This window comes from Trichomycterus rosablanca, chromosome 2 (genome assembly GCF_030014385.1).
Source record: "Trichomycterus rosablanca isolate fTriRos1 chromosome 2, fTriRos1.hap1, whole genome shotgun sequence".
Lineage (NCBI taxonomy): Eukaryota > Metazoa > Chordata > Actinopteri > Siluriformes > Trichomycteridae > Trichomycterus > Trichomycterus rosablanca.
Window position 1 is genome coordinate 54,492,496 of NC_085989.1, and position 144,179 is coordinate 54,636,674.

Genomic DNA, 144,179 nt, shown 5'->3' on the forward strand with positions numbered 1-144,179 from the left:
TTGGTTTTTCTAGTGCGCATGATAACGCAGGTTTAAGGTCTTTCAGCCTTTATTCTATTTTTATTTATACCATAATTTGATCAGATTAGTGCATTTAAAATATTTAGCCTAAACACTTTTTTTTTTGTTTTACAGTGTATATCTAGCCTAGGCTAGAAGCTAAATTTAAACCTTTTTTTAATATAGAAAAGACGTGCATTCTTATTGTGCATTCCTGCTCTGTTCAGTATTTAACAATAAACACGCATTTGATTTGTCCTAAAGCTGTGTCATCTATATATCTATCTAGATATATATATATATATATATATATTTGGCGATAATATCAAATCGGTGTTGGTGTTGAATTGAATTATTGCAGCCAAACACAACGCACCTTTTAGTCATTTTGCATCGCCTTCCATTCAACTTCTTGAGTTGTTGTCCACCATCTACGTCACACGTGTGACGCCTGTGACAGATTCCGAAGACCGAGAGTGAGGCAAAACAACAGAATTTGAAGCCGTATTCCTTGAATTTGTAAAAAAAAAAATGTTTTCTAACTATCAATAATCACAAGTTAGGAACTCAACTTTCGATGCATTTATGTGTTTAAAACTTCAATATTAGCTGGTGCTTAGCCTTTAATCCTCCACCACCTATGGAGGTTGAGGACTCTCCAGTCTACGCTGTTCGTCGCCTGCTGGACTCAACACGCGCTTGACAGATCACGTTCACCTGAGTTCTAATTACAATCACCTGTATACTCTAGTATATATACCCGGTTCAAACAGACTTGTGTTGCAAAGTATTGCCACCGACTTGTCGTAAGCATACCTAGCGTTTTCTATGGTTTCGATATCCTGGTACGAATTATCTTTGTTCACCGATTTACTCTCTTGGTCTTTGCCCTAAGGCAGGCCCGCGGCCGAATTTTATGTGGCCCGTGTCCTCTGTCTTAAATTGCATTATTTGTGGCCCGCCAGCAGTCAAACAGAAAAAAAAATGAAGCAATCAACATGCAATTCTTCTTTTTACCAGATAGTGCTAGCAACACTGTGTAAATTACACATTTACACGAGACTCTGCAAAACCGCGAATGAGATACTTGTTGTGGTATGACGTGATACCTGTGCCGCTGAAAAGCTGCAGTCAAAACGCATCTCATGTTAATGTGCCCTTACTGTCTGGTTGTATGAAAATTGCTCTGATCCTTCAACTGTAATGGCTACAGTAAGTAAACAAAGGAAAGTTGATAATGAGGGTCGCTGTTTTCAGGAGAGGTGGAAATTACAATATTTTTTCACTGAAAACAGAAACAACTGTCTTTGCCTAATTTGTCATGAGACTGTTGCCCTGTTTAAGAAACATAATGTAAAGAGGCATCATGAGACAAAACATGCTAATGCATACAACAAGCTATCAGAAAGTGACCGTGCTGAAAAAGTGAAGCAACTCCAAGATAGCTTATCCACACAGCAACGTTTTTTTTACCCAGGCCCATGAGTCAAATGAAAAGATTACCCAAGTAAGCTACAAAGTGTCTATGTTAATTGCTAAACATGGCAAACTTTTTACGGAAGGTGAGTTTATTAAAGACTGTGTCATGAAAATAATAGAAAACATTTGCCCCGAGAGGAAGACAGAGTTTGCTAATATTTGCCTAGCTCGTAACACTGTGGCACGGAGAATTGAAGAGCTGTCATCAGATATTAAGAGACAAATAGGAGACAGGGCAATGAATTTAGATTTTTTTCGTTAGCCTGCGATGAAAGCACAGACACATCAGACACTGCTCAGTTACTGATTTTTTTGAGAGGCGTCGACGATGACATGAACATAACAGAAGAGATGCTTGACCTCCAAAGCCTTAAAGGTCGAACAAGAGCAACCGATTTATTCCTTGCTGTTTGTTCAGCTGTTGATGAAATGAAACTACCGTGGAGTAAAGTTAGTGGGATTATTACCGATGGTGCACCTGCCATGGCTGGTGAGCGAAGTGGATTGTCCACGCTGATCTGTAACAAAGTCACCGAAGAAGGGGGCAATGCTATTAAACTTCATTGCATCATTCATCAGCAGGTTCTTTCCGCTAATCATCTAAGATTTGATCATGTTATGAAACCAGTGGTAAAGGCAATTAATTTCATTAGCTCTAAAGTCCTATACCACCGCCAGTTTCAGCAGTTTTTGCTTAACATCCAGGCTGAATATGGAGATGTAATATATCACAACGATGTGAGGTGGCTCAGTCGATTTTTCTCTCTTAGAAGAGAAATTGGACAATATTTGGCTGAAAAGGGACAACCAATGCAAGAACTGTCAGATACTGAATGGGTAGCAGACTTGGCTTTTTTGGTTGACATAACAAAGTATCTAAATGCGCTGAACGTCACACTTCAAGGACGAGACGCAGTAGTGAGCCAACTATATGCACACATCAAGGCCTTTAAAACCACCACACCACAATGTGTGGAGTTCTGCACCACACATTTCCCAGCTCTGCAGGAGGTAATGGTTGACAATATTGGTGTGCACACGAGGAGGTATGCAGAAGCCATCGCATCTTTTGCTGGGGAGTTTAACGACCGTTTTCGGGATTTTGCATCAATTGAAAAGGACATTTTGCTATTCTCTTCTCCCTTCAGCATGGATCCTGGTAATGCTCCATCTCACCTGCAGCTGGAGCTGATTGAGCTACAGTGTGATAGCAAATGGTGCAGCCGACAGCAGCATCTCTCTCTCTCTATATATTTTAATAGCTGTGTCTTAGTAGATTTTACTTAAACATTGCAGCACAAAAAGTAATTAAAATGTAATTAAAATGCTATGTTCAAAAATGCCAAATAAATTTACATTATTCAACATTAATGATTACCATTTACAAAAGCCACTATAACAGACAGACAACACTTTTTGTCAAACTTTTTTATTTGTTTTGCCCAATTAATGGAGTCTAAAGTCTCACTCACTACACAAAAGTAAAAACTGTAAATGAAAAACAAACTATAAAAGTGTCACAGTGTAAGGACAAAATAAATAATATCAATCTTTCAAACATTTTTCTGAAACACTCGCTCCAGGTAAACTGTAGTTATCCTCATGAACTCATCTTTCACCTAAGACAAACATTAAGAAAATAACATGTTAGTAAATATGAAGTTTATGTAGACCTCAGAATGTTATGTTACATATTATAATTCAATTTTACTTTCTCAAGGTTTGTTCACAGGTTTAGTGTTTTAGAGATTGAGAAAAACTGTACTAAACGAGCATCAAACAATTTGTGTTTGGTGCTGTGTAGTTGCATGCCCGTCCCAGTGCCCATGCTAATCCAGGTACACAGTCAAATGTGCCTACGGGGGGGGGGCATGCAAATGTTAGATCTTAACATCGGAACAATGGAATAAGGTCATCCGGTCAGATAAAGCTCAGTTTCTCTTAGATCCAAAGCTGTGTCATGGGAAAGCCACAAATAGCACATTTCCACCTGAACTGGTTTACGAAAGTAAAGAGTAACATGATGGTGAAGTGTGTAGATTAACTGTGGGGATTTGTGCTCCTGTTACAGATGTTCGTTTTTATGCAAAAAGCATCAGTAAGCAATCAGTGATAGGAAGACCTAGATGTGTTTGTCTCAGTTGTTGTTTAGCTCAGCGCTAGACTTGAGAGATAAAACATCACTAAAGTTCCACAACACTATTAATGTAAAATAACCATCAAATCCAGTCTAACAGCTCCACATATTTCTGTGTTTAACTGGATTACTTCACGTGTGCTGGTTCTGCAGCTCCAGGTTCTGAATCTGCTTCTCGGGAGAGTCAAAAGTCAGGTTATAAGCACTCAGTACTGGTTATAAGAGCTCTGTACTGGTTATAAGAGCTCTGTACATGTTATAAATGCTCAGTACTGGTTATAAGCACTCAGTACTGGTTATAAGAGCTCTGTACTGGTTATAAGCGCTCAGTACTGGTTATAAGAGCTCTGTACTGGTTATAAGAGCTCTGTACATGTTATAAACGCTCAGTACTGGTTATAAGCAGTCAGTACTGGTTATAAGAGCTCTGTACTGGTTATAAGAGCTCTGTACATGTTATAAACGCTCAGTACTGGTTATAAGCAGTCAGTACTGGTTATAAGAGCTCTGTACTGGTTATAAGAGCTCAGTACATGTTATAAACGCTCAGTACTGGTTATAAGAGCTCTGTACTGGTTATAAACGCTCAGTACTGGTTATAAGAGCTCTGTACATGTTATAAACGCTCAGTACTGGTTATAAGCAGTCAGTACTGGTTATAAGAGCTCTGTACTGGTTATAAGAGCTCAGTACATGTTATAAACGCTCAGTACTGGTTATAAGAGCTCTGTACTGGTTATAAGAGCTCTGTACTGGTTATAAGCGCTCTGTACTTCCCAAATGTGTCACTCATTTTAGTACAAGAAGCCACATAACACTTCAACAATTTTTCACATTAAGCGCTGTATTTGTCATACGCTTTTACATGACAGAAAATGGCACAGACAACAATTCACAGGAATTGAAACTGACCCTGTGTTTACAGGGATTGAAACTCATCCTGTTTTCACAGGAATTGAAACTTACCCTGTGTTTACAGGAATTGAAACTGACCATGTTTTCACAGGAATTTAAACTGACCCTGTGTTTACAGGGATTGAAACTCATCCTGTTTTCACAGGAATTGAAACTGACCCTGTGTTTACAGGGATAAAAACTGACCATGTTTTCACAGGAATTGAAACTGACTCTGTGTTTACAGGGGTTAAAACTGACCATGTTTTCACAGGAATTGAAACTGACCCTGTGTTTACAGGGATTAAAACTGACCATGTTTTCACAGGAATAGAAACTTAACCTGTGTTTACAGGGGTTAAAACTGACCATGTTTTCACAGGAATTGAAACTGACCCTGTGTTTACAGGGATTAAAACTGACCATGTTTTCACAGGAATTGAAACTGACCCTGTGTTACAGGGATTAGAACTGACCATGTTTTCACAGGAATTGAAACTGACCCTGTGTTTACAGGGATTAAAACTGACCATGTTTTCACAGGAATTGAAACTGACCCTGTGTTTACAGGGATAAAAACTGACCATGTTTTCACAGGAATTGAAACTGACCCTGTGTTTACAGGGATAAAAACTGACCATGTTTTCACAGGAATTGAAACTGACCCTGTGTTACAGGGATTAGAACTGACCATGTTTTCACAGGAATTGAAACTGACCCTGTGTTTACAGGGATAAAAACTGACCATGTTTTCACAGGAATTGAAACCGACCATGTGTTTACAGGGATTAAAACTGACCATGTTTTCACAGGAATTGAAACTGACCCTGTGTTTACATAGATTAAAACTGACCGTGTTTTCACAGGAATTGAAACTGACCCTGTGTTTACAGGGATTAAAACTGACCATGTTTTCACAGGAATTAAAACTTACCCTGTGTTTACAGGGATTGAAACTCATCCTGTTTTCACAGGAATTGAAACTGATCCTGTGTTTACAGGGATTAAAACTGACCATGTTTTCACAGGAATTGAAACTGACCCTGTGTTTACAGGGATTAAAACTGACCATGTTTTCACAGGAATTGAAACTGACCCTGTGTTACAGGGATTAGAACTGACCATGTTTTCACAGGAATTGAAACTGACCCTGTGTTTACAGGGATTAAAACTGACCATGTTTTCACAGGAATTGAAACTGACCCTGTGTTTACAGGGATAAAAACTGACCATGTTTTCACAGGAATTGAAACTGACCCTGTGTTTACAGGGATAAAAACTGACCATGTTTTCACAGGAATTGAAACTGACCCTGTGTTACAGGGATTAGAACTGACCATGTTTTCACAGGAATTGAAACTGACCCTGTGTTTACAGGGATAAAAACTGACCATGTTTTCACAGGAATTGAAACCGACCATGTGTTTACAGGGATTAAAACTGACCATGTTTTCACAGGAATTGAAACTGACCCTGTGTTTACATAGATTAAAACTGACCGTGTTTTCACAGGAATTGAAACTGACCCTGTGTTTACAGGGATTAAAACTGACCATGTTTTCACAGGAATTAAAACTTACCCTGTGTTTACAGGGATTGAAACTCATCCTGTTTTCACAGGAATTGAAACTGATCCTGTGTTTACAGGGATTAAAACTGACCATGTTTTCACAGGAATTGAAACTGACCCTGTGTTTACAGGGATTAGAACTGACCATGTTTTCACAGGAATTGAAACTGACCCTGTGTTTACAGGGATTGAAACTGATCCTGTGTTTACAGGAATAAAAACTAATTATAACTTAAATGTAAGCGATTTCCATCAATACATAAAGAAAATTCACCAACCAACTGAGTGTTTCCCAACAACAGGTTGGACTTAAAGGTATAATGCACAAAAATTAACACTCACCTGCATGGTATGAAATGGAAACATAACATTAACATGCAACTTTTTGCAGTTCATTGTGTTGTTGACCATCAAGCTACACCAAGGAGTCCAACTATCTATAATGGCTTCAAAATATTATGGTCACATATATAATGTGTATAATGTTTTATATTATGTAAACAAATCTGCTGGTTCCACATCTTGTCTACTGTTTGCTGATTGGTTTCTGGACCCTGGGAACTGATGCTTGCATTTTTTTTATTTCAAGTTTAAGACCTGACTAAATAAATATTTATTTATGATTTAGAAACACTTTATTCATTTATTCAATAATTATTTTATCTAGTCAATCTTCTACAAACCCAAATTAGAAAATGTTGGGACAGTTTGGATAATGTAAATAAAATAAAAATAGGATGTCAGACAGGATGAACCTGATATATTTCATGTTTTATCTGCTCATCTTCATTTTATTTAATGGATAACTTCTATTCATGCATTCCAAAAATGTCAACAGGTGATTGTAATCATGGTTTGGTACAAAAGCAGCATCCAGGAAAGGATGAGAGTCTCTGATGAGTAAAGATGATCAGAGGATCCAGTTTGTCCACAAATGTGTGAGAAAATTATTGAAATGTTCAAAAACAATGAACCTCAAAGAAAGATTGGAAGGGATTTGTATGTTCTCCCTCTACAGTGCAGGATATCATTAAACCATTCAAGGAATCAGGAGGAATTTCAGTGTGTAAAGGACGAGGACACAAGCTTAATCGGCGCCGCATCAAGAACCTCCACTCAACACTAGCTGATATAACCACATGGGTGAGGGATTAGTTTAGCAAACCTTTATCAAGCTCTACAATACAGAGTTACTGCAGAAATGATACTTAACACTTTACTGTGCAAAAAAGAAGCCTTATGTTAACCATGTCCAGAAGCAGTGTCCACTTCTCTGGGCTCAAAGGCATCTAGGATGGACCATCACACAGTGGAAACGTGGATTGTGGTCATGTTGTACATCTTAAGACGTGTTTGCAGGAAGAACGAGACAAAATAAAAGCTGAAACACTAAATCATTTGGTCTCCTCACTGCCAAAACCTCTTTTAAGTGGTGAAAAGAAACGAAGACATTACAAAGTGGTAAATGCTTTACTGTCCCAACTTTTTTTGGAATGTGTTGCAGGCCTGAAATGCAGGAACGGATGTTTATTAATAAATGAAATGAAGTTGAGCAGATAAAAGATGAAATATCTCAGGTTCATCCTGTCTGACATCAAATAAAGGTCAAAGTCAATGTAAGAAACTCAGTGTTTATTATTTTATTATTTGCATTTTTCATGCTGTTCCAACTTTTTCTGATTTAGGGTTGCATAACTAAAGTGGGATCCTCTAAAACACTGGCCACAAGGCTGGAAAATACCACCCACACATTTTTTTTATTCACTCTCTCATTCTCATGATTTGAAGCATAGAGACGAATGAATGGATAAATAATAATGATGAATAGCAGATACAGATAAACAGTATAAAAATAACCCTGGTGTATTGAGGTACAGGGGTCCGGAAGCGGGGGTATTTTTTGGGAACCACTGTGTGAAAGTCTGTACTTTGTAGTTTGAACCAGCAGGGGGAGACAATGCAACATAGATCGACGTGTCGAGCTCAAACACCAAAGAGAAGAAGGTTCATTGTTTATCCTCCGTCAGGTTCTTCAGCAGCTCAATCACACAGAGGAACATCAACATTATTCTACACTCATATCATCAACATCTACAGTATTATCTTCGTTCCACACTCATATCTTCATCATCACAATATCATCTTCATTCTACACTCATCTTCATCATCTACAATATTATCTTCATCCTACACTCATATCTTCATCATCATCATCATCATCTACAGTATCATCTTCATCATCTACAATATCACCTGCATCCTACACTCATATCTTCAACATCTACAGTATTATCTTCATTCTACACTCATATCTTCATCATCACAATATCATCTTCATTCTACACTCATCTTCATCATCTACAATATTATCTTCATCCTACACTCATATCTTCATCATCTACAGTATCATCTTCATCCTACACTCATATCATCATCATCATCATCTCATCATGTGACATTCTTCATGAGAAGCCCCAGCCTTCTGCTCTGATCACACAAGGTGGGTTACAATCATACTGCACTGCTGTAACACGTTCATACTCACGTTCATACTCACATGTATACTCACATTTATACTCACTGATACATTCATACTCACATTAATACTCACATTCATACTTACATTTATACTCACTAATACATTCATACTCACATGTATACTCACATTTATACTCAATGATACATTCATACTCACATTAATACTCACATTCATACTTACATTTATACTCACTAATACATTCATACTCACACCCTGATAGCACATATACGTCTCAGAGACGTCTGGAAAAGGTCGGAACATCTTAAATGCATCGCGTTCCGTTTAACTTGATCTTACATTGGTCTTATCATCATCACCGCCTTCTACATATTGAACACATACGCATATACTGTACATCTTTTTGACATCTGCATTATGCAGCGATTTTCACCCGAGCTGCAATTTCCCAGTTCAGATTCTGAGCTTTCACACCATATGCTCACAACATGAAAAAAGTAGTTAGTATTGTATCCAGTAGTAGAATTATTACTGTTTTTTTAACCTCTTTATTAACTCGCACTTTGGACATAATTACACTGGGCGAGGTCGCAGGGCTCACCAGTTCATACAGACAGGCACACATGACCTACCTTTGGAGAAGGATGAAATAAAAGTGGGGAGGGAAAAAGTGGAAAAAACAAACAAACACACCATTCATTACGTTGTTGATTTAGAAACACACATGCAGCATTTCTGCTGTGGCCAAGCTGAATTGTACATATGACCATATGCATTTATTCTCCACTAGTGCAACTAGGAAACCTCATACTTATCTAAACAGAGCTAAATAAAGGGTCAAGTACATGCAAGAACAATAAAGGTTTCTTTAAAGTTAATGTTAATGTATAACATTCATGGATCTTACCTCTGCTAAGAAAAGTTTACAGACATCTGAATATTTAATCTACTTAATATAGTAAAAAAAAAATTATATACACACACATACATGTACATTAGACTTGGACTAATTGCAGCATGCATGAATTTGCATCTTATACCAAGCCCTGAAAATTAGGTCATAAATTGTCCAGTAGCTGGACAAGATCTTTGTTTACTTTTCATACTTCCTGAGTTACATTACAAAATCAAAACAAAATATGGATAACTCAGCAAAGACTACTGTATCTGGCATTTGATGACCTGATGGACCCAAGTTCAACATCGCAAAATGAAAACGAAGCAAGACACGTTGAAGGTAAGCACACTTATTTTATTGCAAATAGTAACAAGTAGTATAGATCAATGCCTTCAGAAATGTTACACTCTTCTTTGCTCATGTGTTCCATGCGTGTTGCGACATGCACAAATTTAAAGTTCAGCAAGAGTCAAAGTAATTAAACACTTTACGAAGCTGTAAATGTGGTCTGCATTACAGGAGCGAGGAGGGTAGCAGTGTTTATACTACCATGCAGAAATGGTCAAGAATCCACGCAGTACAGGTGCAGCAGATGGAAATTGGGTTAAAACTCCACTCATCAGAAACTTTCAAGACAACTCAAAACCCTTGCATGGCTGCTACAGGCAACACATATGAGGTCTGCATTCACCTAGAAACAAAAATAGCAAGATTTACAATACAAAAAAGGTGCACTGTAGAAATTCTACAAGTAGTAGAAGGAAGTGTCCTTATAACTGTGTGCATTGGTGTGTGTGCACTGCTGCAACAAAACACTTCATCTGGAAAATACACTTTGTATTACTTATATTTAACTTTCAACATTCAACTAAATGTCTTAAGATTGGAATGAGGTTTAAGTTTTTGAGAAATGTAACCGACACAAAAGCCTGTGCTTCCCTCCAGCTAAAAGAAAGCAGTGTAAACTCACTTCCACTGCATAAGCTTAATAAAGCACCTGAACTAAGGATGCTGTGTGAGAGCTCTGCTGCAGCTGGCCAACATAATGCTCCATTTGGGTCACGGTCATCAGTTGGGCCCAAATAGTATAGCTAACCTTTTTTTTTTAATCTATCAGCTGGCTAACACAGCTTCTGTCTGTATCACACACATACCAACAGTTTCTGTAATATTCAGAAGTGTTTGAGCGCTGTGATATACAGCATTTTGAGTTTCCTTTTAATTAACCATCAGTTGTTTGTTAAATTTTTACCATTTGTCTCTCCGGAATGCCTGAATCCTAAATTATAGATGTAGTATCTCTTTGTTTGAGCACTGTGATATGCTACAGTAATTTGCACAGAGCTGAAAGAAGTTTACACTGCTGCTTTCACTTAACCACAAGGGTTTTTGTGAAAGTTTATTACTCAGCATGCCAGTGATGGAACTAACAAAGCAGCCAGAACTCATTCATTTGTGTAGTACTGCAATTTTAAGTCATGCAATGAAGTTCAGCTCTGCATTTTTTGCAAATGAGCAGTGAAATTGGGCATTGATAACCAGTCAGAGGAGAGGTTCCTTCTCTGACTGGTGCAGCATGTCCACTAGAACATGTTTGCCCACCTTACTATCAAACATTTGTTCCGTTGAAACAGCAGGGTCTGAGATTACCAAGCTGTATGGAGTTCTGTTTATATACCATCATCTTAATAAAAGTGAGAAGTCTAATTAAATGATAACCATGGTAACAGATATGTTTATTCCAAACTTTTTGTTTAATGTTAACATTCATCTGCCATTTCAGAATGATCTACAGCTCTGTTAACTGCGCTGAGTGAGAGTGTGTTGGAGGCTCAGGAGGAAGCATTGCAGAGTTACGATTATTGGTTAAACTGTCCAATCGAAATTTAATTCACATTTAGCAAATGCTTTTGTGCTTGTTATTAACTGATAATTTAAGACTGAAAGCAAACCTAAGCTGGTCATTGTATGTGGGCCATAAAATTGAGCTCATATCACAGTTCAAAAACAAATCTATTCACCAGTAGAAACTATAACAGCATTAAGGAAAAAACTATAAATAAGATGATTCATTATAGGCAGTCAAGTTAACAACCATACAAATGACCAAGAGAACTTACCAAAGGTGACCAGGATTGGGATTTGGAGTTTCAGCATCCATTTCCAAGTGCTGTCAAACAAATGAAATCGAGTCACTAATAAAGAAAGAAGAAAAAAAGAAAGTAATTGTAATTATTGTAATCAGTTTGTTCAATTGAAAGTGAAATGGTCATGAAAGGATGCACATGGTCAGCAACAATACTCAAACAGTCTGTGACATTCTATATACACAGGGCAGGCTGGGTTTATTCAAGCTGTGTCAAATTCTGACCCTACCATCTGTACCTCAGCAGAAATTATGTTTCTTCAGACCAGGCTATGTTTTCTCAGTCTTCAACTGTCCGGTTTTGGTGAGCCTGTGCCCACTACAGCCTCTTTGCATACTTTGGGTCCATTTATATCAATTCATTCATTCATCACTTGAATACCACAGACTATTTGAGTGTTGTTGCTGACCATGTGCACCCTTTCATGACCAGTTTACCATCTTGTAATGACTTCCAGCATTATTTGATTTTATGAACATGAGTTTAGTGTTCTTTAGTGGGCTTCCAGTTACCAAGTTTTAATCCAGTACAGCACCTTTGTGATTTGGCAGAAGATTGGTAACATGTAAGTGCACCTGAAAGCTCTGCAGCAATTGCATGACAACCTTGTCAACAAGGACCACAATCTCAAAGGAATGTTTCCAACATCTTTTGGAATCCATACCATGAACAATTGAGGCCTTTTTCAGAGCAAAATGATTGTAATACTGGGTAGGACCACAATAGCCTAAAATGCTACTCCATTAAAGTTTAGCGTTAGACTTTGCAGTTTTATTTTTACTTAGAATAAAAATATTTAAAAAAGATCAAATAGGTGAATATCCAATCAAAAAAAATAAATAAAAAGAAAAGGGAAAAAAGGCCAGAACCAAAACATTTCAGATTTATACACAGGAGTTACCTACATGCACCCTGTGTGCCTAGGAGTCATGAACCAACTTTTTTACATTTACATTTTCAGCATTTAGCAGACGCTTTTTTCCAAAGCGACTTACACAATGAGCAATTGAGGGTTAAGGGCCTTGCTCAGAGACCCAACAGTGGCAACTTGGTGGTGGCGGGGCTTGAACCGGCAACCTTCTGTTTACTAGTCCAGTACCTTAACCACTGAGCTATCACTGGCCACAATGCTTTTTGTATATAGTAATTCCACTGACTTTTCTTCAGTACATCTTCCCTGAGTATAAGTTACACTCCTGTTTGCATACAAAGTATTTACCCCCATTTACAAAGTAAGTAGCACTAGCTAGCTAACTTGGCTAGCATTACGACTTTAGCTTGAAGCTAAAAAAAAAAACCTAGCTATAGCGTTAGCTGGAAATAGTTTTGGTATTTGTTAGTTAGAAGTGTCAATTCTGAATATAATTCTGTTATTAACTTAACACTACTAGCGAAGGTTACATCAGTGGCGTAATTACAGGCTAAACAACTTTTGCTGGCTAGCACTAGTATCCTCACTAATTGGCCTTCTAGTCTCATTTTAGCTTTAGCTAACGCTAAGAAACGGCAGCAGGAGGCAATGCTCTGGATGTTTTTAACAGCATGCAGCTGACTGCAGATGAACAGAAAAACTTCAGACTGGTAATGGAGAACTTTGAAACCTTTTGCACTCCCAGAAAGAACGAGACCTATGAAAGGTACATTTTCAACAGTCTGTTGAAGAGTTCATAATGGACTTAAAATTAAAAAGTCAGTCGTGTAATTTTGGAGAGCTCACCAACTCACTGATACGTGACCGAATTGTGATGGGTGTGTGTGACAAGGGGCTGAAAGAGAGATTGCTTGGAGAGTCTGAACTAACGCTTGAGAAAGCAATACAGATTTGTCAGGCAAGAGAAGCGACACATGACAGAATGAAAAACATGGACAGTAGTCAGTGGAAAGCTTCTGTAATGCAAATCGAAAGTTCATCAAAAAACATAGGGAAACGACAAAGTTTTGAAAAGCACACAAAGAAAAAAGCAGAGAATACAGAGATTCGTCATTGTTCACGCTGTGGAGGGGATCACAAACTACGAGAATGTCCAGCTTATGGCAAAGAATGTCGAAAGTGCGGCAAAATGAATCACTTTGCGAAAGTTTGCAGACAACGTAAACAGCAAAAAAGGGTTCACTGCATCGACCAGAGTGATGAAACCAGTGAAGCATCAGGAGATCTCTTCATAGGATCAGTCTCAGGATCTGCTCAAGATGAAGAATGGACTGGTACATACACAGTCAATGGAACTGATATCTGCTTCAAACTGGACACTGGAGCTCAGGCAAACATACTGCCTGAAACAGAGCTGGTCAAGTTAGACGTAGAGCCTGTTGTGAACACGAAGGAAAAAGTGAAACTAAAGTCATACAGTGGTGAAACCATCCCCACAGTAGGTACATGTATTTTGGTGATATGCATAAAAGGTGAGAGATTTGATGTGCCATTTGTGATAGTTAAGGGAAACAAACCACCTATAATAGGGCTGAAAACATGCAATACGCTAGGTCTGGTAAAACGTGTTCATGAAATAAAAAATGAAACTGAGGTACAGAGTAAAGCGAATATAGAGGATGCTTATGCAGATGTTTTTGAAGGTATCGGGAAGCTCAAGGTCACTTATAAGATTGAGCTAGAAAAGCCCAATAATCCTGTCATTCATGCTGCTAGAAAGGTACCACTTGCCCTAAGAGACAAACTAAAGGCAGAGCTGCAAAGGTTAGAGGCCTTAGACATATTAGAGAAAGTAGAAGAGCCCACTGAATGGGTACACTCACTAGTTATAGTGGAGAAAAAAGATGGCTCACTTAGATTGTGTATGGATCCAAAAGAGCTAAACAGATATGTGAAACGTGAACATTACCAACTGCCAACAAGAGGAGAAATTTTTGGTGACATAGCTGGAGCTAAATATTTCACTAAATTAGATGCTTCAGCAGGGTTTTGGCAGATTTGTCTGGACAAAGAGAGTACCAGACTCTGCACATTTAACACACCTTTTGGCAGGTATTCTTTTAAAAGGTTACCTTTTGGATTAGCCTCATCTCCAGAAGTGTTTCACAGAACTGTTCAGCAGATTTTTGAACATGTACCTGGTACAAAAGTGTACATAGATGACATTTTGATTTGTGGAAGTACAATGGAGGAACATAATGAGAGATTGAAAATGGTATTGGACGCAGCTAGAGCCAATGGGTTAAAACTGAATGCAAATAAGTGTCAATACAGACAAACAGAAATAACTTTCCTTGGTGAAAAGCTAACACAAGCAGGTGTTGAAATTGACCAAGATAAAGTCATTGCCATCAAGAACATGCTGCCACCTACTGACAAAGAGGGTGTTCAAAGATTCTTAGGCATGGTGAACTATGTAGGCAAATTTATTCCAAATCTAGCTAGTCACCAAGGACGGATTAAGGATAGTCTGGGCCCCTGGGCAAAGTCTGGGCCCCTCGTGATCAAGGGCCCTCTAATGGTATGCCCTGCTCTTCTCTAGGGCCCCCTTGTAGGGGCTCTCATAACCAGGGCCCTCTAAAAATATGCCCCCCCTCTTTCCTAGGACCCCTAATAGCCAGAAGTCGAAGTCAGAGCAGTGCCACAACGCCTCATCCATTTTCATAAGGGGCACAAAAGCATGGCTAGGGCCCCCAAAAGCATGGCTAGGGGCCCCAAAAGCATGGCTAGGGCCCCCAAGAGGCCCTGGGGTCAAAGTCCCTAATAGTCAGAGGATCCTTAAAATGGAGGGCCCTCGGAAATAAAAATATATTGTATCATAAATGTTGATAGACATCGCAAAATGTTTTGGGCCAGGGCCCCCCCGGGGCACTCTGACCTCAAGGGCCCCTGGGCGCTGGCCCCACTGGCCCGGTCAGTAATCCAGCCATGCTAGTCACACATCCCAGATGAGAAGCTTACTATGTAAGAATACTGAATGGTGCTGGAATGGCAATCATCAAAAAGAGTTTGTAGAGCTTAAAGGTTTAATCACAAGAGCTCCTGTTTTGAAGTACTTTGATGAGAAACGACAAACTAAAATCTCAGCTGATGCATCAAAGTCAGGCATAGGTGCAGTGTTATTACAGCTATATGGTACTAGATGGCGCCCAATAGCATATGCCTCTAGGGCTCTGACAGCTTCAGAGTGTAATTATGCACAAATAGAAAAGGAAGCCTTAGCACTTGCATATGGGTGTGAGAAGTTCCATGTGTTCATATATGGTAGAAGTATATGGGCAGAGACAGATCACAGACCACTTGTGACCATAGCAAAAAAGGGTCTAGCTAATACATCACCTAGAGTACAAAGAATGTTTCTGAAGATGCAAAAGTATGACATACAGCTAGAGTACAAACCAGGAAAAGAACTGCTAGTTGCTGACACTTTATCACGTGCTTATGACTGCACAGTTATGAGCAGGATGAAATTGTACATGTCAATCTGGTCAGGAAAAGCTGTCCAGTCTCAGATGAAATGTGGACTGTTATTGCTAGGGCCACCGCAGAGGATGAGACTCTGAAACAGGTCATTAAAGCGATAACACAAGGTTGGTCAGTGCATTCTGTACCTGCTCCATACTATCAATACAGAGATGAATTGTCTGTATTAGATGGTGTCCTATTCAAGGGTTCAAGAATAGTGATACCTAATGTTTTGCAACATAATATGTTGTTAAAGATACATGAGGGACATCTAGGTATGGACAAGTCTAAGAGACGGGCCAAAGCAGTGCTATACTGGCCAGGAATGGGTTTAGATATTGAGAGGACCATTAGATTGTGTGAAACCTGTCAAAAATATAGGGCCAAACAGAGCTAGATGGAAAGAATTATGTGCTACTTATCGATTACTACTCCCACTACCCGGAAATGGCGCTCCTCAAAGAGACCACAGCATCCAAGGTTATAACTCACGTATAATCATTTTTCGCACGTCATGGTATTCCTGATGTAGTCATGACTGATAATGGACCTCAGTTCAGCTGTGAAGAGTTTCGTAATTTTGCTAAGACTTTTGAGATTAGACATGTAACATCGAGTCCACTTTACCCACAGTCCAACGGTCTAGTTGAAAATGGAGTGAAAATAGTGAAACTGTTGGTCAGGAAGGCTAATGACTCAAAGACTGACCCTTACTTAGCACTTCTGAACTACAGATCTACACCTCTGTCACATGGCAAGTCACCAGCCAAGCTTCTGTTTAATAGAAAGCTTAAAACTCGCATGCCACAGTTACTGCAAGATGAGAGCAAGCAGGCAGGTAATGTAGTTGAGAAGCAACAAAAAGCGAAACACACACAGAAAAAATACTACGACAAAGGGTCAAGACAACTCAAAGAGCTAAAACCAAATGATCGTGTCCGAATGCATGATGGTAAAAAGTGGAGCTTAGAGGCTCGTATTCTGCAGAATGTAGCACCTAGATCCTATGTAGTACAAACTTCAGAGGGGGTAACATACAGCAGAAATCGCAGACATTTACTGGAGGTACCTGAAAGAGAACAGACTATCAATGTGGGAAGAAACTCAGATGTAAACAATAATCCAGTCAGTCAAGTGCAGGAGACACAAAGTTCTGGACAGACTGAGACACAAAAGGAAGTTAGCAGGTCTAGTAGAAAGGTTAAAACACCTCAAAGGCTTATTGAACAAATGTAAAAGTACCAAAATAAAGAAATTGAAAAGTAAAGCACTTGGTCTACAGATTGTTACTTGAAACAGATGCATTTTGTTCAGCTGAAGTTGTGTTGAAACTATATGTATGTTTTGTTAATGTAATCCTGTTGGTGAAAGCATAGATAATGCTGGTAGACAGTAATCAAATGTTTTATGCTGTTACTGTAAAAATTATTCTTAACAGGAGGGATGTGATTATATCATTTACGTGATCTGCGTATCACGTTACCACCGTGTGTTGTACGTCACTGGGTATCAGGTGACCAGCGGATAACGGTGTGTGTTATGTTCAAGGGTGCTGCTCCAAGTTGCGGGTTTTGAAAATAAAGACAAAACGTTCTCCATATGACGGGTGTCATTTGTATTTCTGGATAAGTACTAAACATAACAGTATCCAGAGTAATGAATGTGTGTATAAACACACACACACACACACACACCCTCACACACGATACAACATGTGACTTACAACAAGGTTAATTTTAGCTACACGCGCGCGTGTGTGTGTGTGTGCTCGTGTGTGTGTGCTCGTGTGTGTGTGCGCGTGTGTGCGTGTGTGTGTGTGTGTGTGTGTGGTTTTACTTTTGACATTAATACGGATCAGGGACGATGGCGGCTGTAGGTAAGATTCAGAATTCTATAATAAACTGATTGCAGTTATGTGATGTACAGTACAGTGATGCATTATCATTATTTTAAACATTCACGATGTAAAACTAAAACACCGCGGTCACCAAATCTGGACTTTAATAAAGCTCGGTCTCGTTATCTGCACTTGAAGTTTTACTGCGCGTCTAAACCGTATTTTACGGTAACCGAAGTGTTGAAGACAATAAAGCTGTTTGTTTACAGTTTAATAAACTTAATCTACCGTGTTCTGATGCACAAGATCCACCTCATTCAAGAAAAGCATTAATTCTGTTATTAATGAAATACATTTCAGATGTTTTTACTGTAGGAATTTGTTGTGATCGGATCTCAAACTTGTGTAAAGTGTTTATTCGGTCGTGTACAGACCACTTATTAAAGATCAATAAAATAAGCAAATCAAATTGTTATCAAATGCCTATATTCATGGTTGTGGTGCTCATGTGTTGATTCTGAGAGAATTTAACTGTAGTAATTTGGGTAATAGAATAGCAAATTTGTATAAAGTGTATATTTGGTTGTGTTAAGACCACATTTTGAAGATCAATAAAATTAGCAAATCAAATTGTTATCACGTGCCACCCCTGAAGTCATGAAGAACACTTACTCTAGTACTCATATGATTTTGGGTCAATTTCATTGTAGAAATTTCAAATAATGGGATGGCAAATATATGTAAAATGTCAATTTGGATGTTTTAAAACCACATTTGAAGTCCAATAAAATTAGCAAATCAATTTGTTATTAAGTGCCACCCATAAAGTCAGGAAGAACACTTACTCTAGTACTTATCCTGGGATTTGGGGACAATTTTACTGCAGGAAGTTGGAATACTGGGATGCCAAACATATGTAAAGTGTCAATTCAGTTGTGCACAGACCGCTTTTTGAAGATCAATGAAATAAGCAAATCAAATTGTTATCTAATGGCATCCCTACAATTATAAAGAACATTTACTCTAGAATATATCCTGTGATTTTAAGACTATTTTACTGTTGAAATTTAGACTAATTGAATGTCAAACTTGTGTAAAGTGTCTGTTCGGTTGTGATAAGACCACAATTTACCACAAACACTGAACTGATATTTTACATAAGTTTGCCATTCCGTTATTTTAAATGACGAAAAGTAAAATTGTCCCAAAATCACAACATGAGTACTAAACTAAGTGTACTTTATGAATCTAGGGGTGAAATTTAATAACAATTGGTTTTCTTTTTTATTGATCTTAAAAAAAGTGGTCTAAACACAACCAAATAGACACTTTACACAAGTTTGTTATCATATTACTCCAAATGTCTCATGGTCAAAATCACATGGTGAGTACTAGAGTAAGTGTTCCTCATGGATCTATGGGTGGTATTTGATCATTTGATTTGCTAATATTACTGGACTGGAAGTGATCTGTACATAAGTTGTACATAAGTTTGCCATCTCATTATTTCAAATTCCCACAGTAAAAGTGTCCCAAAATCACAACATCAGTACTACAGTAAGTGTTCTTCATTATTCTAATGGTGGCATTTGATAATTTAATTTGCTTATATTTTTGGACTTCAAAATGTGTTCTTTACAAACAAACACTTTACACAAGTTTGCCATCACATTACTCCAAATTCCTACAGTAAAATTCTCTCAAAATCAACACATGAGCAGTACAGTAAGTGTTCTTCATGGTCATAATGGTGGGATTTAATTACTATTTGATCTGCCTATTTTATTGTACACACTTTTGTTTCCGGTACACTTTATGTGCATCAGAACTCAGTAGTAATGTATATTAAGCTGTAAAAAGATGATTTACCCTCTTCAAAGCTTCACAGCTGTATCACCGTAAAACATGGTTTAAACATGCAGTAAAACATTGTGTAGATAGTGTGACCGAACTTTTTTAAAGTGCAGATGGCGTGACAGTGGTAACAAAAACCATCAGGTACTGACAATATCCGGTCAAACTGATCATAACTTTAATTATTGTAGATTTTGTGATGTAACCATTGTGATATTTATTATAAATAAAATCAGGTTAAATAAAAAAGAAAAAATGTCACAATAAAGCTCTTTTTTTGGCTTTGAACATGATTACGATATTTGCAAAATGTCTACACTAAAGTTTTTAGTGCGAGCATAAACTCTGTTTTACGGTACCGAGGTTGCTGGAAGGAAATGAGTTTAACAGCTTAATAAATGTAACCAGAAAAAAGTCTGTTACAACTTATAAGTGTTAGGGTGCCTGCGGTAGCTGGTGAACTTACCCCGGGTTCCCGGCGAAGCAGGCGTTACAGAACAAAGCAAAGCAAGGCCTCTTGTAGGCCTGCTGATTAGGGTGATTGCCTGCAGCTGCACCTGGCCTATTTAGGCCGCAGCGGGTGTTGCACCTTTGTTTCTGTTGCCTCTGTGTGTCTGGCTGTGAGAGCGTCTTCTCACCCCTTTTTGATAGAGAAAGACGGTAGCCTGAACGGGATTGTAGCCCGAACGGGATTGTAGGCCGAAAGGCTGAGGTTGTAGCCCTTTGTTTTCTCCAGGAACGCTCAGCCCTCGAGCTGATTATTTGTTTGTAGCATTAGTGCTAACACCCCTGCCGCATAAAGCAGGGGGTTTGCTTTAGCTACAGTGCCTTCTTTACGGTCTAATCATAGCGTTTTTTTGTCTCCTGGGTGGCGCTTTATGGTGAGCCTGTTGTCTCCAGCGCCGCAATCCCCTCATCCCCAGTTATTGCCTGTGCGTATTTCAGGTTGGCTGTTCCAGTTACGGGTTTTGGGAACTTTGACCGATCTGTTTTGCTGCTTCGGGTGCTCCCCTCATCGGGAGTTATTTTTCTATTTTTGCCGCTTTTCGGCCAGCACTGTTTAAGCGCTTTTTGCCCAGTTCCATTTCAGCAGCTAATGTGAAACGGTTAGCGCCAACGCCCAGCACCTGAGCGACTGGGGTTCGTGCCTCAGCGCATCCTTCATCTTTTCTCTTTTTTTCTTTTCAGTTTCTGCCTGCGGATCCAGCGGCTCAATCGGGGTTCTCCCGATTGATTTTTGTTCTGCTTTTTTTGTATTTTTCTGTTTTTTGTACCAATTGTTTAAATAAAATTGTATTTTGTATCTGCACCTTGGGTCATTGTCCTTCCTCATAACAGAAAGGTGCGACCAGTAAATGGACCCAGCAGATGCCCCGCCGGTTTCCGATATGTTGCGCCACCAGGGGGTGGATTTGGGCCGACATGAGCTAGCGCTCACAGAGTTGGCACAACGGGTAGCTGAGCTTACCCAGCATATGCCGACTGCTGAGTCTTGCCCCAGCCATCATGTCCATCCTCCTGTTCACCTCGGAATTCCCTCGGGAGGCGAAACCCCTATTCCGCCCCCCGAGCGATTTTCGGGAGAGGCCAAGAAATGTCGTAGCTTCCTCCTCCAGTGCGCATTGACATTCAAATTACAGCCTTCGCGTTTTCCCACTGAACGCTCTAAGGTGGCCTTCATAATATCCCTTTTGACAGGCAGAGCGTTGGAGTGGGAAACCGCCCTCTTGGAGCAGAATGCTCCCAAATGTACGTCAGAGGGTACCTTTAGAGGCGCTCTAAAGGACACCTTTTTTCATCCCTCCGGAGGGCGGGAAGCGGGGCCGCGGCTACTCTAGCTGATGCAAGGGCGACGCTCGGTAGCCGACTATGTATTTGAGTTCTGCATGCTAGCTGCTGAGTGCGGTTGGGAGGAGGGGCCGTTAACTGCAATTTTTCACCGGGGGCTAGGGGAGAATATAAAGGATGAGTTGGCCACTCGTGAACTCCTGACCACGCTAAAAGCCTTCTACTCACTTGCCACCTCCACTGACACTCGACTCCGCCAGCGAGTGCGTGAGCGAGGTGCTCACCCACCTTTTACCCGGTCTCAGGGACTTCCTCGACCGGTGTCACCAGACCCTGACCCCATGCAACTGGGATCGACTCGGGCAACCACACCCCCGTCTTCGGGCTCCTCTCCCCGACCACGGGCATGGTTAAACGAGTAGGCCGCTCACGATTCAGGGAATCGAGAGTGAGCCGCACCACCATCCCTAAACATGGCTTGTTTTTACAGGCCTGGTTGCATTGGGGCTCAGGGGATACTAACCTTAAAGTGTTTGTTGACTCTGGAGCTGTGGAGAATTTCATCGATTCCAACATGGTACGCAGATTGGGGATTGAGGTTCAACCACTACCTAACCTCATCTCAGTCTATGCCGTGGATGGGTGGGCAGTAACGGGCAGTCCCTATCACTCACCAGATACAACCTCTCATGTTGCATCTAGGCAGCCACAAGGAACACATTACCTTTTTGGTGACCTGTGTGCCTCAGCTCCAGGTGGTGTTGGGCTACTCCTGGTTGACCAAGCACAACCCTCAGATCGACTGGGCCACTGGTTTGATCTTCATCTGTGGAACGCGGTGTCGGGATTCATGTCCACCGGGCCCCAAGGTGGAGATCCCGGACCTGGCCCAGGTATCCACTGCGTACCATGACCTGCAGGACTTGCCCCCCCATAGACCGTTCGACTGCACCATAAACTTGTTGCCTGGCACTTATTCTCCTAGGGGGCGCCTTTTCTCTCCAGTCCAGAGAAGGTTGCTATGGAGGAGTATGTGCATGAGGCACTCAAACAGGGGTTCATCCATCCTTCTTCCTCCCCGGCCGGGGCGGGGTTCTTTTTTGTAGGGGAGAAGGACGGCAGCCTGCGCCCCTGTGTCGACTACCGCGGTCTAAATGCCATTACAATCAAGGATCGGTACCTGCTGCCGCTGATGGCCACGGCTTTCGAAGCCCTTCAGCAAGCAACTATTTTTACCAAGCTCGATTTACGCAGTGCGTACAATCTGATCCGAATCAGGCAGGGGGACAAGTGGAAGACCGCGTTACTCACATCCACTGGCCACTATGAGTATTTAGTGATGCCCTTTGGGTTGATGAACGCACCCGCGAACTTCCAACGTTTTATCAATGAGGCCTTACGGGAGGCCCTTGATCGGTTCGTCTATGTGTACTTAGATGACATTTTGATTTTTAGTCGATCCATCGACGAACATGTAGGGCATGTCTGACGTGTCCTCCAGCTCTTGCTCGATCCCCGCCTTTTCGTCAAGCTGGAGAAGTCTGTCTTCCACTCCCCATCGGTTTCGTTCCTGGGGTTTATTGTTTCACAGGGCGCCCTTCGCATGGATCCGGCTAAAATAAAGTCTGTGGAGAATTGGCCAACTCCAGGTTCTGTTCGCCAAGTGCAAAGGTTTTTGGGCTTTGCAAACTTTTTTAGGCGATTCATTCAGAACTTCTGCACAGTTGCCGCTCCCTTAACGGCCCTTACTGGCAAGGGACCTTTTAAATGGACGGTGCATGCCCAACAAGCCTTTGACAGGTTTAAGTCTCTCTTGACCACTGCTCCTGTCTTGCAGTTGCCCGACCCTGAGGAACACTTCGTTGTTGAAGTTGATGCCTCTGAGGTCGGGGTTGGGGCAATCTTGTCCCACAGAGCGGGCCCAGAAAAGAAGCTGCATCCTTGTGCCTTCTTTTCGCACTGCCTGACTCCAGCTGAGCGGAATTACCTGGTTGGAGACAGGGAACTTTTGGCCATCAAGTTGGCACTTGAGTGGCGACACTGGCTCGAGGGAGCAAAACATCCCTTCCTTGTTTGGACGGACCACAAAAACTTGTTGTTCATCCGACAATCGAACAGGATGAACTCACGTCAGGCTCGGTGGTCCCTATTTTTCTGAAGGTTCCAGTTTACACTGTCCTTTAGACCGAGCTCCAAAAACGGTAAGCCGGATGCCCTGTCTAGGCAGTGGGAACCTACCAGACCGGAGACTAAACCTGATCCCATTATTCCCTGTTGTCTCCAGCGCCGTTTTTGTTTCTGCTTTTTTCGTATTTTTTCCGTTTTTTGTACCTTTTGTTTAAATAAAATTTTATTTTGTATCTGCACCTTGGGTCATTATCCTTCCTAATAACAATAAGTAGAACAGTCTATAATGTTGGAAATTCAGACCTTCTCTGAAAGCCCAGGTATAAAATATTTAAAACAAAAATTTTACTTTCTTTTATTTATTAATGTTCTACTAACATTTTGGTTCGAGGTTTTACAAAGAATTCCCAGATAATATAACTTATTTAGAAGAAGTAATTTTGTAATATACACTGACTTTCTGTATTTCAGCTTTTGGTGAAATTCTCTCCCACTGAAAAATCCAACCTTTAACTGGAGTTTATTTATTCTGAGAAAAAAAAGCACGTGTGAGAATTATTGCATTTAGTACTCTCTACAATCTACATTTGAGTATGAAATGTACAATCTACATTTGCCAACAAAACAGCACTAAGTCTCTTCTATCACACTATAAAAAGCAGGAAATTTGAGTCCATTCCTCTTTACAAAATTTTTCCAGACTGTCCAGGGTCCCAGATCCTCTCTTGTGCATTCTCCTCTTTATTTCACCCCACAGGTTTTTAATGGTGATGACTGAGGTAGCCATGGCACAAGTTTAATTTTGTGTTCAGAAAACCATATTTGTGTTCATCAAATCATTGGATCTGATGGAAATTGGCAGTGACAGATAGATTTTGCCACAAATTTAAAATGTCCTGGTATTTCATGTAGTTTACAATACCATGTACTTTAACAAGATTTACAGATTTTAACAAAATTTCCACCATACCTAATAATGGGCATAAGTTTTTTCTATGTAGTCATACTTCTTTTTATGCCAAACACATTTGTACTGTGTATGAATATATATGTGACAAATAAACCCTGACTTGATTTGTAGCCAAAAAGCTCAATTGTTCTCAAAGCTCAAAGTCCCAGTAGTGTTTAACAAACTCCAGTTGCTTGTATTCATGGCTTAATGACAGGAAAAGCTTAATGAGGGATTTTTCCTCCAAATAAATTAACTTGATTATGTTTTTCAGTGTGAGACTAATATAATCTGTTAAATGGCAGATAATTATAGTGTCAGTGATTATGATGGGAACTGCAATCTCTGTAAGTTCTGTATAAGATCATGTTCATCAGCTGGTCCTGCAGTGTGTTGATTAAAACATGGTTTGTGATTCATGCACAGATTATCTACCACTAAGAAAGAGGAGAAGTATGTCCCCACCTCTCACAAGTAAGAATTTTTGTTCCATACTTGTAAAAATGTATTTCTAATTAAGTGAACGAGAAATGAGACATTTAAAAATAAACTATTAGTCAACTATGTTGTAGTCATTACTGCTCTGTAGGATAAATGATTACTCTCACAGTAAAAGCTTTTTGTCAGACAATGCATGTTGTTCTGTCCAAATAGTTCAGTTTTCATCTTATCATACAAGAGAATCTTTTCTCATGTTACATGTTAGTCCTATAAATGTTTTAACTAAATTCGATATAATTTTTAAATGATACAACCCATTAAATAGTACATGTGCATTCTAGTGAAGCATCCTGTTAAATCTCTAAACAGCAGTAATACATATGTTTATGATTTTTTTATATTTTCGCTCATTTTCAGTGTCTGAACTGAGGATAATTCTGTTAGGAAAGAGTCACTCAGAGACCAGCAGTGTGGGGAACTTCATTCTGGGTAGAGCTGCATTTGACACTGAAGTTCCTCCACATTTAGTAGATCAGCACAGTGAGAACGCCAGAGGATGGGTGGAGGAAAGATACATCACCATCATCAATGCTCCTCATCTGTACAATCCAGAACTCACTCGGTCATCTGAGAGACTAAAAGAGTGTGTTTCACTTACTGCTCCTGGTCCTCATGCTTTCTTACTCATGGTGCAACCTCAGAGTTTTACAGAGGAGGACACGAACCAACTAAAACACTTACTGAACTGTTTCAGTGACCGAGCACTAAACTATTCTATATTGATCAGTACTGACTGGGAGGCTGAAGAGGAAAAATCTTCAAGTTTTAACAAGTTTCTGGATGAATGTGACGGGCGGTTTTACCAATTTAAACACGGAGATGAGACGTTGATTTGTCGGTTGTTTAAGGATATTGACAAATTGCTGAAAGTAAATGGAAGTTACCTCACATGTGACATTTTTGAGGATGCAGAGGAAACTTTGCAGCATTATTACAAAAATAGAAAAGATGAAGAGAGGAAAAGTGCAGATATGACGTTTAACATAGTAGGGAGTGTTAAAAAAGGTAAGTGTTGAAATGAACATAAATATATCAGCACACTTTACCATGGTTAAATGAATGTCACATTTGTAAATGTTTATTTGGAAATGTAACTATTTCATGTGAATGTTGACATTTTTACTGTGGTGGAAGTTGTTGCTCAGCTTCACAAACACTGATCTTTCATCTGGAGTTTTATCTGTATGGTTAGCATAGCATTGGCTTAAGACAACTGTACAAAATACCTTAACAAAAAAAAAATCCTGCAAGTCGAGAGCAACATTAAAATAACAAGGATTAAACCTTGAGAGGAACCAGACTCAGCAGAAACCTCCATCTTTCTTGGGTGACTTAAAGATTAATTTGAATGAATTAGAATTTGATTGAAAACATTAAAATAAAATGATTTCTAACAAAAAAAGTGAAAAGCATAAGGAAATTGAGTTTACACCCACAGGCTTCAGCCTCAGGTGGGAAACAGGTTCACACCATGATGTAGTTTAAATGTGATAGAAACAAAATCATTAATAGTATAATATTAATTATGCCAAGTAGCATGAGACTCCGACACCCTTAATTATTACACCATAACTGAAAATGAGAGCTAGGAGGTACAAGAGTGTGCTCTTAGTTGAAGTGGACAGTCCTGGTCCTACAATGAGCTACGATTCCAAAACCATGGGCATTAATATGATAGCGCCACCACCCTCTTTTAAAAGACAGTGACAGCTTTTACTGTTTTTGAAAGTGTTATGATGAAAGGAGTCGGACCCAAGATGCAGGTTTTAGTTTCGTGAGCAACTATATTTATTAACAAAAATAAAACACAAACACAGAATAAACAAAAAAGAAAATGAAAAACAAAAAGTGTTAAAGTTAAAAGGTGAACACAGACCTTGGTTCACCAGTCGTCGCAGAAACCCTAACAGTATCCCCTCCTTTAGGGACACCTCCAGAATATGATGAGCGAGGACCCATGAATGCTCCTCAGGGTGATAACCCTCCCAATCGACCAAGTATTGGGTGCTACCCTGCACCTTCCTCGTCTCAAGGAGGTGGCAGATTGTGAATGCAGGGGCACCCTGGATGTTACATGGGGTGTTAGGCTGAGTGGGAGGAGAGATACCTTCACACCCAAATGGCCGCAATTGAGAGACGTGGAAGGCTGGATGGACTTTCATCCGAGCGGGTAGCTCCAACCTGTATGTCCCAGGATTTATCCGCCTTACTACTTTAAACGGGTCAATAAACCTAGGTGGCAGTTTATGGGAGGAACCCGGGTAGACAAGAGTAGACAAGAGTACACTGTTGGCTCGGACGGAAGGTAGGGGCCGGTTGCCACCTGTGGTTTGCATTGCGCTTCATAGAGTGCTTTGCGGCTTGGAGAGCCTCCTTGGCCTTTTGCCAGGTGGCGTGGCAGCGGCGGACATGCTGCTAAATAGATGGGACCTCCACGAACTGTGCCTCGAAGGGAGACATCCCTAATGCAGAGTGGTGAAGGGTGTTGTGGGAAAATTCAGCCCATAAAAGTTTGTCCGCCCAGGTGGTCAGATTACCTGCTGTAAGCCACCTAAGCATCTTCCACAAATCCTGAATAACCCACTTGGACTGCCCACTTGGCATTAAGACCGCAATAATCAATGCAAGGGCGTAGGGACCCGCCCTTCTTGGCTACAAAGAAGAACCCTGCACCCGTCTTTCTTGGCTTCCTTTCCGGACCAGACCACGAGAAGAGACGTCCCCTGGGAGGGGAAGTGCATGGCAGAAGGTCAATGGCGCAATCAAATGGTCTATAGGGGTGGTAAGTCCTGGGCTCAGGACTTACTAAAGACCTCCTCGAGGTCATGGTAAACAGACAGGACCTTAGTTAGATCCGCCGGTGCTATGACGGACACCTTAGATTCTGGTCGTGGGCTAGCCTGTAACAGGCATGAATCCTGGCAGCGTTTCCCCCACCCAAAAATTTACCCAGTGCCCCAATCAATCCTAGGATTGTGTTTACTGAGCCAAGAGAAACCTAGGACTAATTGAAGATGAGGGACCTGGGTAACTAGAAAAGTGATCTTCTCCTCGTGATTGCCGAGGAGAAGAGTGACATCACATCTGGGAACGTAAATGCACTAAACAATTTTGGGAGCAGAACGGCACAGTAGATGGACTGTACTTCAGAGACTGTGGTTAGCAGCACTGGAGCACCACAGGGAACTGTGCTTTCCCCTTTCCTGTTTACACTATACACATCAGACTTTAATTACAACTCAGAGACTTGCCACATGCAAAAGTTTTCTGATGACACTGTGATTATTGGGTGCATACGGGATGGACAGGAGGAGTATAGGAACCTGGTTGATGACTTTGTTGCTTGGTGCCGGTTGAACCATCTACAGTTAAATACATAAAAACTAAAGAGATGGTGGTGGACTTTCATAGATTTGGGCATCCCTTGCAGCCGGTCTCTATTGAGGAGTCTAATGTGGAGTTAGTAAGGACCTACAAGTAACTTGGGCTGCAGCTAGACGATAAATTGGTCTGAAAGCATGGACAATATATGCAAAAAGACACAAAGACTGCTTTATTTCCTGAGAAGGCTGGGGTCCTTCAGCAAATGTAGGACACTCCTGCAGATGTTTTATCAATCTGTGGTTGCTAGCACTCTCTTTTATAGTGTGGTGTGCTGGGGAGGCAGCATTAAGAAGAGGGATGTAACACGGCGGGATAAACTGATCAGGAAAGCTGGAAAGGTGGTCGGAATAGAGCTGGATTCACTTGTAACTGTAACAGAGAAAAGGACTCTGAAAGTGCTTTCCATCATGGACAATCAAAACCATCCACTGCACACAACTTTTCTGCGACAGAGAAGTGTGTTCAGTAACAGACTACTGTCACAGAGCTGCTCTACAGACAGACTAAGGAAATCCTTTGTTCCCAGAGCCATTAGGCTCTTTACCTCTATGCAGGTGGGGGGGCAGGGAGGAACTGAGGAATGAATGGAACAGAATTGTGGCACATGTACAATAATCTATGTATGTGGGTGAGCACGTGTGTGTCCACATTTGTGGGCACTCATGTGCACATGCACAGACAGGCACATCCGCACCTTATGTACATAAATCTGCACATTTTCTGACTTTTTCTTATATTTCTTATATTTGCACTGTGGTGCACTTTATACTTTATAATTCACTTTAAATTCATTTTATAATTTACTTCATAATTTATATCTTACAACTGTGACTTATAATCTATACTAGCTTCACAATGTTAACTGAAATAACACCTCCATATGTACCACATGTACCATATGTACCCTCAAGTCCTGTTTTTGTTGTGTGTTGTCCGAGTGTTGTTGTGGTTATTCAGATACTTTTTTGTATAATGTGAAGCTCTGTAGTGTGTACTATTACTTACTTTTTGACTTTGATTTATGTAACTTGCTACTGAGGCCTTAATTTCCTTTGGGATTAATAAAGTACCTACCTACCTACCTAATGAAAACAATAGGCAGCGCGAGGGCTGTGTAACAGTCGCATCAAACTTTCCCTATCGGAAAATAAAAAAAAGGCCTTCTACCTCGGCCTTTCGACCTACACACCCGACTATCCTAGTAAAGCCCGGGGGTACCTTCTGGCCCCAAAAACGGTGAGAGGTTACGCAGCAACATGACAAAGGAACAAAAGGTGCAACAACTTGCAGCCACACTAGCTCTGCTTAAATAGGGCAGAGTCAGCTGTGGGTTGTCAGCACTAATTACAGCGTTTGGTATTTAAGGGTTTGTTAGCAAAGGTTCTGTAACACACGCAAGATTTTGAAATGTGGGATTTAATGCCTATTCAGTCAAAAGATTCAAGAGATTCAAGAGTTTTATTGTCATGTGCACAGAAGAACCAGCAGTTACATTGTACAATTAAATTCTTACTTCGTTCGTCCTCCAAAATTAAAATAACAGAATAAAAAACTTAGTATAAAACTTTTTTTAAAAATATATCAATTTAAACTATAAAAAACGTTCTATATACAGAGGAATAAAAATAGGAATAAACTAAGGCAGTAAAAAAAGGCACATAACAGCAGTTACATAAGGTGCAGAAATTATGCAGTGTTATACAGCATAAATACAGACAATACAGCAGTTATTTTAGGGTGCAAATTGTGCAACATTATATGCAAGTAGTAGCAGTCATTTAAATGTGCAATAGTGCATTGTAGATAGTGATGGGAATTCCGGCTCTTTTTAGAGAGCCGGTTCTTTTGGCTCCCAAGTGGCTCCTTAGATTTTTTTGTTCCTTAAATTAATTTATTACCAAATTACATGTAAAATCAATTACTATTGTAAAAACATTGTATCAAACGTTTATTATTTAAATGGCTTTATCTATATACTCAACATGGAACAGAGTGCTACAACAATAAATTATAAAATACAAAAACAAAGACCCATCTCAATTAGACAAAAAGATCTGATTGTATATATTACTTGTAAATTTGCATCTAGAGTGAAAGAACACATCGACAAAGCATCACTCAACAAAATATAAATGAAAATGTGCAAAACAAAAAAAAGCAGCATCCAGGTGACAGTATTTGTAAGTCTTTAGCGAAGATCCTGTTTCTCCTTCTGTTTTCATCTGCCCTGTTTTTTTTAAAAGATTCTCTCAAGCAGCTCATCTTTGATGGGTTGATCCTGTTTTTCCTTTCTGTTATGATCTGCCCTGTTAAAAAAGATTCTCTCTGAGTGGACAGATACACAGTCTATGTGCCATCACATGTATAAGATGTGGGTAGACTGAACACTTGGTCTCCCACCAGCTCAGTGGGTCTGAACTTCTCTGTAAAAGGGGTTCCTCATGTCCAAACTTTACTGTTTCCTCTCACTCATTTTCCTCACCTTTCCAGCGTGTAATGTCTGCCTATGTAAAGCGCTGAGTTCTCTCTCTCTCTCTCTCTCTCCCTCCTGTTCGTTTGCATGCTGACTGTGCATGCCACTACGCATCTTGACCAATCATGTGCGGCTTTAACAGAAAAAAAAAACGGAAAAAAAAAACGGATCCCGTCGTTCACTTTAAAGAGCCGGCTCTTAGAGCCAGATCGTTCGCAACCGACCCATCACTAATTGTAGAGGATGTTCAATGTTCATGAGGTAAGTTGTGTATGTGACAGTCCATGTTTGTTCACAAGCCTGACTGCCTGTGGGTAAAAACTGTTGGTCAGTCTTGTTGTTCTGGCCTTTATGCTTCTGAAACATTTGCCTGATGGCAGAAGAGTGAAGAGGTAGTTTTGGGGGTGTGTGCTGTCCTTAATTATGTTGGGGGCTCTCCTGACCACCCTAGTATGATAAATGTCCTGTAGTGCAGGGAAGGACGTTCCAGAAATTATTTGTGCAGTTTTTATTACATGCTGGAGAGCCTTCCTGTCCTCTGCAGTGCAGTTTCCATACCAGACTGTGATGGAGCTGGTAAGGATACTTTCCACCGTACATCTGTAGAAGTTGCTGAGAATTTTGGTTGACATGCCAAATTTCCTTAGCCTTCTCAGGAAGTACAGTCTCTGTTGTGATTTTTTGATGATGTGATGTTGAGGTGTGTTGCAGGACCAGGTGAGATCCTCACTGATGTGCACACCCAGGAATTTGAAGGTTTTCACCTTCTCCACCACTGTTCCACCTATATACAGCGGTGTATGCTGTTCTCCTCTCCTCCTGGGGTCCACAATCAGTTCCTTTGTTTTGTTAATGTTTAATGAAAGATTGTTGTTTTGACACCAGTCCACAAGATCTGCTACCTCCCTCCTGTACGCCGTCTCATCCCCCCCAGTAATAAGACCAATGACTGTGGTGTCATCAGCAAACTTAATAATACTGGTGGTGTTATAAGAGGCCACACAGTCATGTGTGAAGAGCGAGTACAGAAGAGGGCTCAGCACGCAGCCTTGAGGTGTCCCAATGTTTATGGTCTTTGTGCTGGATGTTCAAGTGCCAATCCTGACAGACTGAGATCGGTCAGATAGAAAATCTAGTATCCAGTTACAGAGGGTCGGTGTCAGTCCAAGGGTGTGGAGCTTTTCGGTGAGCCTGTGTGGTATGACTGTGTTGAACGCCGAGCTGTAGTCGATGAACAGCATTCTTACATACGTGTCCTTGCCTTTCAGATGTGAAAGGGCTGTGTGCATGGCTGTGCAGATTGCATCATCAGTGGATCTGTTTTGACGATATGCAAACTGTAGGGGGTCCAATGTGTCCGGAATAGCTTTTTGGATATGAGTCATGACTATCCTTTCAAAGCACTTCATTACGATAGGTGTGAGCACAATGGGACGATAGTCATTCAAGCAGGTTATTGTGTTTGTCTTTGGGAGTGGAACAATGGTGGTGGTCTTAAAGCAGGAAGGAACAGAGGCTTGCATAAGAGACAGGTTGAATATGTCTGCAAACACATCCGCCAACTCTGATGAACAAACCTGTAGTGCACGTCCGGGAATGCTGTCTGGACCAGTTGCCTTCCTTGGGTTTATCCTCAGAAGTGCCCTGCTCACCTCCATCACAGACACAGTGAGTGAAGCGTCCTGTGTGCTCTCTGTGGCTGGAACCTCTTTCAGTGGTTCGATGGTGAGGGCCTCAAAGTGCGCGTAGAACTCAGTCAGCTCTTCTGTTAGTGATGGATTGCTGGTTGTAATGTCTATGTTCCTCTGCTGGTAATCTGTGATGTGTTGCAAACCTTGCCACATGCGCCGGGAGTCCGTATTGATGTAATATCCCTCCAGCTTCAGTGTGTACTGTCTCTTGGCCCCTTTGATGGCTCTACGCAGGTCATATCTGGCCCTTTTGTAGTCCTCTGTGTTGCCCGAGACAAATGCAGCTGAGCGAGCACGTAGCATGGAACGAACTTCACAGTTTATCCAGGGTTTTTGGTTGGGGTAGTTCCAGCAGTGTTTAGTGGGAACAACAGCCTCAGTGCAGTAGCTAATGTAGCCAGTTACTCCAGAAGCATATTCCTCTAGATCAGGGGTATTCAACTAAAATTGAAAGAGGTCCAGTTAGAAAAAATTTCTTGAAGCAAAGGTCCGGAATATATATATATATATATATATATATATATATATATATATATATATATATATATATATATATACATACATACATACATACATACATACATACATACATACATACATACATACATACATACATACATACATATATATATATATATATATATATATATATATATATATATATATATATATATAATAAAATTATTTGTAAATTTTTTTTAGAGTTTTTTCAGTTTTTCTGACTTTTTTATTATTATACATTGTACTTTTTATTGTCTATTTTTTGTACTGAGTGCTGTACTATACCTTCGCTGCTGCAACACTGAATTTCCCCACTGTGGGACTAATAAAGGATTATCTTATACATACATATATACATATATATATATATATATATATATATAGCATTTAGCAGATGCTTTTGTCCAAAGTGACTTACACAATGAGCAACTGAGGGTTAAGGGCCTTGCTCAGGGACCCAACAGTGGCAACTTGGTGGTGGCGGGGCTTGAACCGGCAACCTTCTGTTTACTAGTCCAGTACCTTAACCACTGAGCTATCACTGCTATATATAATATATATGTTATAATATATATAAGTAGCTGTATCAACATCTGCATGTAATCAATAACTGACTGTCAAATCACATGTCTGTTTATTTATTAGGATTTTAACGTCATGTTTTACACTTTGGTTACATTCATGACAGGAACTATAGTTACTCACTACACAATTCTCATCAGGTCACAAGTTTATATCGAAAACAATCATGGACAATTCAGTGTCTCCAATTCACCTCACTTGCACGTCTCTGGACTGTGGGAGGAAACCGGAGCACCGAAGGAAACCCACACAGACACGGGGAGAACATGCAAACTCCACACAGAGAGGACCCGGACCGCTCCACCTTATCAAACTTTTCTCTTATTAAATTAAGAGAAAGTAAAAATAAATTGTGCTCCAGTGGGAAGTAAGAACAGAGATGAGTCTCTCCATCACGGATTAAATGCTGTATTTTCGCTGTACACGTTTCTTTTTTGGAGAGCGACATTTATCTCCTGTCTCACTCGTCTTTTTCTCAGCTTTCTCCGGCACAGTCGTCTGTATCTCTCCCTTCGTTTTTTCTACGTTCGCTATCTTTCTTTTTCTTTCCACCATCTTTTCACATGTAACTCGCCTCTAACTCTCTCATCTGTCTGCACTGTAGAGTCGCTGTGTTTACCGGCAGGAATGCACAGACTTGATTGGCTGAGTGGTGTCACGTGATTGGTCTGTGCGTTTTTCTCATTCGCTAAACCGCTACCGTAAAGACTACAGAAGCTGCGCCGGTTAAAATAGAAGCGCTCCGTCAGGTTTCAAATCATAACTTTCCGTTTTGGCTGTAGGTTCGGGTCCGTATGGGACAGCTTCTGGGTCCGGACCCGGACCGCGGTCCGCCTGTTAGTGACCTCTGCTCTAGATCAACAGTACAGTCCTCTCTCAGAGCAGCAGTTCTAAACACGTTCCAGTCTGTGCTGTTAAAACAGTTCTGAAGTTCCAGATCAGTTTCTTCATTCCACACTTTAACAGTTTTACTCACTGGTGGTGCTCGCTTGAGGAGTTGTCTGTATGCAGGATAGAAGAACACGGAAATGTGGTCAGACTGTCCAAAGTGTGGCCGTGGTACTGCCCTGTAAGCTCCCTTTACGTTGCTGTAGACTTGGTCCAGCACGTTCCTCTCCCTCGTCGGAAAGCTTACATGTTGGTGATATTTGGGCAGAACACGTTTTAGGTTGCAATGGTTAAATTCACTGGATGTAAAAGAAAGTCGAAGTCCAAAATGCTTAATGAAAGTTCATGGTGAACTTTACCGATATCCAGTAGTGCTTCTCTGCTATACCTAATTTGTGCGTGACTAAACTTTGTGTTTAATACAAACAAAAAAGCTAAAATAAACCAAAAATAGTGTTTGAGTGAGGAGGACGGTATGAAGACGTCTGCAACGGTGGGCGCCATCTTGGATTCTTGTTTCTTGAATTTCTTGAACACTTGGATGGGTCAGTAGTACCACATACATGTTGATCCATCAAAAAAATTATGCTGATTTTCAAGTTCAATTCAAGATTTTTTTGGCCTTGGCATTATGCACAGAGATTCCAAAAAAAGTTGGGACAGTAAAGTTGGGACACAAAGTTACCACTTTGTAATGTTGCTGTTCCTTTTCACCACAAAGACATATTGGCTCCGACGAGACCGAGTGATTTAGTGTTTCAGCTTTTATTTTGTCTCATTCTTCCTGCAAACACGTCTTAAGATGTGTAACAGCACGGGGTCGTCGTTGTCGCATTTTGCCCTGCAGGCAGGCCAGTCCAGTACCCGTACCTTCTTCTTTTGCAGTCAGGCCTTTGTAATGTGTGCAGCAGGTGGTTTTGCATCGTCTTGTTAAAAAATGCTGGGCGTCCAAAGACGATGTCTTGAAGGCAGCACATGTTGCTCTAACATCTCAATAAACTTTTCTGCATTAATGCTGCATCACAGAGTGTAAATGACCTTTACCAAGGACACTGACACACCCCATACCATGACACACCCTGGTACTGACACACCCCATACCATGACAGACCCTGGTACTGACACACCCCAATACCATTACAGACCCTGGTACTGACACACCCCCATACCATTACAGACCCTGGTACTTACCCCCCCCCCCCATACCATGGCAAACCCTGGCACTGACACCCCCCATACCATTACAGACCCTGGAACTGACACACCCCATACCATGAAAGACCCTGGGACTGACACACCCCCATACCATGAAAGACACTGGTACTGACACACCCCCATACCATGACACACCCTGGTACTTACACCCCCCCATACCATGACAGACCCTGGTACTGACAAACCCCATACCATGACAGACCCTGGGACTGACACACCTCATACCATGACAGACCCTGGTACTGACACACCCCCATACCTTGACAGACCCTTGTACTGACACACCCCATACCATGACAGACCCTGGCACTGACACGCCCCATACCAAGACAGACCCTGGTACTGACACACCCCCATACCATGACAGACCCTGGTACTTACACACCCCCATACCATGACAGACCCTGGTACTGACACACCCCATACCATGACACACCCTGGTACTGACACACCCCATACCATGACAGACCCTGGTACTGACAAACCCCATACCATGACAGACCCTGGGACTGACACACCTCATACCATGACAGACCCTGGTACTGACACACCCCCATACCTTGACAGACCCTTGTACTGACACACCCCATACCATGACAGACCCTGGCACTGACACACCCCATACCAAGATAGACCCTGGTACTGACACACCCCCATACCATGACAGACCCTGGTACTGACACACCCCATACCATGACAGACCCTTGTACTGACACACCCCATACCATGACAGACCCTTGTACTGACACACCCCATACCATGACAGACCCTGGCACTGACACACCCCATACCAAGATAGACCCTGGTACTGACACACCCCCATACCATGACAGACCCTTGTACTGACACACCCCATACCATGACAGACCCTTGTACTGACACACCCCATACCATGACAGACCCTGGCACTGACACACCCCATACCATGACAGACCCTGGTACTGACACACCCCCATACCATGACAGACCCTGGTACTGACACCCCCATACCATGACACACCCTGGTACTGACACACCCCATACCATTACAGACCCTGGCACTGACACCCCCATACTATGACAGACCTTGGTACTGACACACTCCCATACCATGACAAACCCTGGTACTGACACCCCCCCCATACCATGACAGACCCTGGTACTTACACACCCCCATACCATGACAGACCCTGGTACTGACACACCCCCATACCATGACAGACCCTGGTACTGACACACCCCCATACCATGACACACCCTGGCACTGACACACCCCCCATACCATGACAGACCCTGGTACTGACACACCCCCATACCATGACACACCCTGGTACTGACACATCCTCATACCATGACACACCCTGGTACTGACACACCCTCATACCATGACAGACCCTGGTACTGACACACCCCCATACCATGACAGACCCTGGTACTGACACACCCCTATACCATGACAGACCCTGGTACTGACACACACCCATACCATGACAGACCGTGGTACTGACACACCCCCATACCATGACAGACCCTGGTACTGACACACCCCTATACCATGACAGACCCTGGTACTGACACATCCTCATACCATGACAGACCCTGGCTTTTTTGACTTGTTGCTGATAACAGTCTGTCATGATCCTTTTTGTCTTTAGTCCGGAGCACACAGCATCCATTTTTTTTAGAAAAGACCTGGAATGCTGATTCATCTGAACACAATACACGTTTCCACTGTGTGATGGCCCATCCTAGATGCCAACAAGCCCAGAGAAGTTGACGCCGCTTCTGGACATGGTTAACATAAGGCTTCTTTTTTACACAGTAAAGTTTTAAGTCTCATTTGTGCAGTAACTCTGTATTGTAGAGCTTGATAATGGTTTGATAAACTAATCCCTCAACCATGTGGTTATATCAGCTATTGTTGAGTGGAGGTTCTTGATGCAGTTTTTTATACACTGAAATTCCTCCTGATTCTTTGAATGGTTTAATGATATTCTGCACTGTAGAGGGAGAACATGCAAATCCCTTCCAATCTTTAAGGTTCATTGTTTTTAAACATTTCAATAATCTTTACTCATCAGAGACTCTCAGCCTTTCCTGGATGCAGCTTTTGTACCAAATCATGATTACAATCACCTGTTTGGAATCTCATCATTATTTAGTTTTTTCACCTCATTACTAGCCTAAATTGCCCCATCCCAACTTTTTTGGGTCAGTGTAAGAAACTCTGTTTTTTTTTATTAGCATTTTCCATAGTGTCCCAACTTTTTTCTGATTTGGGGTTGTAGGATTTAAAACAAGAGATTCCTCTAATACCTACTGTATTTTCTAGCCTCTCCAGTAAAATGTTATGCTCGATAGTTTCATAAAAACAGAACATAACAAGTTGTAACAGATACATGTGATGAGTTTATCAGGTAAACATAATCAAATGATTTAAATTGCATATATGAGGGATCTTCAAAAAGTTTCCTCACTGTTATATTTTGGTTATAAGCAGTGAGGGCGGGAGGATAAGTAATCGGTCGTGTCTGAGAGACGCTTAAAGTCCGGATTTAGCTCCATCTGATTTGCACCTTTTTGGACGCTCAAAGAAGCTTTAAGGGGAAGAAGATTTTCATCTAATGATGATGTGAAAGCAGCAGTGCATCAGTGGCTACGATCTCAACCAAAAACATTTTTTACTGATGGTATTAAAATTGTGCGACGCTGGTAAAATACATCAGAAGGTGACTGTGTCATTTGTATTTGAAATTCTTAATAGAGTTTGAAAAGTGCGAAACTTTTTGAAGAAGCCTTGAATAAACCCAAAAATAAATACTTAAACTAAAATACATTAAATAATCATAAACTGAACAGGGGGTCAATTCAGTGCAGTTTCACTCATTTATTAACATAATTTAATTATTAAACCTTGGTGATTTAGTGCATAAAATTTTGAATGGCCACTCCCTAGAAGTACCTTAATTTTGAATGGTGGAGGCTTTAGCAGACTCATTTATTCAGAGTGATTTACAATTGTGCCCAAAACAATCCATGCAATTGGGGGTTAAGGGCCTTGCTTAGGGGCCCACAGTGGTAACTCAGGGGTGAGGGGCAGGGGTGAGCTAACACTGTATTTCCATCATGATCAGTTAGGCTGAAATAAATAATCATTTGTACTTTAAATTGTTTATTATCTTCATCACACAATATTTTGTTATTTTTATTTACAGACTCCAGCTCTAACCTTTATCCAGCAGAAACAGAATTTGTAAGTAGTTCTAAATTTATCTTTGCATTCATGGTTAAAAATCATTTATCTTTTTTGAGGTTTTAGGAAATGTGTTTTTACTATGTGAACATACTGTATATACAACCCCAAATCAAAAAAGACAGTAGGAATCATGCAAACAAAAATATTCTGCAACACAGTCCAAAAAGTTGGCATAGTAAGCATTTGTAATGTTGCTATTTCTTTTCACAACACTTAAACATGTTTTGGCACAGAGGACAGCAAGAAATGAGGTGTTTCAAGTGTCATTTTGTCCCAATTGTCACACTGAAATTCCTCCCAATTATTTGAATGGTTTAATGATATTATGCACTGTTGAGGGAGAAATATGCAAATCCCTTCCATTTCTTTGAGGAATATTGTTGTTAGACATACAAATTTTTTACACATTCTTACACGTTGTTCACAAACTGGAGATCCTCTGATCATCTTTGCTCCTCAAAGACTTTTGTGGATACTGCTTCTGTACCAAATGTTGAGATCAGAGCTCTGTGGGGGCCATATCATCATTTTTAAAACTCCTTGTTCTGCTTCATGCTGAAGATTTGCTGCAATTTGCTAAAGTGCAGTTCCAAACCTGCAAGGAACCTCCACCATGCTTGAGTGTTGCCGGCAGACGCTCATTATTGTACCACACTCCAGCCCTTCAGCTAACAAACTGCCTTCTGTTACAGCCAAATATTTAACATTTTGACTCATCATTTCAGGGCACCACAGTTTTTTTGTGCATAGTTGAGTCACTTGGCCTTATTTCCATGTCAAAGGTATGGCTTTTTGGGCACAAGTCTTCCATGAAGACCACTTTGACCAGACTTCTTTGAACAGTAAACTGGTGTAACTGGATTCTGCCAGTTCTGAGCTGATAACACTGCTGGACATCTTCCGATTTTGAAGAGACGTAAGCATGATGTGTCTTTCATCTGCTGTACTAAGTTTATTTGACTGAGCTATGTGTCTATGGTTCTCAGAGTTGCCTGTTTCTTTGTGCTCCTTCATAAGAGCTTAAACAGCAGTTGTTGAAACCCCAGTCTTCTTTGAAACCTTTGCCTTGGAGAGACCCTGCTGATGCAGTAGATCTACTTTGTGTCTTGTTGCTGTGCTCAGTCTTGCCATAGGGTATAACCTGTGATGAAACTGTCCACAAACTCATTGTCCACATCATTGTACCCTCACACACAGCTGTTTCTGTTTCAGTTAATGGCAAACCTACAATCTATATATAAAAATGATGATTATTATCACCTGTTCGGTATAATTAATGAGTCATGAATCTAACTGTAGTCCTACAACATCCCTGAATCACACAAACATATTAGTACTAATTGTCAATACATTTTCAAAACCAAAATGAGAACTGATTCATAAACTCAAGTGGATGCAAACTGGAACAGATTGCATCCTATTAAACGTCTATTAAAAGTGTACTAGACAATTTTGACTTTTGATTTCCTTTCCCAGATGCTGTTAAAATGAATTAAAATGGATTATGAGTTTTAATAAATATGCTGTGATCAAAATGTTTAAATGTGTTTTACAGGAGAAAAAGATGAAGCTTGGAGTAGAAGAATCTGAATCAAAATGTGAAGTAAATATAAAAACAAAACAACTCTTTACTAGACTTCATCTTTTGGAAAAGCAGAAAGTAAAAACAAAAACTGCAGATGTTCTTCAGCTCACTTCTCTTTCATTACATTGTCAAGAACCTTGTGAAGAAAAAGATTTGGTTCACACCTTCTTACAAAGGTTGTTAATGATGGATTACAGAGCAAGATACATCAGCACCAAAGAAGAAACTACTTATAAGCCCTCCACCTCATGTACAAAAGAAAGAAAAGGTGATTTATTGGCTGAGCTTTTTGCCAAAAAAGCTTCATCTTCTGATGGTGCGCGTGTATACAATCCTATCCATCCCATGGATCTTCAGATGGCGGTGTTCCACTGCTCAGACAGTTTCCTGAAGCAACTAATAGTGACTAAACTCTCTCAGTGTCAGTACGCTCTGCCTCTACTGGTGCCAAATCCATTTACTGGAAATATTGAGTTTCCTCTGCGGACATTTCACCAAATTATTAAAAGCTGGAAAACCACTGACACTTCTGGTACCAAGATCAGTAAAACCCAGCATGTTTATGAAGCAGAAACTCCAATGGTGGCGTTCTTCAGGTTAGGAGATGTGTCCTTTTCCAAGTCTCAGCTGATGAACAGCTTGATCAGTAAGAAGCATCAGACGTTCTTCCACAGACACTGTCCAGGCAGCATTAAAAACCGTCTACTGATTAATGGAGTTGTGGAGATTGCTTGGTACTGTCCATCTGGAAATGAAACTGATCATTTTACTGACTGTGTTGCTTTCTGTAATCTACATGGTGATGCAGAAACCAGTAAAGAACAACTGGATATTCTGACTGAAATGTCGTCTGTAAATGTTGTTCTTTTATCTGATCCTAAACATGAAAGAAATAAGGAGATGCTACAGAAGCTTCTAAAAGGCCCCAAACCACTCATCTGTCTCCTTTCTGAGGATGAATCAGGTGTTAGCGAGATTGATGACAGAATATACAGAATTGGTTTAAAAGACAGAAATCAGTCAGACGTATCTGAGAACATCAGAACAACTATCACAGAGTGTCTGACCAAGTCATCTTCAGTTTTTAAACTTGATCATTTACACAAAAACAATGAGATCACCGTAGATGAAGATGATCCTGAATGCAGGAAAGGAAAAGAAGCTGCACTAGAGATAATAAAACATCTGGAGGGGAAGGAAATATCCACATTAAAGGAAACACACCTGCCCTGTCAAGGGAAGCTCTGGTATGAGTGGTGTCAGATAAACAAAGACTCACATCGACTTCAAGGAAACAATTTAGAAATGCAAAAGAGTGAAAAACAAACAAAAATGGAAAAAATACGTGAAGAGCAACAAGAAATTGGACAATCAGACTTTATGAAAAAAATTGTTTCCTCACTGAATTCTCTATCAGGAAATGAAAAATTATTTTTTATTAAATGGCTTGAGATTCTAGTGGACAAACAAACCTCAGATGGTCTTTCAGATCTTCATCACAAGTACAATGAAACATGGACAAGGGTTTTAGACCTCAAAAACAAACATGACACATCTGAAAGAGAAAAGTTGAATGCTGAGCAAACAGAACTTGAAGAAATATCTGTAAAGCTGAATGCAGCAACATTTGGTCTGGAACACATCTTCAGAGAGATGGGTCAGATATATGAGTCAAGTAAGAAAACATCTGGAGAAATAACTATCTACAATCTCCCTAAACTTGCTGCAGAACTCATAAAATCTGGTCTTCCAATAGAGTTGATGGATGGTGATGCTACTCATGTTCCACTGATCTGGGTTTCAGCAGTTCTAGATGAACTCATAAAGAAACTGGGAGACCAGAGAGTCTTTGTGCTGTCAGTTCTAGGGATTCAGAGCACAGGAAAATCCACCATGCTGAATGCCATGTTTGGACTCCAGTTTGCTGTCAGTGCTGGAAGGTGCACCCGAGGAGCCTTCATGCAGCTGGTCAGAGTATCAGAGGAGATGAAGGAGCAGCTGAAGTTTGACTATGTTCTTATTGTGGATACAGAAGGGCTTCGAGCACTTGAGCTTGCAGGAAAATCCACTCACCATCATGATAATGAACTTGCCACATTTGTTGTAGGTCTTGGAAATCTGACTTTGATCAATATATTTGGTGAGAACCCTGCTGAGATGCAGGAGATTCTTCAGATTGTTGTTCAGGCCTTGCTGAGAATGAAGAAGGTCAAACTAAATCCCAGATGTATGTTTGTCCATCAGAATGTTGGTGACATCACTGCTGGAGAGAAGAACATGGAGGGCAGGAGACGTCTACAGGAAAAACTGGATGAAATGACAAAATTAGCTGCTAAAGAGGAAGACAGTGAAGCTGAGTGCTTCAGTGATGTTATTGCTTTCAATGTACAAGATGATGTTCAGTATTTTGCACAGCTCTGGGAGGGCAGCCCACCAATGGCTCCACCAAACCCCTCATACAGTGAAAATGTTCAGAAGCTAAAGAGAGCTATTTTCACAAATGCTACCAAGTCTCATAGTATGAAACTCTCAAAGTTTAAATCACGCATCAGTGATCTGTGGACGGCTCTACTGAACGAGAACTTTGTTTTTAGCTTCAGAAACACACTGGAGATTGCAGCCTACAGGAAACTAGAAACTGAGTTTGGAAAATGGACCTGGTCCCTCAGAAGTGCCATGTTAGAACATGAAGAAAAACTGCACAACACAATTAAAAACAAAAAACTGCAAAAGATTGAGGACAAAGACCTTTATGATGACATGAAGAAGACCAAAGAAGAAGTGGAGAAATCAATGAAATGTTACTTTGAAGAGGACAAGGACAAAGACATTTTAATTCAGTGGAAAGTGAGATGTGAAAACAAAATTAAACAACTTCTTGAAGATCTTGTTAAAAATGCAAAAACAAACCTGAATGATTTACTTCAACAGCAAAAAGATCGAGAAGCTTTTGATGACAAAAAGACAGAATATGATGAAAAGCTCTTCAATATGAGTAAAGCACTTGCTCTACAACTAAAAAGCACAGAAACTGGTGAACAAGTCCTCAGACAGGAATTTGATAAAGTGTGGAACAAATGGGTCACTGATCTGACACAAGACACACCTGTAGAGAAACCTTTTGATGTTTGGGAGGATGTGATACAGATTCTATCTGAAGGTAATGAACAAGCTGCTGTGTATGAGCGAAGATCTCAGGAAGATTATACAAAGATACACAGACTGGGAGATTATTTATGTTACATTTTGAAGACAATAAAAATGATTCCTTTTGAAGTCCAGGAGTCAGTGAGGAACCTAATTAACAATGTCATCCAAGAATCTGAGGACTTGATCAAGAAGATCTGCAGCAAAATTACAGGACTGGGATACAAAAACAGCTACATTCAGGAAATAACTGACCAGGTCAAACACAGAGTTGAGAAATATCACAGTGAGAACAAGACAATAAAGCTGAAGAAGGAATTCACTCTGGATCTCTGTCTTCATGTGTGTTATCATGCAAAACCCAAATTCACCAAGATCCACCAACAGTTCAGAGATGAAAATGATGTAAAATTGTATCTTGAAAAGCAGAAACCACAATATTACAGCATCTTCCAAAACTACTGCAGAGGAGCAACAACCACAACAGTATTTGGTGAACTTGTCTACAACAATCTTGTACCAGCCATCCTGGAAGCAGCCTACAATAAAACTGCTATTGATCTGTCAACACAGATGAGATCAGACATGCCAGAATTTAATGGTAACAGGTCACTGCTTGAGAAACACATCCTGAAATCTCTGGCAGAGCAGGAGAACTTTGAGAAGTACATGGGGTACATCAACCACCCCAAGAAACACTTTGAACAGTTCATTATAGAAAATGTTGATAAATACATCACTGATAATAACAGAGAGATTCTGAATCTTCTCAAAGGAAACCTGAAACACAAAGAGCAGAAAGTGATGAACGCTGTGAACATCACAACTGAAGAAGTGAAGAACAGCAGTGGTGATGCAAACATGTGGCTGAGAAGTTTGAAGAATTCACTAACAGATGAGCTGAGCTTAAAAGAAATAACTTGCACTGGTCTGGAGGAAATTACAGATTTAGATTTTCTTCAGAAGGTTGTAGGTGATGGTCTCACAAAGATGATGTCAGAACAACATAAAAGCTTCAACAGTGTAACAGACATCAACATGGAGAAGTTCAGGAAGAAACCAGATGAGATTCTGATTGAACATCTCTGTCAGTGCTGCTGGGTTCAGTGTCCATTCTGTAAAACGATCTGCACCAACACAATGGAGAATCATGATGGAGATCACAGTGTCCCCTTCCACAGAGTAAATGGAATCAAAGGATGCTTCTACAGAGACACAACAAATCTCTGTGCTAATATTTGTACAACTTTAGTAAAAAGTTGTAAAAAGTTCCACCCCCATCATGGTACAGATGATTTGGTACCCTACACAAAATACAGAACAGCAGGAGGAGAATATGCTAGGTGGAGCATCACTCCTGATAATTCAGAGTTCCCATACTGGAAGTGGTTTGTGTGCAGATTCAAAACAGACCTGGAAAAGTACTATGGTAAAACATTCCAGGGACACGGAAAGATTTCCACTGCATGGAGAAAATACACAAAAAAACAAGCTATAGAGAGTTTGGATAAATACATCTGAAGAATTGTACACACACACACACACACACACACACACACACACACACACACACACACTATACACATACAAACTCTACATACACACAGACACACATGGTATATGTATACACACACAACAGATATACAGTATAATGATTACTTATTAACATGATCAGATGAGTAATTATTTATATTCTCAATGCCGTAAAGAGTTATTTTAAGTTTTCAGGGTTGTGAGATTAGTAGAATGAGCATAAATTTGGTGTTTTCTTTTAAATGACTGTAATAATGATTGTGGTTTTAAATGTAAGTGCATGTTACAATATCTCAAAGCTCACCAGCAGTTTCGGTCAAGTCGGCCCCTTAGTTCCAGTGAAAGGAACTCTTAATGCTTCAGCGTACCAAGAGATTTTGGACATTTTCGTGCTCCCAACTTTGCTCCCAACACCAGTGCACAAAGCACAAGGTCCATAAAGACGTGGATGAGCGAGTCTTGTGTGAAAGAACTTGACTGGCCTGCACAGCGTCCTGACCTCAACCCGATAGAACACCTTTGGGATGAATTAGAGCTGAGACTGTGAGCCAGGGCTTCTCGTCCAACATCAGTGTCTGACCTCACAAATGTGCTTCTGGAAGAATGGTCAAAAATTCCCATGAACACACTCCTAAACCTTGTGGAAAGCCTTCCAAGAAGAGTTGAAGCTGTTATAGCTGCAAAGGGTGATCATATTAAACCATATGGATTAAGAATGGGAGTCACTCTGTTATGATGAACGGACAATGACCCAAGGTGCAGATACAAAAAGGTGTTTATTTAAACAAACGATACAAAAACCCCAAAAAGCACAAAATGGCAGGAACAAAAAGCAATCGGGAGAACCCCGATTGAGCCGTTGGATCCGCAGGCGATGGAAACTGAAAAAGAAAAAAAAAAAAGAAAAATAACTAATAATGAGGCAAGCCACGAACCCTGGTCGCTCAGGTGAAGGGTATTCACGCTCACCATTACACCATTCGCTGGTGAATGAGAAGAGAGCCCAACGCGCTTATGAAGCGCTGGTTTAACAAAAAGGCACAAGTAAATAAACACTCCCTGCGAAGGGAGAGATCAGAGAAAGCGCATCTAATGGTAACAGGGTCGGCTGACTGTTCCTGAAGCACGTATGCGGCGAACGAATCAGCCGACCTGTAATGCACAAAAAGGTAGAGTGAGCAACAAAGGTGGATTCGAACCAGGGATGCTGGCGCAGGGGTCAACCGCTCACTAGACTGCGCCACCCAGGACACAGTGATCCACTTTGACTAAAGCTCTCTTGAACACCGCAACAGCGGGGAATTAGGCTGAAGCCAACCTCCTGCTGACACTGCAGGAGTGTTAGCGCTAACGCTAAAAACAAACTTCAGCACCTGGGGTGAACGTAGTCGCACCGAACTTTCCCTATCAAGGCAGAAAGAAAAGGGCTAACTACCTCAGCATAATGCTTACAGACCCGAACGATCTTGCACCGATCGGGCTACCGTCTTTCCCTAAAAAAGGGTGAGTTGACGCTCTCACAAACAGACCAAAGAAACAAAGGTGCAACACCTGCTGCCGCAGCTACCGCAGGCACCCTAACAGTACTCCCTCCTCTAGAGACAGCTCCTGAGGTCCCAAGACCCGCTGCTTGGTTCCGTCGGAACTCGTGGATCAATTCAGGGTCCAGGATCTGACGAGCCGGTACCCATGAACGTTCCTCGGGGCCGTAACCTTCCCAATCCACCAAGTATTGGGTGCTACCCTTAACCTTCCTGCTATTCAGGAGGCGACGTACCGTGAAGGCAGGGGCACCCTGGATGATACGAGGGGCGGGAGGTTGTGGAGGGGGTGTAGCTCCCCCGCACATAAATGGTCGGAGTTGGGAGACGTGAAAGGTTGGATGCACTTTCATCCTGGGAGGAAGCTCCAACCTATAGGTCACCGGGTTTATCTGCCTCACTACCTTGAACGGACCAATGTATCTGGGTGCCAACTTGTGGGGGGCACCTCTGACGGGGAGATCCCTCGTCGACACAAGGACACGTTGTCCCGGCCGGAAAGTGAGGGCCGGCTGCCGCCTGCGGTCAGCATTGCGCTTCATGGAGTGCTGGGTGGCCAAAAGTACCCCCCTTGCTTTACGCCAGGCGGCGCGGCAGTGGCGGATATGAAGCTGTACAGTTGGGACCGCCACTTGCTGCTCCTGCTCTGGAAAGAGCGGAGGAGGGTACTCGAACTGAGCTTCGAACGGTGACATACCTAACGCCGAGTGATGCAAGGTATTGTGGGCGAATTCGGCCCACAACAGTTTATCGGCCCACGTAGCTGGATACCCTGCATTTTGCTAGCAGCGCCAATAAGTTGGCAAAAGGCCCGCCAGCACTGGCTCACAAACTGCGGGCCCCGATCAGACACAATGTCTGAGGGGACCCCATGCGTTCTCACCACATGTTGCAGAATGATTTGCGCAGTACCCATGGCGGATGGTAGCTTGGGCAGAGGGACAAACAGGCAAGATTTGGTAATCTAATCAAAAGTTCCCTGTCTCCAACCGGGTAGTTCCGCTCAGCTGTAGTCAGGCGGTGCGAAAAGAAGGCACAAGGATGCAGCTTCTTTTCAGGGCCCGCTCTCTGGGTCAAGACTGCCCCAACCCCGACCTCAGAGGTGTCAACCTCGACAACGAAGGGTTCCTCAGGGTCGGGCAACTGCAAAACAGGAGCAGTGGTTAAGAGAGACTTGAGCCTGTCAAAGGCTTGTTGGGCCAGTTCTGGGGGGCAATGCCCACCCCAGCACCCCCATAGCGCCGGTCCTGCTTGTGTTACTTTAGTTTCGCCCTAAGCCGGGTGGAACCTGGGGCAGAAAAATATGCGCGACTGCGCTACTTAAACAGCAGTGTTTTAACACTAGCTTGACTGAGAATCTGAGATTCTGAGGACATCCCCCCTCCTTCTACACAACCATTACAGCTCTATCAGTCCTCTTTTGTCATGCAAATACTTGCAGATAACACACCTCAACCAACCCCCAACTAACTATGATTCTCTTGCCAGCCTTTACGGTCAACCAAAGATTTGTGCTACAGTTTTCAAATAGTTTCATATATATATATATATATATATATATATATATATATATATACAGTGGGGGAAATAAGTATTTGATCCCCTGCTGATTTTGTAAGTTTACCCCCTTACATTTACATTTACATTTACATTTTCAGCATTTAGCAGACGCTCTTATCCAGAGCGACTTACAGAAGACTTGACTTGAACAGTCTTGAACAGTCTATAATTTTTATGGAAGGTTTATTTTAACAGAGAGAGACAGAATATCAACAAAAAATCCAGAAAAAAAACATTAAATAAAAGTTATAAATTAATTTGTATTTAATTAAGGGAAATAAGTATTTGATCCCCTACCAACCAGCAAGAATTCTGACCCCCACAGACCGGTTATGTGCACAAAAGGCACACAAATTAGTCCTGTCCCTGTATAAAAGACTCCTGTCACAGAATCAGTTTCTTCCGTTCAAATCTCTCGACCACCATGGGCAAGACCAAAGAGCTATCAAGGGATGTCAGGGACAAGATTGTAGACCTGCACAAGGCTGGAATGGGCTACAAGACCATCAGCAAGAAGTTTGGTGAGAAAGAGACCACTGTTGGTGCGATAATTCGAAAATGGAAGAAATACAAGATCACAGTCGATCACCCTCGCTCTGGAGCTCCATGCAAGATCTCACCTGGTGGGGTAAAAATGATTCTGAGAAAGGTGAGGTCAGTCCAGAATTACACGGGAGGAGCTTGTCAATGATCTCAAGGGAGCTGGGGGCACAGTCACCAAGAAAACCATTAGTAACACACTTCGCAGTAATGGATTGAGATCCTGCAGTGCCCGCAAAGTCCCTCTGCTCAAGAAGGCTCATGTACAGGCCCGTCTGAAGTTTGCCAATGAACACCTGAATGATTCAGAGAAAGCTTGGGAGAATGTGATATGGTCAGATGAGACCAAAATTGAGCTCTTTGGCATCAACTCCACTCGCCGTGTTTGGAGGCAGAGAAATGCCCGGTGGGGACGGTGTTCTTGGGGTCATATCCAGCATTTCTCTGCTCCCAGCTCCCTTGAGATCATTGACAAGCTCCTCCCGTGTAATTCTGGACTGACCTCACCTTTCTCAGAATCATTCTTACCCCACCAGGTGAGATCTTGCATGGAGCGCCAGAGCGAGGGCGATTGACTGTGATCTTGTATTTCTTCCATTTGCGAATGATCGCACCAACAGTGGTCTCTTTCTCACCAAGCTTCTTGCTGATGGTCTTGTAGCCCATTCCAGCCTTGTGCAGGTCTACAATCTTGTCCCTGACGTCCTTTGATAGCTCTTTGGTCTTGCCCATGGTGGTCGAGAGATTTGAACGGAAGAAACTGATTCTGTGACAGGAGTCTTTAATACAGCGACAGGACTAATTTGTGTGCCTTTTGTGCACATAACCGGTCTGTGGGGGTCAGAATTCTTGCTGGTTGGTAGGGGATCAAATACTTATTTCCCTTAATTAAATACAAATTAATTTATAACTTTTATTTAATGTTTTTGTTCTGGATTTTTTGTTGATATTCTGTCTCTCTATGTTAAAATAAACCTTCCATAAAAATTATAGACTGTTCAAGTCTTTGTAAGGGGGTAAACTTACAAAATCAGCAGGGGATCAAATACTTATTTCCCCCACTGTATATATATATATATATATATATATATATATATATATATATATATATATATATATATATATATACAGTGCCTCCAAGTAGTATTCAACCCCCTGCAGATTTTGCAGGTTTACACATTTAGAGTTAACTTAGCATTTTGAAATTTGGACTGTAGATGGGCCTGGACATGTGAAATGCACTGCAGCCAAAAAGAATGTTATTTCTCTGTTTATTAATTTTTTAAAAACCTTCAAAGTTTACCAGAGGGTCAATTATTATTCAACCCCTCAAACCACCAGAATTCTGTTTGGTTCCCTCAAGTATTAGTAAGTAATTGAGATATTAAGAACAATGAGCTTCACATGCTTGGATTAATTATGTTTTTTCCCCGCCTCTTCTGACTATAATAGCCCCTCCCCAAACAGGTGAACAGCACTCATACATGGTCAACATGGGAAAGACTAAGGAGCATTCCAAGGCCATCAGAGACAAAATCGTGGAGGGTCACAAGGCTGGCAAGGGGTACAAAACCCTTTCCAAGGAGTTGGGCCTACCTGTCTCCACTGTTTGGAGCATCATCCGGAAGTGGAAGGCTCATGGAACTACTGTTAACCTTCCACGACCTGGACAGCCTTTCAAAGTTTCCTCCCGTGCCGAAGCCAGGCTTGTCCGAAAGGTCAAGGCTGACCCAAGGACAACAAGGAGGGAGCTCCGGGAAGATCTCATGACGGTGGGGACATTGGTTTCAATAAATACCATAAGTAATGTACTACATCGCAATGGTCTCCGTTCCAGGCGAGCCTGTAAGGTACCTTTACTTTCAAAGCGTCATGTCAAGGCCCGTCTAAAGTTTGCTCATGATCACTTGGAGGACTCTGAGGCAGACTGGTTTAAGGTTCTCTGGTCTGATGAGACCAAGATCGAGCTCTTTGGTGCCAACCACACCCGGGCCGTTTGGCGAGAGGATGGCACTGCATACAACCCCAAGAATACCATCCCTACAGTCAAGCATGGTGGTGGCAGCATCATGCTGTGGGGCTGCTTCTCAGCCAAGGGGCCTGGCCATCTGGTCCGCATTCACGGGAAGATGGATAGCATGTCCTACCTGGAGATTTTGGCCAAAAACCTCCGCTCCTCCATCAAGGATCTTAAGATGGGTCGTCATTTCATCTTCCAACAGGACAACGACCCCAAGCACACGGCCAAGAAAACCAAGGCCTGGTTTAAGAGGGAAAAGGTCAAGGTGTTGCAGTGGCCTAGTCAGTCTCCTGACCTTAACCCAATTGAAAACTTGTGGAAGGAGCTCAAGATCAAAGTCCACAAGAGATGCCCAAAGAACCTAGACAACTTGGAGAAGATCTGCATGGAGGAGTGGGCCAAGATTACTCCAGAGACCTGTGCCGGCCTGATCAGGTCTTATAAAAAACGATTGATAGTTGTAATTGCAAACAAGGGTTATTCCACAAAATATTAAACCTAGGGGTTGAATAATAATTGACCCTCTGGTAAACTTTAAATATTTTTTTTTTAATTAATAAACAGAGAAATAAAAATTTTTTTGGCTGCAGTGCATTTCACATGTCCAGGCCCATCTACAGTCCAAATTTCAAAATGCTAAGTTAACTCTAAATGTGTAAACCTGCAAAATCTGCAGGGGGTTGAATACTACTTGGAGGCACTGTATATACAGTGTTTCACAAAAGTGAGTACACGCCTCACATTTCTGCAGATATTTAAGTATATCTTTTCATGGGACAACACTGACAAAATGACACTTTGACACAATGAAAAGTAGTCTGTGTGCAGCTTATATAACAGTGTAAATTTATTCTTCCCTCAAAATAACTCAATATACAGCCATTAATGTCTAAACCACCGGCAACAAAAGTGAGTACACCCCTAAGAGACTACAACCCTAAATGTCCAAATTGAGCACTGCTTGTCATTTTCCCTCCAAAATGTCATGTGACTCATTAGTGTTACTAGGTCTCAGGTGTGCATAGGGAGCAGGTGTGTTTAATTTAGTAGTACAGCTCTCACACTCTCTCATACTGGTCACTGAAAGTTCCAACATGGCACCTCATGGCAAAGAACTCTCTGAGGATCTTAAAAGACGAATTGTTGCGCTACATGAAGATGGCCAAGGCTACAAGAAGATTGCCAACACCCTGAAACTGAGCTGCAGCACAGTGGCCAAGATCATCCAGCGTTTTAAAAGAGCAGGGTCCACTCAGAACAGACCTCACGTTGGTCGTCCAAAGAAGCTGAGTGCACGTGCTCAGCGTCACATCCAACTGCTGTCTTTAAAAGATAGGCGCAGGAGTGCTGTCAGCATTGCTGCAGAGATTGAAAAGGTGGGGGGTCAGCCTGTCAGTGCTCAGACCATACGCCGCACACTACATCAAATTGGTCTGCATGGCTGTCACCCCAGAAGGAAGCCTCTTCTGAAGTCTCTACACAAGAAAGCCCGCAAACAGTTTGCTGAAGACATTTCAACAAAGGACATGGATTACTGGAACCAGACCATAGTCTGATGAGACCAAGATTAATTTGTTTGGTTCAGATGGTCTCAAGCATGTGTGGCGGCAATCAGGTGAGGAGTACAAAGATAAGTGTGTCATGCCTACAGTCAAGCATGGTGGTGGGAATGCCATGGTCTGGGGCTGCATGAGTGCAGCAGGTGTTGGGGAGTTACATTTCATTGAGGGACACATGAACTCCAATATGTACTGTGAAATACTGAAGCAGAGCATGATCCCCTCCCTCCGGAAACTGGGTCGCAGGGCAGTGTTCCAGCATGATAATGACCCCAAACACACCTCTAAGACGACCACTGCTTTATTGAAGAGGCTGAGGGTAAAGGTGATGGACTGGCCAAGCATGTCTCCAGACCTAAACCCAATAGAACATCTTTGGGACATCCTCAAGCGGAAGGTGGAGGAGCGCAAAGTCTCGAATATCCGCCAGCTCCGTGATGTCGTCACGGAGGAGTGGAAAAGCATTCCAGTGGCAACCTTTGAAGCTCTGGTAAACTCCATGCCCAGGAGAGTTAAGGCAGTTCTGGGAAATAATGGTGGCCACACAAAATATTGACACTTCAGGAACTTTCACTAAGGGGTGTACTCACTTTTGTTGCCGGTGGTTTAGACATTAATGGCTGTATATTGAGTTATTTTGAGGGAAGAATAAATTTACACTGTTATATAAGCTGCACACAGACTACTTTTCATTGTGTCAAAGTGTCATTTTGTCAGTGTTGTCCCATGAAAAGATATACTTAAATATCTGCAGAAATGTGAGGGGTGTACTCACTTTTGTGATACACTGTATGTGTAAATCGGAGCTGGAGATCAGAGAAGAAGTTAATGTAAATGACTGCCGTTAATCATTTTCTAATTGCTGATGTAGTACACACATTTACTCCTCCAACGTGAAATGATTTACAACTATTTGCATGGCTGTAGTCCTGTTCTTATGATTCTGAATAAAAGCAGACACAGATGAGAACAGATCATTTTCATTTTCCTGCTATCCTGTGTGGAGCTAACGGAAACACAATGGCACACAGGAGGACCTATACTCCTTTGCAAGTGTTGGAGTTACTGAATGCTATTGATGACTGCGAGTCAGATGGAGGAGAGGTACTAACTTTGGATGAAGTAGCTCATTCTGACACCGAGTTCAGCTCAGAACTGTCGACAGATGGGGATAGCAATGGTAAATCTGATGAAGAGCTTTGCAGCCTTCCCAGAAAGAAACGTTTGGGAGCAGAGAACAAGACACCTACACCAAGCTTGAAAGGAAAGGATGGGACAGTTTGGAAGACGGTAGATGCTAAACCCCTTCTGCAGAATGAATTCAGCACAGATGTTACTTTCCATGAGAGAGCAGGACCCACAGAGTATGCCAAGGTAATGTTACTGTTTGTGAGCCTTTTCTTGTGTTTATAAATATTATTTTCCATTTTTCCCAATTGCTTGTGTACGTTTTTTCTTTGTATTATTTCAGATAAAGCTAACTTGTTGTCACATGTAATACAATTTAAGCCAAGCAAAGTGCAGTAAAATAAAAGTTATATGTAATTAACATTCAAAAATTTTCTTTTCTTTTGTGCAGCGGAGGATAACGAGTAGACTCCAGAGCTTTCTGTGTTTGTTCAGCATGGAGATGCTCCGGATCATCACAGACTGCACCGTCCACGAAGCCCGGAGAACAAACGAATGCTGGCGCCTTTCTGTCAGTGAGCTAATGGCCTTCATAGCAGTTCTGTTTCTTCGAGCAACGCTCTGCCCAATTGGTGCGATGATAGAGTCTTGGTCAGAAAATTATGCCGTGCCTGCAATCAAGGAGACGATGTGCCGTGACCGCTACAAAGAAATCATGCGGTATTTGCGGTTTGACAACAAAGACACCCGTGCTGAACGTGTGAAGACCGACAGATTTGCTGCAGTTTCGGACATCTGGCAACGTTTCATATGTAACTGTCATCTGTGTTATGTACCGGGACAACACATTACTGTCGACGAGCAGCTGTTTCCCACCAAGGTCCGCTGTCCATTCACGCAGTACATCTCAACTAAGCCTGATAAATTTGGCATAAAGTTCTGGATTGCTGCAGACTTGGAGACGAAGTATATGTGCAACGGCATTCCATATTTAGGAAAGGACCCCAGTCATCCCAAGGGTGAAAGACTGTCTGAGAATGTCGTCATGAAGCTCATGGAGCCATTTCTGGGCAGAGGAAGAACTGTCACCATGGACAACTTCTTCACATCTATGGCACTGGCTAACAGACTGCTGAACCATAACACAAGTCTGCTCGGCACAATCAACAAAATTAGACGGGAGATTCCCCCTCCAGCAAAAAGTGCCAAGGGCCGGGCTGAATTGTCCACACAAGTTTATAAATCTGGCAGTGCCACACTGACAGTGTATGTTCCTAGGAAGAACAAGTTGGTCTGCGTTCTCAGCACCATGCACCAGCATGTGCTAGTTGGAGATGAGCGCAAACGGAAACCAAACACTATTACAGATTACAACTCCATGAAGGTATGTATATGCATAATGTTGCCGCACTGGTTTAATTTACTTATACATGTTGCACTGTTTTCAAAATGTAACATTCACCTCTCAAAATATTTTTTTTTGCAGTGTGGTGTCGACATAATGGACCAGATGGCGCGTGTGTATACGGTACGTGCAGCCACACGCAGGTGGCCCGTTGCCGTATTTTACAACATGCTTGACCTAGCAGCGATGAACGCGTATGTGTTGTACAAAGCATGCACCAGGTCCACCGAAAGCAGAAGAGATTTTATACATGACCTTGCACTGGAACTTCGGCAGCGTTTTATGCTGGGAAAGGTTATGACACAAAAGCAACATCCGTCGCCTGTTCCTGGAAAGACGACGCAGTGTCAGGTGCAGACGCTCTGCGCTAGAAACCGCAGCACAAAACAGTGTGGAGTTTGCAACAAGTACACCTGTCGCAAATGTAGAACTGAGAAGAACTGGGTGTGTAATAAGTGTGAATAACATGTATAGCTACAATTACACACACACACACACACACATATGTGTATATATACTGTACATGAACACTTACATACACACATACATACACACGTACACACTTACATACATACACACATGCATACACACTTATACATACACACTTACATACAGTATGTGTGTATAATGTTATATCTCCCATCATAACACAAATACAGGGAATAGAGCAGATTAAAGTCCTGGGAAGAAACCGGAACAACCGAAACCTCACAAGGACAACTGGAGAACATGTAAAACTCCACACAAAGAGGACCTTGGCTATTTGGCTGGAGAATCGAACCGAAGCCCTTTTTGCGGTGAGGCGACAGTAATACACACTGCAACACCTAATAATTGTTCAGTAGAGGTTAAACAGAACTGTTAGATGCAGCATGTTGTTGTTCATGTGGTAAGATTTATAAAACGTAATTCAACATAAAATAAACATCGTTAACAAAACTGTTACAAAAACCTGAACTGAAATCCACAACTGCATTAATGTCAGATATTTTATTTACGTGGGAATCAATACAATATATCTGATTTATTTATAGCAACTAATGCATTTACACAATAACTCATTTATTTTTGTTTCATATCTTATTACTTCATTATTGCTTCATACTAAAACAAGGCTGTTGTATAAACTTGTGTTGTTGTAAATCATGTAGTTGCTGTTGTGCTATTATAAATGTGATTTTGTGCTAATGTGAACAAGACTAACATAATATGTAAAGCACACACCAACACTTAGTTCTTTAATCTGTTTAATCACATTCAGAATTAAATCAGATTTGTAATCCTGCAGATTCAATAACAAAACACATAATAAATAACAAGTAATTCCACACACACACACTCACACACTCTCTCTCTCTCTCTCACACACACACACTCACACACACACGATACAACATGTGACTTACAAGGTTAATTTTAGCTGTGAGTGAGTGTGTGTGTGTGTGTGTGTGTGTGAGTGTGAGTGAGTGTGTGTGAGAGAGCGAGAGAGAGAGAGAGAGTGTGCGTGTGTGTGAGTGAGTGTGTGTGTGAGTGAGTGTATGTGTGAGTGTGTGTGTGAGTGAGTGTATGTGTGAGTGTGTGTGTGTGTGTGTGTGTGTGTGAGTGTGTGTGAGAGAGAGAGAGAGTGTGTGTGTGTGTGTGTGTGTGTGTTTCACTTTTGACATTAATACGGATCAGGGACGATGGCGTCTGTAGGTAAGATTCAGAATTCTATAATAAACTGATTGCAGTTATGTGATGTACAGTACAGTGATGCATTATCGTTATTTTAAACATTTGTAATGTTGTTTTGACATGAAAATCTTCAACTATAAACATTCATGATGTAAAACTAAAACACTGCGGTCACCAAATCTGCACTTTAGTAAAGCACCGCGGTCTCGCCATCTGCACTTTAAAAAATCTCGGTCACGCTATCTGCACTTCGCTTTTTACTGCGCGTCTAAACCGTATTATACGGTAATACAGCTGCGAATATACAGGTACATGACTACCGAGTTCTGATGCACATAAAGTGTAGCAGAAACAAAAGTGAGTTACAATCTATGTATAGAGCAATCTAAAAGGTTAGAAATTCAGACCTCTTTTATGAAAAAAGTGTGTATTTCTTTGTGTACAGACCGCTATTTTAAGATCAATACAATGAAATTAACAAATCAAATTATGATCAAGTGTCACCCATACAGTCATGAAGAGCACTTACTCTAGTACTCATGGTGTCATTTTGGGACATTTTTACTGTAGGAATTTAAAATAATGGCATACCAAACTTGAGTAAAGTGTGTATTCGGTGGTGTTTACACTACATTTAAAGTCCAATAAAATAAATAAATCAAATTGTTATCAAGTGCAACCCATACAGTCATGAAGAACACTTACTCTAGTACTCATGGTGTCATTTTGGGACAATTCTACTGTACAAATTTGGAGTAATGTGATAACAAACTTGAGTCAAGTGTCTATTTGGTAGTGTATAGACCACTTTTTAAAGATCAATAAAATTAACAAATCAAATTGTTATCAAGTGCCACCCATACAGTCATGAAGAGCACTTACTCTAGTACTCATGGTGTCATTTTGGGACATTTTTACTGTAGGAATTTAAAATAATGGCATACCAAACTTGAGTAAAGTGTGTATTTGGTAGTGTTTACATTTAAAGTCCAATAAAATAAATAAATCAAATTGTTATCAAGTGCAACCCATACAGTCATGAAGAACACTTACTCTAGTACTCATGGTGTCATTTTGGGACAATTCTACTGTACAAATTTGGAGTAATGTGATAACAAACTTGAGTCAAGTGTCTATTTGGTAGTGTATAGACCACTTTTTAAAGATCAATAAAATTAACAAATCAAATTGTTATCAAGTGCCACCCATACAGTCATGAAGAGCACTTACTCTAGTACTCATGGTGTCATTTTGGGACATTTCACTGTAGGAATTTAAAATAATGGCATACCAAACTTATGTAAAATATCAATTCGGTGGTGTTTACAGTACATTTAAAGTCCAATAAAATAAATAAATCAAATTGTTATCAAGTGCCACCCATACTGTCATGAAGAACACTTACTCTAGTACTCATGGTGTGATTTTGGGACAATTTTACTGTAGGAATTTGAAATAATGGCATGGCAAACTTATGTAAAATGTCAATTCGGTGGTGTTTACAGTACATTTAAAGTCCAATAAAATAAACAAATCAAATTGTTATCAAGTTCCACCCATACAGTCATGAAGAACACTTACTCTAGTACTCATGGTGTCATTTTGGGACATTTTTACTGTATTAATTTAAAATAATGGCATACCAAACTTGAGTAAAGTGTCTATTTGGTAGGGTACAGACCATTCTTTGAAGATTAATAACATTAACAAATCAAATTGTTATCAAGTGCCACCCATACTGTCATGAAGAACACTTACTCTAGTACTCATGGTGTCATTTTGGGACAATTTCACTATAGGAATGTAAAATAATGGCATACCAAACTTATGTAGAATGTCAATTCTATTGAGTTTACACTATATTTAAAATACAATAAAATTAACAAATCAAATTGTTATCAGGTTTCACCCATACAGTCATGAAAAACACTTACTCTAGTACTCATAGTGTGATTTTGGGACAATTTTACTGTACAAATTTGAAGTAATATGATAACAAACTTGAGTAAAGTGTCTATTTGGTTGAATACAGACCCCTATTTGAAGATCAATAAAATTAAAAAGTCAAATTGTTATCAACTTCCACCCATACTGTTATTAAGTACACTTACTCTAGTACTCATTGTGTTATTTTTGGACAATTTTACTGTAGGAATTTAAAATAATGGGATGGCAAACTTATGTAAAATTTAAATTCTGTTTTGTTTACATCACTTTTTAAGTCCAATAAAATTAACAAATCAATTTGTTATTAAGTGCCACCCAAACTGTCATAAAGAACACTTACTCTAGTACACATCATGTAATTTTGGGACAATCTTACTGTAAAAATTTAAAATAATGGAATGGCAAACTTATGTAAAATGTTTATTCGGCTGTGAGACTACTATTTGAAGATCATTAAAATTAACAAATCAAATTGTCATCAAATTGTTATGCCACCCCTACATTCATAAAGAAAATTTACTCTTGTATTTATATTGTGATTTTGAGACAATTTTACTGTAGGAATTTAGAGTCACAGGATGGCAAATCTACATAAAGTGTATATTCAGTTGTGTTAAAACCACATTTTTAAATCCAATAAAAAACCAAATCAGTTTATCAAATCCGACCACTAGGATCATAAAGAGCACTTACTCTAGTAAGATCAATAAAATAAGCAAATCAAATTGTTATTAAATACCACCCTTACATTCATGAAGAACAATTAATCAAGTACTCGTTTTGTGATTTTTAAGACAACTTAACTGCTGAAATTTGGAGTAATGGCATCACAAAATTGCATAATTGGTTTTGTATAGACCTTGGGGGTCCAAAGTTTTAATAATCTGAAAATTGTGATAAACCATTAACAAATGATGAAATGAATGTAATACTATATGCTTTTAATAATGTAATATTTAATTAGTACGTGTGTAATTAATAAATAAAATATTTATTCTTATAACAAAAAAAGCAGTTGATTTTTAAGTATTAATGTAATATTGTCATTTACTAATCAGTAAGTGACTGGTGCTTATAATGATATTTAATAAATTAAATCAGTAAGTCAAAAATATTTAGATATTATACTATATATATAATCAATGGAATTTGTCTGTCTATAATTATTTTTATGATTGTTTATGTATATATATATATATATATATATATATATATATATATATATATATATATATATATAATATCTATAGAATAAACTTATATAGATATAATAAAATCTAAAAAAAGAATAAAAGTCCAGTCGACAGTTTAAAGTTTACTAAAATAACCAAATCAAATTATTAAATTACATAACTACATTTTTAAAAAATTACTTTTGTACTGAATAATTAAGACTTGAATAATCAAGTCATAAATCTTTACAAATATAGTTTAATTAAATGTAAGGGAATTCAAAAAGTAGTTCTAAAACAACCAAATAGATACTTTACAAAGGTTTGCCAACACATTAATATAATTTCCTACAGTAAAATGAAACTAATATTTCTAGTACAAGAATACATCTTCTACAGAATATAGTGGTTTGACTTGATAGCAATTTAATTTGAGTATTTTATTGGACTTCAAAAATTTGTCAAAACAAAACTGAATACAAACTTTACATAAGTTTGGCAAGTCATGGAGTGGCTCCGTAAAAAGCATTTCAAGGTCCTGGAGTGGCCTAGCCAGTCTCCAGACCTCAAGCCCATAGAAAATTTGTGGAGGGAGTTAAAAGTCTGTGTTGCCCAGAACATCACTGCTCTAGAGGAGATCTGCATGGAGGAATGGGCCAAAATACCAGCTACAGTGTGTGCAAACCTGGTGAAGACTTACAGGAAACGTTTCACCTCTGTCATTGCCAACAAAGGTTATGTTACAAAGTATTGAGTTGAACTTTTGTTATTGACCAAATACTTATTTTCCACCATAATTTACAAATAAATTCTTTAAAAATCCTACAATGTGATTTCCTGGTTTTTTTTTTCTAATTTTGTCTCTCATAGTTGAAGTGTACCTATGATGAAAATTACAGACCTCTCTCATCTTTCTAAGTAGGAGAACCTGCACAATCAGTGGCTGACTAAATACTTTTTTGCCCCACTGTACATTCTAGAGTAAGTGTAGTTTATGAATCTAGGGGTGGCATTTGATAACAATTAGATTACATTTACTTGTTAATAATTAATTAGATTACACGAACACAACCGAAGACATTTTACAAAAGTTTGTTATCACATTACTCCAAAATTCTACAGTAAATGTGTCCCAAAATCACACCATGAGTACTAGACTAAGTGTTCTTCATGACTGTATGGGTGACACTTGATAATAATTTGATTTATTTATTTTATTGGACTTTAAATGTACTGTAAACACCACCGAATTGATATTTTACATAAGTTTGCCATGCCATTATTTCAAATTCCTACAATAAAATTGTCCCAAAATCACACCATGAGTACTAGAGTAAGTGTTCTTCATGACTGTATGGGTGACACTTGATCATAATTTGATTTGTTAATTTTATTGTACTTTAAATGTACTGTAAACACTACCAAATTGACATTTTACATAAGTTTTCTATCCCATTATTTTAAATTCCTACAGTAAAAATGTCCCAAAATCACACTGTGTGTACTAGAGTAAGTGTTCTTCATGACTGTATGGGTGGAACTTGATAACAATTTGATTTGTTTATTTTATTGGACTTTAAATGTACTGTAAACACCACCGAATTAACATTTTACATAAGTTTGCCATGCCATTATTTCAAATTCCTACAGTAAAAATGTCCCAAAATGACACCATGAGTACTAGAGTAAGTGTTCTTCATGACTGTATGGGTGGAACTTGATAACAATTTGATTTGTTAATTTTATTAATCTTCAAAGAATGGTCTGAACACTACCAAATAAACACTTCACTCAAGTTTGGTATGCCATTATTTCAAATTCCTACAGTGAAAATGTCCCAAAATGACAATATGAGTCCTAGAGTAAGTGTTCTTCATGACTGTATGGGTGACACTTGATAACAATTTGATTTGTTAATTTTATTGTACTTTAAATGTGGTCTAAACACAACCGAGTTGACACTATACATAAGTTTACCATGCCATTATTTCAAATTCCTACAGTAAAAATGTCCTAAAATCACACCATGAGTACTAGAGTAAGTGTTCTTCATGACTGTATGGGTGGCACTTGATAACAATTTGATTTGTTAATTTTATTGATCTTTAAAAAGTGGTCTGTACACTACCAAATAGACACTTTACTCAAGTTTGTTATCACATTACTCCAAATTTGTACAGTAAAATTGTCCCAAAATCACACCATGAGTACTAGAGTAAGTGTTCTTCATGACTGTATGGGTGGAACTTGATAACAATTTGATTTGTTAATTTTATTAATCTTCAAAGACAGGTATTTACACAAACAAATACACACTTTTTTTTTCATAAAAGAGCTGTTAAATGCTCTGTTCATAGATTGTAACACACTTTTGTTTCTGCTACACTTTATGTGCATCAGAACACGGTAGTCATGTATATGAAGCTGTAAAGAGATGATTTCATCTTCGCAGCTGTATTACCGTATAATACAGTTTAAACGCGCAGTAAAAAATGAAGTGCAGATAGCGTGACCAAGCTTTTTTAAAGTGCAGATGGCGTGACCGCGGTAATAAACAAAGCTCGGTCTTGTTATCTGCACTTGAAGTTTTACTGCGCGTCTAAACCGTATTTTACGGTAACCGAAGTGTTGAAGACAATAAAGCTGTTTGTTTACAGTTTAATAAACTTAATCTACCGTGTTCTGATGCACAAAATCCACCACATTCAAGAAGAGCATTAATTCTGTTATTAATGAAATACATTTCAGATGTTTTTACTGTAGGAATTTGTTGTGATCGGATCTCAAACTTGTGTAAAGTGTTTATTCGGTCGTGTACAGAATCAAATTGTTATCAAGTGCCACCCATATATTCATGAAGAAAACACTTACTCTAGTATTTATAGTGTGATTTTGGGACAATTTTACTGTAGAAGTTAATAATGGGATGGCAAATATATGTAAAATGTCCATTTGGATGTTTTAAAACCACATTTTGAAGTCCAATAAAAATTAGCAAATTAAATTGTTATCAAGTGCCACCCCTAAAGTCACAAAGAACACTTACTCTAGTGCTCATAGTGTGATTTTGGGACAATTTTACTGCAGGATGTTGGAATACTGGATGCCAAACTTATGTAAAGTGTCAATTCAGTTGTGCATAGACCAGTTTTTGAAGATCAGTGTAATAAGCAAATCAAATTATCATCTAATGGCATCACTACAATTATAAAGAACTAGAATATTTCTTGTGATTTTAAGACAATTCTACAGTAGAAATTTAGAGTAATGGAATTGCAAAATTGTGTGAAGTGTCTATTCGGTTGTGTTATCGCCACTTTTGAAAATCAATAACATAGGCAAACCAAATTGTTCTTAAATGTCACCACTACAGTCACGAAGAACACTTCACTTGCTCCAGTACTTGTGTTGTGATTTGGGGACAATTCTACTGTAGAAATTTGGAGTAATGTAAATAATTTGTTATCAAATGCCACCCCTACAGTCACGAGAAGAACAGTACAGTAGTACTCATTTTGTGGATTTAATCATTTGAAATTGTACTGTAGGAATCTGAAATAATGGGATGGCAAACTTGTGTTAAGTGTCAATTCCGTTGTGATGAGATTTAACATAAATTTTACATAAGTTTGCTATTTGTTTATTTTAAATGACTAAGGTAAAATTGTCCCAAAATCACAACATGAGTACTAGACTAAGGGTGTGTTCGAAATCCTGAATGCCTTAATATTCTCACTACTAAGGTATCTTAAAATTTAAATGTTATTTTGACTCAAGAATGAGTGAGCATCGGAAGCGTCCTTAGTGATGAAGGCAATCCCAGAATTCATTGCGGCAGCTCTTTTCTCACAGAAAAATAAACATGGCTGACGGTGCGGAGATTTATTTCAAACATAAATAAATTAATATTGATTTTTATTTGTATAAACTTACAACGTACGAGTGTTTTTATTTGCAAGTTTGGGCTCGTCAGCGAATGTAAACGTTTCCAGTACACTAAGGGAGATGTTAGTTGACATGCTAGCGTGCTGTGCCACCCCATTGCATTGGTTTTAATGGAAAGATGCGAAACCCGATGGAATCGCCGTCTGAGTAGCACGTTCGAATAACCTGCCTTATTAGTCAATGACTTATTAGAATCCTTTCCACTGAGGCAGCTGCCTGTGTAGGCAGTATGACAGCAAGGCAGCTTGTTGTGTTTGTCCCTTTTATATGGATTTACTTTTAATCCTTCACAAACACAATAAATAATAATAAACACAGACAAGGAGCTGCTGTTCTTTTACTGAATCACTTTCACATGTGAACGTTCAACGTTCAAGGTATGGCAATTACTTCCAAAGTAAAAGTCTCAATATTCAAATTAACATAAATATACAAATACACAACATAAACATTAAAAGCAAACATTACATTAAGATTATATATATATATACATTTTTTTTTTTTTTAAATACACATTTTTAAGCAGGTTGCAGACTTGGCAACATTGCATTTTTGGAGAAACTCCTACAGGCAGTGACAATGGGCTACTATTGGAGATATTTAAACAGACTTATTTAAATACAATAAGAACTAGTAAAAACTTAATTCTTGAAATCAGAAAATACATTTTTACTAGTAGAAATAAAATTTTTACTAGTTACAATTTTATTCAAATGAGTTATAATGTTTGCTTTAAGTGTTTAGCTAATCCCAAAGTAGTTCATATTTTTTAGTTTTGGTTATTGAAGCGCATTTGTTGTTGCCATCTGTAAGATGACTTACATAGGTGTCTGGCAACCATACTCCCATTACACTGACCATTAGTGATGGGTCGGTCACGAACGATCCGGCTCTAAGAGCCGGCTCTTTAAAGTGAACGACGGGATCCGGCTCCTGATTGGGAGCCGTTTAGTTTTTTTCCGGATTTTATTTCTGTCAAAACCGCACGTGATTGGTCAAGTGCCGGTGCTCTCTAAAAGGAGCCGAAATTCCCATCACTACTGACCATAGACCCAACATTACACACATCTGACAGTGATTTATCATAAAATAAATACAGTAAAATGTTATTGGGGATATAAAATGCCAGTTATACTGTCTGTAATCTGTATTTTGTCAAATTCATGAGATGACTTGAGACATTTACCATAAAGCACCGTTATATTTACTGTGGTGGCTATATCACATTTACACGATTAAAAATCTGTACACTATTATTATTAGGATTATCTGATATGATCTCTTACACTGTATATAAATCACTGTAATGTGAAACACTGAAATGTCTTACACAGGCATTGCAAGTGATTGGAAATCAAATGTAATTATCAATAATTGACTTTAATTAAAAAAAAGATCTGTTTTTTTTTTCTAAAATAATCATTAATAGAGGAATTAAATAAATGTGTATTTATTTAGTAGACCGTTCAGTCTCTGGTTTCAAAAGATTTTTATTCTCAGATCTGTTTCCAAGCGCCATCTACTGAACCAGAGAAACTCCATTAGAAAGTTGTTCATTAGTGTAGTTGTACTTTGTAAAGTGTAGATGTAAGAGAGTTGGGATGCAGAAGTGATGTTTACAAAAGAAATGTGGTTTAATACTGATTATGTAGATTATGCGATAGAGCATAGATTTAAGGGTTAGATGTATTTTCAGTCTGCAGTTTTTAAACGTTTATTTTTTAATGTAAATGCTCGAGTATGCTGCAAAATCTGTAATGTACAACCTTTACTATTTTGTTTACAATGGCTTGCAGTACATGTGGTTCATGATGTTCTCTCACAGCACAACCCAAGTTAGCCCCGCCTTTCAATCCACATGCAAATCAACTAATTATCATTAGAACATGTAATCATTCAATTCTTACTAGTAAGTATTTAATTCTGGATATCAAAAATTGAATTCCTGATATCAAGAAAAGAAGGATTAAAAGCTAAAACGGCTTGCCATAGTCGAGTAGGATAAATCAACAGAACAGTAACTGCAGAATGATGTTTGCTTTCATGTTCGAGTTTCCAAAAGTCTCCAAAAACACCAGAAAAAGTCACTAGATTTGTCGCTTGTTCTGTCCTCCTTATACCCAGTGTACAAGTTGACTGTATCCTGTAACAGTTCACTATTGAAAGTGTACAACTGTACTCTACTGTATACTATCAATATCTCAGTCATTGGGTGTGTTCGAAAACCTAGTGAGCTGCCTTGCTGTCTTACTGCATAGGCAGCTGCCTTCTAATAAGGCATCGACTATAAGGCAGCTTATTCAAACATGCTACTGAGACAGCAATTCCATCAGTTTTTTGCTAACTAAGCTAACACAGTTAGTCACATGTCATTCAAACCAATGGGATGAGGTGGCACAACGAGGTAGCATGTCATCCTGTCTTCCTCAGTGTATCGAAAATGGTTAAACTGTCCCTGACAAGCCTGAACTTGCAAATAAATACACTTGTACATGTTCATACAAATAAAAAATCAATAATAATTCATTTACATTTGAAAATATCTCCATTTGTTTCTCTGCACCGTCCGCCATGTTTTTTATTTTTTGTGAGAAAAAGTTGTGCCACACTGAATGCTGGGATTGCATTCACCGCTAAGGCAGCATCAGATGCTCCCTCGTTCTTGAGTCAAAATAGCGTTGAAATGTTAAGATACCTCAGTAGACAGCTTATTAAGGCATCTAGGATTTCGAACAGCCTCCTTCTCGGGAGAGCGCATGGGATTACGTAAAATGCGTCTATGTAGAGAGCTCACTAGGTTTTCCCCAATGTCTATTGGATGCTTTGTAGCAGTTTTTTTTTTGGGGGAAAAAAAGCAGTAGTGGACCTTGCACTTGTCACAATACACATGTTATTATTGTGCACTGTGGAAATTTACACCTGGTTGCTTCTTTATAATCATCATAATTTGTAATATGGTCCATCATGGCAGTGAGGACCTCTTCATTTGGCCGCTGTTTAGCAAAGGCTTTCCATGGAGGTTCCTCTAGGAGTGGTGGGCTTGGCAACAAGCTTGGTCTTTTATTTTCCTTGCTGCTTCACCAGTGTGTTCTGTGAATGCCCTGGTGTTACAGTGGGGCCAAAAAGTATTTAGTCAGCCACTGATTGTGCAAGTTCTCCTACTTAGAAAGATGAGAGAGGTCTGTAATTTTCATCATAGGTACACTTCAACTATGAGAGACAAAATGAGAAAAAAAATCCAGGAAATCACATTGTAGAATTTTTAAAGAATTTATTTGTAAATTATGGTGGAAAATAAGTATTTGGTCAATAACAAAAGTTCAACTCAATACTTTGTAACATAACCTTTGTTGGCAATGACAGAGGTCAAACGTTTCCTGTAGGTCTTCACCAGGTTTGCACACACTGTAGCTGGTATTTTGGCCCATTCCTCCATGCAGATCTCCTCTAGAGCAGTGATGTTTTGGGGCTGTCACTGGCCAACACAGACTCCCCAAATTTTCTATGGGGTTGAGGTCTGGCTAGGCCACTCCAGGACCTTGAAATGCTTTTTACGGAGCCACTCCTTCATTGCCCGAGCGGTGTGTTTGGGATCATTGTCATGCTGGAAGACCCAGCCACGTTCCATCTTCAATGCTCTCACTGATGGAAGGAGGTTTTGGCTTAAAATCTCACGATACATGGCCCCGTTCATTCTTCCCTTAACACGGATCAGTCGTCCTGTCCCCTTTGCAGAAAAACAGCCCCAAAGCATGATGTTTCCACCCCCATGCTTCACAGTAGGTATGGTGTTCTTGGGATGCAACTCAGCATTCTTCTTCCTCCAAACACGACGAGTTGAGTTTTTACCAAAAAGTTCCATTTTGGTTTCATCTGACCACATGATATTCTCCCAATCCTCTTCTGGATCATCCATATGCTCTCTGGCAAACTTCAGACGGGCCTGGACATGTACTGGCTTAAGCAGGGGGACACGCCTGGCACTGCAGGATTTGAGTCCCTCTTGGCGTAGTGTGTTACTGATGGTAGCCTTTGTTACTTTGGTCCCAGCTCTCTGCAGGTCATTCATCAGGTCCGCCCGTGTAGTTCTGGGATTTTTGCTCACAGTTCTCATGATCATTTTGACCCCACGGGATGAGATCTTGCGTGGGGCCCCAGATCGAGGGAGATTATCAATGGTCTTGTATGTCTTCCATTTTCTTACAATTGCTCCCACAGTTGATTTATTCACACCGACCTGCAGATTCACATCTATTGTAGATTCACTCTTCCCAGCCTGGTGCAGGTCTACAATTTTCTTCCTGGTGTCCTTTGACAGCTCTTTGGTCTTGGCCATGGTTGAGTTTGGAGTCTGACTGTTTGAGGCTGTGGACAGGTGTCTTTTATACAGATATTGAGGTCAAACAGGTGCCATTAATACAGGTAACGAGTGGAAATACTTTTTGGCCCCACTGTACTTGTCTCTTTAGTACTCAAGCCAGCTGTTCACAGAAGCCAGGTCAAGGGCATGTGTAATCATTCTAAATTTTCTGGACATGATGTCGACTAAAGGGTTAACTTTTCAGTTGATCCAGCTTATCCACACCACCGATGGTTATATCTCAGCACAACAGAAAAATACATTTTGATGCTCTATAGATTTTTTTCTTTTTCTCTGGATACACTGTGAGTGCAAATTAATTTTTTTGTAGAAGCACTGCAAAACTAGCCTGAATATAATACATCTAGACCCACTGTCCACTGTAGTAAAATTTAAAAAATCCTGCGCAGAATGTCATTGTTTCATTAATAATATTGAAACTTATACTTCACAACCTATCACTTAACTGTAAAATGAACTCATAATATGATAAAAATAGTGCTCTACATCAGATAAAATTAGTTAAATGATTGCTTACCCTGCCTCATTGATTGAAGTGCTGCCATGCCTCACTTATGCCTAGTTCACACTACACGATCTTTACCCTGATTTTCGCTCGGCGACTGGTCGGCGCTAGATTTGCCGGCTCGGGAACAACTTGGCGTTCGCTTGGCGATCAAAACTCGGCTCTTAATCGCTATGTGTGAACTATCCAACAACTCGATCCGAGCGGCTCGCCAAGCGCTCGGTGACCAGATCGAGATTTGTAACATGTCAGATATTTGATCTCAGTTGGCAATGAGTGCTATGTCGAACAGCCAATGAGAACGCAAGATACAGTCTAAGGGGAAATGCAGGAGAGGAGTGTAAAAAGGTGGGACAGGGGGATAATCTAGTTTATATCAGAATACACTGGCACACACACACGTTTTACAGTATTTCTGATTTGATCGTTCTCTACAAAACACCAACGCTGCATTGCAAAAAATATTAATTAACCTCCAACTCACAATAGAACAATCCATACTGTTTGTGTTGCCAAATCCACTCAGATTCATTTATTTTTACTCTGTGAATTTACGCTGCACATCAGCGCACAAACTTTAATCGCTCGCTACTTGTTGACCTGCGTTTTTGGATGTGGTATCATTAAACCTCTCGTCACTTCTCACGTGTGTTTTTGTAAAAAAAAAAAAAACAAAAAAAAAAACAGTTTGGGAGACCAGAGAAGCTCGCCTGTGATTCCAGTTAGTGATAGATGGTGTAGTGTGAAACCCCCTATCACCGATCAGTCGTGTAGTGTGAAATATACACAAACTGAAAGACTCCCGAGTGCAAAAGATTGTCGTGAAGTGTGAAGTGTACAGCGACCTGACAAATTAGAAAGTCGTGCAGTGTGAACTTGGCATTAAGTGTACTGATTTTTTACTCAGATGCAGTGGGAGGGACTAAGCTGCTGTTTGATTGGCTGGCAAATGTCTGTTTTGGCCTGGATTGGTGCAGTGGCTTCACTAGGAGCTCATGGGCCCCAGTCCAATAAAAAGGGCCCCCTCAACAAATTTCAAATACCTCAAACCTCAAAATGTCTTAACACAATCGAATAGATACCTTTCAGGTTTGCCATCCTATTACTGTAAGTTCCTACAGAAATTTTTTTTTACAATTACAACATGAGTACAGGAGGGTTTTTCATGATCATAGTGGTGGTATTTGATAACTATTTGATTTGCTTATTGTATTGGACTTTAAAAATTGTTCCTAACACAAACGAATAGACACTTTAGGTTTGCCATCCCATTACTCCAAATTCTTACAACAAAATTATCATATTAGTACAAGACCAATAATTCTTTAGGAGTATACTAGAATGTATATTGAAGTAATTTGTATATCTTATTAGACCTCTAAAATTGGTCTAAAAAAATATATATATTTTAAATAACCCATTTGCAAAATTTTACCATGTTATGTTCAGTAGAACACGTTTCCACTCATAGTCCCAGTGGTGTTTAACAAACTTCTGTTGCTTGCATTTGGCAAGCCATCCTCCCACCCTCACTATGCATGGGGGCAAAATACGCATGGATACTTGTCCATGCAAAATTTTCAAAGTTCCAGTTCATTAAAACCTTTTAATTATTGCTCTAATTGTAGATTAAGCCATTTCAGATAAATGGCTAAATAAATATTATAGTCTATTTCCTCTACACACTTTTTATCTAATTTAAATTGTGTCCTCTTGTCTTTACAATGTGTAAAAAATGACTATAGAGAATATAAACTATAAGAGACTATAAGAGAATATAAACTCGGTCACTTCATATATACCACATTAAAACAAGAAGTTACTTTGATCAACCTGAAAAAGTAAAACATACAAGAATAAAATGTCAGTGGCAAAAATCTTTTGTTAAAATTATAACTTGATGAGGGATTTTTTTCTCTAATTAAATTTTCTTCAGTTAAAAGTGTTTTTTCAATGTGAGATTATGAATGTATTATTATTTTATTAACTATGCTCAGCTTTATCGGGGTGCAAGTGATTATAGTGAAATCTGTAATGTTCTGTTTAGGATCATGTTCATCAGTTGGTTTTGCAGCGTGGTAATTAACACATGGCTTGTGGTTTATGTACAGATTATCCACACTCAAGAAAAAGGAGAAGTATGACTCCACCTCTCACAAGTAAGTATTGTGTTTGTTCTTCACCTGTAAAATGTTATTGCTTATTAGGTGAATAAGAATTTCTGCACATTATTTTAATATTAAATTAACTATGATGTAGTTTTTACTGTTTACCAGGTTAAATAAAAATTATTCTCACAGTAAAAACACCAGCATCTCTACATTCACCAGTTTAATGTTTTTGCTGCTGTATCAAATCCACTTGATCACATCTGTGGTTTAGTTAAGCCTGACATCTTAGTGTTGACTCTTGACTAAATGCAGTAGATTCAGAAAATATTCAGACCCCTTGACTTTTTGTGCACTTTATCGTCTTGTGGATTTGATTTTAAATAGATGTAGCTATCATATCACCCAGAATGAATGAAAATGTTTTTAGATTTTTTTTTTAATGAATTAAAATAAAAAACTAAATGTTCTTATTCACGGACACTTTATTTAAAGTAAGCAATTATCATATATGCATTAAACTGGCCCTCAAGTCTTACTGGTCTTCCTGTTCCCTTCCCTCAGAAGCCCCTTTAGCATGATGCTGCCACCACGATGTTTCAGTGTAGAGATGTTATTATTGGTATTAGCCAGGTGATCTACAGGGCCTGTTTTGGGTAGATATATTGTTTGCTCTCCTGCCCAAAGAGTTCAGTTTTCATACCATCATACCAGAGAATCGTGTTACCAGAGTTCTGTTGTCTGCAAATGTCATGCAGACTGTCATAATGCCTTTCACACTCTGCCATGAAGGCCTGATATGCCAATAATTAAAATTGAAGCCAACAAGATACACCTGAACACAATTTGTGCCAAAGCAACGCTAAATACTTATGTAAGAGATGTCAGCTTTTCATTTCTAATAAAACAAAAAATATTTTTTTTTGAAAAAATATATAAATATAAAAAAAATTTTACTTTGTAATTATAAGTGATTAATTTTAGATTGAAGGTTAAAAATAGTAATTTTATGCATTTAAAATTAAATACACAACACAATTGAGTGTGCAAAAAGTCAAGGGGTCTGAATACTTTCTGAATCCCTTGAATGTCATATAAATGGTTTAATTATAAGAGACAAGAGACAGTAAATGTTTGTCATGGTCAAGAATTCTGTTCCTGTAATGAAATCTCTTAATAATACTAATTCTATGTGTTTCTTCAGTCAGTCGATATTTTTGTATTGTTTGCAGCCTGGCACAGCAATAATTTATTATTATTATGCAGGGCAATAATTCTTCCGGCGGCGCTGGTGACGGCAGCAGCTGGGCTACCTCTCCTGCTAACGTATAGCATTATTGTGTATTTAGTGTTTTTAATGTATATATATTTCTCTTTTTTTTGTCCACGATGTGCAAGACAAGCATTGTCTACGACCGACAAACCTTATTAGACATCGGAGAACTCTGTAAGGACTTAACACCCAGCCTGCAGTTTCCCGAACTCACGCTGCCCATTGTTCGCTCCAGAGGCCTCGAGCCATCCGCGGTCTCGATTCGTACCGGAAGATGCCAACGACGGGCATGCGAACGTAAACAAAAGCGGGGTAAGCAAGCGGGTGTCCGGGTTAGGCTAACGAAGCTAACTAGGATACCGCTGCCTAGTTTACTCGTAGCGAACGTCCGTTCTCTTGAAAACAAACTGGATGAACTGAAACACACGAGGGAAAAACACGCTGGATCACGTCTACACGAATGTCAAGGATGCCTACAGCTCCATCCCGCTACCTCCATTCGGTAAGAGTGATCACATCTCGCTACTGATGAAGCCCACATACCAACAGCTACTGAAACGGGTTAAAACCACAGTGAGAACTGTACGTGTGTGGCCTGAAGGGGCAGAATCAGTATTGCAGGACTGTTTTGAGTGCACGGACTGGGATATGTTTAAAACTGCAGCCACCAGTGACTGTCTGACTGATGTGAATGAATATGCATCATCTGTCACTGGCTTCATCCAGAAATGTGTAGATGATGTGACTCAAACAAAGCAAATCCGCACATTTCCAAACCAAAAACCATGGATGAACAGCGAAGTCCGCAGTCTACTGAAAGAACGGGATGCAGCTTTTAAATCTGGCAACCCCGAAGAACTCAAGACTGCTAGACGTAACCTGAGGGTCAGCATCAAGGCTGCTAAACACAAGTACAGCACACAAATTGCAGCCCACTTTAACAACAATTCAGACCCCCAACGCATGTGGCAAGGGATACAAGTAATCACCGACTACAAGAGCAAAGTCAGTAACTTGGAGACTACAGACGCCTCACTCCCTGCCGAATTGAACACCTTCTATGCCCGCTTTGAGACCACTGCTCAGGCTCAACCAACCACATCTGCCGTGCCTCTTTCCACAGAAGAGCCAGCACTCATTCTAGCTACAGACGAGGTGAGAAGAGCACTGATGAGGGTGCCAACCCGGAAAGCAAAAGTTCCAGATGGCATTCCAGGATGGGTCCTGAAGGCATGTGCCAACCAGCTGGCTGCCACCTTCACAGACATCTTTAACCTTTCCCTGGCACAGTCTACTGTTCCTGCCTGTTTCAAGAACACCACCATCATACCAGTCCCAAAGAAGTCCAGCATCACATGTATGAATGACTACCACCCCATCGCTCTCACACCCATAGTGATGAAGTCCTTCGAGAGACTGATCTTGGGACATATAAAGAGTAGTCTTCCTAGCACCCTGGACACCCATCAGTTTGCCTACCGCACCAACAGATCTACTGATGACGCAGTTTCTCTGGCAATGCACACCGCACTCAGTCACCTGGATGTACAGGGGTTGGACAAAATAACTGAAACACCTGGTTTTAGACCACAATAATTTATTAGTATGGTGTAGGGCCTCCTTTTGCGGCCAATACAGCGTCAATTCGTCTTGGAAATGACATATACAAGTCCTGCACAGTGGTCAGAGGGATTTTAAGCCATTCTTCTTGCAGGATAGTGGCCAGGTCACTACGTGATGCTGGTGGAGGAAAACGTTTCCTGACTCGCTTCTCCAAAACACCCCAAAGTGGCTCAATAATATTTAGATCTGGTGACTGTGCAGGCCATGGGAGATGTTCAACTTCACTTTCATGTTCATCAAACCAATCTTTCACCAGTCTTGCTGTGTGTATTGGTGCATTGTCATCCTGATACACGGCACCGCCATTGGATGCACATGGTCCTCCAGAATGGTTCGGTAGTCCTTGGCAGTGACGCGCCCATCTAGCACAAGTATTGGGCCAAGGGAATGCCATGATATGGCAGCCCAAACCATCACTGATCCACCCCCATGCTTCACTCTGGGCATGCAACAGTCTGGGTGGTACGCTTCTTTGGGGCTTCTCCACACCGTAACTCTCCCGGATGTGGGGAAAACAGTAAAGGTGGACTCATCAGAGAACAATACATGTTTCACATTGTCCACAGCCCAAGATTTGCGCTCCTTGCACCATTGAAACCGACGTTTGGCATTGGCACGAGTGACCAAAGGTTTGGCTATAGCAGCCCGGCCGTGTATATTGACCCTGTGGAGCTCCCGACGGACAGTTCTGGTGGAAACAGGAGAGTTGAGGTGCACATTTAACTCTGCCGTGATTTGGGCAGCCGTGGTTTTATGTTTTTTGGATACAATCCGGGTTAGCACCCGAACATCCCTTTCAGACAGCTTCCTCTTGCGTCCACAGTTAATCCTGTTGGATGTGGTTTGTCCTTCTTGGTGGTATGCTGACATTACCCTGGATACCGTGGCTCTTGATACATCACAAAGACTTGCTGTCTTGGTCACAGATGCGCCAGCAAGATGTGCACCAACAATTTGTCCTCTTTTGAACTCTGGTATGTCACCCATAATGTTGTGTGCATTGCAATATTTTGAGCAAAACTGTGCTCTTACCCTGCTAATTGAACCTTCACACTCTGCTCTTACTGGTGCAATGTTTAATTAATGAAGATTGGCCACCAGACTGGTCCAATTTAGCCATGAAACCTCCCACACTAAAATGACAGGTGTTTCAGTTATTTTGTCCAACCCCTGTATGTCAGGATGTTGTTTATTGACTTCGGTTCTGCCTGTACAGGGAGGAAGTGAGGATGCTCACAGAGTGGAGCACTGCTAACAACCTCTCCCTCAATGTTAGCAAGACCAAGGAGATGGTCATCGACTTCAGACGGGGGAGTAGAGTGCACACAACACTGAGCATCGAGGGGACAACGGTGGAAAGAGTGAGCAACTTCAAGTTCCTCGGCGTCCACCTAGCTGAGGATCTCACCTGGTCACTCAACACATCACAGGTCATCAAAAAGGCACAACAACGTCTCCACTTTCTTCGAATACTGAGGAGAGTCAACCTGCCACAGCAGCTTCTCTGTAACTTCTACAGATCCACTGTGGAGAGTATCATGACAAGCTGCATCACGGTCTGGTACGGCAGTGCCACAGCTGCTGAACACAAGGCTCTTCAAAGGGTGGTGAAAACTGCCCAGCACATCACTGCAACTGCACTCCCACCCATACTGGACATATACAATAAAAGATGTCTGAGGAAAGCCAGGAACATTTCCTCTGACCCCGCACACCCCAGCCACTTCCTGTTCCAGCCACTGCCATCTGGGAAGAGGTACCGGACCATTCGAGCCAGAACCACCAGACTTAAGAACAGTTTCTACTTGAGCGGTTAAACTGGTCATTCCTACAATAACTACCAGGACTTAACTACCTCTACGACTGTGCACTCACACTTTTACTGGACTCTTGCTGCTAAATCCACTACCTCAAATTTGTTTACCTAAACCTAGCTGCTAAATCCAAATCCACTACCTCAATCTGTCTATGCACCTTGTTTTTGTTCTTGCACCTTGTTTTGTTCTTGCACCTTATATTGTCTTGTCATTGCACCTTGTCTATGCACCTCATGTATGGTAATTTTTGGTAACCTCCCCCATCCCCTCCCCCCATTGTCTTTACACTATTGTCTTTCGTTGTCTGCACTGGAGATGTAGCCTGACAGTGTTTCGTTATACTGTACAACCCTGTATTGTATAATGACAATAAAGTTGAATTGAATTGAAAATTAGGCAGATTTTTTTCTAATTACAAACATAGAAAAAAGATCTCTAAATTTCTGGATACACCTAAAGTCAAGTCCCAAAGAGTCACTACAGTTTAAAGCACTTCAGTGCCAAAAACTGACCCCTGAAATGAGTGCCCTCAGCCAGCTGGTCCTGAGACTCTTTGACCCTCAAACAGGCTTCACCACAGATCACAGCACTGTCCAACATCTCATAGGCACAGGTATCTAGACCACCGGGAGAACCAAATCCAATCTCACTGTAGACTAGAATACTTTCGTGAAGTAAAAGTGAGTACAAACTAGAGCCGTATCTCACAGCAGTCAGAGATCCACAGCAACAACGGATCCTGACCAAGTACAGACTCAGTAACCACAGTCTGGCCATAGAGATGGGCAGATACAAAAAGTCCTGGCTGCCCAGAGAGGAGAGACTGTGTGTTCACTGTGAGAGTGGAGAGGTGGAGACAGAGATGCACTTCGTTCTTTACTGACAAAAATTCAAAATAACACGAGAAAATTTCACCGACAGATTTAAACAACAAATCCCAAATTACCAAACACTCATAGAATTGGAAAAATTACAAAAAATTCTGGGAGAAGGGCACGCTGCCCCCCTCGCCACACAGTATGTGTCAGCGCTACACCGCCTGAGAGACAGTGGGTAAAAGTTCTGTGTATATACAGTATATACATACAGTGTATCACAAAAGTGAGTACACCCCTCACATTTCTGCAAATATTTCATTATATCTTTTCATGGGACAACACTATAGACATGAAACTTGGATATAACTTAGAGTAGTCAGTGTACAGCTTGTATAGCAGTGTAGATTTACTGTCTTCTGAAAATAACTCAACACACAGCCATTAATGTCTAAATAGCTGGCAACATAAGTGAGTACACCCCACAGTGAACATTGTCCAAATTGTGCCCAAATGTGTCCCCCACAGTCCAAATTGTGCCCAAATGTGTCGTTGTCCCTCCCTGGTGTCATGTGTCAAGGTCCCAGGTGTAAATGGGGAGCAGGGCTGTTAAATTTGGTGTTTTGGGTACAATTCTCTCATACTGGCCACTGGATATTCAACATGGCACCTCATGGCAAAGAACTCTCTGAGGATGTGAGAAATAGAATTGTTGCTCTCCACACAGATGGCCTGGGCTATAAGAAGATTGCTAACACCCTGAAACTGAGCTACAGCATGGTGGCCAAGGTCATACAGCGGTTTTCCAGGACAGGTTCCACTCGGAACAGGCTTTGCCAGGGTCGACCAAAGAAGTTGAGTCCACGTGTTCGGCGTCATATCCAGAGGTTGGCTTTAAAAAATAGACACATGAGTGCTGCCAGCATTGCTGCAGAGGTTGAAGACGTGGGAGGTCAGCCTGTCAGTGCTCAGACCATACGCCGCACACTGCATCAACTCGGTCTGCATGGTCGTCATCCCAGAAGGAAGCTGACGCACAAGAAAGCCCGCAAACAGTTTGCTGAAGACAAGCAGTCCAAGAACATGGATTACTGTAATGCCCTGTGGTCTGACGAGACCAAGATAAACTTATTTGGCTCAGATGGTGTCCAGCATGTGTGGCGGCGCCCTGGTGAGAAGTACCAAGACAACTGTATCTTGCCTACAGTCAAGCATGGTGGTGGTAGCATCATGGTCTTGGGCTGCATGAGTGTTGCTGGCACTGGGGAGCTGCAGTTCATTGAGGGAAACATGAATTCCAACATGTACTGTGACATTCTGAAACAGAGCATGATCCCCTCCCTTCGAAAACTGGGCCTAATGGCAGTTTTCCAACAGGATAACGACCCCAAACACAACCTCCAAGATGACAACTGCCTTGCTGAGGAAGCTGAAGGTAAAGGTGATGGACTAAACCCAATTGAGCACCTGTGGCGCATCCTCAAGTGGAAGGTGGAGGAGTTCAAGGTGTCTAACATCCACCAGCTCCGTGATGTCATCATGGAGGAGTGGAAGAGGATTCCAGTAGCAACCTGTGCAGCTCTGGTGAATTCCATGCCCAGGAGGGTTAAGGCAGTGCTGGATAATAATGGTGGTCACACAAAATATTGACACTTTGGGCACAATTTGGACATGTTCACTGTGGGGTGTACTCACTTATGTTGCCAGCTATTTAGACATTAATGGCTGTGTGTTGAGTTATTTTCAGAAGACAGTAAATCTACACTGCTATACAAGCTGTACACTGACTACTCTAAGTTATATCCAAGTTTCATGTCTATAGTGTTGTCCCATGAAAAGATATAATGAAATATTTGCAGAAATGTGAGGGGTGTACTCACTTTTGTGATACACTGTATGTATATAAAATACAGTTATATATTGTCTGTATATCTTCCTGTAAATTTGCTATTTAACATTTTTGTTTATTTTTTTATTGTATCTTTATTTACTTTTATTGTTTATTGTTTTATTGTCATCTTTGCTTCTTTTGTAATTTTGTTATTATTGTTGTAATGCTTTGGCAACATTGTTTTCTACAGTCATTCCAATACAGCTACTTTGAATCTTGAATAATTTATTTGTTATATATAGCTAAAAAAAAAATTTTTTTCTTAATTTTCAGTGTCTGAAGTGAGGATAATTCTGTTAGGAAGGAGTCACTCAGAGACCAGCAGTGTGGGGAACTTCATTCTGGGTAGAGCTGCATTTGAGACTGAACTTACTCCACATTCAGTAGATCAGCAGAGTGAGAACGCCAGTGGAGGGGTGGAGGAAAGATACATCACCATCATCAATGCTCATCATCTATACAATTCTGAACTCACTCAGACGACTGAGAGACTAAAAGAGTGTGTTTCACTTACTGCTCCTGGTCCTCATGCTTTCTTACTCGTGGTGCAACCTCAGAGTTTTACAGAGGAGGACACGAACCAACTGAAACACTTACTGAACTGTTTCAGTGACCGAGCTCTAAACTATTCTATATTGATCAGTACAGATGGAAAAGCCAATAAAAGAAAATCTGCAGGTTTTTACAAGTTCCTGGATGAATGTGATGGGAGATTTCACACATTTAAACACTCAGATAAATCTAAAAAGACTTCAGTTTGTCGGCTGTTTGAGGAGATTGTCAAAGTGGTGAAAGTAAATGGAAGTCACCTCACATGTGAGATTTCTGAAGATTTTGTATATCATAACAAACCTGAAAAAGATGAAGAGAGGAAAAGTGCAGATTGTTCAGAAGAAAAAAGCAAGAAGTCATTTAACATAGTAAGGAGTGTTAAAAAAGGTAAGTGCTGAGCTGAACATAAATATATCTGCACATTTTACCATGGTTAAAGGAATAAGTTACATTTTAAATGTTTATTTTAAAATGGAACTCATGTGAATGTTGACATTTTTATTATGGTGGAAGTAATTATTCATATTCACAAACACTGATCTTTCATCTAGAGCTTTATCTGTATGATTAGCTCCAGTTCTGTATAGTTCTTGTCCCTTGTTTTAGAGGACATACATTTTTATGTGCAATATATAGCCAAAAGTATTAAAACTCATTACTATAAGCTACCATTACCTTATTTTTAAGGCAATTACAACCTTTACTGTTTTGGGAAGGCATTACACAAGATTTGTAGTGTGTCTGTGGAAATTAATGTCTATTCGATAAAAAACACTTGTTGGTTCTTGTCAGGTCAGGTACTTATGTTATGGTTTGTTATGGTCAGTGGAAAAAAAAAACAATAAATAGTTTTGACAGCTTCTGGTTTAGGAAATGCTGTTGCATTAGGGTGTAATGCTGAGTTGTTTATAGTTTTAAGGCAAAACAAAAAGAAGGCGTGTAGAGCCTCCACCTAGCTTTTAAGTTTGTGCATTCAGAGTTTAGCTATCAGAGACTGCACTTCACTAAACAAGAGCTGCTGAGAATAACAAAAACATCTCGTATCAACTCAAAGGTTTACTTGAACTGTTGTGGATATTCCATGAGTATAAAATAGATAAACAGGTATGCAAATGTCATTGGTTAATCTAAAGTATCCTGAATAACAAAAATGGCTTTCAGGATTGTTACAATGTTTGTATAATTTGGAAGAGATGCAGCAAAGACAACATCATCTTCCAGCTCAATAAACACTCCAGTCTTTACATCTGGTGTAATGGTCCTCAACATCTGTGTCCTGACAAATAGCACGGAAAAGACAGAGCAAGCATGCAACTCATCATTAAATGCAATTGCATTATAATTGCAAGAAATAAAGTATAAATAGTTACTAATAGGATTAAGTAAATTAATGCAAACTATAATTGGTTTCACTGGCTCCAGATTGTGTGCTTGTTAGATCAGACTTGAACTAGTTCTATCTGTGGCATCAGAAACGTGTATCCAGGGAAGAACATAGGTGTTGGAAATAAAAACAGTAAGATGCTGAACAGGAATGCAATTAAATGCAAATTCCTTACATTCATAATTTCACACATTTGGCAAAAGAGAAAATGTTACTTTGTTAGACAAACCCCATTACTAAAAATTTGGGACAGAGAAAAAAATAAGAATGAAACTTACAGCATTCTACAATAATCAGGTGAATTGATAACGAATCATAATTGAGTATAAAAAGAGGATCCACCTGTGATCAGTCTATACAGGCATGATAGGTCATGGGTTATTTCAGGAGAGCATCGTCAATCAGTTCATTAATCAGCCTTATAGACACAGTGTGTGTGCTTGACTAACCTGCCTTCAGTCCAGATCTGTGTTATATTGAAAATGTATGGTGCCATCACAAAGCAGAATATAAGATGATTGCAAGCATGGACTGTTGAGCAGCTGAAGTCTTATACCAAGTAAAATGGAGAAAAAAAAAAGAGCAAAAATTTATTTCGCAGTTCATGTCCCAGTTCCCAAACCATTAAAAAGTCTCATTGACCTGTAGGCATCAAATTCTAGATTTCACAGATTTTACTTTTTACTGAGGTTTACAAAACGTCCCAAATTTTCTGGAAATGGGTTTTGTAAAAATGATTTTTTAAATAAAACAATTTCTAAAGTAAAAAAGCACTGGAGTTTTTACATCCTGTTACAACTTTTCAGTAATTTAGTCTGTAATTGTATATTAAACCATAGCAAGCAGAAATAAGGTGATTATGAGGCTGTAAATACCATCAATGTATCACAAGTGTCTGCTAAAAAATTAATTTCAGACCTACAGAATCTGTCATTTCTTGACCATAACTTGTGTAACTACAAACCTATGAACGTTTGTTTCTTTATCTCTGACTAGGTGTCGCAGCACTGATCACTAAATCGTTTTGGAGCACCGGAGAGCAGCATGCTTACAGTAAGTGTTTACAATACATTGTCTTTTTTGCATCTTTTTATGTAATACATAATTTTTTACAGATAATTTATATTTTTTTTGTAGATGTAATGATATTTATAATTTACTTTGTATAACCCTAAATCAGAAAGTTGGAACAGCATGAAAAATGCAAATAATAAAAAAAAAGTTCCTTACATTTACTTGATGAACCTGAGATATTTCATGTTTTGTTGGGACAGTAAAGCATTTACCACTTTGTAATGTTGCCGTTCCTTTTCACCACACAGAGGAGACCACGTGATTTAGTGTTTCAGCTTTTATTTAGTCTCATTCTATCTGCAAACACGTCTTCAAAATTCTCCACACATTCTCTATTGGGGACAGAACAGGACTGCAGAGGCCAGTCCAGTACCAGTAACCTCTTCTTCCGCAGCCACGCTTTTGTAATGTGTGCAGCATGTGGTTTTGCATCGTCTTGTTGGAAAATGACGACGTCTTGAAGGCACCACGTGTTGCTCTAAGTGTAACTGGTGGATGTCGACACTGCTACAACAATAGATAAATGGACTCTGCATTGTGTATTTGATGAGGATTTTATTCTGTTAACAAAACAATATAGCCCTTAATACTGGTAGAAATCCCCTGCTTCTCCTCTACATTCCTCACATCTCCTCATACAGTACAAAATTCAGAAGTATGGACAGAAGCAGAAAATAACTCAGATTTTCTCAAATGTATTCATATAATTATGCATACCTGTTAACAAAACAATATAGCCCTTAGTACTGGTAGAAATCCCATGCTTCTCCTCTACACTCCTCACATCCTTATATAAAAAGAATATAAAGAACAGACTTATACATTGCGTGGACCATGCTGTGCATTATTAGCAATATATTTAGAAGTATTATATTCACTTTAAAACTGACTATCAACAAAATATAATAATATAATGTAATAATAATAAATGAACCCAGGAACATATATACAGTATATATATATATATATATATATATATATATAAACCTGGTGAAATATTTATATTAACTAAACATGTATGATTAATATAGATTTAATATGGAGCATATTGTGATACCTACCTCCTCATACAGTACAAAATTCAAAAGGGAGGAGGTAAGGGGGGGGAGGAGACTTCAAAAAAGGCGGGAAGGGGACGGGACGTCCCAGCACCAATACAGGCTATATGTAAAAAGTGAATTATGTGTAATTATAACAAACATATATAGATTTTTAACTATGTTACATAAGATCTCAATGTACTTTTCTGTATTAATGCTGCATCACAGAGTGTAAATGACCTTTACCAAGGGTACTGACACACCCCATACCATGACACACCCTGGTACTGACACGCCCCCATACCATGATACACCCTGGTACTGACACGCCCCCATACCATGATACACCCTGGTACTGACACGCCCCCATACCATGATACACCCTGGTACTGACACGCCCCCATACCATGACACACCCTGGTACTGACACGCCCCCATACCATGATACACCCTGGTACTGACACGCCCCCATACCATGATACACCCTGGTACTGACACACCCCCATACCATGATACACCCTGGTACTAATACACCCCCATACCATGATACACCCTGGTACTGACACGCCCCCATACCATGATACACCCTGGTACTGACACCCCCATACCATGATACACCCTGGTACTGACACACCCCCATACCATGATACACCCTGGTACTGACACGCCCCCATACCATGATACACCCTGGTACTGACACACCCCCATACCATGATACACCCTGGTACTGACACGCCCCCATACCATGATACACCCTGGTACTGACACACCCCCATACCATGATACACCCTGGTACTAATACACCCCCATACCATGATACACCCTGGTACTGACACGCCCCCATACCATGATACACCCTGGTACTGACACCCCCATACCATGATACACCCTGGTACTGACACACCCCCATACCATGATACACCCTGGTACTGACACGCCCCCATACCATGATACACCCTGGTACTGACACACCCCCATACCATGATACACCCTGGTACTGACACGCCCCCATACCATGATACACCCTGGTACTGACACACCCCCATACCATGACAGACTCTGGCTTTTGGACTTGTTGCTGATAACAATCTGGATGGTCCTTTTTGTCTTTGGTCTGGAGCACACAGCATACATTTTTTTTTTTTTTTTTAACCAAAAAAAAAAAAAAACCCTGGAATGCTGATTCATCTGACCACAATACACGTTTCCACTGTGAGATGGTCAACAAGCCCAGAGAAGTCGACGCCACTTCTGGACACGGTTAACAGAAGTCTTTTTTACACAGTAAAGTGTTAAGTATGATCTGTGCAGTAACTCTGTATTGTAGAGCTTGATAAAGGTTTGATAAACTAATCCCTCACCCATGTGCTTATATCAGCTAGTGTTGAGTGGCTTGATGCAGTCTGAGGGATGGAAGATCACGAGCGTTCAGGTTAAGCTTGTGTCCTCGTCCTTTACACACTGAAATTCCTCCTGATTCCTTGAATGGTTTAATGATATTCCGCAATGTAGAGGGAGAACATGCAAATCCCTTCCAATCTTTCTTTGAGGTTCATTGTTTTTAAACATTTTAATCATTTTCTCACACATTTGTGGACAAACTGGATCCTCTGATCATCTTTACTCATCAGAGACTCTCAGCCTTTCCTGGATGCTGCTTTTGTACCAAACCATGATAACAATCACCTGTTCACATCACCTGTTTGTAATCAACTCATTATTTAGTTTTTTACCACATTGTCTGAAATGCAGGTATGGATGATTATTAATAAATTAAATGAAGTTGAGCAGATAAAAGATGAAATATCTCAGCTTCATCCTGTCTGACATCAAATAAAAGTCAAAGTAAATGTAAGAAACTGTGTTTTTATTTTATTAGCTTTTTCCATCCTGTCCCAACTTTTTCTATTTTGGGGTTGCACTTTAATTAAAGGTTGGATTTTTTTTTTCAGTGTAAGACGAATCTAATTCACCAAAAACTGAATTTCTTATAAACCTTTTTTTATTAATCTGTACCAGGGGTGACAGTCATTGTGGAGGGAATTAAAAGTAAAGTGTTACTAAACTCTGTGTAACCAAGAATCTTGTTAACATCATTTCTTAAATAATCTTCAAGTTTAAATTTATTAGTGCATGTGCTCCTGGGTGTCTGAGTTTAAGGAGAAAATTATATTAGTATATTTTATTTAGCGATGATTCATACATTTCTGACACTAAAACCTTCACTGAAAATTTCTGTTAAACTTTTTTAACAGTAAATGTTGTTTTTACAGGTTCTGATTTGCATTAGTGTAATCATGTCAGTCTTAAGAGTAAATCAAATCAACAAAATACTACCATCTTATATTTTTCAGTACCAGAAGGAGTGTTGAACTTGGTTCTGTGTGGACATGATGAATCACTGAAAGCTGATGTATCAGAGCTCATACTGCCTCAGGGAGAGCAGATATCAGATTCCAGTTCAGTGTGTATGACGACGACGGGGGAAGTGTGTGGCTACCAGCTCACCCTGGTGGAGATACCAGCTCTCTATAACACTCAGCTCTCAGATGAAGAGATGTGTGAGACTCTCCACAGTGTTTTACACTGTGATCCTGGAGTCCATGCTTTCTTCATCATTGTTCCTGAGGGCAGATTAACTGATGAAGATAAAGCAGAAATAGAAACGATCCAGAGACACTTCAGCTCCAGAATCCACAACTACACCATATTTCTTATTGATCAACAATCCCAGATGAAAACGATGGATGAAGCTGTAATAAATTCTCATGGAGGACGACATGAATTCTTCAGTGCCGGAACAGACACAACAAAGCTGATTAAATGTGTAAATCAGCTTCTTACAGATAATCAGTGTAGTCACTACACAATGGCCATGTACCTTGAAGCTCAGTTTGAAACACAGTTGGAGTACAAGAGAGAAATTGAAACTCTACAACAACAGATAACTGAACTGAAGATGATCAGGAATCAAACACAAGGTAAATATTTATTCTTTAATAATAATCACCAGTGATGAGTGTTTTAGGAGAAACTGCAAGCAGACTGACAGAGACGATTAGGGACCAGTACTAAAATATAAATAGGTGATTTAAATGCAGTTATAAAATAACTTAAGTTTTATCTTTCTAAGTAGGAGAACTTGCACAATCAGTGGCTGACTAAATATTTTTTGGCCCCACTGTATATATAGTTATATAATAACAGAACTGTTTTATATTCGTGCATGCAAACACAAACAAAAAGACGAAATAAACTTACTGTGTTATGTCGGGGAGTAAGGTTGGACGTCCTCTGCCCACTGTTGATCGTACGGCTGGACCCCTTACAGTACCTGTACTCAAACGTTGGGAGAGTACGGCACCCACCCCCACCTCCGAAGACTATAAATGGTTCCTATGGATTGAGTACTTGGAGGACCGGAGCCGATGTCAGGCGTTCCTTTAGGGTATCAAAAGCCTTTTGAGCCTCGTCGGTACAGCGTAATGGTCCCGTGTCTTCTACATTAGGGTCATAGAGGTGCCGCTATCGTGCTAAACTTGACCCATTGATGTGATAAACACGGTCTTCCACTCATCCCCTTGCCTAATTCAAATTGGTTGTAAGCATTGCGCAGGTCCAAAATTGTGGCCTGCTGCAACGCCTCAGTAGTCTTTGACCGTTATTGCGTTCAGCCCTTGATAGTCAATGTAGGGGTGCAGTGTGCCATTTGCCAGCTCCTTACTAAAAACCTTCTCCAAATCCCAATAACATTCAGGCACCTGGGTCAGGGCTGGTGCTGGTACCAACTTGAGGGCCCTTGGCAAATGTGAGTGGGTCGACCCAACAAGACAATCCCTCTTGCACTCTGGGGGGTCCACACACAGATGGACCGAGTTGACCAGTCAATGTGGGGGTTATGCTTTTCTAGTTCACCTTTAAGATGCTCACTAAGTCCCTTCTGAAAAATAGCCCTAAGGGCCTCCTCATTCCAGCCACTTTCCACAGCCTGAAATCAATCACATACTCTGCCACAGGCCTAGTGCCCTGTGACAGTTCTAGTAACCGTGGTGCAGTATCACATCCCCCTCAGGGGTTATAAAAGGTCTCCCCGCATAGCGTGGGAAAACTTCTGTTTGCTGGTGCACTCAGCCACACCCTGTTCCCAAAGGCCCGTGGTCCAAGCCAGGGCCCGCCCTGTTATCAGTGAGATCATAAACGCCACTTTCAATCTTTTTGAAGGGAACCGGGATGGCTGCTTGCTACATTGTAGCAAGAACCCTCTACAACGATCAGGGTCCCACACATATCACTCTGGAGTGGCTATTAGGGGGTCTGGTTCTGGGCTGCATTGCATCCAACACTGACAATTGCTGTGCAATCTCATGAAGCATCTGCTCATGTCTGTCTATTGCTATTCCTTGAGCCTGCAAGTCCTCCTTGTTCGAAGGGTCTCTGCTGGGTCAATGTCTGGCCACACCTTTCTGTTATGTAGGGGAGTAAGGATGAATATCTCAATGAAGGGCGTCAAGTTTCAAAGATTTTGAGTTTAAGGGAGGTTGAGTTACAAGGTACCGCTGTTATTCATGCTACATCAATGTTTGCAAAAGTTTTAATACTCAGGAGATTTTCTGCTTGGATTTGTTGCATCTTTACAGCACCAGCTATACCCATAATGTCCTTTTGAACTGTGAAGGGTGAAAATTTGGTGAGCATCATGTCGGCTTGCGTAGATTCTATTATCACAAATATTGGCCAGTTCTCAGGTAAGCTAAGATTATTTAATCCAGTTGTCAAATCTTGTTTGTTGATGTAATCAAGAAGTTTTGTGTGAAGTGTGTTTATTATTTTAATAAAGGGGGTATGCAGAGATGACCTTCAGCAGTTACATACCAGGGCTATAAGGATAATTCATCAGGTGTACTCTGCCACTGATTGACCCTGAGGTATTGCCTTTTAGGGATCTCACTAGGGATGTCCTTACCAGCTGATTGATTGGAGCGGACCTTTCCAGCCTCACGTGTAAGCAAAGTTGGGGCCAAAGTGCTGTGTTGGGTGCACGGAAACAATGGCTGCCACTTTTCTCAAACTCCAGAATCTTTCAAATGAGGCACCTCATTTGCCTGCCTTTTACGAGCAGTCTGAGGGGGCTGAGGACCAATTTTACCCCGGGTCCCTATGGGGGTGTGCTGCCTTCAAGCCAGATTGATACTAATCTAAAAGGTTATTCTGTGTGAGAAAAAGGGAGAGCTGATTGTAGACCATCCCTTTAAGAATTTGGGATAAAAAGAGAGAGGAGTGATACTGGTCTGTAATTGTTTATGTCTATGGTTTCTTGTGTAGGTTTCTTAAGAAGGGGGATGGCCTGTGCCTTCTTGAAGGCTGTAGGGACAATTTTGATAACTGGTGTGAAAGGGATAGGACCAAGTGTGCAGGTAGTTAGGTTAGTTTTAATTGTATGTTCTTTGTTTGCTGACTTGTTTATATGGATATAAAACACATACAACTAATCAGTGACTGTATTCTTACTTATGTGTTTACAGCTAATTCTTTCTCTGTTGCTATACAAACCCTACACTTTTATTTATATACATGTACATTGTATGTTCTTTTTTCACATTACATATTCTCAATACCAAGGACTGACCAACACTACATTTGTCTTTTCGTCACATTTTGTCTTTTGGTCCTGTCCTCTTTGCTTCTTTAGTTTAGAAAATGTGCCTTATATTTATAGTAGGTTCTTATATTTATTACACTTTTTGTCTTCTTCGTGTATGTTGTGTTGTTTCAATATGTTATGTAACATTATATATACAGTCCCCTCCAAAAGTATTGGAACAGTGAGGCCAATCCCTTTATTTTTGCTGTAGACTGAAAACATTTGGGTTTGACATTACAAGATGAATATGAGACAAAAGATCAACATTTCAGCTTTTATTTCCAGGTATTTACATCAGGATCTGATACACAGTTCAGAAGCACCTTTTGTCTGAGCAAAAGTATTGGAACATATCAACTTAAAACAGATTAAAGTGAATAAGACTTAATATTTAGTTGCAAATCCTTTGCTTGCAATAACTGCATCAAGCCTGTGACCCACTGACATCACTAAACTTTTGCATTCTTCTTTTGTGATGTTTTTCCAGGCTTTTACTGCAGCCTCTTTCAGTTGGTGTTTGTTTTGGGGGGTTACTCCCTTCAGCCTCCTCTTTAGCAGGTAAAATGCTCTATAGGGTTTAAGTCTGGAGATTGACTAGGCCAGTCCAAAACCTTCCACTTCTTGCCCCTGATGAACTCCTTTGTAGTTTTGGCAGTGTGTATTGGGTCATTATATTGCTGCATGATGACGGATCTCCCAATCAGTTTGGTTGCATCTTTCTTTAAATTAACAGACAAAATGTTTCTGTAGACTTCTGAGTTCATTGTACTGCTGCCATCATGCGTGACATCATAAATGAAGATTAATGAGCCCATCCCAGAAGAAGCCATGCAAGCCCAAGCCATGACATTACCTCCACTGTGTTTTACAGATGAGCTTGCATGTTTGGGATCATGAGCAGATCATTTCTTTCTCCAAACTTTAGCCTGTCCATCACACTGGTAAAGGTTAATCTTTGTCTCATCAGTCCATAAAACTTTATCTGTACTTCTTGACAAATTCCAGCCTGGCCTTCCTATTCTTCTTGCTCATTAGTGGTTTGCATCTTCTGGTGAAGCCTCTGTACTTTTGTTCATGAAGTCTTCTGCGAACAGTAGATTGTGATACCTTCACTCCTGCCCTCTGGAGGCTGTTGCTGATGTCACTAACAGTTGTTTTAGGGTCTTTCTTTACAGCACGCACAATGTTTCTGTCATCAACTACTGTTGTTTTCCTGGGTCTACCTGTTCAACATCTGTTACTTAGTACACCAGTGACAACTTTCTTCTTCAGGACATTCCAAACGGTTGTACTGGCTATGGCCAATATTTGTGCAATGGCTCTGATTGATTTTCCATCTTCTCTCAACTTCACAATTGCTTGTTTTTCACCCAAAAACGGCTCTCTGGTTTTCATGTTGGTTACTCCTCTAACTATAAATGCACAGTCTGCACAGGCAAAACCCAAATCTGAAACTGAGCGTAGACATTCAGCGCTATTTATTGTTTAAATAATCAATGTAACAGGACACACCTGGGCAACAAAACACACCTAACAGTCACATGTTCTAATACTTTTGCTCACAAGAAAAATGGGTGGGTTCAGACAAAAGGTGCTATCTTCTGAACTGTGTATCAGATCCAGATGTAAATACCTGGAAATAAAAGCTGAAATGTTGATCATTGTCTCATATTCATCTTTTAATGTCAAACCCAAACCTTTTCAGTCTACAGCAAAAATAAAGGGATTGGCCTCACTGTTCCAATACTTTTGGAGGGGACTGTAGCTGAAATGACGACAAACCATCTTGATTCTCTTTAACTTGAAATTGATGTGGAGTGTCTGTGAACACACTCACTGGTCTGCACACTTTCTGTAGGTCTAGTGAATTAAATATATTACCTCTAGATTAGCACTATAATACCTGCTTGCTGGCAGGAAAACATCAGGCTTGATCTAAATCCACACAGTTGGTGTGGCTGCAGATTTTACCTACAAAGCACACACTTTCCTTGATTTAACTTTTTTAATTAGTTGGTCTTGATCTTCAAATTAATCAGTTGCATTAGGCTTTGCAGCTTCAAAACTCAGACCTTTAAATTAAGGAAAAGTGTTGACCCACAAGTGATTAGTCACACCAACACCATACCCCATCTTCACCAACCAATCTGCAGCATGGTCTGTTATTTACAAGTTCTCTAGAATTAGTACACATTGTTACAGATGACTTTTTTTTCTGCCTGAGATTTACATAAATACTACATATAAATATATGTATTAATATATCTATAAAATAGGGATGTCCCGATCACGTTTTTTTGTTCCCGATCCCGATCATTAATTTTGATCCCGATCCGATACTGAGTCTCAAACCGATACTTGTATTTTCTAGATATTGTCTAGATAAGAACTACATAATACTGTTCACACAGTGCACACTTCAAGTACATTACAGTTATTCAAATTAATCCAATGTATATGTTTAACAACTGAAAATCCCTGCAGTGCTGTAGGAAAAAAAATTTCCTGCATCCAAGCTATTGCTTAATGTTCTTTTATTTTTACAATATAAAAGTAACCAAACTTAGTGCAGCATTGTAGTAGTAACACTAGAACATTCAAAATAAAGTGAAGATTCTTTTTGAGGAAAATCAGCATCTCTGCCGTGTTAGCGGACAGCCGGTTCCTCTTCTCATCATATAATAATAAACTCGCTGTATTCGGCTTATTTTTTTAGGTGCCGTATCAAATTGGTAGATTGTTTGGTTAAATGATATCTGGTTTGTTTATGAGCCACCGTACTTGTAGGCGTGTTGTAACTAAGCCAATCAAAATGCTTTATATTGAGATGTTGTTCAGTCTTGTAACATGGTAATGCTGTATGTTACAGTCCTGAAGTTTTCATACACTAATTAAAAGTTATTGTTTTGTAAACTGGTGTGATCCTGGACTCACACACCATATAAATAGTAAAATTCTACAGTAATGAACACAGCTCTGCTACTACCGCCTCGTGAAACGCTCACATTGCAGACATTACACTTCACTGTTGGACTCTCCGTTTACGACACCTGCTTGACCGCTGACGTAAAACAAAGGATTGAGCTTAGTAAAGCTGATACCGATCAGATAAAAAAATGCCTGGATCGGGCCCAATTCCGAGCTTTCAGGACATCCCTAAAAGACAACATAGTGGAAGCATCTGAGGCAATATAAAACAATTCTGTTTTTTTTGTTTTTTTATCCATATGTTAATAATAAATTTTTTCTAGAAACAGAATTATGTTATTTGAAACTGAGACTTTTGTTTTTTTTGGGTCTGTGTATCATCTTGGAGAATAATACAAATAAATTCCCTGTAGGTTTCATTTCTGTATCCTAATTCTTTCTGCATGAGCCACACCATGCAGTGGCCAAAAGTATGTAACCTTCCTCATTTCGAGGTGTACACAGAAATAAACTGAGAGAGGTTCATTGCACTTCTTATTCTGTGTTAAGTTTTTTAAATAAACACTCCTTCCTAGAAAACACTTGTTAAACAGAAAACTGTATTAATGTATTGAAAACAAAACAGAAAAAATAAAGTCATATGTACACAATAAACTCATTATTTACAAATGTCCTCTTCCCAGTGTTATTCACAAATCCAGAAGGTTGACCACAATAGGCTTGGTAAAGTTCAAAGCTTTTAAGCCTTACCAGGAGTCCACATCAATGTGATCCTGAGTTAACAGTGTGATGTGGTCCTTGTCCAAACCTTCATTTAGTCCTTGTTAAAATTAGATGTTTCCAAAATCCATCCAGCAGTGAAATATGGTTAATGTGTTTCCAAAATAAACTCCTTGTCTACACAAGTAGAAATATACATACATTACCAATGCGAATATACAATGGAGGTTAGCATAAAGTGTTAGCATTACTACCTTCCATAATATTTCCAAAATATAAATTATACCAAAAATAATGATAAGCATTACCAGTACTTACATCTAGGTGTCAAACATTTAAGTTTCCTAGGAAAAGAGCTTTAAAATCCAAAAAAAAAAGACCAGCACACATGCAAAGTAGCAAACTATTTTAGCTTCCTTCGGGATGCTGTGTCTACTTCCTTTGACAGAAGAAAATATAGATAATGTCCTCTCTGTTGCCCCCTAAAGGAGACCAAGGGAACTTACCAAATGTAACTTTATTGTGTTGGCCACCATGCCTGTTACAAGTAAACTAAAGTTTTATCTTTACCAATACAATAAAGCTAAATTACTTAAATACTTGCCCATTTCATTTTCACAGTTGTTATATTAATTGTAAAGAAAAACAACTGAGCAGTGGAAGAAGAGTGAAAAAAACATACAGTTATTAATTGGATCAAACAAGCAACTTATTGTGGGTATGAATATTTTAGTGGGTTTTTTTTTTCTCGATGTAAAGGCTACCATATTAAACTTAGTTAAATGTAGCAAACGTTTTGATTTGTCTTAAAAAAAGCAATTCTCTCTAAAAAATTGAATTCAAAATCTTATTTAAGCTTCTTTTATATTAACTACAAACTGTACAACATAATAATATGGCACAAAACAAAATGTAAACAGGGTTTATGTCCAAATTATCTCCAAATTGCTCAAATTAAACAACACATGTTTATGGCATTCAGTACACAAAGCAAAGTGCTTAAACTTATAGCAGAGATAAAACAGTTAGATGTAGCCACATCTCATTAAGTCCAACATACAGTAACGATAGAAGATCACGGGTGTTCAGGTTAAGCTTGTGTCCTCGTCCTTTACACACTGAAATTCCTCCTGATTCCTTGAATGTTTTAATGATATTCTGCACTGTAGAGGGAGAACATGCAAATCCCTTTCAATCTTTCTTTTAGATTTATTGTTTTTAAACATTTCAATCATTTTCTCACACATTTGTGGACAAACTGGATCCTCTGATCATCTTTACTCATCAGAGACTCTCAGCCTTTCCTGGATGCTGCTTTTGTACCAAACCATGATAACAATCACCTGTTCACATCACCTGTTTGTAATCAACTCATTATTTAGTTTTTTACCACATTGTCTGAAATGCAGGTATGGATGATTATTAATAAATTAAATGAAGTCGAGCAGATAAAAGATGAAATATCTCACCGTCATCCTGTCTGACATCAAATAAAAGTCAAAGTAAATGTAAGAAACTGTGTTTTTATTTTATTAGCTTTTTCCATCCTGTCCCAACTTTTTCTATTTTGGGGTTGCACTTTAATTAAAGGTTGGATTTTTTTTTCAGTGTAAGACGAATCTAATTCACCAAAAACTGAATTTCTTATAAACCTTTTTTTATTAATCTGTACCAGGGGTGACAGTCATTGTGGAGGGAATTAAAAGTAAAGTGTTACTAAACTCTGTGTAACCAAGAATCTTGTTAACATCATTTCTTAAATAATCTTCAAGTTTAAATTTATTAGTGAATGTGCTCCTGGGTGTCTGAGTTTAAGGAGAAAATTATATTAGTATATTTTATTTAGCGATGATTCATACATTTCTGAAACTAAAACTTTCACTGAAAATTTCTGTTAAACTATTTTAACAGTAAATGTTGTTTTTACATTAGTGTAATCATGCTAGTCTTAAGAGTAAATAAAATCAACAAAATACTACTATCTTATATTTTTCAGTACCAGAAGGAGTGTTGCCAGTGTTGAACTTGGTTCTGTGTGGACGTGATGAATCACTGAAAGCTGATGTATCAGAGCTCATACTGCCTCAGGGAGAGCAGATATCAGATTCCAGTTCAGTGTGTATGATGAGGACGGGGGAAGTGTGTGGATACCAGCTCACCCTGGTGGAGATACCAGCTCTCTACAACACTCAGCTCTCAGAAGAAGTGATGTGTGCGACTCTCCACAGTGTTTTATGCTGTGATCCTGGAGTCCATGCTTTCTTCATCATTGTTCCTGAAGGCAGATTAACTGATGAAGATAAAGCAGAAATAGAAACGATCCAGAGGCACTTCAGCTCCAGAATCCACAACTACACCATATTTCTTATTGATCAACAATCCCAGATGAAAACGATGGATGAAGCTGTAATAAATTCTCATGGAGGACGATATAAATTCTTCAGTGCCAGAACAGACGCAACAAAGCTGATTAAATGTGTAAATCAGCTTCTTACAGATAATCAGTGTAGTCACTACACAATGGCCATGTACCTTGAAGCTCAGTTAGAAACACAGTTGGAGTACAAGAGAGAAATTGAAACTCTACAACAACAGATAACTGAACTGAAGATGATCAGGAATCAAACACAAGGTAAAATATTTATTCTTTTACAATAATCACCAGTGATGAGTGTTTTAGGAGAAACTGCAAGCAGACTGACAGAGACGATTAGGGACCAGTACTAAAATATAAATAGAAGGTGATTTAAATGCAGTTATAAAATAACTTAAGTTTTAGAAAAGAACCACACCTTTCATTTCAGTTGGGATCAAAGCTTAGGAAATGAATGATATTTGAGTTATTTGCTTTAATTTTATCTATCTGTCAAATTAGTGCTGGACAATAATTCGATATCGATATACAGTGTATCACGAAAGTGAGTACACCCCTCACATTTCTGCAAATATTTCATTATATCTTTTCATGGGACAACACTATAGACATGAAACTTTGATATAACTAAGAGTAGTCAGTGTACAACTTGTATAGCAGTGTAGATTTACTGTCTTCTGAAAATAACTCAACACACAGCCATTAATGTCTAAATAGCTGGCAACATAAGTGAGTACACCCCACAGTGAACATGTCCAAATTGTGCCTAAAGTGTCAATATTTTGTGTGACCACCATTATTATCACTGCCTTAACCCTCCTGGGCATGGAATTCACCAGAGCTGCACAGGTTGCTACTGGAATCCTCTTCCACTCCTCCGTGATGACATCACGGAGCTGGTGGATGTTAGACACCTTAAACTCCTCCACCTTCCACTTGAGGATGCGCCACAGGTGCTCAATTGGGTTTAGTCCATCACCTTTACCTTCAGCTTCCTCAGCAAGGCAGTTGTCATCTTGGAGGTTGTGTTTGGGGTCGTTATCCTGTTGGAAAACTGCCATGAGGCCCAGTTTTCGAAGGGAGGGGATCATGCTCTGTTTCAGAATGTCACAGTACATGTTGGAATTCATGTTTCCCTCAATGAACTGCAGCTCCCCAGTGCCAGCAACACTCATGCAGCCCAAGACCATGATGCTACCACCACCATGCTTGACTGTAGGCAAGATACAGTTGTCTTGGTACTTCTCACCAGGGCGCCGCCACACATGCTGGACACCATCTGAGCCAAACAAGTTTATCTTGGTCTCGTCAGACCACAGGGCATTCCAGTAATCCATGTTCTTGGACTGCTTGTCTTCAGCAAACTGTTTGCGGGCTTTCTTATGCGTCAGCTTCCTTCTGGGATGACGACCATGCAGACCGAGTTGATGCAGTATGCGGTGTATGGTCTGAGCACTGACAGGCTGACCTCCCACGTCTTCAACCTCTGCAGCAATGCTGGCAGCACTCATGTGTCTATTTTTTAAAGCCAACCTCTGGATATGACGCCGAACACGTGGACTCAACTTCTTTGGTCGACCCTGGCGAAGCCTGTTCCGAGTGGAACCTGTCCTGGAAAACCGCTGTATGACCTTGGCCACCATGCTGTAGCTCAGTTTCAGGGTGTTAGCAATCTTCTTATAGCCCAGGCCATCTTTGTGGAGAGCAACAATTCTATTTCTCACATCCTCAGAGAGTTCTTTGCCATGAGGTGCCATGTTGAATATCCAGTGGCCAGTATGAGAGAATTGTACCCAAAACACCAAATTTAACAGCCCTGCTCCCCATTTACACCTGGGACCTTGACACATGACACCAGGGAGGGACAACGACACATTTGGGCACAATTTGGACATGTTCACTGTGGGGTGTACTCACTTATGTTGCCAGCTATTTAGACATTAATGGCTGTGTGTTGAGTTATTTTCAGAAGACAGTAAATCTACACTGCTATACAAGCTGTACACTGACTACTCTAAGTTATATCCAAGTTTCATGTCTATAGTGTTGTTCCATGAAAAGATATAATGAAATATTTGCAGAAATGTGAGGGGTGTACTCACTTTCGTGATACACTGTATATTGCGATAGAAAATGTCTCAATAATGGTGATATGATTTTTAAACAAATTCGATCGATATGCATACGTCAGTGCGTGATGAAGTACGCTACAGGCACGAAGCCAGTGCTCAGCGTTACCGCTCTGATTACACTACACTACAACATGGTGGATATTAGCGACTAAATGAGTTTAACAGCTGTGAGTGAACTAGCATCCATGCGCTAGGTTTGGGGGGGGGGGGGGGGGGGGGGGGGCACTTGGGCCGGTGCTACTTTTTTGCGGAAGCATTTTGCACGCAGATGTTTCCACAGGGATGCAATTCAACAGCGCACCTCAAGCAAGTAGTTCTCCACCAAAACAGTGCAGTAATACACTCAACATCAACGTCAACCACCAACACAATTACAGAAGTAATACTTCTACTGAGTACTAATACCAGTTATTATTATTACTTCTTATTAGTTGTGGCACGCTACGAGTAAAGGCACCAACAGGATATTCGCGTTCCATTGTTGCCAGATTGGGCAGTTTTGCTCCTAATTGGGTCGGTTTTCTTTTTCAAAAACAATTTAATAGCATTTAAATAACACTTCTATTGAAAATAGAATATTCAGTTTTAAGAAGCCCCAACAATGTAGAAAGCTATTAAAAGTAAAGTCAATTTTCAATGCTGATTTGGCTTAATAGTGTTGGTCAGAATGTATTATATTTTTGAAAGAAAATTAAAATTTATTTTCCATTCATTCACATGATGATCAAGTATTGCAAAGGAATATCTTTGAAATGATGTTAAGGTTATAGGCTATATTTTAGTTATTCACAGGGAAAATGAGAAAAAAATAAAAAGCATATTATGCTAGGCTTGATGTAATTCTACATGGCACTCACTGCCTGTATAGGTAAACGAGTGAGTGACCAAAACACTACTAGATCCACAGCCACTAGTCACATACAAAAAAATAAGGTATCAGACGGTTTCTGTGCCACCCCTGTGTGAGCAATGGTCTCAGTTTGGCCACCCCTATGAAAACTGTCTGGCTCTGCCACTGTCCACAGCTGAAATAGCTGATAGGAGAGGAAGGACTGATTCAGTGGTGTATTTAGCTTGTATTTCTTGCCAGAAACCAGAAAATAAGTTTGCAGGTACCGCCATCCAATTTTGGTGTTTTTAGCAGTTTTTCTGACATTTGTATTATTCATATCGATATCGGAATTATATCATATCGACCGAAATTAGGAGTTATATCATGATATAAATTTTAGCCATATCGTCAAATGTCACATACTGGATGCCAGTATTCTATTAATTCTCTTGAACCTTTAGTTAACTGACGAAAACACAAAGAAATTATTTCTACTGTTTTACTTCTTTTTACGTGTACTGAGTCCTCAATTCCCAAACCATTTAAAAGGAAAGCTAATGGAACTCAGGGGTAAACAAGCCTCTGTCCCAACTTTTTTTGGAGTGTGTTGCAGGCATTAAATTTTAAATCTGTTTATAATAAACAAAATACAATGATTTTTATTATTTCAATAAAGGTCTTAGATAATGAACAAAGTCTGTATGAATGACAAAGCATGGACCGTTTTCATGCCGCTGCTGTATTTTATAGTTTATAATAACAGAACTGTTTTATATGGGTGCATGCACACACAAACAAAAAGACTAAATAAACTTACTGTGTTATGTCGGGGAGTAAGGTTGGACGTCCTCTGCCCACTGTTGATCGTACGGCTGGACCCCTTACAGTACCTGTACCCAAACGTTGGGAGAGTACGGCACCCACCCCCACCTCCGAAGACTATAAATGGTTCCTATGGATTGGGTACTTGGAGGACCGGAGCCGATGTCAGGCGTTCCTTTAGGGTATCAAAAGCCTTTTGAGCCTCGTCGGTACAGCGTAATGGTCCCGTGTCTTCTCCATTATGGTCATAGAGGTGCCGCTATCGTGCTAAACTTGACCCATTGATGTGATAAACACGGTCTTCCACTCATCCCCTTGCCTAATTCAAATTGGTTGTAAGCATTGCACAGGTCCAAAATTGTGGCCTGCTGCAACGCCTCAGTGGTCCTTGACCGTTATTGCGTTCAGCCCTTGATAGTCAATGTAGGGGTGCAGTGTGCCATTTGCCAGCTCCTTACTAAAAACCTTCTCCAAATCCCAATAACATTCAGGCACCTGGGTCAGGGCTGGTACCGGGACCAACTTGAGGGGCCTTGGCGAATGTGAGTGGGTCGACCCAACAAGACAATCCCTCTTGCACTCTGGGGGCTCCACACACAGATGGACCGAGTTGACCAGTCAATGTGGGGGTTATGCTTTTCTAGTTCACCTTTAAGATGCTCACTAAGTCCCTTCTGAAAAATAGCCCTAAGGGCCTCCTCATTCCAGCCACTTTCCACAGCCTGAAATCAATCACATACTCTGCCACAGGCCTAGTGCCCTGTGACAGTTCTAGTAACCGTGGTGCAGTATCACATCCCCCTCAGGGGTTATAAAAGGTCTCCCCGCATAGCGTGGTTAAACTTCTGTTTGCTGGTGCACTCAGCCACACCCTGTTCCCAAAGGGCCGTGGTCCAAGCCAGGGCCCGCCCTGTTATCAGTGAGATCATAAACGCCACTTTTAATCTTTTGTAAGGGAACCGGGATGGCTGCTGCTTAAAAACCTAACATTGTAGCAAGAACCCTCTACAACGATCAGGGTCCCACACATATCACTCTGGAGTGGCTGTTAGGGTGTCTGGTTCTGGGCTGCATTGCATCCAACACTGACAATTGCTGTGCAATCTCATGAAGCATCTGCTTATGTCTGTCTATTGCTATTCCTTGAGCCTGCAAGTCCTCCTTGTTCGAAGGGTCTCTGCTGGGTCAATGTCTGGTCACACCTTTCTGTTATGTAGGGGAGTAAGGATGAATATCTCAATGAAGGGCGTCAAGTTTCAAAGATTTTGAGTTTAAGGGAGGTCGAGTTACAAGGTACCGCTGTTATTCATGCTACATCAATGTTTGCAAAAGTTTTAATACTCAGGAGATTTTCTGCTTGGATTTGTTGCATCTTTACAGCACCAGCTATACCCATAATGTCCTTTTGAACTGTGAAGGGTGAAAATTTGGTGAGCATCATGTCGGCTTGCGTAGATTCTATTATCACAAATATTGGCCAGTTCTCAGGTAAGCTAAGATTATTTAATCCAGTTGTCAAATCTTGTTTGTTGATGTAATCAAGAAGTTTTGTGTGAAGTGTGCTTCTTATTTTAATAAAGGGGGTATGCAGAGATGACCTTCAGCAGTTACATACCAGGGCTATAAGGATGATTCATCAGGTGTACTTTGCTATTGATTGACCCTGAGGTATTGCCTTTTAGGGATCTCACTAGGGATGTCCTTACCAGCTGATTGATTGGAGCGGACCTTTTTCAGCCTCGCGTGTAAGCAAAGTTGGGGCCAAAGTGCTGTGTTGGGTGCACGGAAGCAATGGCTGCCACTTTTCTCAAACTCCAGAATCTTTCAAATGAGGCACCTCATTTGCCCGCCTTTTACGAGCAGTCTGAGGGGGCTGAGGACCAATTTTACCCCGGGTCCCTATGGGGGTGTGCTGCCTTGATACTAATCGAAAAGGTTATTCTGTGTGAGAAAAGGGGAGAGCTGATTGTAGACCATCCCTTTAAGAATTTGGGATAAAAAAGAGAGAGGAGTGATACTGGTCTGTAATTGTTTGTCTATGGTTTCTTGTGTATGTTTCTTAAGAAGGGGGATGGCCTGTGCCTTCTTGAAGGCTGTAGTGACAGTTCTGATAACTGGTGTGAAAGGGATAGGACCAAGTGTGCAGGTAGTTAGGTTAGTTTTAATTGTATGTTCTTTGTTTGCTGACTTGTTTATATGGATATAAAACACATACTAAAGTGTTCCTCATAACTAATCAGTGACTGTATTATTACTTATGTGTTTACAGCTAATTATTTCTCTGTTGCTATACAAACCCTACACTTTTATTTATATACATGTACATTGTATGTTCTTTATTCACATTACATATTCTCAATACCAAGGAGTGACCAACACTACATTTGTCTTTTCATCACATTTTGTCTTTTGGTCCTGTCCTCTTTGCTTCTTTAGTTTAGAAAATGTGCCTTATATTTATAGTAGGTTCTTATATTTATTACACTTTTTGTCTTCTTCGTGTATGTTGTGTTGTTTCAATATGTTATGTAATATTATATATAGCTGAAAAGACAACAAACCATCTTGATTCTCTTGAACTTGAAAACGACCAGGATGGCGGCGCGAGCACATCGCGGGACCCTGCGTCTATACCAGATTTCGAGATTTTGCAGTATTTTCCTGCTCATTTTGAGTCTGTTCATACAGAACAGCTTTACTACAACCCCTGGCAAAAATTATGGAATCACCACTCTTGGAAGATGTTCTTTCAATTGTTTAATTTTGTAGAAAAAAAATAAATCACAGACATGCCACAAAACTATCATTTTTCAAAATGTCAACCTTCTGGCATTAAGAAACAATAAAAAAAAAGAAACACATATAATAGTTGTGGTCTTTTACAATTGCTTTTTTTAGATCAAGTAGAGGAAAAAAATATGGAATCACTCAAATCTGAGGAAAAAATTATGCAATCACTCTGTAATTTGCAGTTTAAAAACAAAACATCTGCAGCAGATTAGATTTGCTAATTATTCTTCAGTTTAAAAAGAGTGCTCACACCTCAGAGAGCTGTTGCACAAAGCAGATTGTCATAAATCATGGTTCCAACACAAGATATGTCAGTTGAAACAAATGAGAGGATTATAAAACTCCTTCAAGAAGATAAATCGTTGTGGAATGTCGCAAAAGATGTTGGTTGTTCCCAGTAAGCTGTGTTTAAAATCTGGACCAGGTACAAACAAAATGGGAAGGTTGTAAAAGGGAAGCATACTGGTAGACCAAGTAAGACATCAAAGCATCAAGATAAAAAACAAAGCAATATGTCTTGAAAACAGAAAATGCACAACAAAACAAATGAGAAACAAGTGGCCGGAAAGTGGAGTCAATGTCTGTGACTGAACTGTAAGAAATCACCTAAAAGAAATGGGATTTACATACAGAAAAGCCAAACAAAAGCCACCATTAACACCTAAAAAGAAAAGAACAAGGTTAAAGTAGGCTAAAGAAAAGCAACCGTGGACTGTGGGTGACTGGATAAAAGTGATCTTCAGTGATGAATCGCGAATCTGCATTGGGCAAGGTGATGATGCTGGAACTTTTGTTTGGTGTCTGTCCAATGAAATTTATGAAGATAACTGCCTAAAGAAAACATGTTAATTTCCACAGTTGTTGATGATATGGGCCTGCATGTCGGGTAAAGGCACAGGGGAGATGGTCTTCAATAAATGCCAATGTCAAAACACTGAAATTTTGGACGCTTTTCTTATTCCATCAGTTGAAAGGATGTTTGGTGATGATGACTTCATTTTTCAAGATGATAATGCATCTTGCCATAGGGCAAAGGACGTGAAAACTTTCCTTCAAGAAAACATATAATGTCAATGGCATGGCCTGCAAATAGTCCGGATCTCAATCCATTTGAAAATCTCTGGTGGAAATTGAAGAAAATGGTCAATGACAAGGTTCCAACCTGCAAAGCTGATCTGGCAACAGCAATAAGAGACAGTTGAAGGCAGATTGATGAAGAATACTGTTTGTCATTAGTTAACTCCATGCCTCAGAGAGTTTAAACCATTATAAAAGCCAGAGGTGGTGCAACAAAGTAATAATGGTGCAGTGTTTTCTAATGATTCCATAATTTTTTCCTCAGATTTGAGTGATTCCATATTTTTTTCCTCTACTTCAACTAAAAACAAAGCAATTGTGACTGACCACAACTATTATATTTGTTTCTTTTTTTATTGTTTCTTAATGCCAGAGGGTTGACAGTTTGAGAAATGATAGTTTTGTGGCATGTCTGTGATTTCTTTTTCACCCGACAGGAACTTTTGGACATCGGTCGAAGTTACTCCGACAGTTTTATCACCAATCTTCGACTCATCCCTGAGATCTCCAAAACACCGGAGGCTACGCACTCTAACCGGCCGAGCGAAAGTGCTCGCAGGTGGCGTCGAGAACGTAAACAAAGGCGAGGGAAGCGCGGAGGGCTAAAAGCTAAGCTAAAGCTAACACCACATCAGCTTTCGTTACCCAGCATTTTCCTCGCTAATGTGCGGTCTTTGGTGAACAAAATGGACGAGATACAACTTTGCATTACCTGCAGTAAGAGACTTATGGACTGTAATGTCATGATTTTCACAGAAACATGGCTAAATGGCGGCGTACCGACAATGCTATTGAGCTAACCAGACGCTACACACTCTGGGCAGATAGAACAGCAGATGACTCCGGTAAGACCAGAGGCGGTGGACTATTAACAAAGCTTGGTGTACAAACTTCGTCACTGTTGAGAAACACTGCTCGGCTAACATTGAATTTCTCATGGTAAAGTGTAGACCTTTTTATCTGCCTAGAGAGTTCACTTCTACTATTATAACCGCAGCCTATATCCCCCCGGATGCTAATGCCAAGCTTGCTATAAACAAACTTTATTCAGCCATCAGCAAACAACAGACTGCGCATTTATAGTTACAGGTAATTTTAATCACTTAAAGACAGCACTCCCAAAATTCCACCAGCATGTTTCCTGCAATACAAGAGGAAACAAAACTCTGGATCATGTTTATACAAACATTGCTGGAGCTTACACTGCGACCCCCCTGCCCCACCTGGGACAATCAGACCATCTTTTTTTGTTTCTCATTCCTAAGTACTCTCCACTCATTCAACGTGTGAAGCCATCAACATCAACCATCAAGGTGTGGCCAGCGGGGACAGACGTTTACTTCAGGACAGGTTTCAACACACAGTCTAGAGTGTGTTTGCTTCACAGGCTACTTGTGGCTCTCACACGGATATCGACACGTACACCTCCTCTCTGCTGGATTATATCAAAACCACCACTGACAGTGTTACCACACAGAAACAGATCACCACGTACCCAAATCAGAAGCCATGGATGAATAAGGAGGTGCGTCTTCTGCTGCAAGCCCGCAACATCGCCTTCAGAACAGGTGACGCACAGGCCTACAGCACATCCAGGGCGAACCTGAGGAGGGGCATCAAAAAGGCCAAGCACTGCTACAAGCTAAAGGTTGAGGAACACTTCAACTCCGACCCACGACGCATGTGGCAGGGCATCCAGATCATTAGCAACTACAAGTCCAACAACTCCATCCCAGTAACTACAGACGTCTCCTTCCTGAACGAGCTAAATGACCTTTATGCTCGCTTTGACAGAGACAACAGGGAGACGGCTACCCAGACCAGACTCTCTGCAGACCACCAGCCCCTCTCACTCTCCTCCACAGACGTCTACACTGCACTGAGCCAGATCAACGCACGCAAAGCTGCTGGTCCAGACGGCATTCCCGGGCGAGTGCTGAGAACATTTGCGGAGCAGCTGACTGGAATTTTTACGGACATTTTCTACCTGTCCCTCACCCAGGCAACTGTACCAACATGCTTCAAATCCACCTCCATCATACCAGTGCCGAAACACTCCAGCCCGACGTGCCTGAATGACTACCGCTCTGTAGCACTCACACCCATTGTTATGAAGTGCTTCGAGCGACTGGTCCTGGCACACCTGAAGAACTGTCTCCCACCCACACTGGACCCACATCAGTTTGCATACCGCAGCAATAGGTGTTATACCACTGCTATTTACCCCACTGTAAAAAATGTATACCATAAATACTGTTTATTCTGCACTTTCTGCTTATTGCACTTCTGGTTAGATGCTAAACTGCATTTTGTTGACTTGTTCTTGTACATGTGTAATGACAAAGTTGAATCTAATCTAATCTAAAAAAAATTATGTGGAGTGTCTGTGAACACACTCACTGGTCTGCACACTCTCTGTAGGTCTGGTGAATTAAATATATTACCTCTAGATTAGCACATACCTGCTTGCTGGCAGGAAAACATCAGGCTAGATCTAAATACACACAATTGGTGTGTCTGCGGGATTTTACCTACAGAGCACACACTTTCCTTGATTTAACTTCTTTAATTAGTTGATCTTCAAATTAATCAGTTGCCTTATGCCAAGTTCACACTACACGACTTGCACTCTTGCACTCGGGAGTCCTTCAGTCGGTGTATATTTCACACTACACGACTGATTGGCGATAGGGGGTTTCACACTACACCATCCATCACCAACTGGAATCGCAGGCAAGCTTCTCTGGTCTCCCTTTTTTTTTTCTTCTTTACAAAAACACACGTGAGAAGTGACGAGGGGTTTAATGATACCACGTCCAAAAATGCACGTCAACAAGTAGCGAGAGATCAAAGTTGTTTGTGGTCTGATGTGCAGCATAAAATCAAAGAGGAAAAATAAATGAATCTGAGTGGATTTGGCAACACAAACAGTATATGGCGTGTTCTGTAGTAAGTTGAAGGTTAATTAATAATTTTGTAATGCAGCGTGGGTGTTATGTTTTGTAGAGGATCAAATCAGAAATACTGTAAAACGTTTGTGTGCCGGTGTATTCTGATATAAACTATATCCTCTCCTACGTTTCCCCTCACGCTGTATCCTGCGTTCTCATTGGCTGTTCGACATGTCACTCATTCCCAGTCGCACATCTGAGATCAGATATCTGACGCGCTAGAAAACTTGATCTGGTCGGCGAGCGGTCGGCGAGCCGGTCGTGTCGAGTTGTTGGATAGTTCACACTTAGCGATCGAGAGCCGAGTTTTGATCGCCGAGTGAACGCTGAGTTGCTCCCGACCCGTAATATCAATCGCCGACCAGTCGCCAAGCGAAAATCAGGGCAAAAATCATGTAGTGTGAACTAGGCATTAGGCTTTACAGCTTCAGAACTCAGACCTTTAAATTAAGGAAAAGTGTTGACCCACAAGTGATTAGTCACACCAACACCATACCCCATATTCACCAACCAATCTGCAGCATGGTCTGTTATTTACAAGTTCTCTAGAATTAGTACACATTGTTACAGATGACTTTTTTTCTGCATGAGATTTACATAAATACTACATATAAATATATGTATTAATATATCTATAAAATAGGGATGTCCCGATCACGTTTTTTTGTTCCCGATCCCGATCATTAATTTTGATCCCGATCCTATACCGAGTCTCAAACCAATACTTGTATTTTCTAGATATTGTCTAGATAAGAACTATATAATACTGTTCACACAGTGCACACTTCAAGTACATTACAGTTATTTAAATTAATCTAATGTACAGTGTATCACAAAAGTGAGTACACCCCTCACATTTCTGCAAATATTTTATTATATCTTTTCATGGGACAACACTATAGAAATAAAACTTGGATATAACTTAGAGTAGTCAGTGTACAACTTGTATAGCAGTGTAGATTTACTGTCTTCTGAAAATAACTCAACACACAGCCATTAATGTCTAAATAGCTGCAACATAAGTGAGTACACCCCACAGTGAACATGTCCAAACTGTGCCCAAAGTGTCAATATTTTGTGTGACCACCATTATTATCCAGCACTGCCTTAACCCTCCTGGGCATGGAATTCACCAGAGCTGCACAGGTTGCTACTGGACTCCTCTTCCACTCCTCCATGATGACATCACAGAGCTGGTGGATGTTAGACACCTTGAACTCCTCCACCTTCCACTTGAGGATGCGCCACAGGTGCTCAATTGGGTTTAGTCCATCACCTTTAACTTCTGCTTCCTCAGCAAGGCAGTTGTCATCTTGGAGGTTGTGTTTGGGGTCGTTATCATGTTGAAAAACTGCCATGCGGCCCAGTTTTTCGAAGGGAGGGGATCATGCTCTGTTTCAGAATGTCACAGTACATGTTGGAATTCATGTTTCCCTCAATGAACCGCAGCTCCCCAGTGCCAGCAACACTCATGCAGCCCAAGACCATGATGCTACCACCACCATGCTTGACTGTAGGCAAGATACAGTTGTCTTTGTACTTCTCACCAGGGCACCGCCACACATGCTGGACACCATCTGAGCCAAACAAGTTTATCTTGGTCTCGTCAGACCAAAGGGCATTCCAGTAATCCATGTTCTTGGACTGCTTGTCTTCAGCAAACTGTTTGCGGGCTTTCTTGTGCATCAGCTTCCTTCTGGGATGACGACCATGCAGACCGAGTTGATGCAGTGTGCGGCGTATGGTCTGAGCACTGACAGGCTGACCTCCCACGTCTTCAACCTCTGCAGTAATGCTGGCAGCACTCATGTGTCTATTTTTTAAAGCCAACCTCTGGATATGACGCCGAACACGTGGACTCAACTTGTTCGAGTGGAACCTGTCCTGGAAAACCGCTGTATGACCTTGGCCACCATGCTGTAGCTCAGTTTCAGGGTGTTAGCAATCTTCTTATAGCCCAGGCCATCTTTGTGGAGAGCAACAATTCTATTTCTCACATCCTCAGGGAGTTTTTTGCCATGAGGTGCCATGTTGAATATCCAGTGGCCAGTATGAGAGAATTGTACCCAAAACACCAAATTTAACAGCCCTGCTTCCCATTTACACCTGGGACCTTGACACATGACACCAGGGAGGGACAACGACACATTTGGGCACAATTTGGACATGTTCACTGTGGGGTGTACTCACTTATGTTGCAGCTATTTAGACATTAATGGCTGTGTGTTGAGTTATTTTCAGAAGACAGTAAATCTACACTGCTATACAAGCTGTACACTGACTACTCTAAGTTATATCCAAGTTTCATGTCTATAGTGTTGTCCCATGAAAAGATATAATGAAATATTTGCAGAAATGTGAGGGGTGTACTCACTTTTGTGATACACTGTATATGTTTAACAACTGAAAAGCTCTGCAGTGCTGTAGGAAAAAAAATGTCCTGCATCCAAGCTATTGCTTAATGTTCTTTTATTTTTACAATATAAAAGTAACCAAACTTAGTGCAGCGTTGTAGTAGTAACACTAGAACACTCAAAATAAAGTGACGGTTCTTTTTGAGGAAAATCATCATCTCTGCCGTGTTAGCGGACAGCTGGTTCCTCTTCTCATCATATAATAATAAACTCGCTGTATTCGGCTTATTTTTTTAGGTGCCGTATCAAATTGGTAGATCGTTAGGTTAAATGATATCTGGTTTGTTTATGAGCCACCGTACTTGTAGGCGTGTTGTAACTAAGCCAATCAAAATGCTTTATATTGAGATGTTGTTCAGTCTTGTAACATGGTAATGCTGTATGTTACAGTCCTGAAGTTTTCATACACAAATTAAAAGTTATTGTTTTGTAAACTGGTGTGATCCTGGACTCACACACCATATAAACAGTAAAATTCTACAGTAATGAACGCAGCTCTGCTACTACCGCCTCGTGAAACGCTCACATTGCAGACATTACACTTCACTGTTGGACTCTCCGTTTACGACACCTGCTTGACCGCTGACGTAAATAAAGGATCGGGCTTAGTAAAGCTGATACCGATCAGATAAAAACTGCCTGGATCGGGCCCGATTCCGATCTTTCAGGACATCCCTAATAGACAACACAGTTGAAGCATCTGAGGCAATATAAAACAATTGTTTTTTTGTTTTTTTTATCCATATGTTAATAATGAAATTTTTTTTGGAAACAGAATTATGTTATTTGAAACAGAGACTTTTGTTTTTTTTTTGGGTCTGTGTATCATCTTGGAGAATAATACAAATAAAATCCCTGTAGGTTTCATTTCTGTATCCTTATTCTTTCTGCATGAGCCACATCATGCAGTGGCCAAAAGTATGTAACCTTCCTCATTTCGAGGTGTACACAGAAATAAACTGAGAGAGGTTCATTGCACTTCTTATTCTGTGTTAAGTTTTTTAAATAAACACTTCTTCCTAGAAAACACTTGTTAAACAAAAAACTGTATTAATGTATTGAAAACAAAACAGAAAAAATAAAGTCATATATACACAATAAACTCAATATTTACAAATGTCCTCTTCCCAGTGTTATTCACAAATCCAGAAGGTTGACCACAATAGGCTTGGTAAAGTTCAAAGCTTTTAAGCCTTACCAGGAGTCCATATCAATGTAATCCTGAGAACAGTGTGATGTGGTCCTTGTCCAAACCTTCATTTAGTCCTTGTTAAAATTAGATGTCCGTTTCCAAAATCCATCCAGCAGTGAAATATGGTTAATGGGTTTCCAAAATAAACTCCTTGTCTACACAAGTAGAAATATACACACATTAACAATGTGAATATACAATGGAGGTTAGCATAAAGCATTAGCATTACTACCTTCCATAATATTTCCAAAATATAAATTATACCAAAAATAATGATAAGCATTACCAGTACTTACATCTAGGCATCAAACATTTAAGTTGCCTAGGAAAAGAGGAATTGGATTAAACAAGCAACTTCTTGTATTTGTAAAGGCTACCATATTAACTTAGCTAAATGTAGCAAACATTTTGATTTGTCTTAAAAAAGCTATTGTGTCTAGGGCTGCCACTAACGACTATTTTTCTATTGATTAATCTCTACACTGTTTTTACCAATTAGTCGATTAATCTAAACGATTAATTTTCCTCCAAAAAATTGAATTCAAAATCTTATTTAAGCTTCTTTTATATTAAATACAAACTGTACAACATAATATGGCACAAAACAAAATGTAAACAGGGTTTATGTCCAAATTATCTCCAAATTGCTCCAAATTAAACAACACATGTTTATGGCATTCCATACACAAAGCAAAGTGCTTAAACTTATAGCAGAGATAAAACAGTTAGATGTAGCCACGTCTCATTAAGTCCAACATACAGTAACGATAGAATGAGCCCAGATTGTAACCAACATGTTCATTCAAAACCAGTGGCGGCTGGTGCTAAAAAATTTGAGGGGGGCGCAAACAAAACAACAAATAAAAAAAAAAACAATAAAAAAAAAAACAAGCCTTTAAAAGTAGCACTATTTGAACATGAATTTTGTCATTTTTTCCTTTTTTTCTTCAAGTGAACGCTTTGTGAAAGCGTTTTTTTGTAAAGACAAGACTGAATTATCTCTCATTTTGGAAGAAATGCTGCTCCAATCTGCAACTAACTGTTTAACGTGAACCGAGCTGAGGAGCCGCAGCTGAATGAATCAGTTAATGAGTCGACTCGGGGATTGTCCAATCACACGGCGTTTAAAAAAAATAAGCCAATAGTGACACACTTCTAATAAGAGTTGGTTGATACTTTGCGCCCCTGTGGAAAATTTAAAACAACCAATTAAAGAGCAGCCTCAGACCACGTGCTTGCCAAAAGTTTATGCACGTACATAGACACTCGTTAGACCGGCGCCCCGCAGCATGGGACGTGTGCCTGATGTAAACAATTAAATACAAATATTTATTTATTTTAAAAATGCTATCATGACCATTAGACAAACAGTTAATTAGACCATTAGATAAACAGACTAATTAATTTCATAACTATTTTGCAGTATATAATTTGCTTGTTTTAACATCTTAATAATTTTAAGGGGGGCGGCGCCCCAGCGCCCCGTATTGACCAGCCGCCACTGTTCAAAACTTACTTAATAACAATTCTAAGTGATGTAAACAAAGTGGTCAGTGTTTGGGCGCATTCACATGAGAAGCTTATTGCGCTTTGAGCATTGCAGCAACCTCAAAAATCACAAGCCCAAAGTGCGCGGTGATCTAACTGAACTTGCTAAGAAATACCGTATTCCAAAATCTTCCAAAAGCTTAATGAAACAATATAGACGTGCAGCATGGTGCTGGTGCTGCTGTGGTACCATCAAAGCTTTACACAGTGAACAAACCAGCTTTTAGTTTTGTGCCAGTTTTAACTATTTGATGATTTGGGTCTTGGAAAAACCTTGAGCTTTTCTTCAAAAGCTCTACAATCGGCCTCTAACTGCTGCAGACGGTGTTTTTTAATACTGCCAACCAGTGACTGGACCAGATATGACTGTCCTGCACACAGCGAGTAGTGCTGAGGGAATCATATAAATGCTTATATGAATTGAGACGTAGAAATTAAAAAGAATCATTTATAAACATAGTTTTAAAAATACAAAGACTTAAAATATCAATATTGATGCATTTTTAGTGTCAACGTCATCGACTAGGCCGACCAATCACGGCTGCCCTATTTGTGTCAAACATTAATTTACAACTGTTTTATGTAATATTTTTATGTATTGTAAAAAAATCATGTTCTTTTCTCTGTTTATACAGATCCATCAATCAGTCCTGACACTCTAAGAATTGTGCTGCTGGGGAAGACTGGAGTTGGGAAAAGTGCAACAGGAAACACCATCTTAGGAAATAAAATCTTTTTTGAAAACATTTTAAGTGGTTCAGTTACCACTATTTGTCAGAAAGAGACGTGTGAGTTGAATGGGAGACTGATTACTGTGATTGATACACCAGGACTGTTTGATACAAAAGTTTCTAATATAGAGATAAAAAAAGAGATCACCAAATGTATCTCCATGGCTGCACCAGGTCCTCATGTGTTCCTGCTGGTACTGAAAATAGGACAACGCTTCACACAAGAGGAACAGGATGCAGTGAATATGATTAAGGAAACTTTTGGTGAGAAATCTAGAATGTACACCATGGTGCTCTTCACTAGTGGTGATTTGTTAAGAGAACACACAATCACAATTGAACAGTACATAGAGAAAGCTGATTCAGGTTTAAGGCAGCTTTTGTTTGAAGTTGGTAACAGGTATCATGTCTTTAACAACAATAACAGAAGCAGCAACACTCAGGTTTGTGCTCTCGTTGATAAAATCGACTCCATTGTGAGAGTGAATAAAGGAAGCTGCTACACCAATGAGATGTTCCAGCAGGTGGAGAAAGCAATAAAGGAAAATCAGGAGAGAATCCTGAAGAAGAAAGAGGAGCAGATGGAGCGAGAGAAAGAAGAACTGAAAGCCAAATATGAAGCTGAAATGGAGAACATGAAGAAAATGATGCAGGAACAAAAAGGACAACAAGAAGCTGAAAGTAGAAGAAAAGAGGAAGAGTTTAAAGAGCGAGAGGAACAGATAAAAACAGAGCTGGGAGAAAGAGAACAAATAATGCGAGAAGATTTCAGGAAAAGAAAAGAAGAAGACGATTTAAAGATGAATAAGTGGATAGAACAAATAAATCAAGAAAGAGAGGAGAACAGAAAACAGTGGGAGAAGCAAAGAGAAGAAGATCAGAAACTGAGAGATCAGAAGGAGGAAGAAGAAAGAAAGAGGAGAGAACAAGAATGGAAAGAGAAACAGAGAGAAGAGAAAGAGAAGTTTGAGAGAGAAAAAGAAGAGCTGAAAAGAAGTGAAAAAGAAGCATTAAAGAAATTACAACAGGGGAACGAACAGAGAGCAGCAGAGGAAGAGAAGAAAAGAAAAGATTTAGAAGAGAAAATAAAACATGCAGAGGAAAGTAAAAAGAAAGAACTACTGGAACTTCAGGTATCACAACTACAAGAGTCAGAAAGAAGGTTGAAGGAGGAGAAGAAAAGACGTGATGAACAGCAGAAGTACTGGGAAATGAAAATCAGTTGTATGGAGGAAGAATGGAATTTAGAGCAGCGTGAAAAGCAAATGCAGTATGAATTGGAAAAGCAGAAAGAAAAAGAGGAAAGAGAATTAAAAGAAAAAAAGAGAAAAGAGAAAGAAGATGAAGAAAAGAAAAGAATAGAGAAAGAGGCAAATGAAAAGATACAAAAGATGAAGGAACAGCTGGAAGCAGAAAGACTGAAAGATGAACAAGAGAGAAAAGAAAAAGATGAAAAGCACAAACAGGAAATGGAAAATAAACTTCAAAAGCAGCAGGAAGATTTTAGAAAAGAGAAAGAAAATGAAGAGAGGATTCGCACCGAGGCAGAGCTGAGAAATTTGGCCTTTATTAAAGAGCAACACAGCAGAGAGCTGAAGAATCTGAAGAAACAAACCGAACAAGAAACAAGAAAACAAGCAGAGGAGGAATTTAATGCTGAACTGGATAAGAAAGTTAAAGAAGCAAAAGATTCAGGTTTGAACCAGGGTTTGGAACGGGGTTTGCAACAAGGTTTTGAAGAGGGTTTTGAAGAGGGCTGTGCAAAAGTAGAGTCAGAAAGAACAAAGCCAGGCAGAAGTGTAGATTCTTTTGTCAATTGGGTTTGTAGGTCAAATAAAGAAAACAAGGTCAAGAAAAATTTGTGAAAACATTGAGGGCATTTTTTTTTTTTTTTTAAATAGTAGTTTGATAAAAGGCCTGAGCTGGTTTTGAAAAGAAAAATGTTTGTAGGTTTCGTTGTGATGAATTTGTTCACTTTCTTGGAAGACTTCTTTTTACCTGCATAAATAAAACTAAGCATTCAGGTGACTCAGTGGTCCATTAACGCTACCTGTGGGTTTGAATCTCAGCACTGCTACTGGCCTGCCGGGCATCTACACAGACATAATTGGCTATGTTTTGGGTTTAGAGATGGTTCCCTGGGGGATTGGTGCCATGTTCAGGGTATTTGTGCCTTGCACCAGATGTTTGTGGGTAAACCAAACCCACCATGACCCTGACCAGGATAAAGCAGATGATTAAAATAAAGTGAAAATGAAAATCACATTTAAAAAAAATAAGAGAAGGGAAAAATGGTGTGGAAATTTAAAAGCAAACAATTTTTAGGATTTGAGAAGGACAGAAGTGGCTCATTAACACCTAATGTTCAGGTTAAAGCTAAATGCTCAGTATAAGAATCTTTTAATATTAGCTTTGGCTGTAACAAGCAGCACCTATGAGATTCTTTTAAAAGCTGTTCCTGCAAATGTTTCTTTTCTTTCACCTTTTTTGCTTTAGGCTGCACATTTTATTTGGTCTTTTGTTTCATTTATTCAGTAAATGTATTATTAATGTATGCTACACCAAAGTCCTGACCTTAATCCAATGGAAATGTTGTGGAAGGACCTGAAGTGAGCAGTTAATGTGAGGAAACCCACCAACATCCCAGAGTTGAAGCTGTTCTGTACGGAGGAATGGGCTAAAATTCCTCCAAGCCGGTGTGCAGGACTGATTAACAGTCCCGAAAACGTTTAGTTGCAGTTATTGCTGCAAAGGGGGGGTCACACCAGATACTGAAAGCAAAGGTTCACATACTTTTGCCACTCACAAATATGTAATATTGGATTATTTTCCTCAATAAAAAATGACCAAGTACAATATTTTTGTCTCATTTGTTTAACTGGGTTCTCTTTATCTACTGTACTTTTAGGACTTGTGTGAAAATCTGATGATGTTTTAGGTCATATTTATGCAGAAATATAGAAAATTCTAAAGGGTTCACAAACTTTTAAGCACCACTGTGTATATATATATAATGTATGTCAGTGTATTATTATATTGTTACATACAATATACTGTATATATACAGTGTATCACAAAAGTGAGTACACCCCCCACATTTCTGCAAATATTTCATTATATCTTTTCATGGGACAACACTATAGACATGAAACTTGGATATAACTTAGAGTAGTCAGTGTACAGCTTGTATAGCAGTGTAGATTTACTGTCTTCTGAAAATAACTCAACACACAGCCATTAATGTCTAAATAGCTGGCAACATAAGTGAGTACACCCCACAGTGAACATGTCCAAATTGTGCCCAAATGTGTTGTTGTCCCTCCCTGGTGTCATGTGTCAAGGTCCCAGGTGTAAATGGGGAGCAGGGCTGTTAAATTTGGTGTTTTGGGTACAATTCTCTCATACTGGCCACTGGATATTCAACATGGCACCTCATGGCAAAGAACTCTCTGAGGATGTGAGAAATAGAATTGTTGCTCTCCACAAAGATGGCCTGGGCTATAAGAAGATTGCTAACACCCTGAAACTGAGCTACAGCATGGTGGCCAAGGTCATACAGCGGTTTTCCAGGACAGGTTCCACTCGGAACAGGCTTCGCCAGGGTCGACCAAAGAAGTTGAGTCCACGTGTTCGGCGTCATATCCAGAGGTTGGCTTTAAAAAATAGACACATGAGTGCTGCCAGCATTGCTGCAGAGGTTGAAGACGTGGGAGGTCAGCCTGTCAGTGCTCAGACCATACGCCGCACACTGCATCAACTCGGTCTGCATGGTCGTCATCCCAGAAGGAAGCTGACGCACAAGAAAGCCCGCAAACAGTTTGCTGAAGACAAGCAGTCCAAGAACATGGATTACTGGAATGCCCTGTGGTCTGACGAGACCAAGATAAACTTGTTTGGCTCAGATGGTGTCCAGCATGTGTGGCGGCGCCCTGGTGAGAAGTACCAAGACAACTGTATCTTGCCTACAGTCAAGCATGGTGGTGGTAGCATCATGGTCTTGGGCTGCATGAGTGTTGCTGGCACTGGGGAGCTGCAGTTCATTGAGGGAAACATGAATTCCAACATGTACTTTGACATTCTGAAACAGAGCATGATCCCCTCCCTTCGAAAACTGGGCCTCATGGCAGTTTTCCAACAGGATAACGACCCCAAACACAACCTCCAAGATGACAACTGCCTTGCTGAGGAAGCTGAAGGTAAAGGTGATGGACTAAACCCAATTGAGCACCTGTGGCGCATCCTCAAGTGGAAGGTGGAGGAGTTCAAGGTGTCTAACATCCACCAGCTCCGTGATGTCATCATGGAGGAGTGGAAGAGGATTCCAGTAGCAACCTGTGCAGCTCTGGTGAATTCCATGCCCAGGAGGGTTAAGGCAGTGCTGGATAATAATGGTGGTCACACAAAATATTGACACTTTGGGCACAATTTGGCCATGTTCACTGTGGGGTGTACTCACTTATGTTGCCAGCCATTTAGACATTAATGGCTGTGTGTTGAGTTATTTTCAGAAGACAGTAAATCTACACTGCTATACAAGTTGTACACTGACTACTCTAAGTTATATCCAAGTTTTATTTCTATAGTGTTGTCCCATGAAAAGATATAATAAAATATTTGCAGAAATGTGAGGGGTGTACTCACTTTTGTGATACACTGTATATATACATATATATATACACAGTATATATATATTGTGAACGGAACCGACATCTGGGCTGAACACACATACCAGACACAGGCTTAGTCAGATAGCATAAGGTTTATTACAGGCTCAGAAAACACAAATTTGGCAATCATAGGTACTGAGTCCGAAAACGGATGCAAAGAAAAAATGAACTTAAAACTACACCCCAAGTGAGGCGGCAAAGAAAAACTATGCGTCGTAGCCCTGGCAATAATTGACAGAGAGAGTCAGTGGCAGCCCCGGAGACGGCTCAGCATGCAGGGAGCTAGAGCAGAGTCAAACAGGACTTGTTTAAGGGTCCGAGTCCGTTGTGTGGCCTGTTGCAAAAGGGAGAGAGAGAGAACAAAAGGGTTAGTGCGTGGCTTTCTCCTGGAGAGTTCTCTCCTTCTGCTCTCTACACGGGCCTTTTTATCCTCTCCCCTCTGCGTTGCAGCTGGGCTGTTTATCTGCTGCCAGCCGTGTGTGATTAGCCGGCCCCGCCCTCTGCCTCCAAGTTTTGTGGTCCACAATACTGGTGCTGAGGGTTGTTTTGCTTGGGGTTTCAGCTCCTTGGCGAACGCTTTAGGGCACTGGCGTGGCTCGGCTGACCTTTGGTGTCGGCAGGCGCGGAGCATGCCGTCACAATCTGCCCTCCCCAGAGCCAAGTCAGGGTCCCGGCAAGAGCTGATCCAGAAGACCGGAAGGCGGGAGAGACCATCCGCGTTACCATGCAGCGAGCCCGGTCTATGGGAAAGAGAAAAGTCAGAGTCCTGGAGAGAGAGAAACCACCGGGTAGTTTTTGCATTTGTGTCTTTAGCGTTTGCCATCCACTGCAGAGGGGCATGGTCCGTGACCAAGGTAAAAGGCCGGCCTATCAGATAAAACCTCAACTCATGTAGGGCCCATTTTATGGCCAGAGCTTCCCGCTCTATGGCAGCATACCTTCTCTCAGCCGCATTTAGTTTCCTGCTTAAGTAGAGCACAGGATGTTCTTCTCCCTCCAAGTCTTGAGACAGAACTGCCCCCAAACCAACTCCGATGCATCAGTGTGGACAATGAAGGGCTGGGAGAAGTCAGGATTCAGGAGAACGGGTGCTGTGGTGAGAGCTTCCTTGAGCTGTTGGAAGGCCACTTCGGCTGCCGTGGACCACAGCACCTCGTCAGGTTGCCTTTTCTTGGTCATGTCTGAAAGGGGCACAGCTATATTCAAAAAGTTAGGAACGAAGCGTCTATAATATCCTGCCAACCCTAGGAAAGCACGTACCTGGCTCTTTGTAGTGGGCCTGGGACACTCTCGGATGGTGGCCACTTTTTTTTCCTGGAATGCCCGATGGAATAACCCAGGTACTGAGCTTCGGACCAACCTAGGTGACATTTGGTAGGGTTGGCGGTAAGTCCAGCCCCTTTCAAAGCCTCTAATACCTTGGATAGATGTACCAGGTGCTCTGCCCACGATGTTGAATGGACAACCACGTCATCAAGGTAGGCAGCTGCAAAGGCTGTGCAGGGTCTCAGGACCACGTCCATAAGTCTTTGGAAGGTGGCCGGAGCCCCATGGAGGCCAAAGGGTAGAAATCGGTAGTGCCAGTGACCCGTTGGAGTGGAAAAAGCCGTCTTGGGTTTTGCCTGGGGAGACAGAGGCACTTGCCAGTAGCCTTTGGTGAGGTCAAAAGTGCTAAAAAACCTGGCATTGCCTATTCGCTCTATAAGATCAATAATACAAGATGGCACCGCAGTGGTGGCTGCCTGTTGCAACAGGTCCTGCTTCCGAGTCTTTTCTTACTTTTTTTTCCTTATTGTAGTACTTAAGTTTTTATTTTTTGTTAGCTAAGTGTTTGTACTTGTCTTTATGCACAATGGACTCCAAACTGGTGCTTGTTCTGGTTTTTGCACTACTATTTTCGCTGTTTACGTGTCTGGAGATCCCATGCGGAGCCACGCTCCTATTGTTTACACCAGGGATCAGCTGTTAGCGCTTAGCAACACAGCTGTGCTACCGCACGAGAGGCACGACATCCCCCGCGAGCTGAGGGATACTGATCTTTTCATAAACGCCAAAAAGCATGTTGTGTATGTCTGTCAAGTTTCTGACTTGCTTGCTGGAGAAGTATTACAGCTATTTGTAAAAGCTGAGAAATGAGTTTCATGTGGACACGATTACCTTCCTTGCTGTAAGGCCCTGGGAGCATCAGTCAGCTTTTTGTCGGGGTTTCAACCCCCAATCTAATGGACAAGCTGAAAGGGCTAATGGAGACTGCTCTGTGTTGTGAGACTGCTCTGTGTTGTGTGACTGCCAGCAACCCCTTGCAGTGAATCACTGTGCCTGGGTGGATTTTGGCCATAACTCCCTTACCTGTCCTGCTACAGGGCAATCCCCATTTGATGCCTCTTTAGGGAAGGGTTTTCAACCTTTTTGGGCATGCGCCCCCCCTTTGGTAAATCGTAAACGGTTCTTGCTTTTGATGTAGATGAGAACAGAAAACGTTACTTCACAGAGCCAGGCAGAGACAAAAGTTCATCAGTTACTAAGTTCGTCAGTTCAGGATCATCTGCTCTGACTGACAAAAAACTTTTAGCTCCACAGACAGAACGAGTCTGAGTCGGTTACCGCTCTGTGGTAATAGCCAGTTTAATTAAGCCTGAGCTTTTTAAGGTAAGAGAGTCACACATAATATTCTGTAGTAGCTGGTGTTTATTTAAAACCACAACATTCATTAATAACAGTAAAAACAGAGATAACTGAGAAAAGAAACTTACGTGTCGCTTAAAATTAATCGACTCCTGATTCACTTATAGTGATACTGTGAACAGAGCATCTCTCTTAAGGACACACACGTCCTATAACAGCAGTCGTTGCTTTTGTCACCGGGTTATCTTCACTGTTAGCTCTATTTTGAGGGTTTTTTCAGACTGAACTGGAGAACATTAAACGTGCGTGTGAGTGTGGTCAGTGAGACTAATTAAATATGTCTCCTGTGGGTTTTTACTGTTATTAATAAATGTAGCGGTTTTAAATAAACACCAGATACTGGAACATTCTGTGTGACTATCATACCTTAAGGAGTGACGCCCCCTGGTCAGGTACCCCCACCCCCCCCCACAGGTTGAAAACCCCTGCTTTAGGCTATCAGCCTCCCATATTCCCAGAGCAGGAACTAGATTTTGCGGTTCCCCTGGTTGAACACCACAACAAATAGTTTGAAATGTGTTATATACACAGTAAAGAAACTGTTGATTATTTATAATTAAATCAGCTGTATGGCAGTATTATTGATACCTAAACAGTCTCTCCATATTTTCACATCTGCTCCAATCACACAAAAAATATTAGTACAATTGTTAACACATTTTCAAAACCAATATTAGAGCTGACTCATAAACTTGAGTGGATGCAAGCTGGAACAGATTGGGAGGTATAATGTTTATAATAATAAAAAAGTATTACACTCATTCAAGCACAGAAAACATTTACCAAAATCATTTAAATCCATGGTCTGCCACAAAATGTCTATTACAAGTCTATTTAGACCATTTTGACTTTTGATTTCCGTTCCCAATGTTGTTAAACTAAATTAATAAAATGCATTATGACCTTTAATAAATCTGCAGTGATCAAAAGGTTTAAATGTATTTTACAGGAGAAAAAGATGGAGCTTGGAGTAGAAGAATCGGGATCAAAATCTGAAGAAAAGATAAAAACAAAACAACTTTTAACCAGACTTCATCTTCTGGAAAAGCAGAAACTAAAAATGAAAACTTCAGATGTTCTTCAACTAACTTCTCTTTCATTACATTGCCAAGAACCTTGTGAAGAAAAAAATCTGGTTCAAACCTTTCTACAAAGGTTGTTAATGATGGATTACAGAGCAAGATACATCACCACCAAAGAAGAAGCCACTGATTTAGACCCTCTTTCCTCAGATACAAATGAAGAAGAACTTGATGAATTTGATAAGTTTTTTGGTGAAAAAGCTTCATCTTTTGATGATGGGAGTTTAAAAAATCCTATCCATCCCATAGATCTTCAGATGGCGGTGTTCCACTGCTCAGACAGTTTCCTGAAACAACTAATAGTGACTAAACTCTCTCAGTGTCGGTACGCTCTGCCTCTACTGGTGCCAAATCCATTTACTGGAAAGATCGAGTTTCCTCTGTGGACATTTCGCCAAATTATTAAAAGTTGGAAAACCACTGACACTTCTGGTACCAAGATCAGTAAAACCCAGCATGTTTATGAAGCAGAAACTCCAATGGTGGTGTTCTTCAGGTTAGGAGACGTGTCCTTTTCCAAGTCTCAGCTGATGAACAGCTTGATCAGTAAGAAGCATCAGACGTTCTTCCACAGACACTGTCCAGGCAGCATTAAAAACCGTCTACTGATGGATGGAGTTGTGGAGATTGCTTGGTACTATCCATCTGGAAAGGAAACTGATCATTTTACTGACTGTGTTGCTTTCTGTAATCTACATGGTGATGCAAATACCAGTAAAGAACAACTGGATATTCTGACTGAAATGTCGTCTGTAAATGTTGTTCTTTTATCTGATCTTAAAAATGAAAGAAATAAGGAGATGACACAGAAGCTTCTGAAAGACCCCAAACCACTCATCTGCCTCCTTTCTGAGGATCAATCAGGTGTCAGTAAGATTAAGAATGGAAAATACAGAATTGGTTTAAAAGACAGAAATCAGTCAGACGTATCTGAGAACCTCAGAACAACCATCATAGAGTGTCTGTCCAAGTCATCTTCATTTTTTAAACTTGATAATTTACACAAAAACAATGAGATAAGCACAGATGAAGATGATCCTGAATGCATCAAAGGAAAAGAAGCTGCAAAGGATGTCAGAGAGAGAGAGAGTCAGAGAGGTTTTATTGTCATTTCAGCTACATACAAGTACATATTGAAACGAAACAGCGTTCCTCTAGGATCACGGTGTAACACGGTACAAAAAGTGCAAGACAAAACAGTGCAAATACAACAATAATACAAAAAATCCTATAATAAATAACTACAAAAGATATTCCTAATTATCCCTAATCTAAACAAGTAATTAGAAGACAGGACTAAAGACAAGTGTTAGTACATGATGGTGAATAGATGGTACAATGGTTCATGAGGTAGTGACATGTTGTACATTAGCAGCGTAAAATTGGCAATGCAGATAAGGTGCCTAAAAAGTAAATATGGTGCAAAATACAAGTAAGGTGCAGAAATTATTGTGCATTTCCAGGAGGTGTGCAAAAATGCAAGTAACAGTCAAAAATGCAAGTAACAGTCAATACAGATCAGTGTGTGGCAGCAGAAAATTTCCGGAGGAAATTTGATTTACAGTTACAGTTGATTTACAGTCCTGAGTTTAGAAGTCTGATTGCTTGAGGGATAAAACTGTTACACAGTCTGGTTGTGTTAGTCCGGATGCTGCGGTATCGTCTCCCAGACGGGAGCAGAGTAAAAAGTCCATGTGATGGATGGGTTGGATCGTCCACAATGCTGAGAGCTTTGCGGATGCAGCGGGTGTTAAAAATGTCCGTGAGAGATGGAAGAGCGACCCCGATGATCTTTTCAGCTGTCCTCACTACTCGCTGGAGAGTCTTGCGGTCCGACGCAGTACAATTTCCGAACCAGACAGTGATGCAGCCGCTCAGGATGCTCTCGATTGTTCCTCTGTAGAACGTGGTGAGAATGGGGGGTGGCAGATGAGCTTTCCTCAGTCTTCTCAAAAAGTAGAGACGCTGCTGGGCTTTCTTGGTGATGGAACTGGTGTTAAGGGTCCAGGTGAGATTCTCCTCCAGATGAACACCGAGAAATTTGGTGCTCTTGACGATCTCAACAGATGAGCCGTCGATGTGCAGTGGGGAGTGGTCCCTTAGTGTCTTTCTAAAGTCAATGACCATCTCTTTGGTTTTATCCACATTCAGAGACAGGTTGTTGACTTGGCACCAGTCCGTTAGATGTTGTACCTCCTCTCTGTACGCTGACTCATCGTTGTTGCTGATGAGTCCCACCACAGTTGTGTCGTCTGCAAACTTAACGATGGAATTCGAGCTGTGCATTGCTGTACAGTCGTGCGTAAGCAGAGTAAACAGCAGTGGACTGAGCACACAGCCTTGGGGAGCGCCGGTGCTCAGTGTGGTGGTGCTGGAGGTGTTCTTACCGATCCGGACGGACTGAGGTCTCTCAGTCAAGAAGTCCAGGATCCAGTTGCAGAGAGAGGTGTTCAGGCCCAGCGTGCTCAGCTTTCCAATTAGATGCTGAGGAATGATGGTGTTGAATGCTGAGCTAAAGTCTATGAACAGCATCCTGACGTAAGTGTTCTTTCTGTCCAGGTGTGTAGAAGCCAGGTGAAGTGTGGTGGATATGGCGTCGTCCGTTGAGCGGTTAGGACGGTACGCAAACTGCAGTGGGTCCATGGTGGGAGGCAGTAGGGTCTTAATATGCCTCATTATTAGTTTCTCGAAGCACTTCATGATGATAGGCGTGAGTGCTACGGGACGATAGTCGTTGAAGCATGACACAGATGACTTCTTTGGCACGGGTACGATGGTGGTCGTCTTGAGGCACGTTGGAACGATGGCGCTGCTCAGGGAGATGTTGAAGATGTCAGTGAATACATCTGCCAGCTGGTCTGCACATCCCTTGAGCACTCGGCCAGGAATGTTGTCTGGTCCAGAAGCCTTCCGTGGGTTGACTCTGTGCAGAGTTCTCCTCACGTCCGCTGTGGTGAGACGAAGCACCTGGTCGTCACAAGGTGGGATCATCTTCCTCGCCAACATGTTGTTCTGTGGCTGTGGATGTTCTGGCCGTGTGCACGCTTTGCTTCTCGGATCGCCCGGGACAGTCTGGCTCTCGCTGTTCTCAGAGCCGGCTGGTCACCTGCTTTAAAAGCGGAGTCTCGGGCCCTCAGCAGTGCACGCACCTCTGGAGTCATCCACGGCTTCTTGTTACATCTGCAAAGGATGTAACAAAACAGCTGGAGGGGAAGGAAATGTCCACATTAAAGGAAACACACCTGCCCTGTCAAGGGAAGCTCTGGTATGAGTGGTGTCAGATAATCAAAGACTCACATCGACTTCAAGGAAGCAATTTAGAAATGCAAAAGAGTGAAAAACAAACACAAATGAAACAAATCCGTGAACACCAACAAAAAATTGGACAATCAGGCTTTATGAAAAAAAATTGTTTCCTCACTGAATTCTCTATCAGGAAATGAAAAATCATTTTTTATGAAATGGCTTGAGATACTACTGGACAAACAAACCTCAGATGATCTTTCAGATCTTCATCACAAGTACAATAAAACATGGACAAGGGTTTTAGAACATAAGAAAAAGCATGGCACATCAGGAAGAGAAAAGATGGAGGCTGAGCAAACAGAACTTAAATAAATATCTGTAAAACTAAATGCAGCAACTTTTGGTCTAGAACACATCTTCAGAGAGATGGGTCAGATATATGAGTCAGGGAAGAAAACATCTGGAAAAAGAAGCATCTCCAATCGCCCCAAACTTGCTGCAGAACTCATAAAATCTGGTCTTCCACTGGAGCTGATGGATGGTGATGCTGCTTATGTTCCTCTGATTTGGGTTTCTGCAGTTCTAGATGAACTCATTAAGAAACTGGGAGATCAGAGAGTCTTTGTGCTGTCAGTTCTAGGGATTCAGAGCACAGGAAAATCCACCATGCTGAATGCCATGTTTGGACTCCAGTTTGCTTTCAGTGCTGGAAGGTGCACCAGAGGAGCCTTCATGCAGCTGGTCAGAGGAAATGAAGGAGCAGCTGAAGTTTGACTACATTCTTTTGTAGATACTGAAGGTCTTTGAGCACTTGAACTTGCAGGAAAATCCACTTACCATCATGATAATGAACTTGCAACATTTGTTGTAGGTCTTGGAAATCTGACTTTGACCAACATCTTTGGTGAGAACCCTGCTGAGATGCAGGAGATTCTTCAGATTGTTGTTCAGGCCTTCCTGAGAATGAAGAAGGTCAAACTAAATCCCAGATGTATGTTTGTCCATCAGAATGTTGGTGACATCACAGCTGGAGAGAAGAACATGGAGGGCAGGAGACGTCTACAGGAAAAACTAGATGAAATGACAAAATTAGCTGCTAAAGAGGAAGACAGTGAAGCTGAGTGCTTCAGTGATGTTATTGCTTTCAATGTACAACATGATGTTCAGTATTTTGCACAGCTCTTGGAGGGCAGCCCACCAATGGCTCCACCAAACCCCTCATACAGTGAAAATGTTCAGAAGCTAAAGACAGCTATTTTCACAAATACTACCAAGTCTCATAGTATGAAACCCTCAGAGTTTAAATCCCGCATCAGTGATCTGTGGAAGGCTCTACTGAACGAGAACTTTGTTTTTAGCTTCAAAAACACACTGGAGATTGCAGCCTACAGGAAACTGGACCTGGTCCCTCAGAAGTGTCATGTTAGAACATAAAGAAAAACTGCACAACACAATTAAAAACAAAAAACTGCAAAATATTGAGGACAAAGACTTTTATGATCACATGAAGACCAGAGAAGAAGTGGAGAAATCAATGAAATGTTTTTTTGAAAAGGACAAAGACATTTTAATTCAATGGAAAGTGAGATGTGAACAGAAAATTACACAACTTCTTGAAGATCTTGTAAAAAATGCAAAAACAAACCTGAATGATTTTCTTCAACAGCAAAAAGTTTGAGAAGCTTTTGATCACAAAAAGACAGAGTATGATGAAAAGCTCTTCAATATGAGTAAAGCACTTGCTCTACAACTAAAAAGCACAGATGAACGAGTCCTCAGACAGGAATTTGATAAAGTGTGGAACAAATGGGTCACTGATCTAACACAAGACACACCTGTAGAGAAACCTTGTTATGTTTGGGAGGATGTGATACAGATTCTATCTGAAGGTAATGAACAAGCTGCTGTGTATGAGCGAATATCTCAGGAAGATTACATGAAGATACACAGCCTGGGAGATTATTCATGTTACATTTTAAAGAAATCAATAGTAGAGAAAACTGTAGGATTTGTTAAGTCTGTATTTACACAAGATGAAATGAGTCCTTTTGAAGTCCAGGAGTCAGTGAGGAACCTATTCAACAATGTCATCCAAGAATCTGAGAACTTAATCAAGAAGATCTGCAGCAAAATTACAGGACTGGGGTACAAAAACAGCTACATTCAGGAAATAACAGACACAGAAAGAGAAATATCACAGTGAGAACAAAAAAATAAAGCTGAAGAAGGAATTCACTCTGGATCTCTGTCTTCATGTGTGTAAACTTGCAGATTCGGAATTCACCAAGATCCACCAACAGTTCAGAGATGAAAATGATGTAAAATTGTATCTAGAAAGCAGAAACCACAATATTACAGCGTCTTCCAGAACTACTGCAGAGGAGCAACAACCACAACAGTATTTGGTGAACTTGTCTGCAACAATCTTGTACCAGCCATCCTGGAAGCTGCCTACAATAAAACTGCTATTGATCTGACATCACAGATGAGATCAGACATGCCAGAATTTAATGGTAACAGGTCACAGCTTGAGAAACACATCCTGAAATCTCTGGCAGAGCAGGATAACTTTAAGAAGTACAAGGAGTACATCAACCATCCCAAGAAACACTTTGAACAGTTTATTACAGAAAATGTTGATAAATACATCACTGAAAATAACAGCGAGGTTCTGAATCTGCTCAAAGGAAACCTGAAACACAAAGAGCAGAAAGTGATGAACGCTGTGAACATCACAACTGAAGAAGTGAAGAAGTGCAGTGGAGATGCAAACATGTGGCTGAGAAGTTTGAAGAATTCACTAACAGATGAGCTGAGCTTAAAAGAAATAACCTGCACTGGTCTGGAGGAAATTACAGATTTAGTTTTTTTTCGGCAGGTTGTGTGTGAAGGTCTCACAAAGATGATGTCAGAACAACATGAAAGCATCAACAGTGTAACAGACATCAACATGGAGAAGTTCAGGATAAAACCAGATGAGATTCTGATTGAACATCTCTGTCAGTGCTGCTGGGCTCAGTGTCCATTCTGTAAAGCCATCTGCACCAACACAATGGAGGATCATGATGGAGGTCACAGTGTCCCCTTCCACAGAGTAAATGGAATCATAGGATGGTACTACAGAAATACAACAAATCTCAGTGCTGATATTTGTACAACTTTAGTACAAAGTGATAAACAGTTCTACCCCCATCATGATACAGATGATTTGGTACACATTACAAAATCTACAGAACAGCAGGAGGAGAAGTCGCTAAGTGGAGCATCACTCCTGATAATTCAGAGCTCACATACTGGAAGTGGTTTGTATGCAGATTCTAAACAGACCTGGAAAAGCACTATGGGAAAACATTCCAGGGACAAGGAGAGATTCCCACTGGATGGATAAACTGCACAAAAAAAGAAGCTTTACAGAGTTTGGATGAACACATCTGAAGAAGTAGACAGACACAAATATATATATATATATATATATATATATATATATATATATATATATATATATATATATATATATATATATATATATATATATATATATACAGTGTATCACAAAAGTGAGTACACCCCTCACATTTCTGCAGATATTTAAGTATATCTTTTCATGGGACAACACTGACAAAATGACACTTTGACACAATGAAAAGTAGTCTGTGTGCAGCTTATATAACAGTGTAAATTTATTCTTCCCTCAAAATAACTCAATATACAGCCATTAATGTCTAAACCACCGGCAACAAAAGTGAGTACACCCCTTAGTGAAAGTTCCTGAAGTGTCAATATTTTGTGTGGCTACCATTATTTCCCAGAACTGCCTTAACTCTCCTGGGCATGGAGTTTACCAGAGCTTCACAGGTTGCCACTGGAATGCTTTTCCACTCCTCCATGACGACATCACGGAGCTGGCGGATATTCGAGACTTTGCGCTCCTCCACCTTCCGCTTGAGGATGCCCCAAAGATGTTCTATTGGGTTTAGGTCTGGAGACATGCTTGGCCAGTCCATCACCTTTACCCTCAGCCTCTTCAATAAAGCAGTGGTTGTCTTAGAGGTGTGTTTGGGGTCATTATCATGCTGGAACACTGCCCTGCGACCCAGTTTCCGGAGGGAGGGGATCATGCTCTGCTTCAGTATTTCACAGTACATATCGGAGTTCATGTGTCCCTCAATGAAATGTAACTCCCCAACACCTGCTGCACTCATGCAGCCCCAGACCATGGCATTCCCACCACCATGCTTGACTGTAGGCATGACACACTTATCTTTGTACTCCTCACCTGATTGCCGCCACACATGCTTGAGACCATCTGAACCAAACAAATTAATCTTGGTCTCATCAGACCATAGGACATGGTTCCAGTAATCCATGTCCTTTGTTGACATGTCTTCAGCAAACTGTTTGCGGGCTTTCTTGTGTAGAGACTTCAGAAGAGGCTTCCTTCTGGGGTGACAGCCATGCAGACCAATTTGATGTAGTGTGCGGCGTATGGTCTGAGCACTGACAGGCTGACCCCCCACCTTTTCAATCTCTGCAGCAATGCTGACAGCACTCCTGCGCCTATCTTTCAAAGACAGCAGTTGGATGTGACGCTGAGCACGTGCACTCAGCTTCTTTGGACGACAAACGCGAGGTCTGTTCTGAGTGGACCCTGCTCTTTTAAAACGCTGGATGATCTTGGCCACTGTGCTGCAGCTCAGTTTCAGGGTGTTGGCATCTTCTTGTAGCCTTGGCCATCTTCATGTAGCGCAACAATTCGTCTTTTAAGATCCTCAGAGAGTTCTTTGCCATGAGGTGCCATGTTGGAACTTTCAGTGACCAGTATGAGAGAGTGTGAGAGCTGTACTACTAAATTGAACACACCTGCTCCCTATGCACACCTGAGACCTAGTAACACTAACAAATCACATGACATTTTGGAGGGAAAATGACAAGCAGTGCTCAATTTGGACATTTAGGGGTGTAGTCTCTTAGGGGTGTACTCACTTTTGTTGCCGGTGGTTTAGACATTAATGGCTGTATATTGAGTTATTTTGAGGGAAGAATAAATGTACACTGTTATATAAGCTGCACACAGACTACTTTTCATTGTGTCAAATTTTCATTTTGTCAGTGTTGTCCCATGAAAAGATATACTTAAATATCTGCAGAAATGTGAGGGGTGTACTCACTTTTGTGATACACTGTATATATATTATGGCAAGCCAAACAGGAAATATATAGCAAATGCTGATATATATGGAATAAAACTTGATATATATATAATGAAACTCGATATATATATAAAGAAACTTGATATATATATAATGAAACTCGATATATAATGAAACCTGATATATATATAATGAAACTCGATATATATATAATGAAACCTGATATATATATAATGAAACCTTATATATATATAATGAAACTCGATATATATATAAAGAAACTCGATATATATATAATAAAACCTGATATATATATAATGAAACTCGATATATATATAAAGAAACTCGATATATATATAATAAAACCTGATATATATATAATGAAACTCGATATATATATAATGAAACCTGATATATATATAATGAAACCTGATATATATATATATATATATAATGAAACTCGATATATATATAATGAAACCTGATATATATATAATGAAACTCAATATATATATATACAGTGTATCACAAAAGTGAGTACACCCCTCACATTTCTGCAGATATTTAAGTATATCTTTTCATGCGACAACACTGACAAAATGACACTTTGACACAATGAAAAGTAGTCTGTGTGCAGCTTATATAACAGTGTAAATTTATTCTTCCCTCAAAATAACTGAATATACAGCCATTAATGTCTAAACCACCGGCAACAAAAGTGAGTACACCCCTTAGTGAAAGTTCCTGAAGTGTCAATATTTTGTGTGGCCACCATTATTTCCCAGAACTGCCTTAACTCTCCTGGGCATGGAGTTTACCAGAGCTTCACAGGTTGCCACTGGAATGCTTTTCCACTCCTCCATGACGACATCACGGAGCTGGCGGATATTCGAGACTTTGCGCTCCTCCACCTTCCGCTTGAGGATGCCCCAAAGATGTTCTATAGGGTTTAGGTCTGGAGACATGCTTGGCCAGTCCATCACCTTTACCCTCAGCCTCTTCAATAAAGCAGTGGTCGTCTTAGAGGTGTGTTTGGGGTCATTATCATGCTGGAACACTGCCCTGCGACCCAGTTTCCGGAGGGAGGGGATCATGCTCTGCTTCAGTATTTCACAGTACATATTGGAGTTCATGTGTCCCTCAATGAAATGTAACTCCCCAACACCTGCTGCACTCATGCAGCCCCAGACCATGGCATTCCCACCACCATGCTTGACTGTAGGCATGACACACTTATCTTTGTACTCCTCACCTGATTGCCGCCACACATGCTTGAGACCATCTGAACCAAACAAATTAATCTTGGTCTCATCAGACCATAGGACATGGTTCCAGTAATCCATGTCCTTTGTTGACATGTCTTCAGCAAACTGTTTGCGGGATTTCTTGTGTAGATAATTCAGAAGAGGCTTCCTTCTGGGGTGACAGCCATGCAGACCAATTTGATGTAGTGTGCAGCGTATGGTCTGAGCACTGACAGGCTGACCCCCCACCTTTTCAATCTCTGCAGCAATGCTGACAGCACTCCTGCGCCTATCTTTCAAAGACAGCAGTTGGATGTGACGCTGAGCACGTGCACTCAGCTTCTTTGGACGACCAACGCGAGGTCTGTTCTGAGTGGACCCTGCTCTTTTAAAACGCTGGATGATCTTGGCCACTGTGCTGCAGCTCAGTTTCAGGGTGTTGGCAATCTTCTTGTAGCCTTGGCCATCTTCATGTAGCGCAACAATTCGTCTTTTAAGATCCTCAGAGAGTTCTTTGCCATGAGGTGCCATGTTGGAACTTTCAGTGACCAGTATGAGAGAGTGTGAGAGCTGTACTACTAAATTGAACACACCTGCTCCCTATGCACACCTGAGACCTAGTAACACTAACAAATCACATGACATTTTGGAGGGAAAATGACAAGCAGTGCTCAATTTGGACATTTAGGGGTGTAGTCTCTTAGGGGTGTACTCACTTTTGTTGCCGGTGGTTTAGACATTAATGGCTGTATATTGAGTTATTTTGAGGGAACAATAAATTTACACTGTTATATAAGCTGCACACAGACTACTTTTCATTGTGTCAAAGTGTCATTTTGTCAGTGTTGTCGCATGAAAAGATATACTTAAATATCTGCAGAAATGTGAGGGGTGTACTCACTTTTGTGATACACTGTATATATATATATACAGTGTATCACAAAAGTGAGTACACCCCTCACATTTCTGCAGATATTTAAGTATATCTTTTCATGGGACAACACTGACAAAATGACACTTTGACACAATGAAAAGTAGTCTGTGTGCAGCTTATATAACAGTGTAAATTTATTCTTCCCTCAAAATAACTCAATATACAGCCATTAATGTCTAAACCACCGGCAACAGAAGTGAGTACACCCCTTAGTGAAAGTTCCTGAAGTGTCAATATTTTGTGTGGCCACCATTATTTCCCAGAACTGCCTTAACTCTCCTGGGCATGGAGTTTACCAGAGCTTCACAGGTTGCCACTGGAATGCTTTTCCACTCCTCCATGACGACATCACGGAGCTGGCGGATATTCGAGACTTTGCGCTCCTCCACCTTCCGCTTGAGGATGCCCCAAAGATGTTCTATTGGGTTTAGGTCTGGAGACATGCTTGGCCAGTCCATCACCTTTACCCTCAGCCTCTTCAATAAAGCAGTGGTCGTCTTAGAGGTGTGTTTGGGGTCATTATCATGCTGGAACACTGCCCTGCGACCCAGTTTCCGGAGGGAGGGGATCATGCTCTGCTTCAGTATTTCACGGTACATATTGGAGTTCATGTGTCCCTCAATGAAATGTAACTCCCCAACACCTGCTGCACTCATGCAGCCCCAGACCATGGCATTCCCACCACCATGCTTGACTGTAGGCATGACACACTTATCTTTGTACTCCTCACCTGATTGCCGCCACACATGCTTGAGACCATCTGAACCAAATAAATTAATCTTGGTCTCATCAGACCATAGGACATGGTTCCAGTAATCCATGTCCTTTGTTGACATGTCTTCAGCAAACTGTTTGCGGGCTTTCTTGTGTAGAGACTTCAGAAGAGGCTTCCTTCTGGGGTGACAGCCATGCAGACCAATTTGATGTAGTGTGCGGCGTATGGTCTGAGCACTGACAGGCTGACCCCCCACCTTTTCAATCTCTGCAGCAATGCTGACAGCACTCCTGCGCCTATCTTTCAAAGACAGCAGTTGGATGTGACGCTGAGCACGTGCACTCAGCTTCTTTGGACGACCGACGCGAGGTCTGTTCTGAGTGGACCCTGCTCTTTTAAAACGCTGGATGATCTTGGCCACTGTGCTGCAGCTCAGTTTCAGGGTGTTGGCAATCTTCTTGTAGCCTTGGCCATCTACATGTAGCGCAACAATTCGTCTTTTAAGATCCTCAGAGAGTTCTTTGCCATGAGGTGCCATGTTGGAACTTTCAGTGACCAGTATGAGAGAGTGTGAGAGCTGTACTACTAAATTGAACACACCTGCTCCCTATGCACACCTGAGACCTAGTAACACTAACAAATCACATGACATTTTGGAGGGAAAATGACAAGCAGTGCTCAATTTGGACATTTAGGGGTGTAGTCTCTGAGGGGTGTACTCACTTTTGTTGCCGGTGGTTTAGACATTAATGGCTGTATATTGAGTTATTTTGAGGGAAGAATAAATTTACACTGTTATATAAGCTGCACACAGACTACTTTTCATTGTGTCAAAGTGTCATTTTGTCAGAGTTGTCCCATGAAAAGATATACTTAAATATATGCAGAAATGTGAGGGGTGTACTCACTTTTGTGATACACTGTATATATATATAAATATAATGAAACCTGATATATATATAATGAAACTTGATATATATGGAATGAAAACTACCCCCCAAGCGCAATGCAAAGGTGTTTGTGTACCTTTGGTCATTAGTTTTTCACTTCAAATCCCAAAATTAAAAAGGTTTCAGTTTTCAGTTTCGTTTCAAATAATAAACAAACACACATTGATAGTAATAACGACATGATCTGACCCCTGTTCTGACTTTTGTGTATGTAACTAACATGACAACGTTACAACGTCCAGTACGAAAATCGCTTCCTCACTTTAATTTTTTGCAGATAGAGCAAATATGTGCACGTCACAAATACAAACACAAAAGTCAGAACAACAGGACGCATCATTATTATTACTTTTTAAACACTTGTGTTTGATTTACACTGTCTAAACAATAATATAAGTATGTAAGCGCATGCACGCGCGTGCGCGTTTATTTCCAATTGAACTGATATAAATGCTGATTTCGGAAAATTAAAATACGAGCCGTTTGTTTTCAATGTGTGTTTGTTGTTATTTGGAAACAAACTGAAAACTGAAACCTGGAATGTGAAGTATAAAACTGATGATCAAAGAGCTCGCTTTGCGTTTGGAGGAGCAATGAGGAAATCGCGGGGTCCTAGCGCCTGCCTCATTTCATTCAAGTTTCATCATATATATATCAGGTTTCATTCCATATATATCCAGTTTCATGAAACTCGATATATATATAATGAAACTTGATATATATATAATGAAACTTGATATATATATAATGAAACTCGATATATATATGATGAAACTTGATATATATATAATGAAACTCGATATATATATAATGAAACTTGATATATATATAATAAACTTGATATATATAATGAAACTCGATATATATATAATGAAACTTGATATATATATAATGAAACTTGATATATATATATATATAATGAAACTCGATATATATATAATGAAACTTGATATATAAATAATGAAACTTGATATATATATATAATGAAACCTGATATATATAATGAAACTTGATGTATATATAATGAAACTCGATATATATATGATGAAACTTGATATATATATAATGAAACTCGATATATATATAATTAAATTTGATATATATATAATAAACTTGATATATATAATGAAACTCGATATATATATAATGAAACTTGATATATATATAATGAAACTTGATATATATATATAATGAAACTCGATATATATATAATGAAACTTGATATATATATATAATGAAACTTGATATATATATAATGAAACTTGATATATATATAATGAAACTTGAATGAAACCAGGGCAGGCCCTAGGACCCCGATTTTCTCACTGGAAATCGGAAATATACGTGCACGCGTGTGCATGCGCTTACATGCTTATATTATTGTTTAGACAGTGTAAATCAAACACAAGTGTTTAAAAAGTAATAATAACGACGCGTCCTGTTGTTCTGACTTTTGTGTTTGTATTTGTGACGTGCACATATTTGCTCTATCTGCAAAAAATAAAATAAACAATGTGGGGAAGCGATTTTTGTACTGGACGTTGTAACGTTGTCATGTAAGTTATAGGGTTGCCAACTGTCCCCTAAAATACAGAATCGTTCCTTATTTGGAAACTAAACGTCGCGTTCCGTATTGACCTGATACTGGACGCGCTTTGTTCTGTATTTTTATCAATGGGAGAGAAATGCTGTAGATTAGACTGAGACAGGGCGATATGTATGAAACAGAAGGAAACTGCTGCTGTCGTGGGAATAAGAAAGCGTCTGGTTATTATTTTAAGTAGTATTTAAGTTGTGTGCGCAGACATATCAGCATAAACCTTTTACTATTTCAATGTTTAAGTAGCGCAGTGGGCAGCGCGTCCAGAACCGGGCCAGAACCGGGGCTGCATGAGTCTTCATCATTTCTTCTCTTTACTTCCCGCAGTACCTAACATCTGTCTGACAGCAGGTCTCCACACAGACAAAAGACACATCACTGTCAATTTTCCTGACAAAAAACTACCCCCCAAGCTCAATGCAAAGGGGTTTGTGTACCTTTCGTCATTACTTTTTCACTTCAAATCCCAAAGTTGAAAAGGTTTTAGTTTTCAGTTTCGTTTCAAATAATAAACAAACACACATTGATAGTAATAACATCTGACCCCTGTTCTGACTTTTGTGTATAAAACTAGGGTTGCCAACTTTCAGAAATAAGGAACGCGAGTTGGCGGGTTGGCGGAAGGCATAGGGTGTGGGGTGGGATGTTGGGCCAGTGTGACAACCAGCTTGGCCCCCCCTACGGCCCCCCTAATTGCGAACTTGCGAACACACAGCGACAAGGCTGCACACCAAAGTAACCCACATTTTATTAAGTAATTGGCCCCTCTAACATAGCCTGTGCCCCCCCCCCCCCCACCTCACATAGTCTAAGCTTTGCAACTAGTGGATATGTTACACTAAAGGAATATATTAACTTGAACCACTGATTGTTTTATTGAGAGAGAACACTGTTTTTGAACTTTTTTGGTGATGTGAAATGTACCCCAAATTATAGAATGACCCTTATGCTGATATGTCTGCGGCGCACACAACTTAGATACTACTTAAAATAATAACCAGACGCTTTCTTATTCCCACGACAGCAGCAGTTTCCTTCTGTTTCATACATATCGCCCTGTCTCAGTCTAATCTGCAGCATTTCTCTCCCATTGATAAAAATTAGGGCTGTCGAAGTTAACGCGATAATAACGCATTAACGCAACCTCAATTTAACGCGATTAAAATAATTTGTGCCATTAACGCAAATTCTAGTTCATGTTGACACTTGACTGGTAGAACAAACGTTTTAATGTCGGACTTGCCACCGTTTTTCATTTGCGGTTTGTTAACATAATGTAACCGATCGTGGTAGTGATGCACTTGCATAATAAAGAAATAAATACACGCTATATTCACAAGTTGTCGGGAGCAGAACACTTTATTACACTTAATTAACTTCTTATTCTGTACCGAATACCGGAAAGCTGAGTCGAGCACGTTAGTTCATGAACTATGGAAGCCCCAAAGGGTCAAAACACACTCACTTCGTGTAGAAACGTCCATCAAACCATCGTCACGATACAACCACAGACAAGTCTGATACAATAACTACGCCTTATCCCACCTAAAGCACCGCTGATCTACAATGTTTGCTGATGGAGAAATTCTAACCTACAATCTGACATTTACTGCCTAGTATGTGAGTGAATAAAACTCCCTTACAGTTTTCTCTTGTCCCAGCAGTTTTTAACATAAGTACATTTAGCATAAAATGTGTTCACCATTTTAATTGTAACATTTCACTTAAAAATCCTTGTTTTCTATAACATTTACACAGATTTTTTTTTTATGCGATTAATCGCGATTAACTATATGAAATTCTGAGATTAATCGCGATTAAAAATTGTAATCGTTTGACAGCCCTAATAAAAATACAGAACAAAGCATGTCCCGTTTCAGGTCAATACGGAACGCGACGTTTAGTTTCCAAATAAGGAACGATTCTGTATTTTAGGGGACAGTTGGCAACCCTATAACTAACATGACAATGTTACAACGTCCAGTACGAAAATCGCTTCCCCACATTGTTTATTTAATTTTTTGCAGATAGAGCAAATATGTGCACGTCACAAATACAAACACAAAAGTCAGAACAACAGGACGCGTCGTTATTATTACTTTTTAAACACTTGTGTTTGATTTACACTGTCTAAACAATAATATAAGCATGTAAGCGCATGCACACGCGTATATTTCCGATTTCCAGTGAGAAAATCGGTTGTCCTAGGGCCTGCCCTGGTTTCATTCAAGTTTCATTATATATATATCAAGTTTCATTATATATATATATATATCTAGTTTCATTATATATATATCGAGTTTCATTATATATATATCAAGTTTCAGTATATATATATATCAAGTTTCATTATATATATATCAAGTTTCAGTATATATATATCAAGTTTCATTATATATATATCGAGTTTCATTATATATATATTGAGTTTCATTATATATATATCGAGTTTCATTATATACATATATATCAGGTTTCATTATATATATATCAAGTTTCATTATATGTATATCGAGTTTCTTTATATATATATCGAGTTTCATTATATATATATCAGGTTTCATTACATATATATCAAGTTTCATTATATATATATCGAGTTTCTTTATATATATATCGAGTTTCATTATATATATATCAAGTTTCATTCCATATATATCAGCATTTGCTATATATTTCCTGTTTGGCTTGCCATAATATATATATATATACAGTATATATATATATATATATATATATATATATATATATATATATATATACAGTATATACAGGGGTTGGACAAAATAACTGAAACACCTGTCATTTTAGTGTGGGAGGTTTCATGGCTAAATTGGACCAGTCTGGTGGCCAATCTTCAGTAATTGCACATTGCACCAGTAAGAGCAGAGTGTGAAGGTTCAATTAGCAGGGTAAGAGCACAGTTTTCCTCAAAATATTGCAATGCACACAACATTATGGGTGACATTCCAGAGTTCAAAAGAGGACAAATTGTTGGTGCACGTCTTGCTGGCGCATCTGTGACCAAGACAGCAAGTCTTTGTGATGTATCAAGAGCCACGGTATCCAGGGTAATGTCAGCATACCACCAAGAAGGACAAACCACATCCAACAGGATTAACTGTGGACGCAAGAGGAAGCTGTCTGAAAGGGATGTTCGGGTGCTAACCCGGATTGTATCCAAAAAACATAAAACCACGGCTGCCCAAATCACGGCAGAATTAAATGTGCACCTCAACACACATTTGGGCTGCTATAGCCAAACCTTTGGTCACTCGTGCCAATGCCAAACGTCGGTTTCAATGGTGCAAGGAGCGCAAATCTTGGGCTGTGGACAATGTGAAACCTGTATTGTTCTCTGATGAGTCCACCTTTACTGTTTTCCCCACATCCGGGAGAGTTACGGTGTGGAGAAGCCCCAAAGAAGCATACCACCCAGACTGTTGCATGCCCAGAGTGAAGCATGGGGGTGGATCAGTGATGGTTTGGGCTGCCATATCATGGCATTCCCTTGGCCCAATACTTGTGCTAGATGGGCGCGTCACTGCCAAGGACTACCGAACCATTCTGGAGGACCATGTGCATCCAATGGTTCAAACATTGTATCCTGAAGGCGGTGCCGTGTATCAGGATGACAATGCACCAATACACACAGCAAGACTGGTGAAAGATTGGTTTGATGAACATGAAAGTGAAGTTGAACATCTCCCATGGCCTGCACAGTCACCAGATCTAAATATTATTGAGCCACTTTGGGGTGTTTTGGAGAAGCGAGTCAGGAAACGTTTTCCTCCACCAGCATCACGTAGTGACCTGGCCACTATCCTGCAAGAAGAATGGCTTAAAATCCCTCTGACCACTGTGTAGGACTTGTATATGTAAAATTGTTTAAAAGTGCTGTTATTAAACCCCTGATTAAAAAACCTAATCTTGATCCACATGTTTTATCTAATTATAGGCCAATTTCAAACCTTCCTTTTGTCTCAAAGATATTAGAAAAAGTCGTTTCCAAACAGCTATGTTCTTATTTGAATGAAAATTGTATTCATGAAAAATTTCAATCAGGATTTAGACCCAACCATAGTACCGAAACCGAATTAATTAGAGTAGTTAACGAGTTGTTAATGTCTTCTGATAATGGATGTGTCTCTTTTCTTGTTCTATTAGATCTTAGTGCAGCGTTTGATACGGTCGATCATAACATTTTACTGGAGAGGCTAGAAAATACAGTAGGTGTTAAAGGACTCGCACTCTCTTGGTTTCAATCATATCTGAGTGACCGCTCTCAATTCGTTTATGTAAATAATAAATGCTCGGAAACTACAAAAGTAAAGTATGGTGTTCCACAGGGGTCGGTACTGGGACCGCTATTATTTACACTCTATATGCTTCCACTAGGAGAAATTATTCATAAACATGGCATAAACTTTCACTGCTATGCAGATGACACACAGCTGTATATATCAGCCAAACCAAATGATACTGACACAATCAGTAAGATAGAAGATTGTGTAAACGACATAAAAAACTGGATGTTGTGTAATTTTCTTTTACTTAATTCAGATAAAACTGAGGTTTTACTTGTTGGCTCTAAAGCTGCAAGAGACAAGTTGTCTAACCTGGTGCTAAACTTAAACACTTTCTCTGTTACTCCCAGCCCAGATGTAAAAAACTTAGGTGTCACAATAGATTCAGATCTCTCATTTGATACACACGTTATTAATATTACTAGAGTTGCTTTCTATCATTTGCGTAACATTTCTAAAATAAGAAATATACTATCTGTTAATGACGCCGAAAAACTGATCCATGCGTTTATAACTTCTCTGTTAGATTATTGTAATGCTCTTCTAACTGGATGCTCTGGTAGATCCATAAACAAACTCCAATTAGTTCAAAATGCAGCAGCTCGAGTGCTAACTAGAACTAAAAAATTTGACCATATTACTCCTGTTCTATCATCTCTACACTGGCTGCCAGTTAAATTTCGCATTGATTACAAAATACTTTTACTAACTTATAAAGCGCTACATGGTCTGGCTCCACAGTATCTGAGTGAGTTTATTAATTACTACAACCCAGCGCGTCCACTTCGTTCACAAGATGCAGGGTTACTTATAGTTCCTAAAATTAAAAAGACCACGGCTGGTGGAGGAGCGTTTTCTTACAAAGCTCCACAACTTTGCAATAATCTTCCTGCCTCTGTTCGGGATTCGGACACAGTCTCAATGTTTAAGTCTAGACTGAAAACATATTTATTTTTTCAGGCTTTTGATTAGTATAGACAAAGGCGCAGAGCTTGGGGGTTCTTGGTCATAGAAACTTGTGGTGATCAGGGATGTTGGGTTGCTGTCGTTCTGCCTCTCTTGTCCGATCACTCCGGTTTGATGACGGTGGGGAGATGGGCGCTGATGTCCTGTGAAAGCCTTCATGACCTTGTTACCTGCTTGCTCTCCCTTTTAGTTATGCTGTAATAATTAGGGCTGCCGGAGTCTAAAACTCTCTGTAAAACTGTTCGTCAACTAGCATTGTACATTATTAACTACATTCTCTGTTGTTTTACCCCGAGGGCATTCTGATGGAAACCTGTTTACCCGCCGAGGTTAAGGATTAAAGTCGAGACTGCCGGGACAACGATGCTTCTCCTGTCAGATGTGACGGGTCTGGAGTAATTGCAACGACAAGAAATCACTACAGACTTTATTGAAGACTAGAGCGGATAACAACTCTATTATTATTTAATTGTTTATTTATCTATTTATTACCAGTTATGACTTTTAGATAATTTAATTCTGTGTTTGTATGATTTGTGTAAATCGTGTATTTATTTAAAGTATCCTCCAGACCACCCAAGAAGGATGGGCCCTGCTGAGTCTGGTTCCTCTCAAGGTTTCTTCCTGTAATTTTCAGGGAGTTTTTCCTTGCCACAGTCGCTCTCGGCTTGCTCAACAGGGGTTTTTGTATCTGTTGGTCCTGGATTTTGTAAAGTTGCTTTGAGACAATGTATATTGTAAAAAGCGCTATATAAATAAAGTTGACTTGACTTGACTTAAAACCAGGTGTTTCAGTTTCATTGTCCAACCCCTGTATATATATATATATATATATATATATTAGGGCTGTCGAAGTTAACGCGATAATAACGCATTAACACGACCTCAATTTAACGCGATAAAAAAAATTAGTGCCATTAACGCAAATTCTAGTTCATGTTGACACTTGACTGGTAGAACAAACGTTTTAATGTCGGACTTGCCACCGTTTTTCATTTGCGGTTTGTTAACATAATGTAACCGATCGTGGTAGTGATGCACTTGCATAATAAAGAAATGAATACACGCTATATTCACAAGTTGTCGGGAGCAGAACACTTTATTACACTTAATTAACTTCTTCTTCTGTACCGAATACCGGAAAGCTGAGTCGAGCACGTTAGTTCATGAACTATGGAAGCCCCAAAGGGTCAAAACACACTCACTTCGTGTAGAAACGTCCATCAAACCATCGTCACGATACAACCACAGACAAGTCTGATACAATAACTACGCCTTATCCCACCTAAAGCACCGCTGATCTACAATGTTTGCTGATGGAGAAATTCTAACCTACAATCTGACATTTACTGCCTAGTATGTGAGTGAATAAAACTCCCTTACAGTTTTCTCTTGTCCCAGCAGTTTTTAACATAAGTACATTTAGCATAAAATGTGTTCACCATTTTAACTGTAACATTTCACTTAAAAATCCTTGTTTTCTATAACATTTACACAGATTTTTTTTTATGCGATTAATCGCGATTAACTATATGAAATTCTGAGATTAATCGCGATTAAAAATTTTAATCGTTTGACAGCCCTAATATATATATATATATATATATATATATACTGTATATATATATATATATATATATATATATATATATACAGTGTATCACAAAAGTGAGTACACCCCTCACATTTCTGCAGATATTTAAGTATATCTTTTCATGGGACAACACTGACAAAATGACACTTTGACACAATGAAAAGTAGTCTGTGTGCAGCTTATATAACAGTGTAAATTTATTCTTCCCTCAAAATAACTCAATATACAGCCATTAATGTCTAAATCACCGGCAACAAAAGTGAGTACACCCCTTAGTGAAAGTTCCTGAAGTGTCAATATTTTGTGTGGCCACCATTATTTCCCAGAACTGCCTTAACTCTCCTGGGCATGGAGTTTACCAGAGCTTCACAGGTTGCCACTGGAATGCTTTTCCACTCCTCCATGACGACATCACGGAGCTGGCGGATATTCGAGACTTTGCGCTCCTCCACCTTCCGCTTGAGGATGCCCCAAAGATGTTCTATTGGGTTTAGGTCTGGAGACATGCTTGGCCAGTCCATCACCTTTACCCTCAGCCTCTTCAATAAAGCAGTGGTCGTCTTAGAGGTGTGTTTGGGGTCATTATCATGCTGGAACACTGCCCTGCGACCCAGTTTCCGGAGGGAGGGGATCATGCTCTGCTTCAGTATTTCACAGTACATATTGGAGTTCATGTGTCCCTCAATGAAATGTAACTCCCCAACACCTGCTGCACTCATGCAGCCCCAGACCATGGCATTCCCACCACCATGCTTGACTGTAGGCATGACACACTTATCTTTGTACTCCTCACCTGATTGCCGCCACACATGCTTGAGACCATCTGAACCAAACAAATTAATCTTGGTCTCATCAGACCATAGGACATGGTTCCAGTAATCCATGTCCTTTGTTGACATGTCTTCAGCAAACTGTTTGTGGGCTTTCTTGTGTAGAGACTTCAGAAGAGGCTTCCTTCTGGGGTGATAGCCATGCAGACCAATTTGATGTAGTGTGCGGCGTATAGTCCGAGCACTGACAGGCTGACCCCCCACCTTTTCAATCTCTGCAGCAATGCTGACAGCACTCCTGCGCCTATCTTTCAAAGACAGCAGTCGGATGTGACGCTGAGCACGTGCACTCAGCTTCTTTGGACGACCAATGCGAGGTCTGTTCTGAGTGGACCCTGCTCTTTTAAAACGCTGGATGATCTTGGCCACTGTGCTGCAGCTCAGTTTCAGGGTGTTGGCAATCTTCTTGTAGCCTTGGCCATCTTCATGTAGCGCAACAATTCGTCTTTTAAGATCCTCAGAGAGTTCTTTGCCATGAGGTGCCATGTTGGAACTTTCAGTGACCAGTATGAGAGAGTGTGAGAGCTGTACTACTAAATTGAACACACCTGCTCCCTATGCACACCTGAGACCTAGTAACACCAACGAGTCACATGACATTTTGGAGGGAAAATGACAAGCAGTGCTCAACTTGGACATTTAGGGGTGTAGTCTCTTAGGGGTGTACTCACTTTTGTTGCCGGTGATTTAGACATTAATGGCTGTATATTGAGTTATTTTGAGGGAAGAATAAATTTACACTGTTATATAAGCTGCACACAGACTACTTTTCATTGTGTCAAAGTGTCATTTTGTCAGTGTTGTCCCATGAAAAGATATACTTAAATATCTGCAGAAATGTGAGGGGTGTACTCACTTTTGTGATACACTGTATATACAGTATATATATATATATACACACACACACACAAACACAATATGTGTGTACACACAAACTCTACATATACAGACACACATGATATATGTCTACACACAAAAGATTAATAGTGATTACCTATTAGCATGATCAGATGAGTAATCATTTATATTCTCAGTGTTTTATAAAGAGTTATTTTAAGTTTTATGGTTGTGGGATTTATAGATTAGTAGAATAAGCATGAATTTATTATTTTTTCTTAACGAATGTAATAATGATTGTGGTTTTAAATGTAAGTGCATGTAACAATAAATAAAGATCAATATCTCAAAGCTCACCAACAGTTTCACTGATGAAACTTGGTGTCCTTGACGCTCGCTCTGGCTGCACGATTTCTGTCTGCTCTCCGCTTGCTTTTAGTTTTTAGTTATTTTAGTTATTATCTCTTATTTCTAAAATATAGAGCTCAGTCAGCAAACACTGACGAAAGATCGTCTGGAAAGGCACAGAATTACAGAACTACATTAAACTAGACACTTGGTTAACAGATTTTTCCACTAGCCCTCAGACTGAACTCGGGCACAGTTATCAGGACGACCATGGCTCCTATCACTACAGCGGGTTCTTCGTGCTGCTCCAACTGCTACAGACTACTATGGAAAATTGCTGTGCTGGAGACAAAAATGCTCACAATTCTACCTGGAACAGACAGGAGAAATGGTTCCAGATCACTCGAGGGTGAGTCAACATCTAACACAGAACAACCAGCTAAGCTAAGTCTAGAGAGCTTAACAGACTTCCCGAAGCTTGACAGAATTCAATCAAAACAGGGGAACAGAAATGAGCCATGTGAGAGAATAAGTCGGTGGCACAAACTTGGAGCAAAACCAAAAGCACAAAAGCAGCAGGTGGCTGTCTTAATGTCTTCCACGCCAGACTGTTCATCATGGGCTTGCAAAGCTAAAACTATTCCAAAAGTTAGCACAATTGCACCCCGTGGGAAAATAGCAGGGTTGCAACAAAAACCGACCCCTTTGCTGAATCGTTTTGGACCACTCAGAAATCTGATCGAGGTTACCCCCAGTGGTAATGGTAACGAAACAAAACCAGCAAAGCTGACTATAAAAGGGGTCTCAAAGCGGGCTAGCAAAAACACGAGGCTGATTAAGCAGAGGCCCTCGACTGACGCAGAGACCGCTCCGAAAACTCTGATTGTCGGTGACTCTGCCATCAAGAATATAGGCAGCAGATCAATGCTAACATGTTGTCTCCTGAATGTGACTGTCTTGGAATTAAATGAGGAACTTCCCAACATTCTCTCCCAGCATGGAGCGATCGACCGAACTATTCTGCACATGAGCAGAAATGACATTCGCAGAGAGGAGTCAGAAATCTTAAAGAACAACTTTACTGAAGTGTGAGAAGCTGACAGCTCAAAAGTTCATCAGTGGGCCTCTCCCAGCCCGAGGATCTAATATGTTTTCATGGCTACTCAACCTCAACACGTGGCTAAGCAGAACCTGCAGTTTGAAAGGTTTGGATTATATTGACAATTTTAATCTATTCTGGGGGCGCAGAGAATTTTTTTACCCAGATGGCACCCACCTAAGCAAGACTGGAGTGAAAGCACTAAAGGACTCTAAATAGGATAAAAAAGGATTCTAAATAGGTATCGGTATCGGCAAGTACAAAAATACATGTACTTGTACTCGGTTGGGAAAAAATGGTATTGATGCATCCCTAGTCTCATCTCATCTGTTATGGTCAAGGACTTGGCCCTCTCTGATAATTTTTGTGTCTTCTTTGAAGTACTGACCACTCCAGATGCTCAAACTAGCTCTGTTTTTGTTAGGAAAAAGTACATAAATAAAAGTACTAGTTCCCAGTTTCTGGAGGTCATAGCTATGTCACCAACTTTATGTGCGGAGTCAGTTGATGAACTCCTGGATAATTTTGATGTGTAAATATTGACAGGAGAGCTGAATGTAAGTGGAGGAAAACTAAACTTCAAATCCACTATGATCTCCATAAGCAAAGCCTTTGTAGTTTTAACTTGGAGTTATGCAGGGCTAGACAGCTTCACTTCTCTAAGATCATTAACAGGAACATCAACAACACCCGCACTCTATTCAACGTGGTCGACAAGCTTACAAATCCTCCAAAACAGATCACCCCAGAACTTCTGTCCACAGAGAAATGTAATGAATTTGCTCATTTCTTCTGTGAAAAAATCAAAACTATTAGACTGACCATCAACGCCACTCAGTCAAACAATGAAACCATGCTGCCCCTACAGACACCTAGAAATAACATGACTATTATGTCACAATTTAATACAATAGACCAAAAAACTCTGGAGAAAACAGTTCAGCATCTTAAATCATCGACTTGTTGTCTTGACATGCTGCCATCTGAATTTTTTTACTCAGTAAAGACTGATTTGCAACAAATAGTTAACGGCTCACATAGCATCAGGCGTTTTCCCAAAGTCACTGAAAACAGCTGCCATTAAGCCACTCCTAAAAAAGAGAACTCTGGATGCATCTGTGTTAAACAACTACAGGCCGGTCTCAAATCTTCCTTTCATAGCTAAGACCATTGAGAAAGTTGTTTACAATCAAGTCAGCAGTTTTTTGAATTCCAGTGGTTATTTTGACAAATTTCAGTCAGGCTTTCGAGCTCACCACAGCACTGAAACGGCTCTCATAAAAGTGTTAAATGATCTACGGCTGAATACTGACTCGGGTAAAATATCAGTTCTGGTTTTACTGGATCTTAGTGCTGCCTTTGACACTGTAGATCATAGAATACTGCTGGATAGGTTGGAAAACTGGGTTGGACTTTCCGGAACAGTCCTAAATTGGTTCAGGTCTTATTTAGAAGAACGGAGTTACTTCGTCACTATTGGCAGCTGTGAATCTGACAGGGTGGCTATGACA

The 144,179-nt window shown here is 40.2% G+C and overlaps 3 protein-coding genes across 3 annotated transcripts; all 3 read left to right on the forward strand.

Annotated features, from left to right (window-relative positions):
* The first annotated feature begins 17,874 nt into the window (after positions 1–17,874).
* LOC134335518 (interferon-induced very large GTPase 1-like) lies at positions 17,875–45,435 on the forward strand. The gene is made up of 4 exons (XM_063018062.1): positions 17,875–17,894; positions 25,432–26,079; positions 39,003–39,040; positions 40,599–45,435. The coding sequence occupies exons 1-4, from the start codon at positions 17,882–17,884 to the stop codon at positions 45,294–45,296; spliced, it is 5,397 nt and encodes a 1,798-aa protein (XP_062874132.1). The 5' UTR covers positions 17,875–17,881; the 3' UTR covers positions 45,297–45,435.
* Positions 45,436–53,290: 7,855 nt separating this feature from the next.
* LOC134335560 (piggyBac transposable element-derived protein 4-like) lies at positions 53,291–56,197 on the forward strand. The gene is made up of 4 exons (XM_063018121.1): positions 53,291–53,902; positions 54,108–55,040; positions 55,143–55,505; positions 55,721–56,197. Exons 1-4 carry the CDS (start codon positions 53,492–53,494, stop codon positions 55,871–55,873), a joined length of 1,860 nt encoding a protein of 619 aa, XP_062874191.1. The 5' UTR covers positions 53,291–53,491; the 3' UTR covers positions 55,874–56,197.
* Positions 56,198–56,260: 63 nt separating this feature from the next.
* Positions 56,261–113,272, forward strand: LOC134335552 (uncharacterized). The gene is made up of 7 exons (XM_063018108.1): positions 56,261–56,756; positions 70,797–70,844; positions 78,486–79,151; positions 81,145–81,201; positions 84,617–85,243; positions 93,548–94,183; positions 110,319–113,272. The coding sequence occupies exons 1-7, from the start codon at positions 56,744–56,746 to the stop codon at positions 112,277–112,279; spliced, it is 4,008 nt and encodes a 1,335-aa protein (XP_062874178.1). The 5' UTR covers positions 56,261–56,743; the 3' UTR covers positions 112,280–113,272.
* Positions 113,273–144,179: the final 30,907 nt, after the last annotated feature.

Coding starts and splice junctions, on each gene's coding strand:
- LOC134335518 (XM_063018062.1), top strand. Junction 26,080..39,002: donor AGTAGGGAGTGTTAAAAAAG/GTAAGTGTTGAA, acceptor TTTTATTTACAG/ACTCCAGCTCTAACCTTTAT. Junction 39,041..40,598: donor ATCCAGCAGAAACAGAATTT/GTAAGTAGTTCT, acceptor TGTGTTTTACAG/GAGAAAAAGATGAAGCTTGG.
- LOC134335560 (XM_063018121.1), top strand. CDS start 53,492: ATGAGAACAGATCATTTTCATTTTCCTGCTATCCTGTGTGGAGCTAAC. Junction 53,903..54,107: donor GACCCACAGAGTATGCCAAG/GTAATGTTACTG, acceptor TCTTTTGTGCAG/CGGAGGATAACGAGTAGACT. Junction 55,506..55,720: donor GTAGAACTGAGAAGAACTGG/GTGTGTAATAAG, acceptor ACACAAATACAG/GGAATAGAGCAGATTAAAGT.
- LOC134335552 (XM_063018108.1), top strand. Junction 79,152..81,144: donor AGTAAGGAGTGTTAAAAAAG/GTAAGTGCTGAG, acceptor ATCTCTGACTAG/GTGTCGCAGCACTGATCACT. Junction 81,202..84,616: donor CGGAGAGCAGCATGCTTACA/GTAAGTGTTTAC, acceptor TATATTTTTCAG/TACCAGAAGGAGTGTTGAAC.